Source organism: Panthera tigris, chromosome C2, assembly GCF_018350195.1.
Source record: "Panthera tigris isolate Pti1 chromosome C2, P.tigris_Pti1_mat1.1, whole genome shotgun sequence".
In the NCBI taxonomy this organism is placed as follows: domain Eukaryota; kingdom Metazoa; phylum Chordata; class Mammalia; order Carnivora; family Felidae; genus Panthera; species Panthera tigris.
Genome location: NC_056668.1, coordinates 154,859,041 through 154,998,488, shown reverse-complemented (window position 1 = coordinate 154,998,488; position 139,448 = coordinate 154,859,041). Strand labels below are relative to the sequence as shown.

The 139,448-nt window shown below is 43.0% G+C and overlaps 1 protein-coding gene and 1 pseudogene across 2 annotated transcripts; one reads left to right on the top strand and one right to left on the bottom strand.

Annotated features, from left to right (window-relative positions):
- Nucleotides 1-17,774: 17,774 nt before the first annotated feature.
- On the bottom strand, nt 17,775-24,112 carry LOC102948535 (annotated as a pseudogene).
- Nucleotides 24,113-38,262: 14,150 nt separating this feature from the next.
- LOC102961764 (programmed cell death 6 interacting protein) lies at nt 38,263-112,181 on the top strand. Of its 2 annotated transcripts, none has more exons than XM_042957031.1 (18): nt 38,263-38,615; nt 53,925-53,979; nt 55,676-55,745; nt 60,079-60,206; nt 62,815-62,968; nt 63,142-63,242; nt 65,639-65,770; nt 77,266-77,488; nt 78,491-78,614; nt 80,862-81,039; nt 85,331-85,442; nt 86,923-87,092; nt 95,463-95,711; nt 96,060-96,194; nt 97,363-97,457; nt 106,034-106,157; nt 107,294-107,514; nt 108,599-112,181. In XM_042957031.1, the coding sequence occupies exons 1-18, from the start codon at nt 38,407-38,409 to the stop codon at nt 108,771-108,773; spliced, it is 2,655 nt and encodes an 884-aa protein (XP_042812965.1). In that variant the 5' UTR covers nt 38,263-38,406; the 3' UTR covers nt 108,774-112,181. The 2 variants fall into 2 exon arrangements, with proteins under 2 accessions (XP_042812965.1, XP_042812966.1); XM_042957032.1 differs by having other exon boundaries at nt 38,264-38,615; nt 65,654-65,770.
- The last annotated feature ends 27,267 nt before the right edge of the window (nt 112,182-139,448 follow it).

Here is a 139,448-nt window from a genome sequence, read left to right as displayed (position 1 = left end):
TTTTATTTATTTTTGAGACAGAGAGACAGAGCATGAACGGGGGAGGAGCAGAGAGAGAGGGAGACACAGAATCGGAAGCAGGCTCCAGGCTCTGAGCCATCAGCCCAGAGCCCGACGCGGGGCTCGAACTCACGGACCGCGAGATCGTGACCTGAGCTGAAGTCGGCCGCTTAACCGACTGAGCCACCCAGGCGCCCCTTATTAAATTTTTTTTAATGTTTATTTATTTTTGAGAGAGAGACAGAGCACGAGCGGGGGAGGGGTAGAGACAGAGGGAGACACAGAATCCGAAGCAGGCTCCAGGCTCTGAGCCGTCAGCACAGAGCCCGACGTGGGGCTCAAACTCACGAGCTGTGAGATCGTGACCTCAGCCGAAGTCGGACGCCTAACCTACTGAGCCACCCAGGTGCCCCGGTTATGTTCCTGCACAATGATAGTTGAGAAGTTCCGTGAACCTTCCACAACAAAGCAGGCCGTTCTGCCCAACGCACACATGAGTTCTGGGGCCTCATTTTCTCACCCACTGCTTGTCAGGTGTATTGGTGAATGTCAATAGTTGGTTCCAAGTGAAGGAAAGCCAATCATCCCACTAGGCAAATCCAACAGTTTTTTTTTTTTTTTTAAACATATCCAGGGGGTCCAGAAGGATATGAGTTGAGTCGGGAAATAGCACATTGATCAGCAGCATTCTTTGGGATAGAGTGAGGTGCTAGCTTCAGAACCTAAAAAATCTGAGGATAGATGCGTGTGCTGGTGGGTTGCCAATGGAAAAGTGCCGGTAAGCCAAGGTCACATTAGGCCTTCCAGAAGCTCCACTGCCCCTCCTAGGCCCATGCCTCCTGTGTGTATATATCAGCCTGGATATGTGCAGGGCCAGGTGACCCTCATTAAACCTGGGGTTAAACAATATACACTAGGACTCTGGGGCACTCCTCAAGTACCCTCAGCACAAATAGTCTTCATTCACGACCCTCTCTGACTTCAGGTCAATACAGCTGGTCCAAAACATTCCTGAATTAAGAGCTGGGGGCCCAGAGTAAGGCTCAGTGCCTGTGGCCTCTGGATCATCCAACAGATTCTTAGGCCAGAAGAATGGCCTGGTTGCAGGGATGAGGGGTCAAACCTAGAATCATCACTCATGATCTCTATTCTCAACACATGCCTCCCACAACCTTTGTCCATTTCTACAGAAACTGCTAACACCCGCATGGTCCTCAGCTGTCTACATACTTCCCACATATGTGGCTCTCGTTGCAGATGCATTGGACGGTACCAGTGTAGACCTTTGACTTTGCCTACCCACCCCTAACTTGAAAACATAAATTTACCATCGACCACTAGGTGGCACCCTATCCCAAACTACCGTATACCACACCAAGGGTAGGCATTTTAAGACCCCATTCTTTGAGAATGCCTGATCTGACCTCCCTCTGGAGTGTCAAGTTTAAACAATGTGAATCCAGTCTCAATATGAATTTAAAGAGCCTTATAACAAGTAACCATCTAGTGAAACTGGTTGTGGTCTCTCACTCTGTTCCTCCCTTATTCGTTCTGTATTGTTTACTATATGACTTTTTTTTTCCTTATGACTTACTTCTATCTGGACTTATCCACACCAATCTCATGTGTGTCCTCCTTAGTTCAGCTGGTTTAGTGTCGGAACTTTGCCAACTGGGAGTGGCCTTCTACCTTTTGCCCTTTCGTTTGTCAGTAAAACAGAAGAAAGAACAACAGGACCACAAATCTTTTCCCTTAGGCAAGTATAGGGAGGCCAACGCCATACTATTTAGAGCAAGCAATGCCAACCGAAATGAATCAAGGTACTTTCTCTTGTAGGTAACTTTGTATATATATATATTTTTAATTTTTTTTAATGTTTATTTATTTTTGAGACAGAGAGAGACACAGCATGAACGGGGGAGGGGTAGAGAGAGAGGGAGACACAGAGTCGGAAGCAAGCTCCAGGCTCTGAGCCATCAGCCCAGAGCCGGACGCGGGGCTCGAACCGTGAGATCGTGACCTGAGCTGAAGTCGGACGCTTAACCGACTGAGCCACCCAGGCGCCCCCCCCTTTTTTTTTTTTTATATATATATATTTTTTTCTTGTAGGTAACTTTGAATGTTCTGGTTCCTTGTTACTTTTACCTTCCTTGGATGATTGTCACCATGTTTCCTAAGCCCTACACGCAGCTGGACCTTGCTCAGGTGCGCCGTAGGCTGGGAAATCTGACCCAATGGTCCTCCATCTTGTCCCATCGCACTTGCAGACTGAGAAGCCTTGCCGTCTGATTTCCTGTCTGTTTCATGTCCCTGTCATTCTTGACTCAAGGCATTTTCAGCCCACGGTATATATCAAGACCCCTGTTTGAACTGTACACTCTGGGAAGGCAGACTTCTTTTTTTAAATATTTTAAATGTTTTTATTTGTTTTTGAGAGAGAGAGAGAGCACGCGCATGAGCCAGGGAGGGATAGAGAGAGAGAGAGGGAGAACCAGAATGTGAAGCAGCTGTCAGCACAGAGCCCGACATGAGGCTCAAACCCAAGAACTGTGAGATGACGACCTGAGCCAAAGTCAGATGCTCAACTGACTGAACCACCCAGATGCCCCTTTAAAAATTTTTTTTAACGTTTGTTTATTGTTAGACAGAGAGTGTGTGCAAGTCAGGGAGGAGCAGAGAGAAAGGGAGACACAGAATCGGAAGCAGGTTCCAGGCTCTGAGCTGTTATGACAGCACAGAGCCTGACACGGGGCTCAAACCCACGAACTGTGAGGTCATGACCTGAGAAGTCGGAAGCTTAACCGACTGAGCCACCCAGGCGCCCCTCTCTTTAGCTCTTTTTTTTTTTTTTTTTTTTTTTTTTTTTTTTTTTAACGTTTATTTATTTTTTGAGATAGAGAGAGAGACAGAGCATGAACGGGGGAGGGGCAGAGAGAGAGGGAGACACAGAATCGGAAGCAGGCTCCAGGCTCGGAGCCATCAGCCCAGAGCCCGACGCGGGGCTCGAACTCACGGACCGCGAGATCGTGACCTGAGCTGAAGTCGGACGCTTAGCCGACTGCGCCACCCAGGCGCCCCTCTCTTTAGCTCTTTTGAGAGAAAACTGAAACTGAGAAACCAGCAAGCTAATGAAAAGATACTTAAGGTTCATCTACTTTTGGTTTGTGGGATTCAAAGCAATTCTTGTTTTCTGATCGCAAACCTCAGGTTTATCTGTAGGTAGTCATTGGTACCCACGATGCAGGAACAACATAAGGCTCTGCTTTATTCAAAGTTTGGCAAATACAATGACAGTGGCTGAGGTCAGGTATGTGAAGTCACTAGGCAAGCTAGCCCGTCACCTTGACCCAGGGCAAGAACAAGGTTGGCCCAGTGATGATATTAGGAAATGAAAAGCAACAGGTCAATTAAAGGAACCGTGGAAATAAAACAACAAAGGGAATGCAGGAAGATTGGGAAGTAACGGCCAGAAGGACACGTCCAGAGGCGCCTGGGTGGCTCAGTCGGTTAACCGTCCTACTTGGGCTCAGGTCACGATCTCACTGTTCGTGGGACTGAGCCCTGTGTTGGGCTCTGTGCTGACAGTGCGAAGCCTGCTTCAGATTCTCTCTCCCTGTCTTTGACCCTCCCCCATTCATGCTCACTCTCTCTCTCTCTCTCTCTCTGTCTCTCATAAATAAATAAACATTAAAAAAAACCCAAAAAAGTACAGGTTCAGCATAGTCCCGGAGAAGCAAATGTCCCAGATCCTCCGATGTGGTTGCCCTTCTTTGTGGCCGATACATTATTACGGCTGCTATTTTCACCTAGGCCTCCTTTTCTTTATCTGTGAAATAAGGGGGTCAAACCGGACAACGTAGGGAGAAATGTGAAAGACGGTTGAACCAGAGCAAAATGATTACTGGGCGCGTTCAATGGAAAAACGGGCAGGTGGGGTCTAAACCCCCTTCTGGGTTATCCAATTCTGTGAAGCGTCTGTGCTTTTCATTGTCCTTGAGCTCTTTTGTGTCTGTGAATTGTAGATGGCTGGGAACAGCGCCAATGGCTCTTGTCCACACACACGCAGGTACATTTTGATACGTGGAAATACCATAGAATTCCCTTTCGCTTTGAGTTTTTCCAACTTTGCACCATCTGTAAGTCCCTCTCAGCGTTATTTATATGTGTGTGGATCTTTGAATTTGAACCACCCGTAATGTCTTAGTCGTCCAACTTGTCAACGAGTTCGCTATCATCTCTGACCTATTCTGGTCTGTCTGCATGACAGCCATGAATTTATCCTGTTTAAAAAACGATCCATTGGGGCGCCTGGGCGGCTCGGTCAGCCAAGCGCCTGATTCCTGATTTCGGCTCAGATCACGGTCTCACGGCTACGGAGTGCGAGCCCCGCGTCACAGGCTCTGCACTGGTGATGCAGAGCCTGCTCGGGATTCTCTCTCTCCCTCTCCTCCCTGCCCCTTCCTCACGTGTGTGCTTTCTCTGTGTCTCACAATAAATACATAAACAAACTTCAAAAAAGAGATAGATGAAGAACTATCCGCGAACAATTGCCCAGAAGTCCAACGATCGCAAGTTATTTGGTCAAGAAACCACACATCCGCTTTGCGCACGGTTACAAATACAACTGTAAGTGTAATTATCGCCGGGAATATGGACACAAAAGATTAAGTGCTACAGAGCAGTGGGTTTGCCAGATACTTTAGGTGTCTGCCTGGGGTCGTGTACAAGCTCATGGTTCAAGGTGCTTTCCAAACCGAAGCTTTTTAGGCCCGGCTTGTACCTGAGGTCACTCAGGGTGAAGAGCCTCTTCCGTCACAGAAACTCTTTGCCTCAGCCGCGCTTCCGTAAGATGCCTCTGTCACGTGCCATACGTGTCCGCTCGGGGCTTTCTGCAGAGAGAAGTGACCGTGGCTTACTGCCCGGAGCGGTCTCAACCAAGACGTTGCAAGAAACCACGGTGGAGTGGGATTTGGGGTGGGCGGGCTTGACAGGACGTGTACACGTGGGAGAAGGAATTCTGACAGGAGTCTTCACAAATCTGGAATAAATCTTAACTCCTTAGCTGATTCTATAATCTGAAGCGAAAGAATTTTTATAGACGCTGGGTATCTCAGCCTGATTCCCCTGAAGTCAGGCTTCGTCATTAAAACTTACGTGTAAGTCACTTATTTGGGAATGTGATCCTAGGCGAGGGATGGAGGAAAAGCCAATACCTGTGCTCATTTGTGCACGTTAGGGCTTGGAACTGGACAGATGGGACCGTTCTGTGCAAGGCCCCCCCACTCCCAGCCCTAGCAAGACAGCTGAGATTTCTCCAGCTTTCTCTTCAGAGGGAATATGTGCATTTGTGTGGCTTATGGCTTGAATGAGGCAGGTGCTCAGTTGTGGGCCCAACAGCCCATTCTGCAACTAAGCCTCTCCCTGTAGCTGCCCTACTTCAGATGCTTGGCCCACCCTGCCACCATGCGTGCCCGGTCACGTGCATGCCCAGCTAGCCTTGGGCTCTCAGGGCCCTCCAGGCATCTGGGGCTCAGACAGTCCTCCAAAACCACCTAGCTTCTGGGGAGGTGGGTGCTCCCACCCAGAGAATATTTCTGAGGCAGCAGCTTTAAGTGGTGATCGTCAGTCCCCATTCGGACTCCCGCTCCCAAGCTTCCCCAGGCATCGAGGCTCCCCGATGTCTGTTACTAGAGGGTACTTGAGTATCTCTCCTGCCCAGCCTTAAAAGGCAGTCCAGACTCCTTCAGCTATGTCTGCAGGGGAATATACACATGTGGGTAGGTTAAGGCATGAAGCCAGGTACCCCTAACAGCCCCCTCCGTTAGCTGGCCTCAAGATACACGGTCCTGTTCCAGGACCCTGGCCGCCCTAACCTGTGCAGCCTGTACATGCACAGTATGCATTCCATTAGTCTGGCCAGGGAGCTAGGACCCTCCAGACCTGTGCACCTCGTGTCAGTCGAGAATCGCCTGCACACCTCCAGGGTGAAGAAAATGGGTATTAAGCTATTTTGTTTGGATGGTTCTATATATATCACGTGGGTCCATCTGGTCTCATGTGTCATTCAAGGCCAAGGTGTCCTCATTGATTTTCTGTCCGCACGATCTATCCACTGATGTGAGTGGGGTGTTAAAGCCCCTACTATTATTGTGTTAATGTCGATCTCTCCCTGTATGCCTGTTAATATTTGTTACAAATTTATGTAATTACACGCTCCTGTATTTGGTACATTGATCCTTAAATTGTTATATCCTCACGTTGGCTCGACCTCTTTGTCATTAGGTACTGCCCCTCTTCATCTCTTGTCTTTATCTCCAAGTCTATTCTGTCTGATAGAAGTACTGCTACCCTGGCTTTTTTTTTTTTTTTTTTTTACTTCCATTTCCAGGGACTGTCTTTTTCTGTCCCTTTACTTGCAGTCGGTATGTGTCTTTACGTCTGAAGTGAGTCTCTTATAAGCATCGTACGGATGGGTCTTGGTTTTTATTTTTTAATCCATTCGGTTACCCTCTGTTCTTCATTGGAACATTTAGACCATTCGCATTTAAAGTGACTATCGAGGGGCGCCTGGGTGGCTCAGTCGGTTAAGCGTCCGACTTCGGCTCAGGTCACAATCTCGTGGTCCGCGAGTTCGAGCCCCGCGTCGGGCTCTGGGCTGATGGCTCAGAGCCTGGAGCCTGCTTCCGATTCTGTGTTTCCCTCTCTCTCTGCCCCTCCCCCGTTCATGCTGTGTCTCTCTCTGTCTCAAAAATAAATAAACGTTAAAAAAAATAAATAAAGTGACTATCGATAGGTATGTACTTATTGCCATTTGGTAATTTTTTTCCTGGTTGGTTTTGTCGTTCTCCTCTGTTTCTTCCCTTGTGATTGACGACGTTCTCTAGTGTTATGCTCAGATTTCTTTCTCTTTTTTTGTGTGTGTATCCACTATGGGTTTTTGACTTGTGTTCCCTTGAAGTTTATATATAACATCCTCACTATATAGCAGGCTAAATTAAGTTGACGGTTGCTTACATTCAAACACATTCTGAAACCACTACATTTTTACTGCCCCCTTCCATGTTTTATGTTTATGATGTCATGTCTTATATTATTTTGTGAATCCCCTAATATTTTAGACATAACTGATTTTACTACTTTTGTCTTTTAATCCTTATATTAGTTTTGTATGTTTTTGATCTACTACTTAACTGTTTGCTTTTACTCATGAAGTTTTTTTCATTTCACAATTTTCTTCTAATTGCCTTTTCCTTTTAAAAAAAACTCTCTGACATTTCTTGTAAGGCTGGTTTAGTGGTGATGAACTCTAACATTTACTTGTCTGGGAAACTCTTTCCTTCAATTCTTTTTTTTTTTTTTTTTTAAGTTTATTTTTAAGTAACCTCTACTCCCAACGTGGGGCTCAAACTCATGACACTGAGATCAAGAGTCGCACACTCCCCACACTGAGCCACCCCGGCAGTCCTCCCTTTCAATTCTGAATGATTTTGAGGTGTGTGGGTGGCTCAGTTGCTTGAACTTCTGACTTCGGCTCAGGTCGTGATCTCATGGCTTGTGAGTTTGAGCCCCGCGTCGGGGGTCTGTGCCATCAGCGCAGAACCCGCTTTGGGTCTTCACTCTCCCTCTCTTTCTGTACCCCCCCCCCCCACTTGTTCTCGCTCTCTCAAAAAATAAACTTAAAAAAAAAAAAAACCTCTCAATTCTGAATAACCTTGCCAAGAAGATTATTCTTGGTTCTATTTTTGTTTTTGTTTTCCCATTCAGCACTTTGTCTTATCTTTTTTTTTTTTTTTCAAGTAGGCTCTACGCCCAACGTGGGGCTCAAACTCATGACCCCAAGATCAAGAGTTGCAGGCTCTACCAACTGAGCCAACCAGGCGCTCCCTCCCCCACCCCATTCCGCACATTGAATATATCATGCTACTCATTTCTGGCCTCCAAAGTTTCCGCTTAAAAATTAGCTAATAGCTTTATGGGGTTTTTCTTGTACATAAGTAGCTGCTTTTCTTTGGCTGCTTTAAAGATCCCCTGTCTCGAATCTTTGACATTTTAATTATTACGTGTTGTGGTGTGGTCCTCCTTGGATTCATCTTGTTTGGGGTTCTCTGTGCTTCCTGGACCTGGATGTCTGTTTCCTTCTGCAGGTTAGGGAAGTTTTCAGCTATTATTTCTTCAAGTAAGTTTTCTGTCCCTTTGTCTCTTTTTTCTCCTTCTGGGACCCCTATAATTACAAATGTTAACATACTTGATGTTGTCTCATTTAAAAATTATTATTTATTATTCTTTGCTGTGTACCTTGATACTTTCCATTACCCTGTCTTCCAGATTGTTGGTCCACTTTTCTGCATCCTTTCATCTGCTGCTGATTCCCTCTAATGTATTTTTCATTTTAGTGATTGTACTCTTCAACTCTGGTTGAGCCTGCTTGGGATTCTCTCTCTCCCTTTCTCTTTGCCTATCTCCTGCTCACACACTCTCTCTCTTTCAAAATAAATAAATAAACATTAAAAAAACCCTGTTATGCTAATATGACAATTGAGATCTTTCTACAAATAATATAACCAATTTAAAGGATCCATCATCTGGCCATTGACAAGTAGGACCTTATTAATCTCATTAGTGACTCAAAGTAATAAGCTTTTTTTTTTTTTTTTTTATGGGAATGCCCAGATGCAAATTTCCAGGCTTAGACCATTGCTACAAGAGGTGTCTCTGGAGAGGGCATAGGGGATGCAACCCTCATGATCCAAAAGTTTACTCCCCCAAAGAGCATAAAAAAATGAAGGCCTTTGGGGCACCTGGGTGGCCCAGTCCATTAAGCATCCAACTCTTGATTTTGACTGAGTCATGATCTCACAGTTTATGGGTTTGAGCCCCATGTCAGGCTCTGTGCCGACAGCACGGAGCCTGCTTGGGATTCTCTCTCTCTCCCTCTCTCTCTGCCCCTCCCCTGCTCATGCTTGAAAATCTCTCTCCCTCCCCTGCTCATCTCTTGCAAAAATAAATAAATAAACCTAAAAAAAAGATAACGAAGGTCTTCATTACAAAGGCAGTAAGGGTGATGCATTGAAAATGGTGTCTCTGGTCGCCCATGAAAATGTGAGACACCTCCAGTCACAGACCTGCTAATATGTGTCACTGAGCAGGTGCGACTGGAATGGGACTTTCCAGTACTAACAAGCAACAAATGCTGAAATGACAAAGGTCCCTTATGGGCTGGGACCTCTTATGACAGACTCCCCTGAGAGTTGGCACAGCCGGGCAAAGACAGTGCTGTGTTTAACTGCACATCTTGGAACCCTACTCTATTGACAGGCCACTAAGGTGCATCCCACTAAGTGCACCCCACTAAATACCCCCCACAGATGGTAGAGACAAGCGGGAATATTTTCACCGGTCACAAAGCCAAGCTTTTAGGACATGAAACAAGATGAAAGGAGATACCTCATCTGATTTTCACATAGAGGAGCCGCTGCAATGTTTACCTAAACAGATGCTGCTCTGATGAGAACTGTAAATGCACCTGTGTGTGAAGCCAGCTTGAACATCAGGTTTATAGGTCACACGCCTATGTTTTCCCCCTATGGTAGTTCCTTCTCATGACAAATATACACAAGACAAAAACAAAGAAAAATGGTGACCGTTGCCGGGAGGGAATGGGTTAAGTTAAACCAAGAGTATTCTCCCAAACTTAGCAGAGTCACTAAGCCCAAGGAACTAGTTATGCAATTATTTTTCCCTACTAATCTAAATTCAGAAATTGAGGGGGGAAAAGTCTCTCACCAATCTTGCCCCATTAGACCCTCAGGCTGACATCTGGGAGGTTGACACGATAAGGATTCTTACCTTCTGCTGGCTTTTGTCAGATGTCCTGAGTCTCTCAGCTACAGCAGTGTTAAATTCATCCTGCTGACTATGCCATCTGTTGGGGAAGAAAATTTGTCTCTACTCTTCTAGATCCTTCTAGCTGATCTATGAATCAAATTGACATAAGACAAATTAAGAGGAGAAAAAAAAACCACATTTAAATACCTGTGCACAGAAGCGCAATATTAAAATTGAGACCTAAAGAAATGACCAAGGCAGGCAAAATTCCTACTTTTAGACAAAGAACCAATAGAACTGTGAGTAATTAACAGGACAAAGAAAAGTTACGTTCAAGAGCTCAATTAGTAAGGGAATCAAGGGAGGTGCCTGGATGGCTTAGTCAGTTAAGCATTTGGCTTTGGGTCGGGTCATGGTCTCCCAGTTCATGAGACTGAGCCCCACATCAGGCTCTGTACCATCAGCACAGAGCCCCACATGTGCGGAGCCTGCTTTGGATCCTCTGTCTCCCTCTCTCTGCCCCTTCACCCCCCTCAAAGATAAGTAAGCATTAAAAAAAATAAGGGAGTCTAGGGGGGCCTGGTGGCTCGGTAGGTTAAGCCTCCAACTCTTGATTTTTGGCTCAGGCCACGATCACACAGTCGTGAGACCGAGCGCTGTGTCGGGCTCCACACTAGCCATGGATCCTGCCTAGGATCCTCTCTCACTCCCTCTGCCCCTCCCCGACTCATGCTCGCTTGCTCATGCGCGTGCATGCTCTCTCTTTCTCTCTCGCAAAAAAGAAAGGGAATCTAAACTGGGTTTGGGCTGGGGTAATAAATTAGTAAAAGTAATAAGGTTTGTTTATCTAGCCTTCTCAGCTCTGAGTGCTCTATCTCTGGAAATAAGGATGTGTCTTTACCTCTTGGTACAGGAAGGGTACGTTTCACAGGGGAGATTCATTTCCTGCTTTCTAGAGAAAAGGGGGGCGGAGCGTATTCTTGCATTGACTGTGTGAGTAACTTTAATTCAAAATAATATGCCATCGTGGCATATTCTAGGGTGCCCTGCCATCGGCCCCCACGTAGGCGTTTGTGGAGGTTAGGGCTTGGAGTTATCCAGATTCCTTGGACCCACAATACACCACTCCTGTGTCTGGTTCTCTCAGCACTGGCCCTGTTTCAGGTCCCTTGCTGAACCAATCCAAGTGGCCCATGCTTACACAATATACATCAGCCACCCTTGGCAGCGTGGACACTCCAGGCCTCTGGAGCTCAGGCTGGCTCCCACCAACTGCATAGCCTCCAACCGGGAGGGAGCCCAACTCCAGAAAAATCTTTTTAAGGCAGAAGCTTTATTTATTTATTTAATTAAAAAAATTTATTTATTTTTGAGAGACAGAGAGAGAGAGAGAGAAAGACAGAGTGTGAGTGGGGGAGGGGTGCAGAAAGAGGGAGACACAGAATCCGAAGCAGGTTGCAGGCTCCGAGCTGTCAGCACAGAGGCCGACTCGGGGCTCGAACTCACGAACCGCGAGATCATGACCTGAGCCGAAGTCGGATGCTCAACTGACTGAGTGAACCGGGCACCTCAAGGCAGAAGCTTTAAACTGGCAACAGTCCGTATTTGGAGTGGCTTCCTAATGAGGTCTGTGGCTTCTCCAGCAATCAAGGCTCCCAAGTGTCTCTTGGTGAAGGGTACCCGAGTTAGCCAGCCCAGCTTCACCTTAGCAAGGCAGCAGTTTCTTCCAGCTGTGCCTTCACGGGGAACAGGCACATGTGTGGGGGGTTGGGCTTGAAATTGGCAGGTTCTTTGTACTGTCAACAGCCTGCTCACATGACCTGGCTTCTACTGAGACTTTCACTGTAAGAGGTCGTGGCCACCCTGAACTATGTTTTTTTTCTTTTTAAAAAAAAAAATTTTTTTTAACATTTATTTATTTTTGAGACAGATAGAGAGAGAGAGCATGAACGGGGGAGGGTCAGAGAAAGAGGGAGACACAGAATCCGAAGCAGGCTCCAGGCTCTGAGCTGTCAGTACAGAGCCCGTCGCGGGGCTCGAACCCACGGACTGTGAGATCATGACCTGAGCCGAAGTCGGACACTGGACCGACTGAGCCACCCAGGCACCCCCTTTTTTTTAAAAAAAAATTTTAGGGGTGCCTGGGTGGCTCAATCAGTTGAACGTCTGATTCTTGATTTTGGCTCAGGTCATGATCCTGGAGTCATGGGATTGAGCCCTGCATCAGGCTCTGCACTGAGTATGGAGCCTGCTTGGGACTCATTCTCTCTCTCTCTCGCTCTCTCTCTCTCTCCCTCCCACCCCCCTCTCTAAAATAAAATGAAAAATTTAAAAACTATTAAAAAAATTTTTTAAAGCTCTCTGCCCAGCATGGGGTTTGAACTCGTGACCCTGAGATCAGGAGTTACATGCTGTATGGCCTGAGCCAGCCAGGTGCCCCTACCCTGAACTATTGATGCACACATGTGAAGAATGTACCCCATCAGCCAACCTTAGGTAACCAGGACACGACAGACCCGTGGAGTTCAGACTGGTCCTCATCTGCCTGCCTAGCCTCCAGGGGAGAGAGAGCACAACCCCCAAACCTTTCAGAGGCGTTAGCTTTAAACTAGCAACAGTAGAATCATTTTGCCGGGTACCTGATGAATTCCTGTGCTAACCAGTCATCAAGGTTCCCAGGTGTCTCTTAGTGAAGGATACCCCAGCAGCTAGAGAGGCCCCATCTGAGCAAGGCAGTTCAGACTCTTAAGCTTTACCTTCAGGTACAATGTACATATTTGTGTAGGTTAGGGTTTGGAATGGGCATATGTCTTGTATCCCCGATTACGACCAACTGTGACCTAGTCTCTTCCGACACTTGCCCTGTTTCTGGGCAACAGATGCAGGAAAAACATTTGATAAAATTCCACATCAATTATGATAAAAACTCAGCAATCTAGGAATAGAGGGGAACTTGCTCAATTTAAGAGCATCTGCAAGAAATGTACAAATGTTATTATACTTAAATGGTGAGAAACTCAGAGTTTTCTTACTATGATCAGGAATGAGGCAAAGATGTCCCCCATCATCATACTTTTCAACATCATCATGGGAGATGTCAACAACATTTTGGAAGATGGAAAGTGGATAAGCAATGATAACTGACTTAGAGAGGAAATCCAAGCTAATACACTTAGAGAAGAAACAAATCTCAGTTACATCCCAGCAAGTTATTATGTGGATATCAACAAAGTGATCCTTAAATTTACACGGAGGGCAAAAGATCCAGAATAGCCCACTCAATATTAAAGGGGAAGAATGACGTTAGAATACAGACACTACCCAACAACTTCAAGACTTAATGTAAGTCTACAGTGATGAAGACAGTACGGTATTGGTGAAAGAACAGATTAGTGGAACAGAATAGAGAGCCCAGAAAATGACCCACATAGTCAGTTGATCTTTGACAAAGGAGGAAAGACAATACAATAGAGGAAAGAGTGTCTCCTCCATAAATGGTGCTGGAACAGCAGGGTATCTATGTGCAGAAAAATATGTCCAGACACGGACCTTACACACTTCACAAAATTAATCAAAAAATGGAACATGGAACTAAATGTAACTATAGGCATACCTCATTGTATTCCTCGTTGCTTTATTGTGCTTGGCAGACATTGCATTTAAAAAAAATTTTTTTTTCATGCTTTTGTTTATTTTGGAGACAGAGAGAGACAGAGCATGAGCAGGGGAGGGGCAGAGAGAGAGGGAGACACAGAATCCAAAGCAGGCTCCAGGCTCTGAGCTGTCAGCACAGAGCCCAACGCGGGGCTCGAACTCACGGACTGTGAGATCACGACCTGAGCTCAGGAGTCGGACGCTCAACCCCCCAACATTACATTTTTTATAGATTGAAAATTTGTGGCAACGTTGCCTAACCAAGTCTATCAATACTTTTTCCCAAAAGCGTTTGCTCACTTTGTGTCTCTGTGTCACATTTTAGTAATTCTCACGATATTACAATCTTTTCCGTTGTTACTATATCTGTTACGGTGATCTGTGATCAATGATATTTGATGTTACTATTTTAATTGTTCTGGGGACCAGAATATAAGAAGGTGAACTTAATAAATGTTGTGTGTGTCGTGACCGCTCCATCAGCCAGCCACTCCTCATTTCCCTCTCTCTCTCTCTCTCTCTCTCTCTCTTGCCCCTCAGGTCTCCTATTCCTCCAGGCACAACAGTTTGGAAATGAGGCCAATTAATAACCCTACAGTGGCCTCTAAGTGTTCAAGTAAGAGGAAGAGTTGCTGTCTCTCACTTGAACTCAAAAGCTAGCAATGATTAAGCTTAGTGAGGAAGGCATCTCAAAAGCTGAGAACGAACAAAAGCCAGGCCTCTTGCACTGGCTAGCCAAGCCACGACTGCAAGGGAAAAGTTCTTGAGAGAAATTAAAAGTGCTACTCCGGTGAACACACACGCTAAGAAAGTGAGACAGCCGAATTGCTGATCGGAGAGAAATTGGTAGTGGTCTGGACAAAATATCAAAGCAGCCACAACCTTCCCTTAAGCCAAAGCCTCATCCGGAGCAAGGCTTCAACTCTCTTCGATTCTAGGAAGGCTGAGAGAGGTGAGGAAGCTGCAGAAGAGAAGTCTGCAGCCAGCAGAGGGAGGTCCATGAGGTTTAAGGAAGGGAGTGGAGTCCATAACCTCAGGGTGCAAGGAGGGAAGCAGCAGGTGCTGACGTGGAGCTGTAGCAAGGGACCCAGAGATCTAGCAGGCAGGGCTGCGCTTCACAGCCTCAGAGGACGCGCTGACTCTCCCGTCAGGGGCTAATGCAGCCGGTGACTGTAAGCGGAAGGCAGTGCCCGCTCACCATCCTGAAAATTCTACGGCCCTGGAGGATTATGCTCAACCACACTGCCTGTGCTGTAGAAATGGGGCAACAAAGCCTAGATGACAGTACATCTGTGTACAATCTGATTGGTTGAAGATTTGAAGCCTACTGTTGAGAACTGCTCTGCAGGAAGGATTTATTTCATCATGCTCCTTGACAGTGTACCTGGTCACCCAAGAGTCCTGATGGAGGCATAGCAAGAGATTTTAATTTTTTTCTTGCCTGCTAGCTAACACAACATCCCTTCTGCAGGCCATGGAAAAAGGAGTAATTCTGACTTTCAAGTTTTCTTATTTAAGTAATACATGTTGGGGCGCCTGGGTGGCTCAGTCGGTTGAGCGTCCGACTTCGGCTCAGGTCATGATCTCGCGGTTTGTGAGTTCGAGCCCCGTGTCGGGCTCTGTGCTGACGGCTCAGACCCTGGAACCTGCTTCGGATTCTGTGTCTCCTCCTCTCTCTGCCCCTCCCCTGCTCATGCTCTGTCTCTCTCCATCTGTCAATAATAAATAAACATTAAAGAAATTAAAAAAAAAAAAAAAAGTAATACATGTTGTAGCTTGCCAGAGTCGCCATAGTGATTCCTCTGATGGACCAGGGTAAAGTAAACTGGAAAGGATTCACCGTTTTTTTGTTGTTGTTTTGTTTTGTTTTAAAGTAAGCTCTAGGCCCAACATGGGGCTTGAACTCATGGTCCTCAGATCAGGAGTCACGTGCTCTACAGACTGAGCCAGCCAGGTGCCCCAGGATTCACCATTTTTTTTTTTTTAATGCCATTAAGAACATTCGTGATTCGTGGGAAGAGGTCAAAATATCAACATTAACAAAGAGCTTGGAAGAAGTTGATTCTAACCCTCAGGGGTGACTTTGAGGAATTCAAGACTTCAGCGGAGGACATGACTGCAGATGTGGTGGAAACAGCAAAAGAACTAGAATTAGAACTGGAGTCTGAGAGGAACGCTTTTGCACTGCTGGTGGGAATGCAAGCTGGTGGGAATGCAAGCCGGTGGGAATGCAAGCCGGTGGGAATGCAAGCCGGTGGGAATGCAAGCCGGTGGGAATGCAAGCCGGTGGGAATGCAAGCTGGTGCAGCCACTCTGGAAAACAGCATGGAAGTTCCTCAAACAGCTAAAAATAGAACTACCCTAGGACCCAGCAATTGTACTACTAGGCATTTATCCAAAGAATACAGGTGTGCTGTTTCGAAGGGACACATGCACCCCCACGTTGATAGCAGCACTATCGACAACAGCCAAAGTATGGCAAGAGCCCAAATGTCTATCGAGGGATGAACGGATAAAGAAGATGTGGTCTATATATACAGTGGAGTGTTACTCGGCAACCAAAAAGGATGAAATCTTGCCATTTGCAACAGCATGGATGGAACTAGAGTGTATTATGCTAAGCGAAATTAGCCAGTCTGAGAAAGACAAATATCATATGACTTCACTCATACGTGGAATTTAAGATACAAAACAGATGAACATTAAGGGAAAGGAAGCAAAAATCACATAAAAACAGGGAGGGGGACAAAACATAAAAGACTCTTAAATACAGAGAATAAACTGAGGGTTGCTGGAGGGGTTTTTGGTGGGGGTATGGGCTAAATGGGCAAGGGGCATTAAGGAAGACACTTGTTGGTAGGGCACATGGGTGGCTCAGTGGGTTAAGCATCCGACTTCGGCTCAGGTGATGATCTTGCGGTTTGTGAGTTCACGTCCCACGTCAGGCTCTGTGCTGACAGCTTGGAGCCTGGAGCCTGCTTCGGATTCTGTGTCTCCCTCTCTGCCTCTCCTCAACTCACACTCTGTCTCTCTCTCAAGAATAAATAAACTTAAAAAAAATTTTTTTTAATAAAAAAGAAAAGAGGAGGACACTTGTTGGGATGAGCACTGGGTGTTATAGGTAGGGGATGAATCATTGGATTCTACTCCTGAAATCATTATTGCACTATACGCTGACTAACATGGATGTAAATTACAAAAAAAAGAAAAAGAACGAGAAGAAAGAAATGGAGCCTGAAGACAGGACCGACTTCCTGCCTGCAATCTCATGATAAAACCTGAGCCGATGAGGCGTTGCTTCTGATGGATGAGCCAAGAAAGCGGTTTCCCGAGATGGGATCCTCTCGTGGTGAAGATGCCGTGAAGACTGTTGAAATGACAGCAAGGGATTGAGACTATCAGAGAGGCTGGGTTGATAAAGCAGTGACAGGGTTTGGGGGGACTGACTCCAGTTTTGAAAGGAGTTCAAAATGGTGGGTAAAATGCTACCAAGCAGCGTCCCGTGCTATGGAGAAGTCATTTGTGAAAGGTCGCGGCACACTTCCCTGTTGTCTTAGTTTAAGAAGTTGCCACAGCCTCCCCGGCCTTCGGCGAGCACCACCCCGATCGGTCAGCAGCCATCAGCACTGAGACGGGATCCTCCACCAGCAAAAAGATTGGGACTCACTGGGAACTCAGAGGCTCTGCAGCATTTTTCTTGTTTTTTGGCAATAAAGGTATGTAGACTGTTTCTTTGAATATCATGCTATTGCATAGGCCGCAATATAGCGTAAACAAATCTGTTACATGCACTGGGAAACCATAAATTCTTTTGACTACCTTTACTGTGCTATTTGCTTTATTGCAGTGGTATGGAACGGAACCCACGCTATCTCTAAGGTATGCCTGTAGATAAAACTGTATCTAGTCAGTCCCCAAAGTGAGAACTTACGCCAGCCCAGAAATGACAGAAAATTCGAACAGAATTCCAGCAAACTGATCTGGACACAGAAACCCCAAGCCTGTTAGATTTATGGACCAAAGGAGGAGAGAATTTGATCCTCCAGAAGCAGAAACTGTACATCTTGGGCCCCTTACCGCTGATGTTAAAACTTAACACCTTAGATCATCTGGAGAAAATAATACTAATTTCAAAGGGTTTCACTTGACCAATAGCAACAATGTGGACAGGAAGATGGCCTACACTTCACATATCATACCTTAAAATATCTCCATGGAAAACACCAGGAGGAGTAGTAATATAATAATGAAATTAGGACTATTAACTATTATGACAGGGACAGACACATTCACCGCTACCTGCAGAAGGGACGGAACAGTTTTTAAAAGGCAGTCTGAATGTACTGCAGTCTTATGTACTGTATTTACAGGCCATAGAAACATAGAAGTGACTGATAAGAACAGCTGAGGAAATAAGTCAAGATTCCATTTGTGTACATAAAGATAACAGGCCTCCACCGAATGTAAATAGACCGTGGCAATCACCTTAGACCACACAGACCTGAGGCTACAAGGTGCTACCGTCAGTCAAAACCATTTAGGACTCCACCTTGCGAAACAAATTATGAAAAGACAAACCCAGTAGAAACCCCAGAAACTACTTACGGTGGCAGAGAAATAGAAACAACCGATCTTTTAATGTAAATAGGCCTAAAGAAAAAAGAAACACCTGTCAACCCAGCAATCCATTTACTGTAAATAGTAACCCCTTTATAAAGCCAAATCCCACTAACAGATAAGTCACCAATAACCGAAGGAGAGAAAACCCCAGGGGACCCTCAGAGGGACTCAGCAGTCTCTGTCTCCCGGCTAAAGCCAGAAACATCCGTCCATGTTATAGTAACCGTATCAATAGAAAACCCTCTTGTAAATAAAAATACTACTTATACCACTATGCTGCTAGATACGGGGCCCAAGTAACAATGATACAGGATATCCTACTGATTTAGAACATTTTACCAATAAAAATGAAATACCTAAAGGACTGAGAGGTATTTAGTGACAGATTCGATTCCTAACAATTGATGACAGACCCCCCATGAAGGCTAAACGCCTTAGAGGTCCCAATTTAGGAAACATCCTTGGAAAGCATGTAATAGGACATATTTAAATTAAGGAAAAAATTAGTGTGCCTACAATTTCACCATAGAACAACCCGGCTGGCCTGTGAAAAAGCCAGATGGGTCCTATTGGTTTACAGTAGCTTATATGATTTTAAACAAATGCTCTCCCCAAATTGGAGGAGTACCCCCGGATACAGGTGCTATCATAACCAAGATCACCACTGGATCTGGAACTTACTACAGGCTGATATGATAGGAAAAGGTAGGATAAAAAGAGGGAAAGGATAGGACCTGAGGTCCCGGGTGGGGAAAAACACCTATTTTGGAACAATGCTGGGAGTAGGTCTGAACACAGTAAACCCCCTCAGGCTTAAGGTTCCTCTTCAGAATGTAACGGGCCCCACCTACTCCCCCTGAGGCTTCCCTCAGGAATTTGACAAAAGACCTAAGTGTGGTCTTAGGCCAACTCTCATAATGGAATTGAGCCAATCAGGGATGGACCAGCCAGCACCTCGAGCTACCAGGCCAATAAGGGTAGGACCTGAGAGGGAAGGGGGGAGGGGTGGTTAAGGGGTGAGGGGTGAGGGGTGGGCTACCCAAAACCTTATAAAACAAGGACCCTTGCTTAATGTCCTGGGCATTCAAAAGAGCTTTCCTACTATTCTTGCTTTTTATTTTTTTAAATTTTTTTTGTTAATGTTTATTCATTTTTGAGAGATGGAGGGAGACAGAGCATGACTGGGGGAGTGGCAGAGAGAGAGGCAGACACAGAATCCAAAGCAGGCTCTAGGCTCCGAGCTGTCAGCACAGAGCCCGATGCGGGGCTTGAACTCACGAACTGTGAGATCATGACCTGAGCTGAAGTCTGACACCCAACCGACTGAGCCACCCAGGCGCCCCTATTCTTACTTTCTAATCTTACACCCTAATAAACTTCTGCCTGCTGCTCATTTTATGTCCACCTTTTCATTCTTCGAAGGAGCGAGACAATGAATCCCAAGTATCATGGCAAAAATGATCCTGCAACAGTGATAGACTTCTCTGACATGCTGTTTGCTGTTGTAGTTGATGAGAAGAGCCAACCCATGACTAATCACATGGGAAGGCAGACAACGTGGGTTTACGAGGTTGCCTCAAGGACACCTTAACGGCCCAGTAATAAGCCACAATTTCTAACACGACATCCTACGGTTCTCCTAAAAATAGAACACACACACACACACACACACACCAATATTTCCTATTTGATGATATTCCTATTTATGGTGATAACTTGGAAGAACAGACTAGGGTCAAAACCGTTAATTGAATTTCTTACGGTAGCAAGATGGACCATCGAGCCAGGTAGGTACAAGGACCCCACACTAGAGTAAGATTTCTGGGTATAATTTAGTCCTCTGAAGGCAGAAAAATATCAGTCCCGTCATAGGCCCAAATGATAGGAACATTTGGATATTGGAAACAGCACACACTACATATGAGGGTAATATTAGAACACAGTTATGAAAAAACTAGGAAAGGTAGGGTATTTAGGGGAATATTCAAGAGCCGGACTTGCTTTTCAAATGATAGCATTTGAAAAATGCTATCACACCTTTAATACACCGGCCCCAGCTAACGAGGATTCTAAACATCCACTGGAGTGCCTATACTCTTACTTGGGGGCGGGGGGGGGGGGGGGGGAGGAGGAAGAGGAGGAGGAAGAGGAGAGAGAGAGAGAGAGAGAGAGAGAGAGAGAGAGAGAGATTCTCTCTGGGATTCTAGACATTCTTATCCACTGGATAATGCCTCAAGTAAGTAAACAAAACAGTATGTGTGGGAAAATCCCATTTTGTTTGTGTTTTTTTGTTAGTAGGATCTTTTTTATTCAGGAAAAACAAAACAAAACAGTTTTCCAACCACACGGAGGAGGGGTATGGGTAGAGGGAGGTGTCCGTCCATCCAGCCCCAGCCCCCAGCTCATGTGGGGTAATGGCCCCCCAAATAAAAACGGTGCGTGTGTATGGGAAGGAGAGGGGTGAAAAAGCAGTAGGGAGAGGTGGGGGAAGGAGACGGACGGACGAGGTCAGTACCGGGAATGCTGCCGGGCGGGAGGCCATTTCGTAACATTTCTTGTCGATCGCACCACCCTGGACACCCTTGCCCCTCAGCAGGATGGGCGTCTTGGAAGTCACGTGACAGTGATGTTGAAAGTGCAGTTGTGCAGGTGCTGCTGGTATGAAAACCCACGGGAAATCCCCTGTCCTGCAGCAGCGAGTCCAGATTGAAAGAACATTTCTGGCTCCCGGGTGTCAGCCTATTCACGAAGGAACCGGACTGGTCCTGGCCGACCGGGACACCAGTCTCAGCTGGCATGATGTTGACGGATGTTTGGTTTTCCCAGGACGGTGGCCCAGACCGAGGGCGACTCCTCATAGCCCACGATGGCCTTGTCCTGACTGGTGCCGCCTGCGGTGAGGTCGTGGATGTGGGTGTTCACCCACCTCGGTGCTGCTGCTGGGGCCCCCCGGGCGGGGCTCTCGCTGGGCTGGGGGGCTCCGGCTGGCAGCGGGGGGGAGGCTCAGAGTTAGGGACTGCCCTACCTCTACAGACCGGCTCTGCTCATTGAGCCACAGCCCTCGCACCGCCCCTGAAATCCCATTTTTGTATATAATAAGCCGCTCAGCAAGGTAGAATTTTGTTTTAATTAGTAGAGAAACTACCATTTAAAATTAATAGCCGTGGGGCACCCGGCGGGCTCAGTCGGTAGAGCCTGCAACTTGTGATCTCTGGGTTGTGGGTTCGAACCCTTCTACGTTTTGTGCAGGGACTACTAAAAACAATAAATACGTAAACTTGAAAAACAAACGGACAGCTGCATCTCTGTTAGTCGGGGTCTCCCACTACTCCTTTGTTCTGGAAGGGGGATTCCTTTCAATTAGGTGGAGTCAGGGAAGCAGGGGAAAGGTGGAGCTGGCACCCTGGGGGGTGGTCGAGGCTGCTCCTCTTGTCCTGTTCTTCGGTACAAGAGTTTGCTGGGAGAAGGTTTGCAAAGTTTCCCGAAGACTTCTGGAGGCTTCTGGGAGGTGTTCAATGTGACACTTTATACGTTGTGAAAGGATCCCCACCTTCCGTCGCTTTTGTGTCGGTGTGAGAACACCTAAGTTGTCTCAGCAGATTTCAACTACGTAATACGGAAGTTTAAACCATAGGCATCATGCCGTCGCTACATCCTCGGACCTTGTTCCTCTCGTAAGGGAAAGTTTGTGCCCTTTGCCAAGCTGCCCTTATCTCCCCCCTTCCCAGCCTCTGGCAGCCACTATTCTACTATGTTTCTACGAGTTTTGCCTTTTAATTCTTTTCCTGAGTCCACACATAAGTGATACAATGCAGTGTTTGTCCTCCTCTGTCTGGTTTATTTCACGTAGGGTAATGCCGTCCATGTTCACTCATGTTGTTGCATGTGGCAGGGTTACCTTCTTTTTATGGCTGAATATATATATATATATATATACATATATATATATTAAATAATAAATATAAATAATAAATAATTAAATATATTATAGATTATCTTATTTAAATATATAATATATATTTATTTTATAAATATAAAATATACGTAGAAAAAGGTATTTATAAACATTATAGGCATAAAATCTTAGACACTTAGGTTGTTTCCATACCATGCTGCGATGACTATTGGGGTACAGATACCTCTTTGAGCTGATGATTTTGTTACTTCGCATACATGCCCAAAAGTAGGATTGCTGGGTCACAGGGTAGTTCTATTTCTAACTTCTTGCTGAAACTTTGTTTGGTTTTCCAGAGTGGCTGTACCAATTTACACCCCCAACGAATGTGCAAGGGTTGCCTTTTCTCCACATCCTTGCTAGCATTCAGTATTTCTTGTCTTTTTGACAATAGCTGTTCTAACAGGTATGGGACGATATCTCACTGTAGTTTTGATTTGCATTTCCCTGATGATTAGTGAGCATCTTAACATGTACCCATTGGCCATTTGTATGTTTTCTTTGGGAAAATATCTATTCAGGTTTTCTGCCTGTTTTTTTATTTTTTTTTATTTTTTATTGAGTTATCTGTTTTGCTTGTTTGTTTTTGCCATTGAGTTGATGAGTTCCTTATATATTTTGGATATTAGCCCTTATTGGACATATGGTTTGTAAATATTTTCTCCCATTCCAAAGGTTGCCTTTTAGTTTTGTTGATGGTTTCTTATTCTGTGCTTTTAGTTTGATATAGTCTCACTTCTTTATTTTTGCTTCTGTTGCCTTTGCTCTTGGTGTCCTGTCCAAAAAATGATCACCAAGACCAATATCAAGGAGCTTATCTCCTATGTTTTCTTCTAACAGTTTTATGGTTTCCAGTCTTTTTTTTTTTTTTTTTAACGTTTATTTATTTTTGAAACAGACAGGGACAGAGCATAAACGGGGGAGGGTCAGAGAGAGAGGGAGACACAGAATCTGAAGCAGGCTCCAGGCTCTGAGCCGTCAGCACAGAGCCCGACGTAGGGCTCAAACCCACAAACCGCGAGATCATGACCTGAGCTGAAGTCAGATGCCCAACCGACTGAGCCACCCAGGCGCCCCCTATGGTTTCCGGTCTTAAATTCAAGTCTTTAATCTGTTTTGAGTTGATGTTTTTGTATAGTCTAAGATAGGGATCTAGTTTCATTCTTTTGCCGGTGGATATATGATTTTCCCAACACCATTTATTGATGGGACTATCCTTTCCTTATTGTATATTCTTGGCTCCTTTGTCAAAAATTAATTGACCAAATGCAAACAGATTTATTTCTGTGCTATTATGTTCCATTGATCTATGTATCTGGTATTTATGCCAATACCACACAGATTTGATTGCTATAGTTTTGTAATATAGCTTTAAATCAGAAACAGTGATGCCTCCAGGGGCGCCTGGGTGGCTCAGTTGGTTAAGCTACTAACTCTTGATTTCAGCTCAGGTCATGATCTCATGGTCTGGAGATCAAGACCCTGTAACTGGGCACGGAGGTGGAGCTTTCTAAGGATTCTCTCTCTCCCTCCCCCTATCTCTCTTAAAAGAAAAGAAAAGAGGGGCGCTTGGGTGGCTCAGTCGGTTGAGCGTCCAGCTTCGGCTCAGGTCATGATCTCACAGTTTGTGGGTTCGAGCCCCACATCGGGCTCTGTGCTGACAGCTTAGAGCCTGGAGCCTGCTTTGAATTCTGTGTCTCCCTCTCTCTCTGCTCCTCCCCCACTCATGCTCTGTCTCTCTGTCTCCTTCAAAAATAAATAAAAACATTTAAAAAAAGAAAAAGAAAAGAGAGAAAGAAAGAAAGAAAAGAAAGAAAGAAAGCCTCCAGCTTTGTTCCTTCTCCAGATTTTGGGGGTTATTTGGAGTCTTTTGTAATTTCATATGAATTTTAGGATTATTTTTTCTATTTCTGTAAAAAATGCCATTGGAATTTTGATAGATTGCATTAAATCTATAGATGGCTCTGGGCATTATGGATATTTTAATGATACAACGCTTCTAATCCGTGAACACAGGCTAGCTTTACATTCTTGCATGTCTTCTTTACTGTCTTTCATCGGTGTTTTATAGTTTTGAGTATGTAGCTTTTTCATCTCCTTGGTTAAATTTATTCCTAAGTATTTTATTATTTTTGATACTATTGTAAATGAGATTGCTTTCTTAATTTCTCTCCAATAGTTCCAATAGTGTATAGGAATGCAACTGATTTTTATACATTTTGTATCTTGCAACTTTATTAAATTGTCCATGTTTCATTCTTTTTTTATTATTTTTTTTAATGTTTATTCATTTTTTGATAGAGACAGAGCGTGAGTGGGGGGGGGGGGTGGGCAGAGACAGAGGGAGACACAGAATCCAAAGCAGGCTCCAGGCTCCGAGCTGTCAGCACAGAGCCCCACGGGGGGTTCCAACTCACAAACTGTGAGATCGTGACCTGAGCCGAAGTTGGACGCTTAACCGACTGAGCCACCCAGGCGCCCCTCCATGTTTCATTCTTAAAGCCAACTATAAGCAAGGCTAATCCTTTGGGTTCTCTTCCTGAGCCTACCATGGAAGGACAGAAACATACAGTACATATGATGTACTATGTATACCTGTTAAATACATATGTAGTAGAACCTATAGTGTATATATATATATACACACACACACACACACACACACACACTATATATATACACTATGAGCACTTACAAGTCAATAAGAAATGAGTAACCCAATAGAAAAATGGCAAAAGGCTAAAAACAAGCAGCTAACAGAAACAACAGAAATAACTAACACTTAAAAAGAGTTTTTATTTCATTCATAAACAATTTAATAAACATGACGATTAAAAACATAGATGCTACTTTTCATCTAACAGGTTAATAAACAGCAGGATAAAATTGTCAAGACTGCTAAAAATTCATGAACGTTTTCCAATTATTTTTTGTTTATATATTATTTAGTTTAAGGTGGATTCATTTGTGGGTAATACAAAACCCAACTCAAACAGGTTCAAACAACGGGGATTTGCTGGGTGGTGGACCGGATCCCAGAGACAGGACGGGCTTCAGCTCTGGTTTGATTCAGCAGCGCCGTGACGTCATCGGTTTCTTTAGAATTCTCCTCTCTGACTTCTGGCATGTCAGTTTCATCCAAAGGCTGATTCCCCATCAAGGTCCCAAGATGGTTACCAAAAACTCCCCAAGTACGGTCGACACGTGCATTCTTTATGCCATAGGGCAACTTTGAAAACCTTTCTACAGGGAGTTCTCCTTGATCGGCAAATCCTTAATTCACCAATACGGAGTCCAGAAATTCTGTTTCCCAGCCTCCCTCGCAGCTCTGCCGATGCCCTTCTGGACATTCACGTGCAACTTAGTGACACGAGGCTGCAAGAACCATGCAGAAATCCTCCAGGTAAGGGTGGCAGCACTAGCTGCACAGGCTACGGTTGCAGAGGCTCGGCGGGGGGGGGGACCCTAGGGCCCAGCACCCCTTGCCAGTGTGGTACTTGTGCTCAGTGGGCCAGCAGTTTCTCCAAAACTCTGGAACAGTTATGCAGTAGGATGTAGTCTGCTGTATCCCCCTGAAGCCTGATTCTCGGGCCTTCCCAGAGACTCTCTCAACTCCCTGAAATCCTTTAACAAATTCCTTTTCTGTTTAAACTACCCACAGTTCATTTCTACTGTGCAAGAGGAAGAACTCTGACATACAGAGAAATGTTCCCTCATCACGTCTGGGGAAAGGAAGGTCAGAAATTCTCTCGAAGGAGCAAGATGTGGGGCACCCGGCTGGCCGAGTTGGTTAAGTGTCCAATTCTGGCTTAGGTCACGATCTGGCGGTTCCTGTGTTAGGCTGCCAGGTGGGGCTCTGCCATGTGGGGCTGGCTGCACGGAGCCTGCTTCAGATTCTCTGTCTCCCTCTCTCCGCCCTCCCCTGCTTGCACTCTCTCTTTCAAAACTAAATAAACATTAAAAAAAAAAAAAAAAGAGCAAAATGTTTCCTTCTCTGATGCCTCTGGCAAACCTTTTTTCTCAAAAGCCAGAATTGTGTTTTGTTTTGTTTTTTTTCCCCTGGATTACTGGGGCTCGAGGATGGGATTGCACTTATGATGTAAGTCTCAAGCCACGTATCTATCCCTTAAGGCTTAAGACGAAGGACAAAGAGAGACGAGTGAGAACAGCCAGGTGACGATCAGAATATTAAAGAAGGATGGAAAAGTGAAGGCATATGGGAGGGAGGCGGGCCTTGAGGTCTACCAGAAAAAGCTGATCTTAAACCCCTTAGTTGTATCCGTACCTGGCTCTTCACACATATATTCCTCTTTGGCGCTCCCCTCTCTGCATGAACACTTGTCATGTTGCTGGTCACCGCTTGGCACTTCTGGAAACAGTCACCAGGACAGAATGCAGCTTCCTCTTTCTGTGGTCCGAAGAGGTGTGAGTGAGGGGCCAGTTCCTTGTTTCCTCAATCTCCCTTTGGTAAGAATTGGGGCAACGAAAAGAATGACAATGCCTTTCTCCTTAGTTTAATGGAAAAGTCCTTATGAAATTCAATGCTCATTGTTATACTCTATTTCCTAATTCTTCTCCCCTATTTTTAGGCACCCACCTCTCTCAACAATGCTTCTTTCTCTCCTCTCAAAGCCGGTCTTCGTTCATTCTTTGAAACAGCCCACCCCTTCCGACGGATTGGACTGTATTCCCGGCAGTGTCCTCACAATTCGGAGCCTGTTCTGAACAGTACCTTTCCCAAGAATGAATCTCACCCTTGGTACTACTGACATTTTAGGCTGGGTCGGTTTTGGCTGTGGGGCCCAGTACTGTGCATGTAGGTAGCATCACTGGCTTCTACTCTCCCCTCCGGATGCCGGCAGCATCCCTCCCCCGTCATCCTCCGCCCCCTCGAGTTGTTAAAACCCAAAACGTCCCAGACACTGCTGAATGTTCTCGGGGGGACAGAATTACTTCTCCCTGAGAACTATACACAAATGCCCTGGGGAGTAAGAGCAGTGAAGTCCTCTCATAGTCCGAGTGACCGTGGGGAACTGGGACTAGCCAGGCCCCACACAAACTACAAAGTGGGTGAAAGAACTCACTTCTGGGACTTGTGGATGAGTCACTTTGTTCTCTTAAAGGTGCTGGAGGTTACTGTTGAATCATCAACTCCCAAAGACGAATATTAATTTTCATAGAGTACAGCCTGACATCAAAGTGGAGTATACTTTTTCATCTGCCCTAGAATTTGCAATGCCACGTCGCTTTTTTTTTTTAAATTTTTTTTAACGTTTATTTATTTTTGAGACAGAGAGAGACAGAGCATGAACGGGGGGGGGGGAGGGTCAGAGAGAGAGGGAGACACAGAATCTGAAACAGGCTCCAGGCTCCGAGCTGTCAGCACAGAGCCGGACACGGGGCTTGAACTCACTGACCGCGAGATCACGACCTGAGCCAAAGTCGGCTGGTTAACCGACTGAGCCACCCAGGCGCCCCAAGGCCACATCTCTCTTAATGAGGCATTCCACATTATTACTTTTAATCGACCTACCTTGCTTCCAAATGTATCTTCTTTGGATCATTCCTGGGCAAAATTCCTTTTAATTCCCTTAGATTTGGCCCAAAGAGTCGAAATTACTTGGAAATTTAATCTTGTAGGTTTTTTTTTTTTTTGATGGTGGTTGTTATTTGGTGTATGGTACATATGTATTTGGCACATGAATTTTAGGTTGTCTTATACACAGTTATTAAAAACTTTTAATTGTAGCCTTTATTTATTTATTTTTTTTTCTGGAAAACGTCATCCTTTAGTATGATGAAGTGTCCTCCATTGTGTTTAAATCTTTTTGGCTTGCATCGTCTGACATCAAGATAACCACCTTTGCATTCTTATTGTTTCATTTGTCTTGTGTATCTTTGTCTGGTCTTATTTATCCTTTCTGAATCACTTCGTTTAAGTGTATCGCTTCTACGTGACTTTTGAGGCATCATAAACCATACCAGAACTTAGTGGCTTAAATCAAGAGCCATTCAGCTCATAATTCTGTTGTTTGGTTGGCGCGTGTCATCTGGGCTGCCTCGGCTAATCTCTGCTGGGCTTGCTCATGTGTTTGAGGTCAGCAAGGGGGCTGGCCGGTGGCTGGATTCTCTGAGATAGCTTTGCTCACACGTCTAACAGCTAGCTGGTTGTCGGCTAGGCCTGGGAGAGTGACTGGGCCATGTGTCTTTCATAATCCAGCAGGCTAAACTGCACACTCAGAAGTCACAGGGTTTCAAGTGTAGCACGACGGGACCAGCCCTGATGACCGAAGGGTCACTTGCATTCCAACTGCTGATGCCCACTGGCCAAAGCAATTCACAGCAACAACCCAGACTTAAGGGCTGGAGGAAAAGACTCCACGGCTTGATGGGAAAGATTTCGCACACGGCAAAGTCACAGATGAAGGGAGGGTAAGAATTTGTGGCCAATTTTATCATCTATCATATCTAGGTTTTCCTTTGCGAGTCAACATAAAAGTCTTCTCCTTTCAATGGTTGATTTAAACCCAATTGCATTTATGATTGTTATGTTCAATCTCAATTTTGTCACACTTTTCAGTGCTTTACTTGTTAAGTGTATCATGATTTTTACTGTTTTTCCCCATTTGGCCTATTTGCTCTTTTTAATTTTCTTCCTCCTTCCTTCCTTCCTTCCTTCCTTCCTTTTCTTTCTTTTTCTTTCTTTCTTTCTTTTCTTTTCTCTTTTCTTTCTTTCCTTTCTTCCTTCCTTTTCTTTCCTTTTTCTTTCTTTCCTTTTCTTTTCTTCCTTCCTTTTCTTTCCTTTTTCTTTCTTTCCTTTCTCCTTCCTTCCTTCCTTCCTTCCTCCCTCTCTCTCTCTCTCTCTCTTTCTTTGAGAGACAGAATCTTAAGCAGGCTCCACATCCAGCCTGGGACCTGCTGTGGGGCTTGATCTCATACCATGCATGCAATCATGACTTGAGCAGAAATCAACAGTTGGATGCCCAAATGGCTAAGCCACCCAAGTGCCCCTTCTTTTGGTGTTTATGCATATATTTTACCTTATTTATTTATTTTGTATTACTTGATTTTATTTTACACTAGGTAGTGGGCACAAAGCAATCCTCTTAATAAAGTTGACAATTAGCTTCACTCAGAACATTTTTCATAATGCACATTAAAAAAAAAGTATTCATCTAACAAATTGTTCTGCAATCCAAATATACAATAGCTTGGAAAACAACATTTAGAAAACAAAAGCCAATGTAAAAAGACAGATGAAAACAACTAGAGCAGTACAGGTTTTATATGGCTCTGATCTTACAGTTTCCTTGCTGCATCGTCAATGTCAGAAATCTGTTCCTTCAGCTGGCTCCATTGCTCAGGATTTAAAGAAATACCTTTTCTTCCTGGTTTCATTTCACCTTCCGGATCCACCCAATATTCTCTAACATCAATTAGGACTTTCCCTTTAAAGTCTGGAACACTGACATACCTCGTTTTCCCCATCTGAAACTAGTTATCATCTCTGCTGCTGCTCTGCTTAGAGGACGACAGGGCTCTTCACGTCTCACCAGTCTTTGGCTTTACAGGTTTTTCTGGAGTAACTTGCTTTTTCTGCTTTAACTTTCTGTCAACCTCACTGTCAGAATCAGTGCCAGAAAAGCTTGCAGAAACAAGTTCCTTTGGTTTACGTATCGCCCCGCTCTTGCGGCCGAACAGCCTTCTGCTCGCTTGCTTGTAAGTCTCTTTTAGGTAAGCTTTAGATCAGCATGGAGCCCAACGTGGGGGTTTGGGGGTTGAGCTCACGACCCTGAGATCAAGATCTGAGATCACGACCCTGAGATCAAGTGTGTATACACACTTGAAGGTTTACCTTTTTACTAATGCCTTTTTCTTAATTATTTGGTCTCCTTTTTCCTTACTTCCTTCTGCTATTTGGTTTGTCAGGTTTAAATGACATTTGATGGTATCATTTAAATATTTTTTGATTTCCATCACCCACTCACCAATCAGATTACGTATTCTACTTTTCCTTTCTGATATTTGCAACGTACTATGAAATAGGTCCAAAAACTAAGATAGATTAATGGACAGATGGACAGAGGGATGATTAGATAGATGTGTGATAAAGACAGATACATGTCATAATAAGATGTTAATGTTAGAATCTTGTGGTGGATATGTAGGTGTTCTCTTTAAAATTCTATACTGTTTGGGGCGCCTGGGTGGCTCAGTCGGTTGAGCGTCCGACTTCGGCTCAGGTCATGATCTCACAGTCCGTGAGTTCGAGCCCCGCGTTGGGCTCTGTGCTGACAGCTCAGAGCCTGGAGCCTGCACCGGATTCTGTGTCTCCCTCTCTCTCTGACCCTCCCCCATTCATGCTCTGTCTCTGTCTCAAAATAAATAAACATTAAAAAAAATAAATAGGGGCGCCTGGGTGGCTCAGTCGGTTAAGCGTCCGACTTCGGCTCAGGTCACAATCTCACTGTCCGTGGGTTCAAGCCCCGCGTCGGGCACTGTGCTGACTGCTCAGAGCCTGGAGCCTGTTTCAGATTCTGTGTCTCCCTCTCCCTCTGACCCTCCCCTGTTCATGCTCTGTCTCTCTCTGTCTCAAAAATAAATAAACGTTAAAAAAAAATTAAAAAAAAAAAATAAAATTCTATACTGTTTAAAAATTTAAAAATTAAGGCGTAGGGGTAAAAGAACCTAGGAGCCAGCCTGATGGTGTTTCCATTGGCCAAATCATTTTTTTTTTTCTGTACCAGTAATAATTTATTTTTTTATTTTTTATTTTTTTCAATATATGAAGTTTATTGTCAAATTGGTTTCCATACATCACTCAGTGCTCCTCCCAAAAGGTGCCCTCCTCAATACCCATCACCCACCCTCCCCTCCCTCCCACTCCCCCTCAACCCTCAGTTTGTTCTCAGTTTTTTTTTTTTTTTTTTTAACGTTTATTTATTTTTGAGACAGAGAGAGACAGAGCATGAACCGGGGAGGAGCAGAGAGAGAGGGAGACACAGAATCGGAAGCAGGCTCCAGGCTCTGGGCCATCAGCCCAGAGCCCGACACGGGGCTCGAACTCACCAGCTGTGAGATCGTGACCTGAGCTGAAGTCGGATGCTTAACCGACTGAGCCACCCAGGTGCCCCTGTTCTCAGTTTTTAAGAGTCTCTTATACTTTGGCTCTCTCCCACTCTAATCTCCTTTTTCCATTGGCCAAATCTTAAACAAAATACAGTATCAAAATACATAATGATAGGAATAGAATAGATTATAATCTATGAGTCCATGATGATATGAACAAATTTATAACTGAATGAATAAGTAAATAAATGGGAAAAAAAAGAAAACTCTCCTGTAAACTTACTTACAGAATAATGCCAACTAATAAATATGGGAGGAATGAGGGATAAGAAAATTTCCATTTTGCAATCATCATAGCAACAATAGGTTCAGGGAAGAATCATCAAAGCAAGAAAAAAAATCAGTGGAAAAATGTTTAAGGAGGAACAATATATTTATACAGTCTCAAAGTATAGTCCCACAAATTACTTGCTAATTACAAAGAGAAAATGACTTTTCCAGGAAGAAAAATGGTGGACATCACCTTCAAAAATTAGCATTTAGGGGTACCTGGCTGGCTCAGTCGGTAGAGCGTGCAAGTCTTGATCTTGGGGTTGTTAAGTTTGAGCCCCATGTTGGGTGTAGAGATTTCTTACGAATAAAATCTTAAACAAATTAGGGTTTATTACGACTGTAAAATTTGTTAATAGCATACAAAGCTATGCACTATGATGTATTTCCTTACTTGCTCAGTCTTTTTTCTTAGAGTATCACTGCCATTCTTTTCTTCTTCCTGATATACTTTTTTCTGAAAGCTCCATCATATCAGGTATTGTATCTAATCCCACCAATCTTTCTTTCTTTTTTTTTCTCTTTGGGACCTTCCTTCTGGAGGCCTTCATCCTCCTGCTTCAATCTGGCCTGGCTACTCTTTAGGTCTGTTGCACCACTGCCCTTTTAGGCCTTCCCTTAACTGTTCTCTTCTTATAAGCCATCCTCTGTGAGAGTAGAATCAAGACCTCTGTAAATATATACAATGCATTGATCGATTGGCTGCAGAATGCTCTTGATTTAAATTTTGCTTGGCATACAGTAGGAACTCAGAGATACTTGCTGAATGACTTAGTAGGATCATCCAAACGTTACAAATGCTTTGTATCATGAAGTTTACAGGTTTGTTTTTTAACACATGGTCATAAATATTAAATAAGCAAAGACAAGAGAAATTATGCATACTTTGCGTATATGCATAATTTTCTTACAAGGAACTCAAGTTTGTTTAGTATGAAGAGGTCCCAGTAACACTTACTGATTGCTCTCTGAATCTGAAACAGAGCTAATGAACGCTGCAGGGAACAGACGAGACACACATTCTTGTGTAGCTGTAAAAGCAAATTCACAGCAAAAGTCAGGGTGACGGGGTGATGGTGTTCCTTGCTCAAGTTGAAATGCTTAAACAAAGATTGGATTTTAGTGAAAATAGGAGTCTTGAAACATGCCCTCAGTGTTCAGATACTCATAATTTTCAGCTTTCCCAAAATACTTACTTCTATTCATTTTTTTCAAAATAATTCTGATACTTTATCCTTAGAAGTTATCTTACCCACGTAAAGCGACTCTCGTCTAGGAGAGACACTAGTGGCAAGGGGCAGTAGTTATTTAAATAGCTGTGAATGGTATCAGAGAACTGGCAACTGACGGAAACACGAACAGCAGTATTTGGGATGAGAGAGAGGGCTTACCTAGGGCGTAACTGGAGATAAAAGGTTTAATAGTTTCCCTATTTCTCTTTAAAAATTTTGCTGCTATGTGGACAAAATTTACATACCCATATGTGACACATGAGTAATTTTCTTTTTTTGCATACGTGTTGCATTTTTTGGAAAGTTAAATATGCAAACAGATTAAAGAGACAAATATTCTCTATTACATGTCGCAAAAAAACCAGTGCTCCTGCCCCACGCCATTTTCTGCTTTCCATTCCTTACACAGGAGACGTAAGGTGACATCCTTGCTGCTCTTGATTTCGTCTGTTTGTTTCTACTTCTCTCCTATCATTGAGGCCCCTGTCCCTTACCTACGCAACACTCTAGAGTGTGGAGTTAGGAAGTAATGACATCTCGTTTACCGTCTGCCCTTTACCCTCTCACTCTTCCTCTCAGCCCCCAAAGGGCTTCTCTTTCTTGCAGTGCACGAACTTTCCTTACACCAAACCCTTGTCCTATTTACTCTTTCATTCATTCATTGTAAACACTCTCTTTTGTGGCCTTATGGGCTTGGTTTATATCAGCCTCTTTCCTCCCAAACAAAGCTGGACTCCTCCCAAAATAACAAGTGCTTACTTTCAGGCTATTGTCTCAATATGGACTTCAAAAACTCCTTATTTTGAAATTCGAACCTGTTTTCATTGGGTTTGCTCCTTCCAAAGATGCAAGTATTTCCACTGGTTCAATCGGTGGGCCCACCAGAACTATAGATTATCAGGGAGAAAAATCTACTGATTTAACATCCCCCCAAAACATTACACTGAGGCTACTATACTCTAAGAATGTATTTTATGGAGTTTCATTACACAGATGGAATATCAATGTTGCCACTAGCAAGTTCGGAAGCAGTGAAACTCATCCTTGGAATGCATCACCGGTGCTCCTTAACATCCAGCCCTCCCTTCCTTCCTGGGCACCAAGAAGACTATCCTTCCCAGTCCCACTGCATTTTGATGGGGCCAGGTGAGAGGTTCTAGCCAGTGAAGTGTGAGTGGAAGTGACGGCTGAGGCAGTGAAAAACTGCTGTGTGATGCCGTAGATTTCCTCTTCCCCTCTGAAAGTGGTGTCTCATGTTGAGATAATTGAGTTACAAGATCAAAGTAGTCTGGATCACTAAGACGCTTCTTGGAGGACAGCGACCCTGGAGAGTTTACGATGTTAAGATACTGAGATTCTGGAATTGTTTTTCAGTGTTTACAAAGCAACTTTATTGATGTGTGAACATGCTTGACAGAATATGAAGAAAAGAAAAAAATAATGAGATACAAAATTGCACACACAGAGACATGAGAATTATCCAAAGAAAATATATGTGCCGAGAAGGAAGTGCAAAGAATTTTGCTTAAAGAAAACATCCAGCTTGTGGAATCGCAGCGTTTTATTTTACATGTGATTCTTCAAATGTGCCAAATTTTCTAGAGAAGGCATGTTATGCTCTGAAGACAGAAAAGAGAAATGTTTTGAAATGACACTAGAAGAGCAGGGGGGAGGAGGAGGAAAAGAAATGGATGAAAGCTGGAAAAGAGGAATGGAGGAGTATACTGGAAAGGGAGAAATTCAGGCCACTTCCCCGAACACTGCACTCACCGCAGGCTCTGTGCCAGGCACAGCACAAGCCCCGTGGCAAACAGAAAATAAGAGTATGAGGACCACCACCACCCCTGGAGCTTTGGTCTGGGGAGAGGCTGGGAAATAGCAGCCTTCCGAGTACCTATGCTGTGTGCCCGAGCCAAAGGGAAATCGGGGGCTGTGGGGAGGTGGGGTGTAGGGAGATGCAGGAAGGCTTCCTGTAGGAGGCAACTTGAGCTGTCTTGAATGAGCTCTAGAAGATCGCCTGGTACAGGGAGGATGATGAGAAGGAGTGAACGAGAGGAGACAGACATCCCCGAGGAGGCTAGTTGTTGAGTTTTGTCACAAGAGACAGTTATGAAATTCGTTATTATCAGAACACAAGCATATGCCATCCTTCTTTGGCCACTGGCCTACTGCTTAATTAATGATTCTTGCCTAACTAACTACACTGGCTTATTATCAAATTAATGAGGGTACCTCTTATTGAGAAAGGTTGTCATTTTAATAGTAGAAATTTAAATTTTTTTTACAAGCAGTGAAACTTATTTACTCATTCAAAAATATTTACTGAGTGCCTACCACGTGCCTAGTGCTGGATATAACAGTACTTAAAAAACAAAACAAAACATTTTTGCCCTTACAGAGCTTATATTCTAGTGGGGAAGTCAGACAAATATTAAATCAACAGCAACAAAAATACTTGCTAGTTAGGTAAGTGTTTTGAAGGAAATAAACAATGGCTGAGTTAGACAGTAACAAGGGGGGAGAAATGGGGAGGAGACATTTCAACCTACACATGAAGAAAGTGGGGAGGAAGTTGTAAGTCATATGAGGAAAGACAGATCTTAGTGATTTTGAGAACTGAAATAAGACCAATGTGACCGGGCAGTAATAAATGAGGAACAAGTGGCAACATATGAAGTTGAAGAGATACACAGAAATAGATCATGCTGTGGTAAGGAGTTTAGATTTTATTCTAAGTTCCATCAGACAGGATCGCCTTATCTTCCCTTGACCAATGCTGCGCAGTTAACTACATCTGTGTTCATTTCCCACCTGCCTCAACAAATGATTTATCCCACATCTTTCTGATGGTTAATCCCCCCCTTCCACCCTCCGTGTTATGGTTGCCCTTTCCTCTCCTCTTTTCATGCACTTTGCTTCTCGGGCTCTTCTGAATCCCCAGTGCATCAGTTCTGTGACCCAACCTATAGGATAATCTATCATCTTCAGTCTTAAAAATACACCTAATCTGATACTATCCTTCCTAATTGATAGCTTCTGACCTATTTCTATTTCTTCGTGTTCCTTTATAGTCCCAGGGTTTTAAAAATCAGCTGACTGCTGATTCCCAAACAAGACCTCTCCCACAAGCTCTAATCCCATATACCCAGTTGCCAATTTATTGACTCCACTTGAACGGCTGGGTACAAACACTCCCGATCCCCTCCCCCATCAGTGGATTATACATCAGTTCTCCTTGTATCAGTAAATGATTCTACTGACCACTCAGAAGTTTAGGCACCAAAACCAGGTGTCATCCTTGATCACTCCCTTCTTTCACCTTCCTATCCTGTTTATCAGTAAATTCTTCAATTTGTAACTCAAAAACACATCAACTTAGCTCATTCCTGCTAATGTTACCTTTCGTGATCTCGTTTGGATTTCTGAAACCATCTCATGATTTACTTCTCTGCTTTCACCTTGCCTTTCTTTAATGCATTGTCTACATAGCAAAGTGGTTGTTTTATTTTAACCTAGAATCTTTTACTAAAAAGATGAAAATTGTAGGGGCGCCTGGGTGACCTTTGGCTCAGGTCATGATCTCACGGTTTGTGGGTTCTAGCCCCTTATCGGGCTCTGTGCTGACAGCTCGGAGCCAGGAACCTGTTTCTGATTCTGCCTCTTTCTGCCCGTCCCCCATTTGTGCTCTGTCTCTTCCTGCCTCTCAAAAATAAATAAATGTTAAAAAACAATAAATGAAAACTGTGGTAAAATAAACTTTTATAACAAAAGTAGTATGTACGATGGGCAAAACCCATAAATATAGAGAGCTGATGGGGGGGATGGGGAAAATGGGTGAAGGGCCATGGGAGGAGAGGAGACATAGGCTTCCAGTTATGGAATGAATAAGTCACAGGGATAAAAGGTACAGCATAGGGGACAGAGTCAACGGTATGATCATCGCACTGTATGGTGACAAGCTAGCGACACTTGTGGTGAGCACAGCATAATTTGCAGACTTGTCAAAATCACTATATTGTACACCTGAAACGAATGTAACATTGTGTGTAAGCTATACTCCAATATAAAAATTAATTTAAAAAACTTCGCAAAACTCAACCATTATAAAAAAAGGTACACAATAAAGAAAATAAAAATATACATTTCTACTTCTAAAGGTTAAACTGCTAAAACCTTCCAGCATAATCCTAGATATTTTTTGTAGTACACAAATACACATATATGCATTTTGTAACCAAAGTGAGATACCGTAACATACATACTGTTCTGTGACTTGCTCTTTTCAGTTAATAATCTCCATCTTTCCATGGCAATACATTTGCATCTTATATTCAGTCCCTCGATATCGAAATTTCTTCAACTGTCCTGAAAATGCATTTTGTAGGGAGCCTCTTCGTACTAGGATTCAATCTGCTCTTATGTACCCTAAATTTTTTTGTTTTTTCATACAGCAGTGGCTTTTTTCATAACGATCCATCGTTGAAGAGATGGAGCCGGTTGTCCTGCAGAATATTCCACCTCTTGGATGTTTGGTTACTTCCTATGGATCATTTCGTTTGCTCCCGTATCCCCTGTATTTCTAATAAGCTGTTTGTTAGGTGCAAAGGCTTGATAGACTCAAGTTACACATTTTTGCCTGGAATGTATCATAGATGATATTGTATACTTCATGCTACATCCCATCAAGAGATACGACATCAGATTGATGCACAGGGTGGCCTTTTTAAAACGTAAACTGTATCATGTCGATATCGCCTAAATCCCACTTATGGCTTCCTTGGCATTTATTCTATAATACAAATTCTGTAACTTGGCCTACAAGGTTCTGAATGACTGATGCTTGCTTACTCTTCTAACTTTATTTTATCCCATTCCCTGTGTGGTTTTTAAGTTTTTGCCACCGTTTACTTCAACTTCCCGAACAAGGGAAGTGTTTGCTTCCTGGGGACTTGGCACTTGCAACCCCATCGGTCTGCGAGATTCTCCTTTGCCACTCTTCCCCTCTTCTAATGTCAAGCATCATCTCAAAGTGCAGGTCGTTTTCAGTTGACCCCAGAGAAGCCTACTCTGATCGTCTTGTTTAAATCAGGTTCTTCCAAGGGACCCTAACACCCTACGCTCTGAGCACCCTGTTTTTCCTACCATACTCTGGACACTTTGTACACCTTAGTTTCTGTGTCCTTACCTGCCTGTAAGTTGCATTGCACCGTGGCAGGGACCTTGCCTATAAGGCTCACTGTGCCCTCAGTCCTGGTGTATAGCGATGCGTGGCGTGAACTACCATAGGTCACAACAACCCCGAGGCTGCAACGTCTCGGACAGGTCGCCGCAAACTCTCGTAGGGGCCAGTAACAACACTTCACCGACAAGTTGCTCGAGTGGAGGCATCGTGGCTTTTCCGTGAAGGCGCCGCAAGCAACGCGCTGGAAGGAGAGGCTTCCGCTTGCGAAAGAAAAATCCAGCGCCCCGCGGAGACGCCCCCGTCCCGGGCCGGCGGCTCCGCGGCTCCGCGGCCCCGCCCGCCTCACGTGACTGCGGGCGGCGCGCCCCACTGCGCCTGCGCGGGAGCTCCCGGAAGTGGCCGGACCCACAGCTCGGGCGGAGAGCCCGTCCGTCGGTTCGTCGGTCCGCCGGTCCGCCAGCCGGGTCGTCCGCGCGTCTCGGCCCTCGTCGGCGTCCCGCGCGGCCTGTGCGGCCCGAACCGCGGCCGAGGTGCCCGCCATGGCGACGTTCATCTCGGTCCAGCTGAAGAAGACCTCGGAGGTGGACCTGGCCAAGCCGCTGGTGAAGTTCATCCAGCAGACGTACCCGAGCGGCGGCGAGGAGCAGGCCCAGTACTGCCGCGCGGCGGAGGAGCTCAGCAAGCTGCGCCGCGCCGCGCTCGGCCGCCCGCTGGACAAGCACGAGGGCGCTCTCGAGACGCTCCTGAGGTGGGCCCGGGGGCGAGCGGTGGGGGGGGTGGTCCGCGGCCCGCCGCCCCCGCGTCCCCCTCCGCCCGTGCGGGGCCCCTCCCCCGCCCGCACGGCCCCGGCCCGGCCGCCGCGCCCAGGCTGGGCCGGGCGCGTAGGTGTGGCCCGCATTCCTCCTCGGTGAGCTGGAAGCGGCCCCGCGGGCCGCCGCTCGCCCTGCCCTCCCGTCCGGCCCGCCCGCGCCGGCCCCCGCGCCGGCCCCGGCCCCGGCCCCGGCCCCGGCTCTGCTGGGACTCGGGCCATCGGTTGCTCGCGCGCCGCGCGCTCTCGCCGCATTTTCCCACGAGTAATTGCCCCCACTTTTTGGGGGGTCTCCGAGACACCGCCCTTCCCCCCATTTTTGCGTCGCCGCGCAACTTTCCGGGCCGGGTTAGGATTTCCTAACCGTAGTCGTTTGAGGGAAGTGGGAGAATTGGGACACTGGGACGGACGTCTAGGACTGACCGCGTTATTGTCACTCGGCCTGAGCCACCTTTTTGAGTTCGTTACAATCGCACGGCGGAGAATTCCCAGCGTTAGGAGCTGCGGTTATTTGAAATTAAACTCGAGAGGTTGTTGAAAATCAGTTTTTTTTTTTTTCTTCCCCGAGCAGGTAGGCGCCCAAGGGAGTGAATTTGTTATGCTAACAAATGCTTGTGCAGCTCATGCTGTATTTAATGAGGGTTCCGTTTGCGGTACTTTTTCGGATCGGATGACAACGTTTTCATGTAACTTAGCGGTTCAAAATGTTCTTTTGCCTACCTTTGAACAGCCTCGTTTCTTACGTGTTACATATTCTCCTTGTCTCACCGGACAGACACAGCTGTATTAGGATGCAAGGAGAAGCCCTGGTTAAACTAGTTTATTTATTTGTTCTGGTATCTGAAAAGTGTAGGGATAGTGCTTCTTTAGGTTTAAGAACCACTTAAGCCTAAAGAATCTTGCACCCATGATGATTCCCTTTTAGGTGAATTTTGTTTCTGTATTGGGAGACATGCCCCCCGCCCCCCCAGCTCTACTGTGATTACAATGGTCCGTAATACATAAATAAGAGAGTGCTTTTCTCCTTCTCTCTGGCGAAGTCCATGGCAGGCCTCTGATTGGGTTGGCTCTTGCCCACTTATGAGTGGAAATGTACTAATTTGCTTGCCCTTGTGTGAGTCACTCTCTGCTATAACTTTTCCATCCCACATGGATCAAAGAGGTAGTAATAGGGACTGGGGGAGGGCTGGTTCCTCCAAGGGAGGATACCGAATAGATTGCCCAGAGAGATTAGGACCCTTTGGTGTCCTTTTTTTTTTGTTTGTTTTTGTTTATTTTGAGCGAGCACAAGTCGGGGAGGAAGAGAGAGAGAGGCAGAGAGACAGAGAGAGAATCCCAAGCAGGCTCTGCACTGTCAGTGGCAGAGCCAGATGCGGGGCTCAAAGTTAGGAACGGTGAGATCATGACCCCAGCCGCAACGTAGAATTGGATGCTTATCTGACTGAGCCACCCAGTGGCTCAGTATCATTTTTAAAGATAGGACTGTCGGGTTGCCAAGATCATTAGTTTGAGACTTAGTATGAGCTTTTTGTTAAGGTAACCTAGGAATTCTTAGTCATTGTTTTTAGAACGAACTTAAAAAAAAATGCAAAGTGAGTTTTTAAAAAAGGCATTTGTTTTGAGAGGCGGAGGAGGGGCAGAGAGGGAGAGAGAGAATCCCAAGCAGGCTCTGTGCTGTCAGATCAGAGCCTGAATTCAGGGCTTGATCTCCTCCCACACTGTGAAATCATTACCTGGGTGGAAACCAAGAGTTAGGTGCTTAACTGACTGAGCCACTCAGGTTCCCCTCCAAAGTGATTTTTATGTAGACCAGAATAGTATTTAGTGAGGATTTTCCATTAGTAGTATTAAGAAAGCAAGGGATGTGGTGTAACAAACACTGTGATAACAGACTTGTTAAATAGATTGTTTGGTCCCAGCTCTTAAGGAGCTTAGAGCTTTCAGAGGCAATTGGTGCACAATTTCAAGACTAACAGACAAGAGGGGGGGCCTGGGTGGCTCAGTCAGTTAAGCATCCAACTGTTGATTTCAGTTCAGGTCATGGTCTCATGATTTCTGAGTTGAAGCCCTGCATCGGGCTCCTCACAGACAGAGCAGATGCTTGGGATTCTCTCTCTCTCCCTCTCTCTCTGCCCCTCCCCTGTTTCTACTCTCTTTTTCAAAAAAACTTAAAAAAGACTAACATACAAGAGGGAGTAGTGGATAGTGGTTGTGATAGAGTTCTGCTGTGAACTTTTAAAACGTCATTCATTTGTTCAATCCTTATTTTTTTAGGCATAAATGTGAGAACTATTCCTAGGTACTCAGGTCGTTGCAGAGATCGTGTCTTTGAAACTAACCGTGTTTCATCAATCATCTCTATATTATTCTCTCCTAGCCCTTTCATTCAACAACTATATTTTTTTCACTTGCCCTTCTAGTGCGCTAGGATAGGCTAATAGATATATACTACAGTCTATTAAATTTTATGATGCAGGTGTATATAAAAGTTCCTTGGGTATATGTGCTGTAAAAATCAAACAGTTGTGACATGTTCGTTCAATCAAGCAAGCAGAATATCTTTATTTTTAAAAAAAATGTTATTATTATTTTTAAGTAGGCTCCACACTCAACATGGGGCTTGAACTCATGACCCCGAGATCAAGACTCACATGCTCTACCAACTGAGCCGGCCAGGTGTCCCTGGAATATCTTACTTTGTTTGTTTTTAAAGTTCTTCTATTTTGGTAGAGACAGCGCAAGTGGGGGAGGGGGCAGAGGTCAAGGGAGAGAGAGCATCCCAAGCAGGCTCCGTGCTGCCTGTGCAGAGCCCAACGTGGAGCTCAAACTCAGGAACCTCGAGGGGGAGGAGGGAGACTTCAGATCTCAGTGTGTGTGTCTTTTTGTGGCAGTCAGTTTTTTTCTTTTAAAGAGAGAAAGCTTCCGGTCTCCTTCCATGAAAAAGCCTGGTTGTCAGCTTTCTGAAATTTGACCAAGGGGAAACGGAGGTTGGGGATTTCAGCAGTCATACATGCAGTCTTTTATGTCATCTGGTTTAGGGTGACACCTGTATTAGGGTTGGATTCAGCTGCATGTAGTAGATCCCAAGTTATCAGTTCAATTATGATTTTCTTCCTGTGAAGAGTTGGTAGATAGGTAGTTCTGGTCATCCGAGGCTGGTGTAGTGCTTCTGTGAAGTTCATCAGGCTCTGGCGGCGTCCGGCCGTCTGCTCTGTAAAGCCTAGAGTCTTCGTTCTCAAGGCCCAGATAGGAGTCATACCCAAGTTTCAGATCGTAGGAAAGACGGGAGAAAGGCAGAGGGCTCAGTTTCCAGAATATTTCCTGGAAGCTGCCCCCTAGCACCTTGCTCATGTTACTGGCTTTTAGCGTGTGTCCACATCACAGAAGGGTAGGATAGAAAAAGGAAGCTTTATTAAGGGCAGCCACATACCCAGCTGAAATGTGGGGTTCTATTAGTAAGGAAGAAGGAGACAGAGTGATGCAGGCATTTAGCACTCCCAGCCATGGCCTCTCAGTCCCCATCCTCCCCACTTACTTGTGCTTGATCCCCCAGCTTCGCTGTGTTTGACATCCTTCACATTTTCCTCAGTCGAGGAGTTGGGAGCCTGATGGTTTCTTTCAAAGATTTTCAACCATACCTTCTCTTCCCAGACTCATACTGGATTCCTTTTTTGAGTGGTGCCTCCTGTTTCTTAATTTAGATCCTTTCTGGCTTCTCCGGCATGATTTGGCTTCTACTTTGTTAGCTCCCTCTCCTCTAGGCAATTAGAGTTTCAGCTTTCTCTCTCTGCTTCATTCCTTCACTCCTCATATTTTAGAAAATTTCCTGAAACCTCTTGTATGCTATTGGGCCGTTTCCCGTTGTCTTTGTCCTTGTGCATTGACATCTTGAAGATTTTTTATTCTTTTTTTTAGTGGAATTTTGGGAGGGAACAGAGAAGGGTGTTGATTCAGATCTCCGGTTAACTGGGAGAGGGTTGTTTATATTTTCATCTCTCCACAGTGGTTTTATTAATTTACCTTCCCAGGGCGCCTAGGTGCCTCAGTTGGTTAAATGTCTGACTTCAGCTCAGATCATGATCTCACGGTTCGTGGGTTCAAGCCCCACATCAGGCTCTGTGCTGACAGCTTGGAGCCTGGAGCCTGTTTCAGATTCCGTTTCCCTCTCTCTCTGCCCCTGCCCCACTCATGCTTGCTCTCTCTCTCTCTGTCAAAAATAAATAAACATTTAAAAAAAAAACTTGACTGTTATTAATTTACATTCCCATCAACACCTATGTGTGAGTTTTTTATTCCTCTGCATTCTGGTTGATACTTGCAGGTTAATTATTTTTATTTTTTTATTTTTTGGGGAGAGAGAGCGAGAGAGAGCACGAGTGGGGGAGAGGGGCAGAGAGAGAGAGAGAGAGAGAGAGTATCTTAAGCAGGTTCCATGCTCAGCACAGAGCCTGATGTAGGGCTTAATCCCACAACCTTAGAATCATGACCTGAGCCAAAATCAAGAGTCAGATGCTCAACCGACTGAACCACTGGGTGCCCTGTTAGTAACTTAAATTATTGCTTTTTGCTAAACAATGGATGAGAGATAGTACCTTGTTTTCCACTGTATTGCCCTGATTTCTCTGAGGTAGAGCATCTTACATTTACTGGTATCACTTAATTTCTTTTTCTGTGAATGGCCTGTTCTTTTTCTTTGCCCATTTTCTGGGTTGCTTGTTTTTTTCCTTACTGATTTTTAGGAGTTTTTTTTTTACATTTTCTGGTTGTTTATCCTTTTTCCATTATGTGTCTGTGTCTTATTTCTTAATTGTGTTTACGATACCTTTTGTCATACGGAAGTTCTTGCAAAATGTTTTTTTCATAATTGATAGTTACAATTTTTTCTTACTCTTAATGTGCATATGTTATGTGTGATTCTCCCCTTGATCAGATTTGCTAAGGGTTTGAAGCTACCATTTTCTTTTTTTAAAACCAAGTCTGTTTTCTTAATTTCTTTTTTGTGTTTTGGTTTCTTCACTGCCTTTGTCATTCACTTTTGTTTTCTCTTTCTTTTTGTATTGAATGATTAGTTTCTCATCATTTTTGTTTTTCTCATACATTTATTTTGGGATGTATGCTTTTTCTCAGTCTACTTTGGCTGCATCAGTTGGTTTTGATATTAATATTTTCATTGACATTTATTTTTAAATAGTTTGTAATTTTAGTTTTGTTTTCCCTAACTTGAGTCATTTATGTACATTTCTGTAAAAATTCTAACTTTGTTATTCTCTTGTGGGTTAGTGTTTAGTTTGTTGCGTTATGGTAGTATTTTCATTTGTAGTAAATAAAGTTGATGGAACTAGTCTCATAGTTTCTGAATTTTTTTTTCAAGCGCTAATGTTTTTTATAGATCAGGAAAAGAAAATGTTGCTGTTCCACTTTACTTCACAACTGTTGCTAACATTCTGATTGTTGGTTTGGGAGTGAGGATATTAAGATAATTTTAGCACTAATGACACTCCTACAGATTTGTTATTCAAATAGTGTGGAGGAAGTAAAGATATGTAATAGTTGGCCCTTGGTCTCAAGGAATATCTGTACTTGGCAGACCTTGATTTGGCTCAGTAATTTTATTCTGCATAGATGAATAAACATAATTTAAAGGAAGATTTAAAATCCGATTTGTTTTTCTGTATTCTGACTTCTAATGTTTCCTAAATAAGAAAGCTTGTCAGGACAGTCTTCATCCTGTGTAACCTTAAGGAGAATCTTGTGCACACAGGAGGTTTAAGCCCACACAGTTGACTCTGTGGCAGAATTAAGCTAAGATCCAGACCTCTTGACTCCCTGACTAGTTTTTACTATACTCTGCTGCAAAATGCTTCATTAATGAGTCTCCATGTGATAAATTGGGTGAAGAAAGAAGTGTGAAATAAGGTTCTGGAAGGATCTATGAACTCTGACCAATACGCGGTCCAACTCTTTGCATTCTCTTGTTTCTCTTTCTGGTTGGCGGTTGGGGGTTGCACAGCCCTAAGTACTGACTGGAGCCGTACAGGTCATGAGAATTTGCACTGCACTGTCACTTTGGCTAGTGTGGACTGGTTCTCAATCTCCATGTGTTCCCCCTAAACTTTTTTCTTTTAGTTATTTTTTTAGTGTTTACTTTTTGAGAGAGAGACACACAGAGGTGAGTGGAGGAGGGACTGAGAGAGAGGGCGACACAGTCTGAAGCAGGCTTCAGGGTCTGAGCTGTCAGCACAGGGCCCGACGTGGGGCTTGAACGCACCAAGCGTGAGATCATGACCTGAGCAGAAGTCGGACGCTTAACTGACTGAGCCACCCAGGTGCCCTGTCCCACCCACCCCTGAACCTTAAAACTACAGTTTCCAATCGAGTCTGTCTTTGGTATGTTCAAAGAAATGAATTCATTTCCTAGGTTTTTTTTTTCCCCCATGAGATTTGAGAAATTGAGCTATTGGATATTTGCTGTAGGTGACTGGGTTTTATAAAATACTGAAGAACGTATAAAGGCAGTTCTGAATAGTTGCAAACTAATGATCTGCAGCTACCGTTTGTGTCACATGTACTATGTATCCACACTATCCTAAGAATCTAGTATGGTATCTTTTTCCTCATGCTTAAATGAGATATTACCTGACATCAGGAAGGGTTTGGAGAGGTTATTCGTAACTTGCACACAGTCACACAGGTGTGAGTTGGCGGACTTGGGTTTCATACTCAGGATTGTCGGGCTTGCAAGCTTGAGATACGCCCACTGTGACATTATACCTCTTAAATGTGTTTGAAATTTTATAGTTGATTAAAACATTACTTCTTTCTTTTTTTTTTAATGTTTATTTATTTTTGAGAGAGAGACAGAAAGTGAGTAGGGGAGGGGCAGAGAGGGAGGGAGACACAGAATCTGAAGCAGGCTCCAGGCTCTGAGCTGTCAGCCCAGAACCTGTCCCAGGGCTCGAACTCACAAACCGTGAGATCGTGACCTGAGCCGAAGTCGCATGCGTACCCCACTGAGCCACCCAGGCGCCCCAAAACATTACTTATTTCTTTTTTTTTTTTTTTAATTTTTTTTGTTAACGTTTATTCATTTTTGAGACAGAGAGAGACAGAGCATGAACAGGGGAGGAGCAGAGAGAGAGGGAGACACAGAATCGGAAGCAGGCTCCAAGCCATCACCCCAGAGCCCAACACGGGGCTCGAACTCACGGACCGTGAGATCATGACCTGAGCCGAAGTCGGACGCTTAACCGACCAAGCCACCCAGGCGCCCCTACTTATTTCTAAAATACTAAAACTACATACGGATTCTTTGCAGCATTATTTCCCATAATGCTCTTTCTTTCTGTCTGTCTGTCTGTCTGTCTGTCTGTCTGTCTTTCACCAACTTTGTAGCATACTGGCGTTCCTTCTTCCTACTTGTGGAAAACTCGCAGCAGAGGTCTACTTGTTAGAGGTATATCCTAAGCTAGAATCTGCTGATACAGTAAAGCATATTTAAGTGATAGAGAGGTGGGTAGATTTTCTTGTTTCTGCCCTTGTTCCCTCTGTAGAGAATTTTGAGACCTAAGATTTAGGCTGAATTACAAGGGATAGTGTGATGGAATTATGTAGAAGGAGTAGTTCGTTGTATTTCGTGTTGTAGGAATAAGTAGCATTTTGCCTGTGGTAACTACAGTTAGCGATGGCTGCTTTCTTTGAAAAGCATTAGTTGAGCGGCGCCTGGGTGGCTCAGTCGGTTAAGCGTTCGACTTTGTCTCAGGTCATGATCTCATGGTTCATGGGCTCAAGCCCCACGTCGGGATGTGTGCTGACAGCTCAGAGCCTGCTTTGGATTCTGCGTCTTGCCTTCTCTCTCTCTGACCCTCTCCTGCTTGCACTCTCTCTGTCTCTCAAAAATAAATAAATGTTAAAAACAATTAAGAAAAAAAAGCATTAGTTGGTTTCTGTTGGGGTTGACTCCATAGGAGTCAGATATTATTTCCAGTGACTGTCCTCCCATAGTACTTATTTTAAATTACATCACCTGTCCTGAGACAGCTATTTTACTTTGAGGATTCCATCGCATAGCTTCTAGTATTTCAATATATGATATAAATGTACTTTTTCCCTACACAGCTTAAGTTTTGAGAGTCAAGCCCAAAAGCTTTGAATAGAGATAGCTATAAACAATTCAGGACATTCTGTTTAGCCGCCCCCCCCCCCCCCCCCTGCTGATCCATTTGCAGAGGAAGTAGCTTTATCTCCTACTACTTCCTTTCTTGCTTACTGTAGAGGAGTCAGCAAACCAAGGCCTGGTCAGCTGCCTATTTTTGTATTGTTCATAGCCACCACTCTGAGTGGGTCGGGGCTGTGAGCCTTGGAGACCTAGCTGGCGTGCTCCCCTCTCTTCCATCGTCCCTTTTCTTGCCAGTGCCTGCCTCCCTGGCCATTCATTGGCTGCACCTCACTGCCGCCCAGGGTTAGCTCTGGGGCCACCTACACTTGGCAGTGAATGTACAGTCTCAGGCTGGGAGTTGGTGACTCAGCACATTGCTTGTCTCCAGCAGCTGAGCCAGCTGCTCAAGTTGAGATGGCCGGGCTTTCTGGGAGAAGAGGAGGGCGTGCTGGAACTTGGGTGTCACTGAGGCAGAGAGTGAAGGTGACTGTGTTGTGACTGCCCACCCCCTCCCCTGGGGCCCTCTCAACCAGACCGGATACTCTTCCTTGGAGAATGAATCTAGCTAATGACAGTTGGGCGGCTGTGTACCTAGAGTGCCCTCCATCTGAGCTGGCCCAGGTCAGGGAAGAAGCTTACAGGGCTGGCAGTTTTCCTTCTTGTTGTGTCAAGACCTGCGTATTATCTTGACTTTGCCTTTTGCTTGGCGAAGCCGACAATAGCCCTTCTCAGAAACAGTTGCTCTGTCAGCCTTGTTGCTGGGCCTTGCGTGCTGTTGCCTTCTTTTGTCTCCAGCCCTTGGGACCTGGCTGGTGTCTCCTTGTGGGCTGCGCTTTGGTAGTTCCTGTTGGTTCACAAAACAGAGAGTCTTGGGTTTTACTTTCCAGAGATAAAAAAGGTTACTTTTTAAAAATTGGCAGCTTAGTGACATATCTGGGGCTAGCAATTAAATAGCAGACGCATTCTCTGCTCTCATGGAGCTTAGAATGCTTTGAGAAAAAAGATACCATACATAATTCCGTAAGTAGGTATATTACAAACTGGTAAGTTCTATGGAGGACGAATTCAGAGGCCCAAGAGATTGTAAAGGGAGAGTTTAAACTCCTGGTTTAAAACAGGAGTTAGGTTGACCGTCCTCCTCAGTTCTGCCACCACTGTGGAACAAACAGCCGAGTTACGCTCCCCCCATCTCCTGCCTGGGTTACTGTAGTAGCCTCCTGACCCACCTCTCGCCTTTGCTCTTGCACAGCTGCAAGCCCGTTTTCCACGCGGCGGCGTGGATGGTGACTGTGAAAACAGATGAGCTCGTGGTACTCTTCTGTCCAGACTCTGATGGGTTCCCCTCTTCCTCCGTATGGTAGAAACCGAAAGTCTTACGGTTCTGCTCAGAACATCGTTACTTCTTTGATTGCACCTTCCACCATCTTCTGTGCTGGCCCTGTGACCATACTGGCCTCCTTGCCGTGGCTGGGTGTTTTCGGGCATGCTCTTGTCCCAGTTTTTGGCACTTGATGGTCCCACGACTGCTAATCTTTTATCTCACTTACCTGCTGGCCTCATCACATCACCTCCTTCATACCTTCTCTATTATCTGTGGTTTTTGAAATTGTTTTATTTCTTCTGTGTGTCAAGTTATCACATGTTGTGATTGAAGACCACAGTCTTCTCACCCTGTGCAACACCTTATCCTTTTTACTTTTTTCTCCATAGCACTAATTACGGTCTCCTGTACTGTATTTTGACTTATCTATTTTGTCTCCCCCTCTACAAGTAAAGCTCTACAAGGGCTCAAAATTTTAAATGTTTGTTTACTGCTGAATTTCTATGTCCTAGAACTGTGTTTGGTACATGGTAAACTCTTAGTGTATATTTTTTGAATGAATGGGTGAACGAACAAATGAGGGAAGGCTTTTTTGATGGTACATCAGCCTAGATAAGAAAAGCAGGAAATCGTGATAGGAAAAGTGTCCAGAGAGGGGGAAAAAAAAACAACTGGTGGAGGCCCTGAGCCAGGAGAGAGCATAGACTAATGAATAGAACGTGTAGTGAATATTCTCAGATGAGGCTGGAGAGGTGGATGATGGCTGGATAATGCCAGACCTTGTCAAAAATTGTGGATGAAATTTTAAGTATGATAGGAATGAGTTAAAGCGTTTCAACATTTAATAATTCAGAGTTCATTTTTTTTTTTTTCAGAGTACGAGAATGTTTTAGGTACAAGAATATTCTACATGACCACGGTACAGCTTTCAAAATTGGGAAGTTAGCATTGATTGAATATTACTGTGTAACCCATAAAATGCATTCAAATTTTGCTAATTGTCCCAATGATATTTTTACAGGCTCAGGATCTCATCCAGGATCCTTTGGCATTTAATTGGTTCTTTAGTCTGCTTACGTCTGAAACAGTTCCTCAGTTTCTCCTCGTTTTTCACAACCTTGACATCTTTAAAGAGTATAAGCTGCTTACTTTGTAGAATGTCCCTCGGTAAGGGTTCGTCTTATTTTTTCTTAGGATTTATGCATTTTTGGGCAGCAGTACCACCAAAGTGCCGCTGGGTTTTGTTTTTGGTTTTGTGCATCTCAGGAAGAACTTGATGTTGTTTGGTGCCATGTGTTTAACTTTCATGATTTGATCAAGATGATGTCTGCTGGGTTTCTTGACCTTACAGTTGATGAGTATGTTGAACAAATTAGTAAGTACTTTGTGGGGAGATACTTTGAATCTTTGTAATACCCTGTTTCCATCAGACTTTCTTGTGTTAGCATCCATTGATATATCTTAACTGAAACAGATACTCTGAAAGGTGCCGTGGTGATTTTTCCAACTCTGTTATAGCTTCTAGCGTTACGAGTTGCCATTGTACAGTAGGGCTTTCCCTATTCATCTCTTTATTTTATTTGGTTCAAATTGGTGTTCTTATTTTTCTCAAAGGGTTATGATTTGTTTATTTCATTTAATTTTTTCTGGACTTGGCTAGCAGGAGCCCCTTAAAGCTAGTTCTTACGTCTTTTTGACACGTCCTCGTTTTTTGAGTACTTCCTTGACTCTCTGACATAGCAAGATGTTTTAGGTTTGATTCTTGAATTTTCTCCGTCTCTGCCATGGAATCTGTCGTTTCTTGAAGGAGTGTTGGCTCCTAAAGCAGAGAATTTATTCATCTGGGCTCTAGATGTGCTTATGCCACCAAGGTGTTATTGCTTCTAGGCCCTCTGAGCATATATGTTTAGGAAATACACTCACACCCGCATTTATACCTGTTTTTGTATTTCTCCACTGTATATACATGTGTGTGTACGTGTGTGTATTTTTGTTGTTGTTTAGTTTATTTTTGAGAAAGAGAGAGACAGAGAGGGAAAGTGTGTGGGAGCCAGCAGGGTAGGGGTAGAGAGGCAGAGACAGAGGGAGACACAGGACCCGAAGCAGACTCTGCACTGACAGTAAGTCTCGAACCCATGAACCGTGAGATCATGACCTGAGCCGAAGTCAGACGTCCAGCCAACTGAGCCACTCAGGCACCCCTGGATTTCTCCACCATATTAGAAAATCACACTGATACCTCTCAATTCCAAACAAAAACTACAGAATTTATTCTAGCCATTTCTCTTTCTGTATTTGTAACTCTTTTCTCTGACAGTTAGAAATTAGTGTCCATTATCTTCATTGTGTTTACTTAATTGCTCAGATCTTGTTGTTTGTAACCAAACCTGTGGCCATGTCAGCCAAAAACTTGGTCTCACAGGTGTTGCCCCTCCCCCTGGAAGATTGGCCTCAGAAACAGTCATTGGAGTGATAGCCCTGAAGAAGGTGGGGAGGGGAGGGGAGGTAATAAGGGAAGGAGGAAGGGTTAGAGAGGCCAGTTAGAAGGCTTTGCCTTGGATATCCCCAATCTCTCATGTTAGCTCAAAGGTCAGCCTGATGAGGGAGAAGATTGCTTCTTGTTTGATGATTGTTCTGGCTGCTGTGTGGAGAGTAGACTGAGAAGAATGACAAATGACTCAAGGAGACTTTGTGATTAGTCTACTTTAAAGGGAGGGTAGAAGTTTTTTTTTTGTTTTTTTTTTTTAATCTAATTCCAGTTTAGTTAACATTCAGTGTTATATTAGTTTCAAGTGTACAATATAGCGATTCAGCATTTTTGTACATTACTCTCAAGCAACTGCTAGAACTGATCAACAAGTCCAATAAAGTTGCAGAATACAAAATCAGCATACAGAAATCTGTTGCACTCCTATACACCAGTGATGAAGCAGCAGAAAGAGAAATTAAGAAAGCAATCCCATTTACAATTGCACCAAAAATAATAAGATACCTAGGAATAAACCTAACCAAAGAGGTGTAAGACCTGTACTCTGAAAAGTATAAAACACTGATGAAAGAAACTAAAGATGACACAAATGGAGACATTCCATGTTCATGGATTAGAAGAGTAAATATTGTTAAAGTATCTATACTACCCAAAGCAATCTACACATTTAATGCAATTCTTATCAAAATACCAGCAGCATTTTTTATAGAACTGGAACAAATAATCCTAAAATTTGTATGGAACCAGAAAAGACCCTAAAAAGCCAAAGCAATCTTGAAAAAGAAAAGCAAAGCTAGAAGTATTACATTCAAGTTATATTACAAAACTGTAGTGATCAAAACAGTATGGTACTGGCATAAAAATAGACACATAGATGAATAGAACAGAATAGAAAACCCAGAAATGAACCTGCAGTACATATGACCAATTAATCTTTGGCAAAACAGGAAAGAATAACGGGAAAAAGTCTCTTCAACAAATGGTGTTGGGAAAACCGGACCACTTTCTTATACACAAAAATAAACTCAAAATGGATTAAGGACCTAAATGTGGACCTGAAACTATAAAAATCCTAGGAGAGAACACAAGCTGTAACTTCTCTGACATTGGCCGTGGCAGCTTTTGTCTAGATAGGTCTCCTGAGCCAAGGGAAACAAAAGCAAGGATAAACTATTGGGACTACCCTAAATAAAAAGGTTCCACACAGTGAAGGAGACAACAAAACTAAAAGGCAACTTACGGAATGGGAGAAGATACTTGGAAATGACATATCTGATGAAGGGTTAGTATCCAAATGTATAAAGAACTTCTGAATCTCAACACCCCAAAACAAATAACCCAGTTAAAAGATGGGCAGAAGACACGAACGTTCTTCCAAACAAGACATGATGATCAACAGATACATGAAAGATGATCAACATCACTCATCATCAAGGAAATGCAAATCAAAACCACAATGGGATATCACCTCACACCTGCCAGAATGGCTAAAGTAAAAAACAAGAAATGGCAGGTATTGGCAAGGATGTGGAGAAAAAGGAAACCTTTGTGCACTGTCGGTGGGAATGCGAACTGGTGCAGCCACTGTGGAAGACAATATGGAGGTTCCTCAAAAAGTTAAAGATAGACCTACCATACGATTCTGTAATTCCACTACTGGGTATTTACCCAAATAAAACACTAATTTGAAAAGGTCTGTGCATTTTCTGTTTGTTTAAACATAATTTACAATGGCCAAATTACAGAAGCAGTCCAAGTGTCCATCAATAGATGAATGGATAAAGACGTGGTGTGTGTGTGTATATTGCCCAGCCATACAGAAGAATGAAATCTTGCCATTTACAATGACATGGATGGAGCTAGAGTGTACAATGGTAAACGAAAGAAGTCCAAGAAAGACAAATACCATGTAATTTCACTCATGTGCGGAATTTAAGAAACAAAACAAATGAGCAAAGGAAAAAAGAGAAACCAAGAGACAGACTCTTAATTGTAGAGAATAAACTGATGGTTGTGGGGCGGGGGTGAGGGGGGATGTGGGGGGTGGGTGAAACAGGTGATGGGGATTAAGGAGTGCTCTTGTGACGAGCACTGGCTGATGTATAGAATTAGCGAATCACTATATTGTACGCCTCAAACTAATACAACACTGTATGTTAACTGGAATTAAAATAAGAATAAAAAAAATCAAATGTACTCTTTTTTAATCCCCTTCACCTACTTCACCCATTTTCTCACCCACTTCGCCTCTGGTAACCATCAGTTTGTTCTCTATAGTTAAGAGTGTGCCTTTTGATTTGTCTCTTTTTTTCTTTTTCATTTATTATTATTATTATTATTTCATGTTTATTTTTGACAGAGTGAGCAGGGGAGGAGCAGAGATAGAGGGGGACAGGGGATCTGAGGCAGGCTCTGCACTGACAGCAGAGAGCCCGTTGTGGGGCTCAAACTCACAAACTGTGAGATCATGACCTGAGCCAAAGTCGGACACTTAACTGAGCCACCCAGGCGTCCCTTGTTTATTTTGTTTCTTAAATTCTGTTATTCTGTTTTGTAAATTTCTTAAATTACTACCCGTGCTCTCTTCTAGGATTTTTATGGTTTCAGGTCTCACATTTATTTAGGTCCTTAATCCATTTTGAGTTTATTTTTGTGTGTGGTATAAGAAAGTGGTCCAGTTTCATTCTTTTGCATGTTGCTGTCCAGTTTTCCCAACACCATTTGTTGAAGAGATTGCCTTTTTCCCATTGCATATTCTTGCCTCCCTTGTTGAAATTAATTGACCATATAATCGTGAGTGTATTTCTGGGTAGGGTGGAAGCTTTGATGAAGGGTGTGACAGTGGAGATGGGCAGAAGTGGAGATGTCCAAGGCATATGTGAAAGTTAGTAAACATGTTTTTAAATAGCAGTTTATCAGAGATGTTAATTTGCTCAATGGATATAAACAGTTGCCTTAATAAGAAGTAGTATTTTAAGAAATACTTTGGTTCTGGGCAGATGTTAGTTTCCTTTTAGCCAATACACTTGGTACATATTTTTCTTTAGTGGTGAGTATGAGTTTTTTGTTCACAAATTTTTTTATTGCATGCATTTCACATTCTCATTTACACATTAAAAGATTGTGTTTATTAACTTTAAAATGGCTGATTGAATTTGATTTGTGGGCTGCTCAAAGTAAGCATGAATAATTTTTGTGTACTCATAAACTAATTGTGTATATGTAAATGTATATAATATTTAGCTTTGGTAATTATAAATTTTCCTTCTTTTCTTCTTTTTTTAGATATTATGATCAAATTTGTTCCATTGAACCCAAATTCCCATTCTCTGAAAATCAGGTAAGTTATTAATTTTAATTTGTTTTGAAGTTATATGATAATAATGGCAAACACCCATTTCTTCCGACACATGGTATCATTTAAAAAAAAAAAATTTTTTTTTAACATTTATTCATTTTTGAAAGACAGAGACAGAGCGCAAATGGGGGAGGGCTAGAGAGAGAGGGAGACAGAATCCGAAGCAGTCTCCAGGCTCCGAGTGGTCAGCACAGAGCCTGACGTGGGGCTCGAACTCATGGACCCCGAGATCATGACCTGAGCCGAAGCCGGCTGCTTAACTGACTAAGCCACCCAGGCGCCCCATGGTATCACTTTTTAAAATAAATGGTGCTTCTTCCCTATTTTATCTTTCTGTAAGACCTTTTGATACAAATTAGAAGCTTGTAAGCCCATCTGATGAGAATCTGTATCTTTTGGAAGAGTCTCTTGGAACTCTGTTCCTGTTCATGTCATTCCTTAGTAACTTTTGGGTTTATGTGGAGCATTGGACTGCATTTTTTCCCCCTGTATTTTATATCAATAGGATCTGTTGACTGATTAACATAGTCTGTGATGTCCTTCCCTTTGTGTTACACAGAATAAAAAAGGAAACTGAAGTATTAGTCTCAGTGTCTGTGTTTTAAAAATTGACACAAATTATATTTGCATATAAAGTTGCAAGTGCTGTTATGATTAGATGTTATACTACAAGAATATTTGCTTTCTTTTAAAGGCTAGATACTAAAAATGCTGATGATTTCTCACAGTTTTGTTTGAGAGACTTGTTAAAAGTTTTCAATTTGTGTGACATTTTAAGTTTCAAAATACGTAGTTTATGGAAAATGCTTTAAACATTCTTGTAGTAAAGTTTTTACAGGTGATGGAATATGTTGAAATTTGCTTTAAAATACTCAAGGAGGAAAAAGTATGTGTGTAGGGTTGGGAGGGGACATGGAAAGTGGGAGTAGGTGAGTCAAGACATTCAAAAGGCTAAAACTGTGATGGCTGTATGGTGTTCATTCTGTTATTCTCTCTAGTTTTGTGTATATTGAAAATTTCTCTAATCCAGAGTTAACAAAATTTTTGCTTGGGATTGCAATACATAATTAAAAAGAGGTAAGTTGTTTTTAACCTTTATATGTGGAATATATTAGAATCAGAGTGAAATCATTTTTTTTTATTAAGTAAACTTTTATGTATAGCATACGTACAAAAGTGAATATCACGTGTATAGCTTGAATCTTTATAAAGCGAATACACATGTAGAAGTACAACCCAAATCAAGAAATAACATATTATCTCATTCCCCCAAAGGTAACCCTTCTCCTTTTGTCATCAGGGAGTAATTTTTAATTTTATATTCAAGGAAACCTTTGCTTCTCTTGGCTTATTTGACAATCATTTATTAAGTGCCTGTTCCGTTCACGCCATTGTGTGTTGTAAAGATGAGTAAGGTAGTGTTTTCTGGAGAGGACAATATATGCACAATTACTGAGGCAGAATGACCACTGGAAATATCATAGTGCTAGTATTTTACTTTTAAAAAAGAAAACTCTGTGGTCCAGGAAAAGGGAAAGGAGTTAGTTGTCTACAGAAGATAATGTTTTGACAAGCTTTAGTCCTTTTCCTCATTGTGGATTTTTCTTCAAAATAGACCTAATATTTAATGAGAAGCAAGAAGGTGAGATAATTTTCTCTTTGCTCTTTTTCTATCAAGATCTGCTTGACATTTACCTGGAAGGATGCTTTTGATAAAGGTTCACTTTTTGGAGGATCTGTAAAATTGGGTATGTAATGACTTTTTAAAAAATGAGAAGACACTTGGGCTAAACACGTTGTATTATTTTAGGCTTTACAAATTGCTCTCCTGACAGCTTTTTGTAAATAATAAAAATGTTTACATTTTTTTTTTAAATTTCAACTTTTAATGTAATTTCCAAATACTTGTAGAGAGCCTATGCCTTGCCAGGCACTGTCCTAGTTACAACAACAAATGAGACAGTTGTATTCAGTCTGTTTAGGAAAACAACTGATCATTCCAAAATATAACGGATAGTCTATGAGGATATGCACAGGGTAGTGAGCCCGTAAATGAGGAAGACAGGAATTCTGCTTGTTGAAAGTAAGCTGTGTTCAGGTTAAGCTCTGAAGGATGAATTTGGTTTTCCCAGCTAAAAAGGAATGTTACGGGTAGACCATTATAACCAAAGGTCAGAAGAACGAAGGCGGGTTGGCAGGTTCACCACCGTGTGCATTAATTTTCTTGTTTTTGAAACGGGGAATACATAGTACTGTGAAATACTGTTTATCTCATTTGGGCTCTTGTGTGGATTAAATGGGTGGATACGTGCAGAGTCCTTAGGAGAGTGTGCAGTGAATATTAGCTGCAGTAAGTGATAGGAATGTATTTTATTGTAAGTAAGTACACGTAACACATTATTTGTGGTACGTATGCATTATAGAGAATGCATAATATAACACATAGTATATGGTACAAATTATGTATGATGCATACTAATAAAATTATCGTTAAGGCTTGAAACCGTAGGTTGAATTGAGGATTACGGAGGGTGAAGACATTGGAAAGCAGATTGTGAAGAGGTGCGAATATACTATGCATGTGTACTCTTCTCTCTTACGTGTTAATGGCTAGAATTCATTGAGTACTTACTCCACCTAGGCACTGTGGAAAGGGCTTCACATATATTATCTTCCTGAATTCCCCAGAAGCCCAATGAAGAAGGGCACTGTTATTACCAGTTGAACACACTTGTTTAGAAAGATGAAGAGACTTTCTAAGTCATAAGGGAAGGATTTGGTGAAGTGGGATGTGATTCCAGAAAGCCTGACTCCAGGTCCTAGAGACGAACAGACCAGTGAGGAGACTGGTGACAGATGAGATGAGAGAGGGTGGTAGGTGTGGGTCAGAGGAGAAGGAGGGGCTTTGAGTGACGTCTCGGAGTTGAAACTGACTGGATCTGCCGAGTGCCTCTCAGAAGGAAGAGGAGTAGTTGAGGGTTGGCTCCACGATTCACAACTCAGTTTGACTTGTTGGATATTCCTTCCAGACGGCAATTTGAGTTTGACTTTTGTATGCTGTGTGTGGGTAGAATTTTTTTCTTTTTTTTTTTTTGGCATTTGGAAACGAGATTTAAAACTCCAGAGTGGTAGAGATGTAGATTTGGGAACAGTTATCATTAAATGATAATAATAAATCTGTCTCCTCTGGTAGTCCGTAGATCGGGAAAAGTGTGAAGGCCAGAGCTAGGTGATAATAACGTTCAAAGGAAACAGGAACAGGTTCCTGGGAATGAGGATGAGAAAAAGCTTTCAGATCTCAGAGGAACCAGAGAAGAATAGAGGCACGGCATTGAGTGCCAGAAGGGTTGCCAAGGTCACATAGTCCGGTGGTTCCTGAACCTGGCCGCATGTTAGAATTACCTGAGGAAAATGTGAAAGGTACACATGTAAAGATACAGAATGCCAGATGTGATAGGAAGAATTTCCGGGGTGGACCACTGGAATTGGTACCCTTGAAAATACCTCCAGGTGATTTTAGTATCTATCCAGGTTGGAACCTCACTGACAGAATCGTTGTGGCAGAGGTCAAGTCACATAAAGTTGGAGAAGTCAGTGGATTTGGTAATGAAAGAAGTTTCACTAGGGGCATGCCCCTACATCAGGTTGAGGGGTGGACCAGAGGTGAGGAGATGGGAACCGCAAATGCGGATTGCTCATCTTAAAAGATTTTCAGTAAGGGTTTAAGGACAAGGCATTATGCTGAGAGGGAGACCAGGTCAAGAAAAGGATTTTTCTTTTTCTTTGGCATTTGCAATGCCACGTTGCTGGGCTGAGAGCAAGGAGCAGGTGCCAGAACTAGAAGATACTTAAGTGAGATAGGTTCTTCCTGGCAGACGTGGGAAGCAAAGGACTTAACATAAATAGAGCAGGACATAGTTCATCAAGGCACTCCGGTAGCAGATATTGGGAATTAAATGTCCTTCAGTTGGGAATGCAAGCTGGTGCAGCCACTCTGGAAAACGGTATGGAGGTTCCTCAAAAAACTAAACATAGAACTACCTACGACCCAGCAGTTGCACTACTAGGCATTTATCCACGGGATACAGCTGTGCTGTTTCAGAGGGGTACGTGCACCCCAATGTTGATAGCGCTATCAACAATAGCCAAAGTATGGAAAGAGCCCAAATGTCCATCGATGGATGAATGGATAAAGAAGATGTGGTCTGTATACAGTGGAGTATTTCTCGGCAATCAAAAAGAATGAAATCTTGCCATTTGCAGCTACGTGGATGGAACTGGAGGGTAGTATGCTCAGTGAAATTAGAGAAAGACAAAAATCGCATGACTTCACTCATATGAGGACTTTAAGAGGCAAAACAGATGAACATAAGGGAAGGGAAACAAAAATAACATAAAAACAGGGAGGGGGACAAAACAGAAGAGTCTCTTAAATATGAGAACAAACAGAGGGTTACTGGAGGGGTGCTGGGAGGGGGGATGGGCTCAATGGGTAAGGGGCACTAAGGAATCTACTCCTGAAATCATTGTCGCACTGTATGGTAACTAATTTGGATGTAAATTTTAAAAAATAAAAAATAAAATAAAAAAAATGTCCTTCAGTAATGTCTTGGCTAAATAAAGCATGGGCTACCCACTCATTAGAACATTGTGTAATTTTAGGATACTAAGAACGAGAGTGCAAGTATATTTTTGTTCAAGTGTAAAGCTTTGTCCTGTTTCTCGGTGCATATGAAAGTGATGTTTATGGTATATTGTAGTCTGTTCAGAGTGTGCAATAGCATTATGTGTGAGAAACAATGTATATAACTTAATTTAAAATTTTGTTGCTAAAAAATGCTGTCATCTGAGCTTTCAGGGACTTGTGATCAGTGATCACAGATCACCATAACATATGTAATAATGATGATGCAAAAGGTTTAAGTCCTGTGAGCGTTACCAGAATGTCGCACAGAGACGCAAAGTGAGCACATGCTGTTGGACAAAGTGGTGCTGGTCGATTTGCTTGGTGCGGTTGCCACTGCCTCTCATAAACGAATGCAGTTGTCTGCAAAGTTCAGTAGAGTGAAGCACAGTAAAATGAGGCGTGCCTCGATTTGCCTTTTGAGATCTGCGTATTTATTTCACTTAGCACAGTGCCCTTCGGGTTCGTCCGTGGCGTAGCATGTGACAGGAAGTCGTCCTTTTTGAGGCCGAGTGATATTCCGTTACGTGTTTCCCCATCAGCGGACACTTGGGTTTCTCCCACCTTTTGGCTACGAACGTGGGTGTGAAAATACCTTTTTGTGACTGCTCTCAGTTCTTTTTGGAATATACCCAGAAGTGGAATTGTTGGATCCAGTGGGAGTTTTATTTCCGAGTGTTTGAGGAACTGCCATACTGCTTTCCACAGGACTGCAGCGTTTCACCTTCCCAGCGACAGCTCACAGTGGTTCCGGTTTCTCCACATGCTTGCCAACAGTTGTTATTTTTTGTTGTTTCTGTTCCTGATGGTAGCTGTCCCAGTGGATGTGAGGTGTGTGGTTTCCTGATCAGAGCTGTATTTTAAGTACTTGCACAATCTAGCCTTCTGATGGATGTATCGGGATAAGGGTGTGAGACTTGGAGGTGCCTGCCTTGGGTTAGGTTTGTCATAGGGAAGAACTGACTTACTGGCTTGAATGTGGTGAGAAGATATATGTGTGTACACACACACACACACACACACACACACACACACACCAATCTTCTGTAAAATTTTGAGAGGTGATGGGAAAACAATTTATTTGACTTTCAGTGAGAATTGACATGAGAATGACTTTTCATTTGGAACCTAGTAGCATTGTGGACGGAAAGGAAAGGAAAGAATAACTCCTTGATCTTTTGAATTTTAGATGATGGGATTATCGTTGTGGAAATAAATAAATTGCTGCCTGGCCGGGCAGCATTGGAAATATGGGTACTATTATGGGTGAGAAAACAGGTCTGGAAACTTGTTTTTGTGAGAGCCGGTGGGAGAGATTTCATAGTATCTATCTTTGAAACATTTATTTCCTTTAGAGAAAATAATCTGATAAATTTTTCCTTCTTAATTTTTTACAGCTCTTGCAAGCTTAGGATATGAAAAGAGCTGTGTGTTATTCAATTGCGCAGCATTAGCTAGCCAGATTGCAGCAGAACAGAACCTGGATAATGATGAAGGATTGAAAGTCGCTGCTAAGCATTACCAGGTATGCAGAACAGTAACCACATAATCAACACTAACTTGGATTAAATTGCAAATAACTTGTACTTAGGCTTATAGAGGTCTCTTTATACACAGATACGTTCTTGAAAAGTAATGTACTTTTTAATGAATTGATTCACACTTTTGAAATCCCTAAACTATTTACCTATAGACCAGCTCTGTTTTTCCTCACTGTTGTATACCTAGCACCTAGGACAGTGCCTGGCACATAATAAAGGCTCAATAAATGTTGGGAGAATAAATGATTGAATGTTTGAGATGAAGTTCTTGGTTAAGTCCCTTTTAAATAATTGATCTCATTAAAAATTTTTGTACAGTTGACCCTTGAACAGTGTGGGGGTTAGGGGTGGTGACCCCTTGCATAGTCAAAAATACACTGTAACATTTGACTCCCCTGGAACGCAACTACTAATAGCCCACTGTTGACTGGATGCCTTACTGATAACATAAACAGTTTAATAACATGTATTGTCTGTGGACGCCTGGGTGGCTCAGTTGGTTAAGCATCTAACTCGTGATTTTGGCTCAGGTCATGATCTCAAGGTTCGTGAGATCAGGCCCCGTGTTGGGCTCTGTGCTGACAGCATGGAGCCTGCTTGGGATTCTCTCTCTCTCTCTCTCTCTCTCTCTCTCTCTCTCTCTCTCTGCCCCTCCCCTGCTCACACTTTCTCTCTCTCTCTCTCTCTCTCTCTCTCTCTCTCAGAATAAATACACTTAAAAAATTAAAAAAACCTGTATTGTGTACGTTTTATGTATTTTGTATTGTATTCTTACAGTAAATATGTAAGAGAAAATACTTTTACAGTACTGTGCTGTATTTATTGAAAAAAAAATCCATGTATAAGTGGATCTGCGCAGTTCAAACCTCTGTTGTTCAAGGGTCAGATGTACGTTATTTAAATATATTTTTTCTTAAGAGACACAGCTAATATTTTACCATTGTCACAAAAGTTAAGGCCTCTTAGTAAGAAACTTCTAACTCTGGCTTGTGGAGAGGGCATATTTACATGTGGTCAGATATGTCATGTTCTCAAGCTAGCTAAATTTAGATTTTGGGTACTGTCACTAATACGGCGTATTATTTGGTGGCAGTGTATTATTTACTCAGCTTTTCTTTTTCTTTTAACGTAAAGAATAAATGATTGCTGTCGAATGATCTAGTTCATGCTTTAGATTGTGTTACAATTTACAGATGTGCTCACATACAGTATTTGACTCTCAGATGAACCTCGTGATGCGTGTTGTATGTGTAATGCCGCCCCATTTGACACACAAGGGACTCAAAGGCCAGCGTGTTAATAAAGCGGTCCCTTGAGGTTTCAGGTTCTGTTTCCAAATTTTATGGAATTCCAGAGGTGCTTCCTGTCTTCCATGGCTGTGGAATTTGCTTGTCCCAGAGGTGGAGTCTGATTTTTCCTGTTGTTTCAGTTTACAAGCGAGATTAAGAATGCTCTTCTAAGAAAGTGAGAGGAAGATGCATTTTAAGCAAACAACGCTCCAAATTGTGGCTTGCCGCGCGGTTTTCAATGGGCATGGATGACAGACATACTTTTCTTTTTGAGCCTCTAAAGGGCCAATATTTTAAAGTGTGAAAATGAAGCCAACTTTTCTGTTAACTGTAACTCAGCTAATTGGCATGTGATGATTCACAGCAGGCCACCTAGTGTGGTGGAAAGGGGGTGGTGATGCCAGAAGACTTAGATAGGCCTGTCTAGGCTGTTTGCCACCAGGAAGCTGTGTACCCTTGGCCGTGTTCTTCAGTGACCTTTGCCGGCCTCTCGTTCCACGTTTGGGACAGAGGCTGGGTCCCTTGCCGTCCGGTCTGTGATTCTCCCGGTGCATTTAAGCAAGGTCGGCTCGTCGCTCCGTGCAGATACTCCAGTTTCGTGATGCCTCGTGACTGCAGGAAACACGGCGTTCACTCTAACACACGATCTTCAGTAATCTCGACGCAGCTCCTCCGTATAACCCACATCTTCTAATCCCAGACGGATTTCTTTCTTTTTCCCAGGATCATGTGTTCCATAAAAGCAGTTATTTTGGGTGAACCTCAGCAAAATATATTTCGGAGTAAAAAAATCTGATGGGGATCACTTCACCAGGGACCTTTGAAAGCCAAATAGAAATCGTTATCAATGGATAGTACATGCTGTTCCTCAGATCACCTGTGCTATTTGAGGTTTCCCCTAAGTACAGCGTGTTTAATTGTGGGACAGATGGAATTGTTTGGGACCAAAGCAAGATCATTTCGGTACTAACAGCTCCTTAATACTATTTCATCCCGACCTCTATTCTCATATTAGCCTTGGGGAAATATATCTAAAAATAAGTTTAATTTGTCCCATGAAGTGGCTGTATGTTTTGCTGCGGTTTACTCTTAATCTTAGTTAAATCTGTTCCTGTATAGTATTTTGGAAAAATACCTTTATTGTTTGTAGGTCATATGTTTTAGATCTGTGACAATATAAAAATTTAAATATAGTAAGTGTTCAACTGAATTAACATTTGAAATGATTTGTGTGTAACAGTAGAAAGTTAAGTCTTGCTGAGTTTACATAGATTTTAAAGAAGTTCTTTTTCTCCCCCTCTAGTTTGCTAGTGGTGCCTTTTTACATATTAAAGAGACAGTTTTATCTGCCTTAAGTCGAGAGCCTACGGTGGACCTGTCTCCAGATACTGTTGGGACCCTCAGTCTTATTATGCTGGCACAGGCCCAAGAAGTCTTTTTTTTAAAAGCCACAAGAGGTAATTCCGGTTTTTTCTCTGTTTTGTTGCATGTGAAGAGGAGCGATCAGCTTTTAAAATAGGAAGACAAGTGTACAAACTTGTGATCTCAGAGTTCATACTAAGTTATGATGTGTCGGATTATTTTATATATATTTTTTAATTGCAATGGCCAATGTCCTATTTTATTCCAGATAAAATGAAAGATGCCATCATAGCCAAATTGGCTAATCAGGCCGCAGATTACTTTGGTGATGCTTTTAAACAGTGTCAGTACAAAGATACTCTTCCCAAGGTCAGTTATTGTTTTTGCAAATACTTGGTTATTTTGCATGTGGAAATACTTAGAGGTTTTTGTATAGAAGAAAAACGTTGCAAATTATGTTTTATAAAAAAGAAACTTGAAGTTTTAGGAGAGGCATTTGAAGAATATGTTGGTAGAAATAATTTTTTATTTAAGAAGCATGAAAAATTCTTTTGTATTTAAGGGGTGCCTCTGCCTGTACTCTTTACTGAACTTGTTTTTCCGAACTTCTTTCTGGAAATTTTTGAGCCTCTGCCTCCAGTAACTTTGTCACATCAAGGCATTGTGTGATTCTGATTCATCTGCTACAAGCATGGATACGCGTGCATGTTGAGTATTTGCACTTTTAATTATTGTCCTGTTTTCTTAAAGATGAGTCTTAAAGCACAAAACAGACATAAAGACAAAAGGAAAAGAAAGCAGGTTCGTCCAGGACTTTGCTTAGAATTAAGTTTTGCCAACAGAGATAGAAAATTGGGCTGCTGCTGTACAGCTAAGGAAAACAACCGCCTACCTGCTGCCGCACATCAGAGAAAATATTAATTGTTTTACTGTAAGCTTTTCTGAAGTGGCATTTGAAAAGACTAGTCAGTGACGGTCAAACGCAAAGCATATGATTAGACTGATGCGTAAACTCAGAATGATTTAAAAGGAAACTTACAGATTGAGGGAAATGTAGTGCGTTTCAACTACTCTTTCAGAAACGTTCAGGTAATTCGTTTTGTCTGTATGATAATAGCATATGGTTTTTGTTACATGATCTTTTCTAGGAGAATTTATTGATTTATTTTATTGTTTTAAAGTTTATTTAAGTCATCTCTACACCCACCATGGGGCTGGAACTCACGACCCTGAGATGAAGAGTCGCGTGCTCTTCTGACTGAGCCAGCCGGGCGCCCTGAATTTATTGATCTATAAGTCATTCAGGAAGCCTTGTAAATTATGAAATTGCAGACAGTTTCGTGGTGAAGTAAAAAAGCATAAATACATCAACGGCACACTCTAGTTTAGTCAGAGAATTAGGGATTGATGTGAGGGAATTGCTGGAGATTTAAAATACACCAAGAGGTTACTAGAAAGTTGCCCAGGACTCTTGGATGTTAATACTGTTACTCCTGAAAAGAGCCTTGGGATCTTCTCTCACCTTGTTTTCATCCGAGAGACTTCACGTTCGGCTGCACAGTGTCCCGTAACATCCTGTTGGGCCATTAGTTCAGTCGTGTCACCGAGAGAAGAATGGCACCTTCAGAGACTTGGAAACTCCCTCTGCAGCATTCCTGGTATTCCTGGAGAATCTCCGGTTAAAACACCAAGCTGCTCCAGCCTTACCTTGAGAACTGGCCTGAGTACAGTCTGAGATTTAGATGTCTTTTTGCCGTTTGACTAATAAAGCTCATAAGGTGTCTTCATATTCTAGTCGTAAAACTGGAATATCTGCAAGTAGTGATCCAGGAAGCTAGGAAGTGACTCCCTGGGAGCCAGGAAAGCGTACCAGGCGGTAATCCAGTGTTTGATTCTTTCCTATTTTTGTCTGGACAGCGATTGCCTAGTTTAAGTCTTGGGTTTCCTGTGGCACGTACTCCTAAAGACAGTGAGGTTGCAGGCTGCGATTTGCCGTTTTGGAAGAGCATCTTCCGATATAAGTGCTTCTTGGTTCATATGTTTGGATCTTTTAAAATGAATTTTGACTGGAATCTTCTTCAAAACAAATTAGGGCAAAATAACACTTTATCGTATTAGATATTAACTTAGTGTGTTTGTTTGCTATGTGTTTCTGAGTATGTAATCTGAAATGTTAGTGTGTATACTAAATAGTCTCTCTATGGCTAGAAATCATCTTTATTAAAAAGTCTCTTAGATATGAATTTAAGTGGGAACTTAATTTACTGTCTTTTGTCTTTTAAAAACACGATGAAACAGTCAGCTATAGAGCATTTTCATTAGTATATGTGAGTAATGGTGGTTTAGTTAACTCTAAGGGCTGGGTAAGGACTCCTAAGAAAGCTTCTAAAGCCTCGTGCTTGGTATTCCTCTGTGAATGTCTGTTCTCCTTCTCTTCCTAATGCATGCTTTCCTTTCTTCTTTGTAAACAAAATGTTGACTTCATGGCTTGATTGAAGACCTTATAAAAACTTAAATTGGCTTCACTTAACAGTGCAAAAAAAACCCCAAAAACAAAACCCCTTAATTTTAATTGGAAGAAAAAAATTGAATTCGTTGACTTCAGTTCCTGCAAAATCATGTTGTCTTCTCTGTTTACACCTAATGACTAACCTGTCTCTAAACCATTAATGGGGTGATTTCTAATTTCTGTCTCCTTTTCCTTTTTCTTCCTGCATCCCGTGTTGTCTGTGGTGGTTTGTGTGGTTGGACTCTCCCCTGGTCAGTATTTTTATTTCCAGGAGGTGTTCCCTGTCTTGGCTGCAAAGCACTGTATCATGCAGGCCAATGCTGAGTACCACCAGTCTATCCTGGCAAAACAGCAGAAGAAATTTGGAGAAGAGATTGCAAGGTTACAGGTGAGTTTCTTGGAAATAAATACTTGAGTCACTTGGCTCTCTCTTTTTTTCCTTCGTGAGATTCCCAGGTTTGTTCATAAAAACCTTTTCTACTCATTGCCCCTATCAGCAGAGAAAAGTGATTGTTTTTATCCTTAAGTTTTATGTGCTGGGTGCTTTTTGAAGTCTTATGTTGTATCGAAAAAATTATGTAAGATTTTCATTCAGTTCTCTTATTTATCCATTTTTTAAATATTTATCTATTTTGAGAGAGAGCGTGTGAGCACACATGCGAGCGGGGGAGGGACAGAGAGAGAGGGAGGAAGAGATTCCCAAGCAGGATACGCACTGTCAGCACAGAGCCCGACGCGGGCCTCGATCCCACGAACTGTGACATTATGACCTGACCTGAAATCAAGAGTCAGACGCTTAACCTACTGAGCCACCCAGGTGCTCCTCCCTGTTTTAATATAAAATAGTCTAAATTAATTACCAAGCTGCTTAACTCGTGGCACACCCTTTGTCTGAATTGGGATATGCAGTTCCACCGCTAGGGGACGACAGTGTAATACAGCTGACCCTTGAACAGCCCCGGTTTAAACTGTGTGGATCCACTTATACACAGATTTTTTATAGAACTGTAAATCTGTCATCTCTTCTCCGTGATTTTAGCATTTTCTTTTCTCTAGCTGACTTTATTATAAGAATACAGCATAAAAAGCATGTAACGTACAAAATATATGTTATTTGTTTATTTTACAGGTAAGACTTCTGGTCAACAGTAGGCTGATAGTAATTAAGCTCTGGGGGAGCCCAGAGTTGTAGCAGATTTTCCACTGTGGGGGAGGGTGTCGGGGCCACTAACCCCTGCCTTGCACAGGGTCAACTGTATCTGTGAATAGATCCTGTAAACAGCAGAGTGCCGTCTGTGCGGTTGTCCGTCCTCTCAGCATTGAGGTTGGCAGAAGCCTGCTGTGAACCTGGGTCAATGTCATGAGAGGGGCAAGGGCTGTTTATAGGAGTCGTTTGTATTTTGAGTATTGGTAAGCAGAGGGTAGGGAGAGGACTGTTAGGGAATTTTAAATATGGCCTGGATGTTAGAAGATACTCTGCAAGTATTATTTAGGAAGTTCAGATTAATTTGTCTTTTTATGAGAGAAGAACCCCAAGTCTTATAAAAAAGAAAATGTGTGCTTACACTTCACAACGGACGAAATCAAAGAAAGGCATACTTTTTATTTATGTTTTGAAAAGCATATTTTTTTTTAATAAAACACAGATATTCCAACATATCTCATTTGTCCAGAGTTCACTTTGATTACGGTAGCTTAGATTCTTACATAAAAATGCTTCTGAAAAAGGGGTTTCCATGGGAAGGATTTTTTTCAGTCTAGCAAATTTAAAGTATTAGAAATTTAGTTTCTTTATTTTCTAGAATTCTAGGACTATTAGTTTCAAGTAAGCTCTTACTTAGTGTCTCTGTCTATTAAACCAGTCACGTAAGAGTTCTTTTTGAAATTTTGATATTTAAAGTCCCGTGTGGAAAAAGGAAACTGTTTCAACCTTGAGCAGTGAGAGATAAAGACTTTTTCCAGTTACAGACGCGTAAGCGTTTGTAGCTTCAGTTTTATAGCGTTAGTCATAGGTCAGAAGTTAGCACAAAAGGGCCGTGCCTCTTTCTAGGCCTGAGATTTTGTTGTCGTTGTTGCTTGATTTGAACTCAGAAATAGGCAAACAGAACAAATAGACAAAAAAAAAAAAGATGACCAAGAAACCCTAATCTCTGTAGTCTGTGGCTCAAAGTACCCCATGAACCTGATAAAGATCATTACATGGTCCTACCGAGAAACCAGCTTTTCAGTCGTTGCTGTGAGCAGTGGGGAAAAAAAAAAAAACATTGGAAATGTCAGGGAAATACAACACAGCAGATAAAATAACAGCAAAGTTAAGACTGTTGCTTGGAATTTACATCTGGGGCCAAGACAAATTGTGGCTGGGCGTGTAGGGCTCATGAGATGCCCTACCAGGATAGTGCCCTTTATTTGGCTACAGAAGCCTGTATACCTGATCATCTTGGTGGAATCCCTAACACTGACAAAGTATGGCTGTGAAAAAGGCGTACAGATATATGGATACAAAAATGTGTCTCAATAGAATGGATGTGTGTCCGATTTATTTAATTCATTAATGAGGGACCAAGTGAGATGGTGAAACTGGTTTTGCGAAAGTATTGTTTTTTCTTAGTTGTGACAGCAGTTTGTAGGTTTTAAGGAGACTCTTCTTACCAGGAGATATGTGCTGAAGTACTTGGGGATGAAGGCTCATGGTGTCCGAACTTCAGTTCCAAATGATTCTGCAAAAAAGCCCCCTCCCATGTGAAAATGGTAAAGCAAATATGGCAAATTGGTAACAATTGTTGAACCTAAGCATGAGTCTTCTGTTATTCATGGTTGTTTTTTATTTCTCTTCTGTTTATATATTATCATTTTAAATTTTATTGTCAAGTTAGCTAACATACAGACTAGTCATGTCTTCAGAAGTAGATTCCTTGATTCATCAGTTACATAGACACCCAGTGCTCATCCCAACAAGTGCCCTCCTCAATGCCCATCACCCATTTTCCTCACCCCCATCAACCCTCAGTTTGTTTTGTGTATTTAAGAGTTTCTTCTGGTTTGCCTCGCTGTCTGTAACTTACCTTTCCTTCCCTTCCCCTATGGTCTTTTGTTAAGTTTCTCAAATTCCACCTATGAGTGAAATCATAGATCTTTCTTTGACTGACTTACTTCATTTAGCATAATACCCTCCAGTTTTATCCACATTGTTGCAAATGGCAAGATTTCACTCTTTTTCATCGCTGAGTGGTATTCCATTTGTGTGTGTGTGTGTGTGTGTGTGTGTATGACTTCCAACAGTTATGATGGACATATGGACTCTTTCCATATTTGGCTCTTGTTGAAAGCGCTGCTATAAACATTGGGGTATATATGCCCCTACAAATCAGCACTCCTGTATCCTTTGGATAAATTCCCAGTAGTGCTATTGCTGGTTCATAGGGTAATTCTATTTTTAATTTTTTGAGGAATCTCAACACTTTTTCAGAGTGGCTGCACCAGTTTGCATTCCCACCAACAGAGCTTAGAGGGTTCCCCTTTCTCCACATCCTCGCCAACATCTGTTGTTTCCTGAGTTGTTAATTTTAGCCACTCTGGCTGGTGTGAGGTGGTATCTCTGTGTGATTTTAATTTATATTTCCCTGATGATAGCGATGTTAAGCATGTTTTCATGTGTCTGTCTGTCATCTGGATGTCTTCTTTGGAAAAGTATCTATTCATGTCTTTTGCCCATTTCTTCGTTGGATTATTTGTTTTTCAGGTGTTGAGTTTGGTAAGTTTTTTATAGATTTTTTGATACCATTTATTACATATGTCATTTGCAAATATCTTCTCCCATTCCATTGGTTGCATTTTAGTTTCATCGATTGTTTCCTTTGCTGTGCATAAGCTTTTTATCTTGAGGAGGTCCCAGTAGTTCAATTTTGCTTTTATTTCTCAGCTTCCAGAAACATGTCAAATAAGAAATTGCTGTGGCTGAGGTCAAAGAAGTTGCTGCCTGTTTTCTCCTGTAGGATTTTGATGGTTTTCTATCTCACATTTAGGTCTTTTATCCATTTTGAGTTTATTTTTGTGTATAGTGTAAGTGGTCCAGTTTCATTCTTCTGCATGTTGCTTTCCAGTTCTGCCAGCACCATGTGCTAAAGAGACTATTTTTTTTTTCCATTGGATGCTCTTTCCTGCTTTGTCAAAGATTAGTTGGCCATATGTTTGTGGGTCCGTTTCTGGGTTCTCTATTCTATTCCATTGGTCTGTGTGTCTGTTTTTGTGCCAGACTGTCTTGATGATTGCAGCTTTGTAATACAGGCTAAAGTCTAGGATTGTAACGCCTTCAGCTTTGGTTTTCTTTTTCAACATTACTTGGGCTCTTTGGGGTCTTGTGTGATTCCATACAAATTTTGGGATTTGTGAATATGGAACCACGTTGATTGATTTGCGAATATTGAACCAGCCCTGGCAGCCTGGGAATGAATTCCACTTGATCATGGTGAATAACTCTTTTAATGTACTGTTGAATTTAATTTGCTAGTATCTTGTTGAGAATATTTGCATCCATGTTCATCAGGGTCTGTAATTTTCCTTTTTAGTGGGGTCTTTGTCTGGCTTTGGAATCAAGGTAATGCTGGCTTCATAGAATGAGTCTGGAAGCTTTCCTTCCATTTCTATTTTTTGGAACAGCTTGAGAAGAGTAGGTATTAACTCTGCTTTAAATGTCTGGTAGAATTTCCCTGGGAAGCCATCTGGCCCAGGACTTTTATTTGTTGAGAGATTTTTGATAACTGATTGAATTTCTTCACTGGTTATGGGTCTGTTCAAATTTTCTATGTCTTTCCTTTTGAGTTTTGGTAGTGTGTGGGTATCTAGGAATTTGTCCATTTCTTCCAGATTGTCCAGTTTGTTGGCATATAATTTGCATAGTATTCTCTAAAATACAAAATTCTGGGGGCACCTGGGTGGCTCAGTCGGTTAAGCGTCCGACTTCGGCTCAGGTCACGATCTCGCGGCCCCGTGAGTTCGAGCCCCGCGTCGGGCTCTGTGCTGACTGCTCAGAGCCTGGAGCCTGTTTCAGATTCTGTGTCTCCCTCTCTCTCTGCCCCTCCCCCGTTCATGCTCTGTCTCTCTCTGTCTCAAAAATAAATAAACGTTAAAAAAAATTTAAAAAAGGAAAAAAAATGAAATACAAAATTCTGTTTGTATTTCTGTGGTGTTGGTTGTGATCTTTTTCATTCATGATTTTATCTATTTGGGTCCTCTCTTTCTTTTTGAGAAGTCTGGCTAGGAGTTTACGAATTTTGTTTATTCTTTCAAGAAACCAGCTCTTAGGTTCACTAATCTGTTCTGCTGTTTTTTTTAAATTCTATATGGTTAATCTCTGCTCTAATCTTTATTATTTCTCTTCTTCTGCTGGCTTTGGGCTTTCTTTGCTGCTGTATTTCTAGCTCCTTTAGGTGTAAGGTTAGGTTGTGCAGTTGGAACCTTTCTTGCTTCTTGAGATAGGCCTGGATTACAGTGTATTTTCCTCTTAGGACTGCCTTTGCTGGATCCCAAAGGGTTTGGACTGTCATGTTTTCATTTTCATTTGCTTCCATGTATTTTTAAATTTCTTCTTTAATTTCTGGTTGACTCATTCATTCTTTAGTAGGATGCTCTTTAACCTCCATGTATTTGGGGCCTTTCCCAATTTTTTCTTGTGGTTGATTTCAACTTTCGTAGTGTTGTGATCTCAAAGTATGCATGGTACGATCTCAGTCCTTTTATTTTTGCTGAGGGCTGTTTGTGACCTAGTGTGTGATCACTTTTGGGGAATGTTCTCTGTACGCTCAAGAGGAATGTGTATTCTGCTGCTTTGCGATGAAAAGTTCTGAATATATCTGTTGAGTCTGTCTGGTCCAGTGTGTCATTCAGAGCCATTGTCTCCTTATTTATTTTCTGCTTAGATGATCTGTCCATTGTTTTAAGGGGAGTATTGAAGTCACCTACAACTACGGTATTATCATCAATATGTTTACGTTTGCGATTACTTGATATATTTGGGTGCCTTCACATTGGGGGCATAAATATTTACAATTATTGGCTCTTCTTGATGGATTAACCCCTTAATTATGACATAATGCCCTTCTTCATCTCTTGCTACAGTCTTTGTTTTAAAATCTAGTTTGATCAGGGGCGCCTGAGTGGCTCAGTCAGTTAAGCCTCTGACTTTCAGCTCAGGTCATGATCTCACTGTTCGTGAGTTCAAGCCCCATGTCGGGCTCTGTGCTGACAGCTCAGAGCCTGGAGCTGGCTTCAAATTCTGTGTCTCCCCCTCTCTCTGCCCCTCCCCTGCTTGTGTGCTCTCTCTCTCTCTCTCTCTCTCTCAAAAATGAATAAATAACATTAAAAAATTAAAAAAAAAATCCAGTTTGTCTGACATAGGTGTGGCTGCTCCAGCTTTCTTTTGACATCCATCTCCTCACTTTCAGTCTGCAGGTGTCGTCCGGTCTAAAATGAATCTTTTGTAGGCAGCATATAGATGGATCTTGGTTTTTTTATCCATTCTGATACCCTGTGTCTTTTGTTTGGGGCATTTAGTCTGTTCACATTCAGTGTTGTTATTGAAAGATACGGATTTAGTGCCATTGTGTTACCTGTAGGTTTCATGCTTGTGGTGATGTCTCTGGTCCTTTGTAGTCTTTGCTGCTTTCCACTCACAGAGTCCCCCTTAGGATCTCCTGCAGGGCTGGTTTAGTGGTCATGAATTCCTTTGGTTTTTGTTTGTCTTGGAAAGCCTTTACCTTTCTTATTCTCAGTGACAGCCTTGCCGAATAAAGGATTCTGGGCTGCATATTTTTCCTGTTCAGCACATTGACTATTTCCTGCCACTCCCTTCTGGCCTGCTAGGTTTCAGTGGACAAGTCTGCTACTATGCTTATGTGTCTCCCCTTGTAGGTTAAGGCCCGTTTGTCCCGAGCTGCTTTCAGAATTCTCTCTTTATCTTTGTATTTGGCCAGTTTCATTATAATATGTCACGGTGTAGGTCTGATTTTGATTTTGAGGGGAGTTCTCTGTGCCTCTTGGAGTTGGATGTCTGTTTCCTTCCCCACATTAGGGAAGTTCTCAGCTATAATTGGTTCAAATAAACCTTCTGCCCTTTTCTCTCTCTTCTTCTTCTTCTGGAACTCTTAGGATACAGATATTATTTCGTTTCCTTGAGTCACTTAGGTCTCTAATTCTCCTCTTGTGATCTAGTAATTTCTTTTCCCTCTTTTTTCCCAGCTTCATCATTTTTCATAATTTTATTTTCTATTTTACACATTCTCTCCTCCGCTTCTTCCATGCTTGCTGTCACTGCATCTAGTTTATTTTGCACCTGATTTATAGCATTTCTTCATTTATTGTGACAATACCTTAGATCTTTGCTCTCTGCAGCAATAGATTCTCTGCTGTCTTCCATGCTTTTTTCAAGCCCAGCTATTAGTCTTAAGACTATTAATCTAAATTCTTGTTCAGATATGTTGTTTTGAGCGGTTCTCTGGCCGTCATTTCTTCCTGGATTTTCTTTTGAGGAGAATTTTTCCGTTTCATCTATTTGGCTAGGTTTCTGTCTTTTACGGGTTCTAATCGCTTGTTAAGTGTCCTGCACCTGTGAGTACTACCGTATTTTAAAAGGGGTCATACGCTGTGCAGGGCCTGGCGCTTCAGAAGGTGTCTTTTGACTGTGTTGCCTGCGCTCTGTTGCTGCATCTTTGGCTGTTCTGTCCCGCTGCTTTAGTGGTGGATTGTTCGGACCTTCCACCAGGTGTGCGTGGCTTTGTCCGTTGAAGCAACCCTGGACAAAAGGAAAATAAAGTGAAGGCGGGGGAACCTTAGCCTGTACAAAGAAATGAAAGGGGTGGAAAAAAAACACCAGGCAGAGAATCAAAGAAACTATAAGGCTTAATCCAGAGAGAGAAGAAAATAGGAAGGAGATATAAAATGTAAAATAAAAAGGGGCGCCTGGGTGTCTCAGTCGGTTGCGCGTCCCGCTTTGGTTCAGGTCACGATCTCACGGGATCGGGCTCTGTGCTGACAGCTTAGAGCCTGGAGCCTGCTTTGAACTCTGTGTCTCCTTCTCTCTCTGCTCCTCCCCCACTCATGCTCTGTCTCCCTCTCCTTCAAAAATAAATAAAAACATTAAAAAAATTTAAAAAAGAAAAGGTATATAAAGAATAGATTTAAATGCCTGATCAAACAAGCAGAATAAGAATTGACCAAAAATCAAATCAGAAACTACGAGCTAGATTCCAAAGGGAAGAAAAAACAAGAGGAGGGTAGAAAGAAAAAGAAGGGAAAAGAGTGAAGAGAAGGAAACAAAAGAGAAAAAAAATCAAAATTAAAAATTAAAAAAAACAAAACCAAGTCATATCTCTCTGATAGATAAGACTTAAAAAAAAGCCCTAAAACTATAATGTCTGCCCACCTGGCAAAGTTAATACTGATTAATAATTAATACTAGTAATGTAATATTACTGAAACCTAGTTTAGTTTTCCAAGACGTTTTCTGTAGTGTTCTTTCACAGCTGGTCTGTGCAGAACAAGGTCCTCACGTGGCATCTGGCAGCTGTGTCTTACCAATCTTTAGTTGGTAACCACCTCCCTCTCCTTGCCTGCCATATTGAGTTGTGTGTTTCTTACATGATGTCTGTTACCCCTTTTTTGTTACTTGTGTAAATATTCAATCTTTTTATATTTTTTATTAAACATTTTCTTAATGTTTATTTTTGAAGGAGAGTGTGTGAGTGGGGGAGGGGCAGAGAGAGAGAGAGAGAGAGATAGACAGACAGACAGACAGACAGACAGAATCTGAAGCAGGCTCCAGGCTCTGAGCTGTCAGCGCAGAGCCCGACATGGGGCTCGAATTCACAAACTGTGAGATCATGACCTGAGAGGAAGTCAGACGCTCAACGGACTGAGCCACCCAGGCGCCCCCATATTTCAATCTTTTTAAAAATGATTTTGAGTTTTTCTTCACTTTCTTGCCTGAGTTCTGTCAGTTCCTGTTCCACATTTCTCTTACTGTCTGCTATCACCTGCTGTTGTCTAGGCCATCTGGTCCTCTGTTCGCGTTTTGTGTTCTTTTGATACTGTGATTATATGCTTAAGTTTTTAGTTTATTTTAGGTTTTTCAGCATGCTGTTTTCATCTGCTTTGTGACAATATTTCCTTGGTGAATTTTCATTACCTATTGGAAAGTTACATGCTCATTTTCATCCTTTTCCTTCTGGTTTCTTTGTGTTGAAGCAGATGGGATGCCTTTTCCGTTACTTGTGTTTGGATGAGATTGATTTTAGGTAGAGGAGTCGCAAGAGGCTCCTGAGTGGGGGCATGCCCCCCTCCGGTCGTGTGGTAGCGTTCTGAGCCTCTTTGTGTCGGGGCTCCCTCCTCGGCTTCACTTCTTTGGCTCTCAAAGCCTAGCCTGCTTGAGGAAGGACTCTTCCTCCGTACCTGTGTTTCCCTGAATCCCTCACGGCCTTTCCTTTGCGAGGTGCTGTGTCCGCTCTGAGAGTCTGTTATTTTGCGGACCTGTTGGAGTGCTTGCCCCCTTTCTTCTTTTTCCCTGGTTTCACTCCTCCTATCTGCTTCCCCCGGCCTCCCTGCCCTCGATTAACCTGCCTCTTGCTCTCAGCAGTTCCCTGTCGGGATGAGGCCTCTCAGCACTCCATTTTTCCTGCGACCTCTTGGTGGCTGATGAGGACCAGTTGGCTTTGCCTTTATCATCTGTTGGCACTTGTTTCCTTATTCCGTTTCATTGTTTTCAAATTTGCTTCAAGTCCTTTTCACTCACGGGGGTGGGCCCTTAGCAATCCCTTTTTTTCCCCAGTGTACTTGGTGTATCTTATCATTCTAGTACCAACTTTGCTATTTGAGGGGAGTGTTTGACCACATATTTACGAATCACATTTGAAAAGCGATTTAAATTTGTGCCCTTTCTCATCTCCTAGTATAACTAAAGATGTAGCTTTTGTTTTGCTCTGTTGATTTTGCATGTGAGCTACCTCTTATTTAGAATAGTTCAGTTGACTTTTTTAGGTTTTCCTGGTGTATAAAACATCATCTGTAGATGATCATTTTTTCCTTTTCTTTATACCTTGTTTATACCTCTTAATTTCATTTTTTTATCTAGATGTTTTGACACATTCTAAGGTTGTTGATGATACTGTTTCATTTTGGCTACAGGAATATTTTCTGCTAAGTATGTTAGCAGGTTTGGGGGTTGAGATTTTATCATGTTAATGAATTGGATATCTATTTTGATTTTACTAAGATTTTCAAAAAGATCAGTGATGAATATTGAATATTATCAAATGCTTTTCAGTATCTGTGGAAATAATTTGATTTTTAAAAATTTAAATCTATTATTTGGATAATACATAAATAGGTTTTCTTAAACCATTCTTGTATTTCTATAACTTTGCTGTTTCATATTTGCTTTCTCTCCTGTGGTTACTCTCTATAGATGTTCTTTATATGCCTGAGAATACTTTATATTCTCTAGTTGTGGTGTCCAGGGTTCTGAATGTCTGGTAGGTCAGACTCATTAATTATGTTATTCACATCTTCTATAATCTTACATTTTTTTTTGTTTACTTGGTCTGTCATGCTGAGACAGGAGTGTTAAAATCTTCCCCTCTGATGAGGGGTAAGTTTATCAATTTCTCATTGTAACTTTATATACATAGAGTCTTGTTAAATGCAAAATTTAAGAAGTTTTAGGTCTTTCTGGCAGATTGGCAGATCTCAAGCATTAAGCACTGAATTTATCCCTGATGATGCCTTTGGCTTCATTGCCTCTGTTATCTGCTGTTATTATATTTGAAACCACCTAAGTAATGTAATTTAAGCTCTAAATTTATGTGAGGCATATGCTCATCTTATGAATTATGAAGGTAGACCTTTTATTTTTGTTTTTAAATGTTTATTTAGAGAAAGAGCGTGAGCGGGGGAGGGGCAGAGAGAGAGGGAGAGAGAAAATCTCAAGCAGGCTCTGCACTGTGAGTGCAGAGCCCGACACGGGGCTCAGTGTCATGAACCGTGAGATCATTACCTTAGCTGAGATCAAGAAGTCAGATGCTTTAACCACCTGAGCCACCAGGTGCCTGAGAGTAGACCTTTTTAAAAAAATCTATTCCTTTTTTTTTTTTTTTAAGTTTATTTATTTTGAGAGAGACTGCACAAATGGGGGAGGGGCAGAGAGAGGAGGACAGAGGATCTGAAGTGGGCTCTGTGCTGACAGCAAACAGCCCGACGCAGGGCTTGAACTCACAAACTGTGAGATCACGACCTGAGCTGAAGTTGGGTACTTAACCGACTGAGCCATCCAGGCGCCCCTAAAAAAATACGTTCCCGTCAATGCTGAGGTAACATGCTTCTTTGTTGACTTCTTGTGTTGGCTGGGTACTTTTTTTCTGACCCAGCCTTTCACTGTTGGAGTAGACATTTGAGGTTCCTGCCTCCATGTGGGGCAGTGAGACGAATGTTTCCGTAGATGGAGATGTGTTTGTTTTAAGACCCCTGTTTCAGGTCTTCATGAGAGCTTGTAAGACGTTTTAATTGCTAGTCCTTTGGGTTATAGAAATACTCGACAGCCAGCCTTCCTCAATGTTGGTTTATACTTACTGGCCTCACTTACTATACTTACTGGATTTTTTTTTTTTTTTTTTTTTTTACTTGGTAATTCACACATGTGTTGGGACGGATGCCTACTATGTTTATTCTTCATTTTTGATATTTTGGAATTTTGGGATGGGATAATTTTTAGGTTATTCTGTTGACCACATTGCTGGAAATGCATGTCCTCAAAGAAATTTTTTAAAAACCATTGCTTAGATCATTGGTTGAGAAAAACAAAACTTTTTTTTAACATTTTTTTTTTTTTTTTTTTAGCACGCAGCAGAATTGATTAAAACAGTGGCATCTCGCTATGATGAATATGTCAATGTGAAAGACTTTTCTGACAAAATCAGCCGTGCCCTTTCTGCAGCAAAGAAGGATAATGACTTCATCTATCATGATCGAGTTCCAGACCTTAAAGATCTGGACCCAATTGGCAAAGCCACACTTGTGAAATCTACCCCAGTCAGTGTCCCCATCAGCCAGAAATTCACTGGTATGTCAAGTACTCAGATACGCTTTAATCTTACTCATCTTTTCCCCAGTTTAATCTGTTGTTTTTGGTAGTGAAATCACATAACTGCTATTGTATGTTTTGAATATGATTTGCATTCATGTTCAAGATGAATATGAGAATAAAAATGAAGTGTTGTATCTATAGTGAAAATTCAAGATGGAAAGTAAATGGTAATAAACCATGCAGTCAGAAAATTTGAAAGTACATTTGAGTAATGATTGAGACTTTAAGCATTTGTCATTTTAACATTTGTTATATTATTTAGGAGTCTGCTATTAAAAATAAACATTCATAAATATGACTTTAAATGTATAAACTTACAGAGTCATGGTTGTATGGGATAAATGTTATAATATCCTTGGATTTTGTAGATGTATTCAGTGTATAGTAGTTTCTAGCTGAGATCCCAAGGATAGTATTGTACGTTATTGGGAAAGGCTGATTATTTTATTTATTTCTGTTTAGCAAACAAGATGTGTTTACCATGTGCCAGGGACTCTTAAGTACAGATAACTAGCTCATAATTAATATTCTCACGGTAGTCTCATGAGATGGGTACTATTGTTATCCATAACCCTTTGAGTGATGAGGATATTGATGCACAGAGTGCTTGAATAATTTGCCCGATGTTGCAGAGCTAGAAAGTGGTGGAAGGAGCTGGAAATTAAACCCAGGCAATGTGGACTGCTTAACCAGTATAATCAACTAATAAAGAGTGTAGATCTTCTTCACCAAAGAAGTCAATGACAAACACATCTTGAAACGTTAAGAAAATTAAGTTCAAAGAAAAAGCTCTCATTGTTCGTGAATATAGTGCTCTAAAAATTCTCTCCATCGTTGTACTTTCAGTAGTGATTTAGTTTTGATTTTTAAATATTTGTAGACTTTTTATGTGACTATAGGAAAGGGAATATGAGCATTCACTTTACAGATGGACTTTGTGTCTTGAAATTTTGTTGAAATTCACATTGCTCATTTTAGATTTGTTTGAAAGTATGGTTCCTGTGTCAGTGCAGCAGTCGTTGGCCGCCTATAATCAGAGGAAAGCTGACTTAGTTAACAGATCAATTGCTCAAATGAGAGAAGCCACCACTTTGGCAAATGGGTAGGTATAGCTTTAACTTCCATAAATATATCTGTGAAGTTGTAATGTTTTCTGTTTGATTGTTACCCTAACTAAATAGTTTATGAGCGTTTGGTTTTCTGAGCTTGGAAGTAGCAAATACACATTCCTGTGTACTCTGGGTGGATGCTCTATCTGCGAAGTCCTAGGAAATAGACTTGCAAGAAACTCGGTTACTGAAACTAGTGAGAGTGTTTGACCACTAATTTACATGGTAGGAGATACTTATTTGAGGGAAGTGAGAAGTAGAAACGAACTTGTAAGTTAAGATAGATAGCATGGTACATGGTTCAGCATTCTGAACTAATTTTTGTTAATGGTGGATTGAAGAGTAACAAAATAATTCATTGGCTTTTAAAGTGTCTTCAGTATAATTTTCAATGAAGTACAACAGATAGACCCACTTGAAGTGTATAGTTCAGTTCTTTCTGATCAGCTTACACCATGTAACCACCACCACCGCGATCAAGGTAGAGAACATTTACATCACCCTGAACAGTTGCTTTGTGCCACTTCAGTCCTTCTTCCCCTGGCCCTTAGCCACTGCTCATCTGCTCCCTGTCACCCTAGGTCGGTGTCACTTTTTACACAGGTTAATAGAAACATTATAGCGTGTGCATCACATTACATGTACATTACGGTATACAGCACGTTAGGGTGTTGCCGCAGTATGTACGGATGGAACCCTTGCGGTATGTTCAGCGCACGTAGCGTGTACTCAGAATGTGTTCGGCTTCTTTCACTTTGCGCAATGTTTTTGAGATTCATTGTGTGGTATGTATCAGTTTGGTCCTTTTTATTAGTGAGCAGCATTTCATTTTATGGTTAAATAGCAGTCTATTCTACATTTGCCTGTTGGTGGACATTCCACGTGCTGTGAGCACCGATGTGCAAAGCTTTGTGTGCACAGGTTTTATTTCCTTCGGGTAAATACCTAGGATGACAGTTGCTGAATCGTCCGGTTGCTGTAAGCCTGACTTCATGCAGAACAGCCGGATTGTTTTCCAGCCTGGTGGCTCCAGTTCATATTCCCGCCTGCACTTTTTGGGAACCCTGCATCCGTGGCAGCACTTTGTATCGTCAGTCTTTTTAATAGTTTTAGCCATTTCAGTATGTGTGTAGCAGAATCTAATTGTGGTTCAGTTTACATTCCTGTGATTACTAATGATGTTGAGTAACTCTTCGTGTGCTTACTAGCCATTCGTCTGTCTTTTGTAACGTAGCTGTTGATATTTTATGCTCGTTTGTTAAAATCGAGTTTTTCTTGTTCTTAGTATATTTTAGAGCAAGTCCTTTGTCAGGTATATGTAACTGAGAATTTTTTTTTCCTAGTTAGTTTAATTTTTCAGGTTTTTAATTTTGATGGATGCATGGATTTTCACCTGACTTTTCTTTTTCTAGCAAGAAAACATAAGTTTACCTTAATGACTCCTCCGTTATGTAAATGAAATAATATTTGATACTGTGCTACAAAACTGAGAACAGATGAAGATTCTGTGATTAATATCTAGATCAGTTTTGTAGTCTTGACGTTCTGCTTAGATGACATGAAATTACAACTATTTTGTGTATTATTTCTGACTCGCCAGTGACAGGATAACAACCAGAAGTATGGTAAAAGTTTGTGTTTTTTAAGATAGAATTTTTGATTTTTAATTTCTTAGACTAAAAGAAGTTAAGTTTGAGCTTGAGCTCAAGGTAGCTCATGTTTTTTAATGTATATTTCTTACTTTTTGGCTTTTAATTCTGAACTGTGATCTTAATTCTTTAACAATTTTGTTTTAATTTTATCAATCACTGATTTCATTTTTTTAGTCCTCTATCTTTGCTTTATTTTTCCATTGATGAGGGTTGTCAATTATTTTGGGGTGTGAACTCCATTGCTATTGATTAGGATATTCAGGAGATTAATGTTAAAAAAAATTTTTTTTAATGTTTATTTTTGAGAGAGAGAGAGAGAGAGAGAGAGCGAGCGAGCATGAGTGGGGGAGGGCCAGAGAGAGAGGGAGACACAGAATCGGAAGCAGGCTCCAGGCTCTGAGTTGTCAGCACAGACCCCGATGTGGGGCTCGAACTCACAGACTGCGAGATCATGACCTAAGCCGAAGTCGGACGCTCAACCGACTGAGCCACCCAGGTGCCCCTTTTTAAATTTTTTTTTTTAACGAGGAGATTAATGCTTTAAAGATGGTTTAGACCTCAAGATGACACAGTATCTCATTTTTTCAGGGTGTTAGCTTCCCTTAATCTTCCAGCAGCAATTGAAGATGTGTCTGGAGATACTGTACCTCAGTCTATATTGACTAAATCCACATCTGTGATTGAACAGGGAGGCATCCAGACTGTTGATCAATTGATCAAAGAGCTACCTGAACTACTACAAAGAAATAGAGAAATCCTAGATGAGGTATGTTTTAAGAGATTTGTTTTTCAAGTAAAAACTGCTCTACGCCTTGGTGTCCAGTGGGGATAAGGACTGGTTGCTTCCTTTTGTTGGGTTTCGTAGGGTAATACTCACCATCTTGATGAATGTACTGTGGCCGAGGGCCTGCCTTTCAACTTCAAGAGGAGTTCTGATGGAGGGAGAATGAATTCATACATGCCTTAAGGGTGTATAAATGCACACTAATGAAACTCATGTGACCATGATATAGTATTGATATACTGTGAGAAATTACCGTCACACAAACTGTTCAGACTCTTCATAATTAATGATTTCTTTTCTATGAAAGATTAGATTTCTTGGTAAATGTAGAATCAGACTGAGGAGGTTAGGCCATCAAATGTTTTATAAGCCCACTGTATCCATCTTCCAGTAAGAGAGGGCATTTTATCAATGGGTATGGAACACTAAAGTTTTTTGGCCAAAGTCAGCTGTTTGACAGTGTTAATTCTCCGTTTACAATGCCTTCACCTCTTTCTCCTCATTGATTCACTTCTTTCTTTAGTGATAAATATATTCAAAATGGTTATATAGGCTTTTGCCACTTGAGGAGTCACGTCTTTCAGGTGACTTCTGTTAATCAGTGCTTTAGTCCATGGTGTTTAGTTTTCAGCTGACTTGCAGAGAATTTTGTATTTACATCATTTCCAAGTACTTTGGGACAGGGATAGAGGACTTAAGTAGCGTTGACCCTTGCACAGCATGGGGTGCTGACCCTCCCTCCCCCATGCAGTCAGAGATCTGAGTGTAACTTTGGACTCAGACATAACTACTCATAACCTACTGTTGACTGGAAGCCTTACTGGTGACATTAATAGTTAATTAACCCATATTTTGCATGTTATATATATTATATTCTGCATTCTTAAACTAAGAAATGTTACTAAAATCGTAAAGAAAATCATAAAATCCTAAGAATCCTACATTCATAATATTGTACTGTAAAAAATCCGCATGTAAGTGGACCTACAAAATTCAAAGCTATGTCATTCAAGGAGCATCTGTACAGTGTGAACCATGGGGAGGAGAGTATTTACCTCCTGGGTTTTGTTTGTTTGTTTGTTTGTTTTCTTTTTAAGGGTTTTCTAAAGTAAAAGAGTGAAACCTGTAACCTATGGAACATAGTACGTGCTTAATAAATGATAGCTGTTATTACTATTACCACCATATTACTATGATGATGAGAGTATAGTCACTATACTAACTGATGCAGAAGTGGTTGTGGTGGCATATTAGCTACTGAAAAAGGTTAGAAAACTTACATGAAAACTTACTGCAGTATTGGCCTGGGGAATCTGATTCATGAGCGGTTCTACATTAATTATACCATCAATGTTACCAACCTCATCTATGTAGAGGTAGTCAGTGATCAGATAATTGAAAGCAAACAGAATTGATGGTACAGAGTTCAGTGCCAAAACCTTGCTGTACCGAGCTTGTTAGAAGTGCAGCATCTCAGACCCCATCTCAGACCTTCTGAATCAGGATTTGCATTTAACAAGATCGCAGGGTCATTTGTGTGTACGTGAATATTTAACAGACACTGCTCTTGAGGTCATAGACTTGGTTGATTTTTATGTCAAGCAAGCTTTTATCTGGTGTTGCAATTGAAAGGACGTTACAATAGTAGAGAGCCATGGGGAGAACAAGGGGGAGAGTGCTATTTAAGGTCACACGAAAGTGGAAGCAGCAGGAAGTAATTGACAGGGAGGGAGAAGACAGATGCTGGAAAATGCAGGTATCGCAAGGCAAATATCCATTTAGTCAGTGGAAGTTACAGTCGTAAACCATTCTTCAATGTTGGAGTTGGAGTTGGATTTGATTCCCGGGTTTTGTTCTTAGCTGTGACCCTGGGCAGATTACTTAACAATCCTGTCTCATTTGACTTACCCCCCAAAATGGGAGAATAGTGTGTATCACGTAAGATAGCTACCAAGTGGGATCTTGCGTGTACCTGCTAGTTGGTAGTTATTAAATATCACTGTATTTCCTTGATTGTAAGATGTCATTGACTAGAAGATGCATATTTGATCTTGAAACGAGTTCTATGGAAAAAGAACACTGCCTATTGAAATGCTGTATTTCAGTGTAGTTGTGAGGAGCATTTTGGTAGAAATACTAGTGTGTGAAAAGCTTCCCTTCTAATTACAGTCAAACTGGCATTCTGAGTGTGTATGGTACATGTCTGTTGCCTGCCTGTCTTAACATGAGGGACTTTTACTTGCCTCATTTGATGTTTCTAACAGCCTTCCGGAGTAGTCATTCTTACCTGGTCAGCTGTACTTGGAGAGTCTCCTTTGAAGTAAGTTGTGAGTTGTGGAGTCAGGTTGGGAAGCTGGTGTTCTTTGGTGGCTTTTAGAAATTTAGTCTTGATTTTCAGAATTTTGAAGTGTCCAATTAGTTTAATTTTTAGATAATCAATTTATCATTGCCAGGGATCTGTTGGGTCTTTTAATCTTCACTCCCTGTCCGTGGATTCTGTTTCTTCAGTTATTTCTTTTCCGTTATCTCCTAACGAATTTCTTCTAGTGAATGATGGTTCTTTTGATGATGATCAGTTTTCATATCTCTTAACATTTCTTTGACTTTTTCTCTTTGCGCCTCTGGCCCGCCTTCGGCTCATTAATTGGTTATTAGCCGTGCTTTTTGTGCTTTTCAGCCATTCTGTTGAGTTTTTGGTTTTCATTTTATTGATACCTTTTGTTTTCATCATATCTGATTCTTAAAAAACAATCTCCTGTGTTTATTTCACAACTGCATGTCTGTTTGTTTTTGAGGTAAAATTTGCATAACATAAAAGTCCTCATTTTAACCTTAAAGTGTACAAGATGGTGGCATTTAGTGCATTCGTCTTGTTGTGCAAGCGTGCACTGTCCAATTTCAGAGTGCTTCTATCACCCCCGGAAGAAACCCCCATCCTCATTAGCAGTCACTCCTCATGACCCCTTGCCCCGTCTCTAGGCGGCTGCTAATCTGATTTCTCCCTCTGGATTTGCTTCTTCTGGACATTTCATGTGAATGGAATCGTAGACGGCATGTGCACCTTCTGCCTCTGTCACTGAGCACGATGTTTTCAGGTTCATCCGTGTTACAGTGTCAGCACTTAATTTCTTTTTATGGATGAATAATACTTCGATCGTATGGAGGCATCACCTACTGTTTATCCATTTATCAGTAATAGATATCTGGGATGTTTCGCTTTTTTGGTTATTAATAATGTTACTTGGGAACGTGTTTTAAGCACCTGTTTGAAATTCTCTCAGGTATATACAGAGGAGTGGAGTTGCTGGGTCATATAGGAATTCTATGTGCAACTTTTTTAGGAACCGTCGAACTATTTTCCAGAGCAGCTGCACCAGTTTACATTCTTACCAGCAGTGTGTGAAGGTTCCAGTTTCTCTGCATCCTTGCCAACCCTTACAATTGTTCTGTTTTTCAATTCTAGCCAGCCTTGTGGGTATGGAGTGGCATCTCATTGTGGTTTTGACTTAACCTTTATACAGAAAATCCTAAAGTTAGTGGTTTAATAGGGATTGCACTGAACGTTTTGAGCAATTTGGGGAGTATTGCCAATCTTTACAATATTAAATCTTCTGTGAATACGGAAGGGATGTCTTTCCATTTATTTAGGTCTTCTTTAGGTTCTTTCAACAGTGTTTAGTAACTTTTAGGGTATAAGTCTTGCACCTCCTTGGTTAAATTTATTCCTAAGTGTTTTATTCTTTTGATGCTATTTAAATGCAGTCGTTGTCTTAATTTCCTTTTTGGATTGTTCATTGCTACACTATAGAAATGCAACTGATTTTGTATGTTTCTCTTGTATTCTGTAACTTTACTGAATTTGTTTATTATTTCTCATGGTTATTTTGTGGATTCCTAAGGATTTTCTTTATGTAAGGTCATGTAATCTGCAAGTAGAGGTAGTTTTACTTCTTCCTTTTTGGAATCTTTGTTTAAAGTAGTTTTGGTGTATGGGTATACATGTTCTCTTAGTTACTCTTCCCTTTTAATTTACTGAATAAGGTAATGGCTAAATACAGCCCTGCATCTTATAAGACTTTGTGTTAAATATGTCGTAAGTTGGATTTGTGCAACAGAACTGTCGTACCAGTTGGTACCCCAGCCAGTAACGTAGGGTTACTCAGTCCCATCTCACTAATTCTCACCTGTCTTGAGTCTGATCATTTAAAAAGTGTTTTAAATTTTTTATTATCAGAAATGATATTTCATTGTTGCTTTGCCCCCTTTTTAAAAGTCATTAAGATTGTTGGATGAAGAAGAAGCAACTGACAATGATTTAAGAGCAAAATTCAAGGAACGCTGGCAAAGGACACCATCTAATGATCTCTATAAGCCTTTAAGAGCAGGTAAAAATGTGCATAAATGGCTTTCGCTTGCATAAGTTCCCCATTTTTTTAAAGGTGTTATTTTTAAGTAATCTCTATATCCAGCGCGGGGCTCAAAGTCACAACACTGAGATCAAGAGTCATGTGCTCTTCTGACTAAGCCAGCCAGGTGCGCAATAAATTCCCGATTTGGACCCACATTTTTGATTGATTAAATTAGGGTCATTTGTAAACCAGTAGTTACTAAAACTACTATTATGAAAACACAGGTGTTTTTCTCAGTTCATTGTAAGATAAAAACTAAGTAACAGAGGTAGTCCATGTTCATTTCATTGTAAGAAGTTCGGATTCTTAAAAATGGTATAAAGTAAAAATTAAAATGATTCTGGGGGCGCCTGAGTGGCTCAGTCGGTTAAACCTCTGACTTCGGCTCAGGTCATGATCTCACGGCTGATGGGTTCGAGCGCTGCATCAGGCTCTGTGCTGACAGCTCAGAGCCTGGAGCCTGCTTCGGATTCTGTGTTCCCCTCCTTCTCTCTGCCCGTTCCCCACTCACACTCTGTCTCTCTGTCTCTTAAAAAAATAAATAAACATTAAAAAAATTAAAAAAAAAAAAGATTCTGTAACTCTCTTTTCCTATTCCAGGGCCTGTGCATCTTTTTTGTTTTTTTTTTAAAATAGCTTCCCCATGGGAAGCATATTTGTAAAAAATAAATGAGATCATATTATATACATATGGTTTTGTAATTTAATTTCATTTAGTAGTGGGTGGAAAATAGGAATTTTATCAGTTAATTAAAAAAATATTTTTTTAAACGTTTATCTTTCGAGAGAGAGAGAGAGAGAGAGAGAGAGAGAGAGAGAGAGAGTATGGTGGGGGAGGGGCAGAGAGCTAGGGAGACACAGAATCCACAGCAGGCTCCAGGCTCGGGGCTGGAACTCATGAACCGTGAGATCATGACTTGAGCCGAAGTTGAACACTTAACCAGCTGAGCCACCCAGGTGCCCCACCAGTTAATTTGAAGTCAAATTATTATTTTTTAAGACTTTAATTATTAAGATTTGTGTTTGTTAGATAAATGTCGTTACGGTTGCTAGAGACTTGTTTTACTTCTCTGTAAAAGGAATTAATACAGTTGATTTTTTCTGAAAATATATTTGCTGTTCTTTAAAGTCAAGTTGAAACTGATCTTTTGAGAATAAGTTGTAACAATTTTTGGAGTGTTTCTATCTTAATGAGTTGGAGGAATACATTAAACTGATGTCAGCTTTTTTTTGGTGGGCAATAACCATAAATGTATTTTAAGGTTTAACTGCAATTTTCCAGAAATAAAAAATGCCAAGAGTGACAGGAGCTCAGTTTCTGTTATGTAGTGAAATGGAACCCATAGAAGAAGGGGAAAAGGTAAATTTGGAGCGCAGAACTAAAAGTATAACCAACCCATAGATGTTACTGTTCAAATCAGTGCTGTGCTCAAGTGACATTTTTTTTCCCCGACAGAGGGAACCAACTTCAGAACAGTTTTGGATAAAGCTGTGCAAGCAGATGGGCAGGTGAAAGAACGTTACCAGTCTCACCGAGACACCATTGCCCTTCTGTGTAAGCCGGAGCCTGAGCTGAACGCTGCCATCCCTTCTGCTAACCCAGCGAGGACCATGCAGGGCAGCGAGGTAAGAAGATGCATTGTCATGTGGGTGGTCATCTGCTTATGAAAACGACGTTCAAGCCATTATGAGCACAATGAATTGCCAGTTTCATAGTGTCATCTTTTAAAAAATGCAGACACAAATTGAGGTTCGTATGTATAAAGTAGAACATATACATTGTGTAGTATGTAACTACATTGGTGATATTACTATCCTATAATAATAATTTCCATTTATTGAGTGTTTCCTACGAGCTTAGTACTGTATTCTGGATACTCAGTATGTAGTTCAGGTTTTATAAAAGGAAGAGGCTTGGAGGCGTAGAAACTTCCCTGAAGTAGAAGGACTGGGTTTGGCCAGATGTTTTTCTGACCACACCTTTTTTTGTTTTTAGTTCCATCATTCCCTGCTTCCTTCCACTGTATTCCACTGGGACTGTCTCTAAGGGAAAAATCAACCAGCTGTGCGTGTTAACCCATGGGTAACGTCATCGTGGCATTTCTACCTGTGACAGGAAGGGGAAGACCAATAGTAGGGCATGTGAGTCAGAAAGTCCTAAGAGGAGAAGGTGCAAATATGCCTTAGTGGCTGATTACTGTGCCGTGATGTAGTAGAATAAGATAGAGGCCCTGAAGTGCATAGGAAAATAAGCCAAAGGGCAAGAAATGTTTGCTGAAAACTTCTTGAAATAGGTGAATTTCCTGGGGTAGTAGGTCTCAAAAGTTATCAGTGTTGTGCGTTGTCTTTCCACAGAAACATTTCATGTATTTATTCAACCAAGACTTCTTGGATACGTAAGGCACTATGCTAGGTACTTGGAAAAATCAGCAATGAATCATACACAACCTTTACCCTCAATTTTCAGTCCAGTGTGGAAGATTAGCCATATACAAGGAGAACTGTAATACAGGGTAGAAATGCAGAAGTGTTGTGACTATAGAAAGTGTGCTGGGGCACCTGGGTGGCTCAGTTGGTTGAGCATCCGACTTCGGTCCAGGTCATGATCTCGAGGCTGACAGGTTCGAGCCCCGCGTCAGGCTCTGTGCTTATGGCTCGGAGCCTGGAGCCTGCTTTGGGTTCTGTGTCTTCCTCTCTCTCTCTGCCCCTCCCCCGCTCATGCTGTGTCTCTGTGTGTCTCAAAAATAAATATAAACATTAAAAAAAAAAAAGAAAGTATGCTGTGAGGATTTAGATGACTAAGCACTTAAATGCTAGCATTTCTGAAGAAGCTTCTTAAGAAATTGGCACATGGTGAGAACAGAGTTGACAGGCAGACGGAGTGAACACATAAACTCCGAGGAAGACTGAGTGGGTATGTCCAGAGACGCTGTCAGAGAGATTCAGTGGAAATGAGCCCCCACGGTGAAGATTGCATGGTTGAATGTGCACAGAACCCAAATCTCTCAAGGTGGGGGGAACCTGACGGAACAAAGAATATCCATTAGATGCTTTAAGGAAGTGGGAGGAAGGAAGAAGGAAGGTGGTTAGATTGCTTTGTGAGGAACAGAGACTGCCGACCCACAGAAGAGCAACAAAATCTGGCCCTGTTTTTATTTTTGGGAAAGAGAAAAATCCCTGCTTAGTATCCTCTTGTCTCCCTTCCTTCCTTCCTTCCTTCCTTCCTTCCTTCCTTCCTTCCTTCCTTCCTTCCTTCCTTCCTTCCTTCCTTCCTTCCATTTTATTTTTAACTAATCTCTACCCCCAACACGGGGCTCGAACTTACAACCTCAGGATCAAGAGTCGCATGCTCTATTAACTGAGCTGGTCAGGTCTCCCCTCTGCTTTTCCTTTTCGGCATCTTGTCTGTGACTTAGAACTTAGCACGGCTTCTGTCCTTTGATTCTCCTGCTTGCGGTAGAAAAGCAAAAATGGTCTATGCGGAGGACAGTTGGAATTAGCACGCAGTAATGTGTTATTATATGCAGTTGTTGATTCGTAGTGGTGTTACATAGGGGAAGAAGATGTGTATGGTCAATACGAAGTTACTCTACTGAAGCTAGATTCTCTGGATGGAAGCAACAGAAAACCTCAGTGCTCTGTATATTCGTTCATCATGTGCCTTTATCAAAGCTATTTCAGGTAGGTGTCGTGGTTGATGATGCATTTTAGCCGGAGTTTTTTTATGATAAAAACATAGTCATTTGAATTCTGGTATTAAAGTGATAGAAAGTACACACTTTATTAAGGCAGCTCCGATCTTAATGGTAGGCTCTTTCTTCTTTTATTGTGAAGGGGTCTTGGTCACAAGACCATCTTGGTCTCTTTGGCCATTTGTTTTTACGTATTGAGTTGCTCTGAAAAATTTTGCCAGCTGTGGGTAATTTGTGTTGAAAAATCCTTTTTTAAATACCTAGGACTGCTGCTGTGATAGTGCACCTCCGATCAGCTAGGGTGCAGAATCTAGTCCATATCTGGGCAGCCAAGCCTTGACCCTCCAGTAGGGCTGAGTCTGCCCAGAGGAAGGGGTGTGTTTTGTTTTGTTTTTTGGTTTTTTTGTACAAAAGTGATATCCACTAATACTCACGAAGTGCTGTATCTGCCTCAGGTGATGGAGGGGTGCTTTGGGGGAAAAAAGCTCCCATCTCCTCAGAGATAGTTCATAAAGTAGCACTGTCCAGAGCCGTGTGTCCCTCTAGGGCTTTTTTCTGGCTCCCACAAAGTCATCTTCTAGACTACTGGGTGATCTGCAAATACAGCTTTTATTTACTCTTAGTTTTTCATAACAAAATATATAGACAGGTGTCCAGATTGACTGGCATCTCTTCATTCATTTGCTCACCAAACATTTGTTGAAGACTTACTATATGCCAGAAACTATGGCATGGTGGTTCCTGAGAGAGAGAGATGGAAAACCCTAGATTAGCTTTAGTGTAGGGTAAGTGTGGTCAGCTTCCTGCTGTTCTGTTACCGAGGTAGTCTCATGTCTCCCTTTTCTGAAACTAAATTGGCAGGGTCTGAAAAGTAAAGCTGATACCTCACTGAGAGTATTTGGTGTGTGTGTGCCTGCCTGTGTTTGGTGATGTTAGATGCCACAGAGAGTTTGGTCATCCACATGGGGCCGGTACGCAGTGGGCTACGGGCTAAATCCAGACTGCCTCCTGTTTTTGTATGGCCTGTGAGCCAAGAATGCTTCTTACATTTTTAAATGGTTGAAAAGAAGTCAATGATGTTTTAGGATATGAACATTATATGAAATTCAAATTTTAGTATCCATAAATAAATTTTTGTTGGAGCGTAGTTATACTCATTCCTTTGCATTTCGTCTGTGGCTGCTTTCACACTAGAAAGGCAGAATTGAATAGTTGTAATAGTTGTAACAGAGACTATGGCTCACAAAGCCAAAAAATTTTTTTTTTCTTTTTTCCCTTCTGTCTGGTTCTTTACAGGAAAACTTTGCAACAGCCATGGGTCTTAAAGGTGAAATGGCTTAGGTGATCTCATTTCTGCCTTCCTGCTTTTACTGTGTTTCAGCCATACTGGCCTTTTTTTTTTTTTTTGGTCCTTTGATCATGTGAAGCTTGTTCCTGCTTCAGGACTTTAACATTTGCCTTCCTTCTGTTGGGGTCTTTCTTCCATTTTGCTTGGTCGCTGCTTCCTTTTCATTAAAGCTCCACATGTCACCCCTTCCCTCTCTTGGTCATTGTCTATCATACCGCTCTATTTTGTGTAGTTGTTTAATCCTCCGCTCCCTTCTTCTGTCCCCCACATGAAGGAAAGACTCTGCTTTTGCTAGTAGTTGTATTTTAGAACCTAGAACAGTGCCCAACATGTAAGGATTCAAAAAGTGTTGATGGAATGATAGCTACTGGTAACCTAACGCTATAAAGGCACGTAGTTAATTGCAGTTGAAAGCTAATTGGAGCTGTTTATAAAACACAGAAATAAATACAACAGGGTTGTAATTATTACTAAAATTTTTTTTTGTCGAGGTGTAATTGACATACAGCATTATATTTCAGGTACATACCATAAAGATTCGGTATTTGTTTATATTGTGAAATGATCATTATAAATCTGGTTAGCATCAGTCCAAGAAGTAGTTACAGGATTGTTTTTCTTGTGTTGAGAACTTTTAAGACCTACTCTCAGCAACTTTCAAATATGTAATATGGTATAACTAACTGTAGTTACCATGCTTTCCATTATATCCACATGACTGACTTATTTAATTAATGGAAGTTTGTACCTTTGGACTCCCTTCATCTAGTTTGTCCATCCCCATGTCCCACTTCAGGCAGCTATCAGTCTGTTCTCTGTATCTGTGAGCTTGGTTTTCTTTTAGATTCCACATATAAATGACATCATGGGGTGTTTGTCTTTCTCTGGCTGACTTAATTTCATGTAGCATAATGCCCTCAAGGCATATTCAAGTCACAAGTGGCAAGATTTCATTTTTATCTAAGTGAATATTTATTTTAAGAGAGAGAGGGACAGCGTGAGTGGGGAAGGGGCAGAGAGTGGGAGAGAGAGAGTCCCAAGCAGGCTCCGTGCTGTCAGCACAGAGCCCGACACAGGCCTCCATCTCACGAACTGTGAGATCATGACCTGAGCCGAAATCAAGAGTCCAACACTTAACCAACTGACCCACCTTAGCAGTCCTTCATTTTTTTATAGCTGATGTTCCTCTGTGTGTGTGTGTGTGTGTGTGTGTGTATGTATGTATACACCACATCTTTATTCACTTATCCATTGATGGACATTTAGGTTTCCATATGTCAGCTGTTGTAAATAACACTGCATTGAACATGGAGGTGTGTAGGTATTCTAATTACTTATATGCTTTAACTTGATAACACGTTAGGCCCTGAGTGTATAAGAAATGTAGACCGTGGTTTACTTTTCTTAACTATTCTGGTCATTTGTGGAAGCAGTTAAATTTCATTTTCTCCTGTATTCATTCTGTTAAAATGAGGCCAATATCGTACAGGCTAAAATAGGGTTAAACTAGTATGTATGATAGTTTGAAAAAAAAAAAAAAAAAGAATGTCATACAAGGACTCTCCTTCTGTCTTTGTGTGGTGGTCTAAAAGTTCATTTATAAATTGGTTGTTCCAAATAGCATTTTTTTCCAGAGAGTTAGAATCCTAGCATTTTGGAATAGAATAGGACTTACTAAATAGATCTTTGGCCCTTTTTTATCACGGATTAGAAAACTGACCACGTAAAAGTTAGGATTAGCTTTTCTTCATAGTGGAGCTGGGATTAGAACTTGGGGCTCCACATTCTGCTGGGGTCCTCTTCCCACATGACTCTGTTGCCTGTGAATGCTTAGCTCTTCACTGAACACGAGGCTATATCCACGTGGACCGTGTCTGTCTCCTCATATGACTTGTTGGCTAACTTGGGCTACCACCACTGCAGTGGTGACCCATTATTTGATGAGAGGATCTTAGTTGCCTACTATGAAAGAGACATCCAGTCTCTTTCTAGATAATGTGTTATGGTATCCCTGACTTTCAGCTTTGTTTAGTAGACTTTTTTTTTTTGAACGGGTTTTGCATATTCCTGTTTCTCCCCTAGCTTTATTTTACTTGACTGTTTTATTATTTTCTTTCTGGCTTTTTTTGGACATAACTGAGAGAAAGATAAGTGGCATTTTTCTAATAGTTAAACAACCTTCACATAGAGCCACAGTCATGGTTGAGGTTCCATTATCTGTTTAAAATAAGATAATAGATAATACTGCCCCAGCCTTTTAAAATTATATCCTATTGCACCCCCCCCCAAAATGTGTCCCATAGTTACAGCAGAATAAATACTTTAATTCTTTTTAAAAAGAATTTTTTTAAAGTCTTTATTTATGTTCAGAGAGAGACAGAGTGTGAGCAGGGGCGTAGCTGAGGGGAGGGAGACACAGAATCCCAAGCAGGCTCCAGGCTCCGAGCTGTCAGCACAGAGCCCGACAGGGGGCTCGAACCCACAAACCGTGAGATCATGACCTGAGCCGAAGTCGGATGCTTAACCGACTGAGCCACCCAGGCGCCCCTAAATATTTTAATTCTTAATCTATTCCTCATTGTTCCTCTCTTCTTATTGCGTAGATGCCTAAGCCTCTTTATTCTACAGTGTACCCAAAGTATAGCGTTAAACTGTAACACCTAACTACCAGTTAATGATAATGGCTGCTACTGATTGAGTGCTTACCCTGTGTTACAAATTTCGTTGAGCACTTGATATGATTTCAGTCTTCACAACAGTTCTGGGATAAGTACTCTTATTCTTGCTTTGCAGATAACGAGATTGAGTTTTCCAGGAGGTACAGTATCCTTGGTTACACAGGACCTAAGTCATAATATGTCCATTAAGGGAATGTAGTCAGGGTTGAAATAGTTTTTTCTATGTAATTACGTTTCACTTTGATGGATAACTAGGTACTTGTATTCCTATATTCAAGTTGTGATTTAATTTTGTGTTTTGAATGTGTAAAAAATGTTCATAATTCCAAAGGTGCATGCAGAGAAATCTCATCTCTGTTCTTTCCACCTTGTTCCCATCCTTTCTCTGTAAACAACCTTTTTTGTTACTTTCTGGTTTGTCCTGTTTTTCTTTTTTTTTTAAATTACATGTGCACACACATATACATACTGTATTATGTGTGTATATGTCTGGTTTTTTTTTAAAGCTTATTTAGAGAGAATGAGTGCATATGAGTGGGGGAGGGGCAGAGAAAAAGGGGGAGAGAGAGAATCCCAAGCAGGCTCCGTGCTGTCAGCACAGAGCCCAACGCGGGGCTTGATCTCAGGAACCTTGAGATCATGGCCTGAGCCAAAACCAAGAATCAGATGCTTAACTGACTGAGCCACCCAGGAGCCCCTATTTCTGATTTCCCTCCTCTTTACTCAGGGTGTAATATGCTGTATGTATGCTCTGGTGCCTTTGATTTTCATGTGACAATATATCCCGGAAGTCATCTGGAAACAAGATTTCTTATGCACATGGTCTAACATCAGATTCCACCAGATCCCCAAAACAAGATTCTTATGCACATCGTCTAACATCAGATTCCACCAGATCCCTGAAACAGACTTGCCATCTCCATGTAGGTGTGATTATTTGTCCTCTTCCTTCCATCGAGAGTATCTGTGGTTTGAGGCTTCTTGGACCTCCCGGAGTCACAGTTCTCTCCACTACTCTGAGTGTTTAAAAGACTCTGCATTTAAGATAGGACACGTAAGAGGTGTAGGTGGTGAACAGAGGCCAAAATTTAGAAGAAATTATAGATTTTTCCTCAGATTTTTAGTCTTCACAAAGGAAGGTTATTTTGGACACTTGCCAAGGAGCTAATGAGGGCTGTGTCATGAAGAGTAGGACAGAAATGCTTAGACACCGGCAGTAGGTGGGAGAGCCATTGGGGTTGGAAATGCCATGGTAAGAAGACAGACAGGGATATAGATGGGGTTCCTGGGTGTCCCCTTCTTCCTTTGTCTTTGCCCCAGCTTACTTTCTCTGAGCAGCATGGGGGCAAGCGCAATGGGGGCTTTACGGTTGGTTTTCTCCCTGGTGGTCTTCGCAAGAGTGCGGAGAGATGTGAGTGAAAAGGGACAGTTTGTAAGTGGCATCAGCGGGGCACTTGGGCACTGTAACACGGACTCCAAAGGGCTGTTTATGAATCATGTGGGTGTTCGAGATGCCTGGGCCGAATCAGAGATAGAACTCTTAGTGGAATGAAGAGATGTACAAGAGGCCTCTCTCCTTTCTCTCTACCAGTATATAACATAAACGTGTAGTTTATAGCTTTGTATCTACCTCTTTGGCTCTCTTGTTTCTCTATCTAAGATGCTCTCTCCGTATAGATCTGTATCTCTGTTTCTATCTCCATGTCTCTCTCTGTATATCTCTGTCTCTCCATGTCAGCAGAATAGAGTATCTGCTTACTTGGCAAGAACATCTCTCCCTCTACCTCGGAACCACGACAGGGAGATAGTGTAGTGTAGAGTGGTTACGAGATTGATTGTGGAGTTAGGCAGACTGAGGTCTCAAATTTTACCTGTGTTCCTTTAGTAGCTGTGTAACTTTAGGCAAGTTACTTAATTTTTCTGAGGCTTAATTTCTCTATTTGTGGAAGAGAAGTAATAAATATATACCTTATGGGATATTGTAAGGATAATACTAGATTTGTGAAGTGTTTAGGACAGTCCCTGGCACATAATAAATGTTCATGTAAATCATCATGCTTGCTGGTGTTATCATTATTGCCGCTGCTCTTATAATCTGAGTCCACTAAGGGTACAGTGTAAATAAACCTGATGTGCAATTTATGCTTGGCTGTCTGAGAAATCGTCTCAAAGGAGTGAACCTTTGTGTATATAATTCCCTTCTTGAAATTGGCTTCTGGTTTTTTTGGCAGTTTAAACTAAGGGGTTTTGTTTGTTTCGTTTTGTTTTAATTGTTTAGGTTGTAAATGTCTTAAAATCCTTATTGACCAATCTTGATGAAGTAAAGAAGGAAAGAGAAGGGCTAGAGAATGACTTGAAATCAGTGAATTTTGACATGACAAGCAAATTTTTGACTGCTTTGGCTCAAGATGGTGTAATAAATGAAGAAGCTCTTTCTGTCACTGAGCTGGATCGAATCTATGGAGGTCTTACGACGAAAGTCCAAGAATCTCTAAGGAAACAGGAAGAACTTCTTAAAAATATTCAGGTAAAGCTTATATGCTTTAGTAAGATTTATGTTGAAGAAAATCACAGAAAGGATAAACCTGGACTAAATCTAGGTCAGGATTGTGTTTTGCAAGTACTACATACTGATAGAAATCTGTAATCGTTATTGGTTGTATTTTGATAACCACTGAATTTGTGATATTTTTACTTTAAGAACTAAAGTACTGTGTTATTCCAAAATAAATATTCTATTAGGTAAATTTCTAGTGATTCCTGCATGTAATCACATATGATCTTCATATATAGTTGGGAAAGTATCAGTAAAAGTGTTACAGGCTATATTAATTTGATAAGTAAATGTAAATACATCAATCTTTCTTTTAACAAGGTCTCACACCAGGAGTTTTCAAAAATGAAGCAATCTAATAATGAAGCTAACTTAAGAGAAGAAGTTTTGAAGAATTTAGCTACTGCATATGACAACTTTGTTGAGCTTGTGGCTAATTTGAAGGAGGGCACAAAGGTATGAAGTCCAAAAGAAACAGTAGTTCACCAGTACAGAGTGAAAATATAGTTTGAGAAGTTAATAGTTTTTCCAGTTGGACCTTATTATTATGCTTTGTCTCGAACTTCCTAGCTTTAATGATTTTTTTCCTCTGAGAGGCTTCATAAGGGAAGGAAAGCCTTAACAAAGGTGGCAATATTTCATGAGAATGTTGAAGAATGAATTGTGTATTTCACCAGACAGAAAGAGGGTGTAGGAATTTCAGGTAAAAGAAATTAGCACAGAGATGTCAAAAGCCAGTGACGCTTTTTTGGGGGACAGGAAGTTGACCAATTTGAGTGAATTATGCGGGAACAGGAGTAGTCGAAGCTGAACTGTGGTGGGGAAGGGACGGGAGGATATGGCTTTTATATTCTGTGCTGATGGTTTGGATAACGATGGACTTGTTATCTGCCCGAGTCTCAGGATGCTTACTAAATATGTTAAGTATTTTCTTGCCTTTCCTTTAAATAGCTTAGGGAAATGATTATATTTGTTTTTAACATTTACTTCGCTTCTGAGGGAACAGGTGATCGTTAGTTTTTCAGATACACAATACCTTGTGGTGTTTTAACTCCATGGCGATTATTGAATAAAGTTATTTTGATACAAATACCTTGGATGTAAGGTAAAAACCTCTGAAGAGGTAGAAATACGACGAAGCCTTGGAAATAGGATAGGAAGATCCCGTTTTAATTTGGTTTAAAATGCTTTGTTGAAATATAGATAAGCTGAGAAAATTCTTCAGAGAGCCTTTGGAAATGCCTCTAAGAGTTTCTGAAGTGATGTCTATATTTCTGAAGTGAGTGTGCAATCTAATCCTTCCACTGAAATAGGTTTCCTATCTTTATTAAGTACTTGCCTTTTCTCCAGGAATTGGGAACATACTCATGATCATGAAACTTATAGTTTGTTCCATTTAATTTTTGGTGACAGGTGTTCTCCAAGAATGAGTTTATTTAATTTTCTTTAGGAATATTATTAGGTCATATTCAATATTAAGTGTTGAACCTTAGTGGTATGACTGTGCCGTCGGAGGAGTTTGGTTGTTTAGGTTTAACCGCGATTGACAAACGAGCTTTAGACTGTGTTCCTCTTCAGATTAAAATATCATTCTGGCTTATGACTTGTATTTCTTTACTTACAGTTTTACAATGAGCTGACCGAAATCCTGGTCAGGTTCCAGAACAAGTGCAGTGACATCGTGTTTGCACGGAAGACAGAAAGAGATGAACTCTTAAAGTAAGTTTATTTTGTGTATCAAATTTTAGAGGATTTTTCTTTTGAAAAGTTACATGTGGAAGCTTTGGGGTGAACTGGGCAGTATGAGATGGCAGTTTCCTTTCTTTCCTCCTGGACATTTACAGGCAGCTAGCAAGCTGCATGACCTGAGAATAAAGGAGAAGAGCAGAAACTCTCGGTGTCAGAAGCACACTGTGCCACAGAAGTGACAATGCAACAAGTCAGGGTGACGGGTCTCAGGAATGCCAATAAACATACACAATTTACCTGGAAATGGCCAGCAGGTTCCTTACACATAAAACTAGAGGTACAGAATATGGGGAGGACAGGATGAATGGCTTAGAAAAGATCAGCAGATTTCCCTTCTGAAGGAACCTGCTGAGAAGGTCAAACCAGTACCATAGGACTCGTTCTGTGCCGAGTGACCAGTAGAGTTGACACAGCATTGGTGCAAAGATACAGTATTTTTTTTTTAATGGTGAGAAAAATGAACCGAATTTAATTTTTTTTTTTTACATTTATTTATTTTTGAGAGAGAGAAACAGAGCACGAGTGGGGGAGGGGCAGAGAGCGAGGGAGACACAGAGTCTGAAGCAGGCTCCGAGCTGTCAGCACAGAGCCCGACGTGGGCCTCGAACCCACAGACCAGGAGATCATGACCTCAGCTGAAGTCGGACGCTTAGCTGACTGAGCCACCCAGGCGCCCCCAAAATGAACTGAATTTAGTAAAACCTAATACATGGAGAATATTCACCAGAATAGTATTGTCCTAGAACAGATGAAAATTCTGGATGAACATTTCATCATGAATTTAGAAAAAGGAAAAAAAGGAGAAAAGGATTAGGAAGCAGTGACTCTGAGGAACCCCACGTGAGGAAGTACCAGAATCAAGGAAGGTGATGAGAAGAAAGGAGGTGATAAAACGTGAGGGGCTGGATTCAGGAAGCAAGTGGAGGAGAGAAGAACAATATGAGCACGGATGTAAGATGAAGTGGGACTAGACCGTGAAGAAGACGTCGGCCCCCAGAGCAAACCGAAGTCAAAGAAGATGAAGCCAAAGTAAAACCAGAAGAAGGGTTAGAAGACAGGCGAAGAAGATCGGACGTGCAGAAGTGAATTTCCACAAAGAAGACAAAGCAAAACAATGTTCGTTGCTCAACGTTCTGTTCAGAACAAATATTTAACGGTATTACCTAAGAATACGTTCCTTTAGGAAAATAAAGGAAGGCGTGTCGAAAAGGTGTATCTCACGGTTAAGAAAAATGAACAAGAACCGTCAACACCAAGGGATATAAATCATTAGCTCATTAAAAGATGATGGCAGAATCCTTTAGGCAGTTGGGCAAAAGGATCAAGACAGTTTATAAAAAGGTGAAAAACCGTTTAGGCTCACAGCACTGCCTGCTAGAAGGGGGTGGGGGTGGGGGTGGGGGGCAGTGATGGCCACTGGAACTCCAGGAAGGCAGGTATGAGCCAGGGGTCTGATACCCGGTGAAACTGCCTTGCAGGGGCTTACCCGGAACCATACATTCATTGGAGATACACCAAGAGAACTCACAGACTGTTCTGCTCCTGAGTCTGTCTTGAGCCCTGCAGCCAGCCTGACCATCATTCACCCCCGTCCATATTGAAACTGTTTTTCATAGACGCTGTTGGAGAACTTGCTAAGAGCTACCTCCCTGCACCACCCACCCCCGCCCCCCAAGAAAGAGCAGTGTTGTTTTTACAGTTTTTCTACTAAACCTTTAAAAAGCAATTAATTAAAATGCCTTTTATTTTTATTAAAAAAATTTGTTTTAATGTTTGTTTTTGGGAGAGAGGGACAGAGCGCAAGCAGGGGAGGGGCAGAGAGAGAGGGAGACCCAGAATCGGAAGCAGGCTCCAGGCTCTGAGCTGTCAGCACAGAGCCCGACGCGGGGCTCGAACTCACAGACTGTGAGATCGTGACCTGAGCCGAAGTTGGACGCTTAACTGACTGAGCCACCCAGGCGCCCTTAGAATGCTTTGTAATGGTTTCAGAAGTTTAAAAAAAAACAAAAACAAAAGAGTTTATGTAATATAATAACACCAAATTAGTGTTATTGATAAGAAAATCTGACAAAGATTAAGACAAAAACAATCTTCAGACCAGCTTTACTTGTGGTTATGGATGCAGAAGTCCTAAATAAAATACTTACCATTGATACTCACCAGTATCTTAGAAAAAGAGCCATGATCAAGCGGGATGGAGGTGGTTATTCCAGTAATGTAGTGATTGGTTCAGTATTTTTATATTAAGGAGAAAAAGATTCTCTTCATGGGTGAGGAAAAGCAATTGAGAAAATAACCGTTCTGGTATTCAGTAAAATAGGAGTGTGTGTGTGTGTGTGTGTGTGTATGGAGAGAGACACACACACACTCTTGTTTATATCTGCACAGAACTCAGCATCATGGTTAATGGAGAAACAATGTAAACATTCCTTCTAAAAACAAGGACAAAATGAGCACCGTCCACCCTATTATTTAATACTATTTTGGCAGTACGAACCAGCACAATTAGACAATAGAATAAAATTAGAAAGATAAACACTGAAAAGGAGGAGGTAAAATTTTCACTACTTTAGACTTTATGATCATACAACTTGAAAACCCAAGAGAATCAGCCCCCAAACTCAGCAAACAATAGAAGAATCTTTACTGAAGACAATTGATTGTAAAGATTTGTAGAAATCAGTAGCTTTCATATAAATAATCATATAGGAAATATAATGGAGGAAAGACCCTACTTACAATAGCAGCAGCAAAGATAAACTACATCAGAATAAGTTTGTTGTGTATGAGACCAGTATGTAGAAAACACTGTTGAAGGGTACAAAAGGGGACTGGAATTTGAAAGATGTGTCATGTTTTTGGGTAGGATGACGCACAAAGAAATCAGTTCTCAAGCATTCAACATAATTTGATTTAAAGTAAATACATAGATTTTCATTTACAACTAGATGAGTTGATCCTAACGCTCATCTAAAAAAACTGTCCAGTTATTAGCCAGGAAAAAATAAAAATAGTAATGGAAAGCAATTCTACCAGACACTGAAATATGTATTGTTGTGTCTAATTAAAACACAGTGGTCCTGGTACATGATTAGACAGACCAAAGGCAAAATAGAAATAAATTCAAATACATTGTGAATTTAATGTAAAAAAGATCCTAGGCCAATCAGAAGAAGTTAGCCGCCTAGCCATTTAGAAAACAAGTTATTTTTATACCAGAATAAATTTCAAGTGGATCAGACTTGAAATGTGTAAAATGAAATGTAAAGTTTACAAGAGAATATGAGAGAATTCCTTTATAGAGCTGAAAAGGGAAGAGTATTTCTTATTCTGACTTAAATCTAGAAGCCATTTTAAAAAAGGATAAGTGCATCATAACATAAAGCAGAGTTGTTATGTAATAAGCTGGGGGGAAAATATTTGAAACCTCACAAAGGCAAAAAGCAAATTTATTAATTTATCAAGAGGGGCGCCTGGGTGGCTCGGTTGGTTAAGCATCCAACTTAGGCTCAGGTTATGATCTCAGGGTTCATGAGTTCAAGCCCCGCATCAGGCTGTGCGCTGACAGCTCAGAGCCTGGAGCCTGCTTTGGATTCTGTGTCTCTCTCTCTCTCTCTCTCTCTCTCTCTCTCTCTGCCCCTCCCCTTGCCCCCCCACCCCGCTCTTTCTCTCTCAAAAAGAAATAAACATTAAAAAAAATAATTTATGAAGAACTCCTAGATATTACTGAGGAGGAGAAAAACCCACTAGGAAAAGTTGGCAAAGGCTGTAAACAGAGATTTTGCGTATGAGGAAATGTAAGTGGTTGGTTCTTAAGCGTATGAAAAAATACCTTTCTGGGGTGCCTTGCCGGCTCGGTGGGTGAAGCACGCAGCTCTTGATCTTGGGGTCGTGAGTTTGAGCCCCTCGTTGTGCCTATAGCTTACTTAAAACAAAAAACAACAAAAATCTGCCCTCATTCAGTATAATGTAAATATAAATTACAACTACTCCAGAATGACATTTCTCAGAAGGGCAAAAATCTGGAAGTTTGAGAACATGCCTTGTTGGCATATGTAGGGGAACAGGTCTCATCCACGGCTATGAATGTGTGTGGGTGCATCCTTGTGTGGGGGCAGTTCTGCTCTAAAGGTCTGGATGACGAATCCGTACATCCTTAATCCAGCTAGTCTGGTTTTGGGAATTTATTCTGAGTATGTGTTAGCATATGCTAGAAACGACACGTTTATAAACTGACTCATTTCTGAGTTGCTGGTAGCAGTAAAAGAATAGAAACAAATCAGACGTCTGGGACTGGTGAAATAAATAAAGTTACATCTGTGCAGGTTTTTTTTTTTTTTTTTCTTTAGATAAAAGATCAGCTATTTGAAAAAAAAAGAGGTTTTCCATTTTTTGATATGGAGAGATCTTGAAGATAAATACACTAAAGAAAAAAGATACAGAACAGTGTGAAGTACGCTTTTTTGTATAAAAAGGGAGAAAATAAGATCTACATGCGAGTTGGTTTGTTTATGTGTCAGGAAGCTCTGGAAGGTTCATGACCCAGAGTAGTGTGCCTCTGGGGGGTGAGTGGTAGGGAGGGAGCCTGCAGACGGGGGCCTTCGACTCCCTTTTTATTGTGAGTCAAGTGAACAACACATTACCTGTTCAGAAAATTATATGAAAGTAATCTTAATAATTAATGGGACTTCATATGTTTTTATAGCCACATTCAAGTAGTCTGATTTTTATTTTTCAGACTGTACAGCTAAATTATCAGATTCATTCCTTACTGCCTCCTGTTTTTTGTTTTTTTTTTTTTTTAAACTGCAGAACCCTTTGCTCAAGCTTAGTGTTACAGAGAAGCCCAGTTTGTAAAACAGATAACAATGGATCCGGCTCAGATGTAAGCAGGGTGGGGGGCTTGGAACAGGACCTTTTTGCCCCTCTTTTCTTCCCTTCATGCAAGCAGCAGCCATTGAGGTGACTGTATAGAACCCTGAAAATCTGTAGCTCAGGACCAAGAAAGAGCCAAACAACGGTTTCTGGGTTTAAGTTGGCAAACTGCAACACCCAGGTTGAGCCTGCTGCTTATTTTTCCAAGTTGTGTATTGTCTGTGTCTGACTTGGCACTAACAACACAGTATTACTAATTATTTGTGACAGAGACCCTGTATCCTGCAAAGCCTAGAATATTTCCTATTTGGCTCTTCACACAAAAAGTTTTGCCCACCCCTGCTTGAAATAATTTTTTGTCCATGATAATTTGCTTTCTAGTTGTACTCTCAGTTTCTCCACTTCAACCTTCAGTGTAAAATGGGCTAACGTCACTATTTTTAGAATTGTGTAGTGTAATAGAAGTTCACGGCTTAGGAAGAAATTTGGGGATATTCTCATTTTCAGATATTTCCTATTTCAAATCTCTAGGTTGAGAATTAGGTTTGTGGGGTGCCTGGGTGGCTCAGTCAGTTAAGTGTCTAACTCTTGATCTTGGCTCAGGTCATGATATCATGGTTTGTGGAATTGCACCCCACGTCGGGCTCTGTGCTGACGACGTGGAGCCTACTGGGGGTTCTCTCTCTCTCTCTCTCTCTCTCTCTCTCTCTCTCTCTCTGCCCCTCTCCCGTTGTCTCTCTGTCTCTCTCTTTCAAAATAAATACATAAACTTAAAAGAGAAGATTAGGTTTGTTACTATTTGCATGTATATTTCTATATTTGTACTATAAACAGAATAGGCATCAACTTGTCACGTGGTTTTATCTCAGTGATTAAAAGGTAAATGAAGAATGGAAAAGTAGACCAAATAGATACAACATTAGCTTTTAAAAATCCGAGGGTTTATTTTGTTAAAATCACTCTTAATACTGAGGGCCTAAATTCCTTGAAACATGTTTACTGACTATAAAATAAAAACATAAGAAAAGTCCACGTAATTCTTACTGAATTTTACAAACTGAACATTCCACGTATCGAGCACTTAGGTCAGTTCACAGAACATTCTCAGCACCCCAGAAGCATCGTCCCTGTGTCTCCCCAGTCATTACCCACCTCGCCAGGGCGACCACCGTCCTTTCTGTGAGAGGGTTGAGGGGCTTCTCCTGTTTCGTGCTGGACTCAGTGGGATCGCATGTGCTGTCCTGTGACTGGTTACAGTCGGCACCGTCAGACTCATCCATACGGTTTGTGTGGTTATAGGTCTTTGATTTTCATATTTGTGCAGCTTTCAGTGTGTGACTGTGCTGGAAGCTGTGTGTATAGTCCGCTGTTGTCCAGTATTTGAGTAGCGTGTGGTTTTGGCCGCTGTGTTACGAACAGTGAGCGTGAGCGTTCGAAAACCTGACTCTCCGGTTTTGCTGGAAGCAAAGAATGGAAACAACGAGATGTGCAGGGCTGGTGACATAAAGCGAGCTTCGTCTCTATGGCAAAAGTACTGTCAGCCACACACAAGTTACAGTTTCTTTTGTTTTTTTTTTAACGTTATTTATTTTTGAGACAGAGACAGAGACAGAGCATGAACGGGGGAGGGTCAGAGAGAGAGGAAGACACAGAATCGGAAGCAGGCTCCAGGCTCTGAGCGGTCAGCACAGAGCCCGACGCGGGGCCCGAACTCACACGAGATCCACGCGAGATCATGACCTGAGCCGGAGTCGGCCGCTCAACCGACCGAGCCACCCAGGTGCCCCTACAACTTACAGTTTCTAGCAGCCACGTTTTAAAAAGTAAACATGAAGTTAATTTCAAAAATATATTTTACTTCGGCTAGTGTATCCAAAGTGTTACAGTTTAAACATATAATCATGCAAATCATGTATGGGATGTTTTACTTTTTGTCCACACTGAGTCTTAGCGATTTGGTGTGTAATTTCCACTCGCAGCCCTTCTCAGTTCATACTAGGCACATTTCGGGTGTTCTGTGGCCACCTGGGCAGCTCTAGATCATGCTTTTGGTGAGGAGATGTGTGCGGTGCTGTTGGGGGTGTATCTGAGAGTGGCATTGCTGGGTCGGAAGGTGTGTGTGTACTGAGCTTTAGTTGACGTTGATAGTTTTCCAAAGTGGTTGTACTTGTATTCCACTAGCAATGTCTGAGAGTTTGCCACCAGCTCCTCTGGTGGGTATCTAGTTATTTCATTGTGGTTTTAATGTTCATTTTCCTGATGATAGTGTGTCCTCTCATAAGTGTGCAGAAAGAATAAATATTTTACTGTGATCTCTGCCTTCTTTACACTAGTGATTTGAAACTAATGTTAGTAATGGTAGTTGTTGGCATTGAAACACTGGTGGGATTTTAGTTCATGTATTCTTGCTTTGTTATGTTATGAGTCTCATGATTTAATAGCTTTGAATTATATAATTAGTGAGTAGCTAGGACATTCTTATTTGTTTTGTGTGTTATTTATTGTGACCATCTCTGGAGTTTATCAAAGGAAAATAAAAGTATTATGTTAAGGCTTTATAATTACATACGTTAGATGTTATATTTGTGGTATACTCCAATATCTAACTGTAACTACATAAATAAGAAAACAAAATACTAAATATTAAGTATGTTTAGTACATATATGAGCTACATAACAAAATGTTTCAAAAATTTCAAAATTTTAATATTGATTAAAATCGTCTAGTTTGTGTTGTAAGCATTTATTAAGCTTACAAACATTAAGAAGTATTTTTGGTTCCTTGATGAATGTATTAACTTTCTTAATACGGGGAGTGACTAATTTCCAACTGGGACCCTTTGTGAGAGTGAAAGTATGGTCTGGGGGACTGCGGGGTTGCAGTTAATTGTTATATCAGGACAGTAGGTGCTGTTGTTCACGCTTTGGGACATACTGTATTTCCTTCATGGGTATAGGAATCAGTGCTGGGGGGAAGTTGATCAATATCATGTTGTTTCACAGAGTACATTTTGCCTTAGGGTTTTGGTTAGTGAGATTTGGGGATGGATTCCAATTTTGCTAACTTTTAATTCCGTTTTAATGGTCCTTTCAACAATCTATCCTGCATTTACCTTAATTACAGATTATGAGGTATCTTTTAACATAAAACAGCTCAGTGCTGCATTTCTTTGAATAATTTCAGAAAGTTTTTATTAAGAAATTTGCATCATGGTTTGGGTTGGCTTTCTTCGTTTTCTGGAAACGCTGGTATGACGCAGTGATGAAGCGCCTGTGTGACACAGCTGGCAGACTGTGAGCAGTTGGTCTTCTGAAAACTTCTAGAGACGCTGCTGTGTTAGGAGTGGCCCAGCCAGGGGACGGCTTCTTACCAGAGAGTGGGCGCTCTTTTAGGGCCGTCCGTCCGCCCAGGTTGACTTGTTCCTTACTCCAGCTGTAACTGTGACCTCAGAAAAAGTTTACCTTTCCTCCTAGGAGGGAAAATCGTAGGAAAAAAGATTCAAGTTCATTGTAGTCAAGAGCAGAAGTGTAGTGTATTTTAAAATACTGTCATTGTTTTGAGTCTGTTTTCCATGTTTCATATACGCAGAGAAGAAAGCTTTTAAAGACCTGGCATTTCAGACGTGCGGTTTTTTTGAATTGTGTTAATTCCTAACACCTTTGTCTTAAAGGGATCTGCAGCAAAGCATTGCCAGGGAACCCAGTGCTCCTTCAATCCCTACGCCTGCGTATCAGTCTTCTCCCGCAGGGGGCCATGCTCCCGCTGTGCCAACGCCCGCGCCGAGAACCATGCTGGTCAGTAAGCAACCTCGTTTTTTAAATGGGCCTTTTGCATTAGTGACTGCTTGCCTGCTTGCCGTAAAGGAGAAAACACCCTTGACATTGTAGAGATCTGGTGGGCACCAGTTTTCATGAGGTGACCAACCTTCTCATGTTCTGCGGTATAAAGAATACAGCATCACTCGCGAATTCTTGCCAGAAAACATTTAACTTGAATCTAATCAAGTCTTTAGAACCGCCTTTCGGTTTATCGCAAGTACAGTGATAAAACAAGAAGTTAAATTGTGCCATTAGGAAACAGTTGGACAAATCTAGAACTGGGACATTCTAGGAGACCCTTAGCTTTGTCTTTTCTAAAAGTGAATGTCATAGAGAGAAAAAACACATAGATGTGAGGCATTCTGTTTTAAATGAGAGGAAAAGATTCATAATAATCCTGCAGTACGTGAACCTCGGTTGGATCTTGGTTCATAGAACCTCTTCTCTGAGAGTTTTTTTTTGTGATAGAGAAACTTGAATGTGGCATGGATACTCGATGGTATTAGGAAATAATTACTCACTTCCTTAGGACGAAATGGTATGTGATTATTAGAACTTATGTGCTGCAGTCTTTAGGGCCGGTGTCCTGAAGTTTGCAACTTACTTTCAAATGGTTCCGCAAATATGTCGATACATAAATGTATGGGTACAGCTACAGCTACAGTGAATATGGTCTCGAGTCAGTAATTATTGAATTTAACTGATAAATACGCGATTGTTTATTGTACTAGTCTTTTAAGTTGTCTGGTGTTTGAAAATATGCACATAAAGAATCTCGTGGCCAGGGGGAGATTCCAGTGATGACCTGTCTGTGCCCGACTCGCTCCTTCCTCCCGTCTCAAATGTCTAACCACGGATGGGAGCAGTAATGGGCAGTAAGTGGCTAAATATTAGGCCTCAGCAACAGGGCAGTGGCTGTGGAGTGTTAACAGGTTGGAGAATCATTCCTCCGCTGTGATACGTTTCTAGAGTATTCAGTCAACATTTAAGAATGGGAATTAGAAATACACTTGGGTGGATTCTAGAGCTTCTCTTACGCCCTCCGTTATTTTAACGACGGTCATTTGACGGAAACGTGAGCCATGTTGCAGTCAGTGCCGACTCTCTTACAGCCCGCCAAGCCCCAGCCCCCGGCCCGGCCTCCACCGCCTGTGCTTCCAGCAAATCGAGCTCCTCCCGCTCCGGCTCCCGCTCCCGCTCCCGCTCCGGCTCCCGCGGGGACGGGCACTGCTCCACCGGCACCGGCACCGGCACCGGCACCCACTCCTGGTTCAGCAGCGCCCCCTCCACAGGCCCAGGGACCCCCCTACCCCACCTATCCAGGATATCCCGGGTAAGGCTGAAACTGGATGAATGGGCTGAGGTTTCTAGCTCTGGTTAACCTTTGAGAAACAGTCCCCCCTTCTCCGAATGGAGGCGTCATGAACGAGCGAGCTCCATTGTCAGCTTACGCAGAAATGGAACTAATGCCAGAGTCCCTTATTTGGGTAATTGAACGGCCGTTTCCCGGGCTTGTTGACGTTTTTAGTTTTTACGCGCTGGCCTCACGGGAAATCCGCCTCTTCTGTACGGAACGCAGACTGTGTTTCCTTGGTTGTCCTTATTTTGGCGATGAACGGAGAGGCGCCTTTCCGGAGCTGAGCGTGGCAAGACCGATAGGCCTTGTTCACGCACCCGTACTTTGAAGAATTGCCATTCTGACACACTGTTTAACACGACTCTGATTTTGGCGTGTGCTTTCTTAAAGAACGACTTTCTGTGTGATAAGTTTTTAATCTTAAAAGTCCAGACCCTTGACTACCTCCTGAGATGTGCTCCAAACTTTACTTGTTAGTAAGTACGTTCTGTCTTCTAAATATTGAAACTTTGTAAACAGGGGCGCCCGGGTGGCTCAGTAGGTTAAGCGTCCGACTTCGGCCGAGGTCACGATCTCACGGTTTGTGAGTTTGAGCCCCGCGTCGGGCTTGCTGCTGTCAGACCCTCTGTCCCCCCCTCTCTCTGCTCCTCCCCCACGCCTCACAAATTAATAAACATTAAAAAAACTTCTGTAAACAGTAAATTTATGTACATCACAGTGAATATTGAATCTTGTGAGTTAGGAATGTACTTAGGCTGTCATGTTAAAATGAAGGGTCTCCATTTTTATTCTTTGTTAACAGTTGAATATTTCGGCTTATTTCTGTCAACGGTATTATTTTCTGGATGGTATTAAGCACCTGATATTCTTTCATCTCAATTATTAACGGGATATTAACCTTGAAACTGCTGCTTTTTCTTTCCACTGTCTTCTACTAGACTGAGAAATAGAGAAAAATGACTTCCTTGAAAAACCTTGGTTTCAGAGTAATTATTACACGTCTCATTTTCTAGTGTGTGATTTACCAACCCATTTTTTTTGTCTGTTTTCTTTCCATCAGGTATTGCCACATGCCCATGCCCATGGGCTATAATCCTTACGCATACGGTCAGTATAGTATGCCGTACCCGCCAGTGTATCACCAGAGCCCCGGACAGGCTCCATACCCAGGGCCCCCGCAGCCTTCATACCCCTTCCCTCAGCCCCCGCAGCAGTCTTACTACCCACAGCAGTAACATGCCAGCCCAGAAGTTCGACCGGTTCAGTTCAAAGGGAAGGAAACACCAGCCCTGCAATAAGCGTACTAAACTCTGTGCTCTGGTTACTGTAACATCCTCTGTTGTACGAACGCGGTGTGCAATTTCTGTCCGCGGCTGCGAGCTGAGACTGTGCCCCGGTTCCACACTCGATCGCACACCGAGAGATGCTGCTGTTGCAGTGTAAACACTATAATAGGTATAATAGAATTTGAAATAAATTACATTTCAGTTCATCAAAGTTGAAAAATGAGAAGTTAAACCCACAAGTCAAACGTTTGAAACTGTTATACTTCTGTCTACATAAGACATGATTGGGACGTCAGATACTTACAATGATGGTTTAAGTACTGATATTCAAGAAAGCTACGTTTTCTTTCTCTTTTGGTTTATCAGTTTGGTTTAATTTCCATTACACTATTTTGCATAATCAAAGCATTGTAAATCTTATAATTTAAAAATAAATTACTTGAGAACAGTTGTCATTGTTATGTTTTGTCATTGATTCTCATTACTGTCTAATTTCTTTCTGGTGTTAGTCTCTCATTTTATATGTACGTAAGTTAAACAGATAACTGTGTTTAAGTGCATGATTAGTTCAAGTTAATAGTCAGGTTTATAGGAAAACCAAAAAAACAGTACCATAATTCATCTTTCATATGCTGATTAGTATGTTAATTTTGGCATTTATTTTGAAAAGTCCTATAATGTGGAAGAAACACAGTTGCTACCAAAGATTCTTCAAATAAATATGTGTATTTAAAGTTTTATTAGCTTCTCCAAGAAATTGATACAAATTCTGGTAATAGTTCTTTCCCTTTTTTTCCCATAACCTGGTTAAAATAAATACATATCATTGACAGGACTGTCTAATGTAATGGGATTGTTTAAAGAAAGCTTACTGTACCCCTTCCGTTCCTTTTTTCCACCTTACTGTCTTAACTTAATAACATTTAATGCACAATGTATACGAATAGATCTAAGCCCTTTGGTTTTTATGCTCCTAAAAGATTAGACTATTTGATAATTCAGGGAGCATAGTAAACAATTGCTGGGAACATATGCCAATTCTGAATAGGCATGAATATTTAATACTAGTCTCTGCTGTTAGGATAACTAATCACTGTATAAACCTCAGTAAAAGTAGTGAGACATGCATCATGGAGTGAGTAAATGAGAAAGGAAGGAGTTGTTGAATAGTGGGGACTGTTCTGTGTGAGGTTCATTTCTGAACACATCAGGCGTGTGAGCAGATTTCCAGTGAGTCTGTTGATGTTTATTTTCTAAGTCTTAATGCTCACCTTTTCTGGCGTTATTGTTTTCATTGAAATGATACTGTCATTTGGGCCACTGTTATATTTTCATCGACAGTTTGGGTTTATGTTTTAAATGTCGGACTGAAGGTACGATTGTAAAAGGGAGTGAATCGGTTTAAAAATATATGTACATTTAAAAAATATCACTTTGTTGTACGTAGAAAACATGAAGGCGTGTTGCTTTAATATAAATGACCTTTCCGTGGAATATTGAAATTGGTTTAAGTGCAGTAGTTAAAACCTTGGCAAAAGTAGTTTTTTTTACATACCATAGCTAAGTTTTATTAATGTGGAACCATCAAAATATGACCTAGGCTTGTTTGACTCTTATGTAAAAGGCATTCAAGTTCTGCGTTCGTACTATTATTCAAGGTGTCATATACTGAGGTGAGACACTCAGTGGGAATTAAGCGTTTTCCAAACTGCTAGTTTACTATTCTTACTAATGCAGAAAGAAACAAAAACGAATTGGCCTGAATATTCTCTTGGGGAAAGAAGTCACTAAGAAAAGAGGAAGTGCATCAGAGGGCCGGAAGAGGTTATAAGGCCCCTTAGCCGGTTCCATGTGCTAAGTAGGCCAGCTCCCAGAGAGCCACGGGAAGATCGTTCAGAAACTTCTGGAAAGGAGGCTCCACAGCCCCAAGTGGCAGCCTCTTGCAGCCTGCCCGAGTTGCTCAAAGCCTCTTTTTATGCAGTAACCCGGCCCCATTCCCCCCCCACCCCCCACCCCCGTCAGATCACTCGTTTTTCAGGTAATTGAGGACGGTTTCTTTTGGTCACCTGTGGATGGGTACAGATGACCAAATTTCTGCAGCCTTTCGTTGCTGGGTTAGTCTCCATAGCCCTTCTGATTTCAGTAGGGTGGCTCATGGAAAGAAGTTTCTCCTCCCATCTGTTTCGCCTTCTAGCAAACAAGGAAGCCCTCGCTGGCATGAGCTTTGTTACCAAACGTTTTTGTCCTTTGCTCACTCAGCTTCTTATCTGTAGTCCACAAAAATACCCTAAAAAGTCGTTACGGACGGTGCTGTTCGATCGTAGTTGCAAGTGTGCCTCTGGTTCAGAGATCTTGTTACCTCTGTTTTTAATTAGGCTTTCTGATGATTTTCCTAAACTAAAGAAACCATTCCCAGACCATTTACGTTCGGGTTTGGAATACCGTTTTTAAATGGACTGACTGCATGGCAGAGCTGGTCGGCAGTGGGGGGAAAAGCCTCACTTCTCCCATTTCTTGTTCCCAGTTGGAGACACACGGCTTGACTTCTCAGTCTGCTGTGAAATACTGGTCTTTATTTTCCGTTGAGACAAAACACAGGTCACTGCAAATCAGTCCGTCTTTGGGAGATATTCCTGTCCCCGTGCCCCCAACTTGTTTGCAACTTAACAGTCTCTCCCTCCCTAAATGGAAGTAGTTAAAAAAAGATTTCACAGAACCTTCACGTCGTTTTATCCCCAGTCAGCAGCCTTTCTGGTCAAACCATGTAAAAAATGTTTCTCCTTAGAGCTTTACAGAGTTTGCAAAAGCGCTTCATACCCATCTTCTGATTTTACAGACACGATGAGATGCAATTTATTAAGTAGGTTTCAGTTTGCCAATGGGTTTTTTTTTTTCCTTTTAATGATCAATACATCTTGAAGAATCTTGCTACAGCCTAGTGGCATCTCTCTCTCTTTTAAACACTTCTGCAGCTATTAGTTGATTCACAGCACAGAACAGGATACAAAGTAGGAAAAAAAAATGCTGTAGTGTTACAATGACTAGTTTAAAAATAGACTTTAGAATTAAATGGTTGATTATAAGGTTTACATGGAAGAGCTAAGAAGGAAAAATTATATTTTTAAAGAAAAAGAGAATATTCAGGCTTTATTTCTGGTATGAAGTTTATATTTTTAAAAAAAAAATCCTATATTATCACACCAGAGATTTTAGATTCTTTTCTGGTTACAGACATTGCTGGTAGTTGGATTATATTTTTATTGTATTCATTTCTCTTAGGGGGAAAATTGTAAAGCAACAAAAAGGTTCCCGATGAATGTATCCTAGAAATAAAAGTTGAAAGATTCTTACTTCCTTGGAGTATGAATTCTTATTTGAAGTGTTTATCCTTTAGCTTTATACTTTCTGCAGTTTATTTGACAAATGGTGGTCGGGGAAATAAGAAAATATCCACTTGGACTAAATGCATGAGACCGTGTTTAAATGTTTTCTTACAGCTGCCAGCCACGTACTTGACCGTGGCTGGACCGTGTTTTTCATTACTTACGACTTTCCCCGGTTCTTTAAGATGAGAAATCTCTTCAAGTGTTACTTTTTGGGGGTTGATTTTTGGAAATGTTTGGCATGTTATCATATTCAGTTGGTTAAGGAAAGGAGATGGTGAGTTGTGTTCATCTTTTATTTTTAAATCTTTTGAAATGCTTTCATCTTTTAAAAAGTCTATTTTCTTCCTACTTCTCCCATGTTTTAAAGTCAGATGCAACTGTTTTATTATGTAGCTCACAATACACAGTTTTATCAGAAAATGTGTTGATCTTGTAGGTCTTCCAAATTTGTTGAAGTTGAACAAGCTAGCTCCAGGGGTGCGTCGATAGTCTGGATCCTTGTTACGTGAATATTCAATATATCACGAATGGGCGCAGTTAAATCTTGTTTTTGTTGTCACTCACGTGGCATCTGGGTCGGAGAATACAGAGTTCACCGTAGGGGCTTGGACACCTAGATGTGTGTGGGGAGGGATCGACGGGGCTGTCCGGGCCCCTGCCTGGAGCGTGGTTCTGCCGCAGCCTGAAGGGACGTGACCAGCCCCCTGTGCTTGCGTGACTTTAGCATTCACTGCTGCAGCCGGGGCTGGCTTGGGAGCTGCGGGGGAGCAGACTTGAACTTGTCCGGAGCCTGCGCGCTGGAGAGCCTCAGGCCACTGCCGACCAACGTCCTGTCGGCGGACGGGCCTGGCCTTTGTAGGTGATCAGTCCGGGCACCTGCAACGTGTCCGCCCACGAGGGGCCCTGGCTTCTGTCAGTTCTGGGGCTCCTGATAGGCCTTCCTTCCTGTTACAAGTTGCTAAAGTCCCTTTCAACTAACGAACCCCCAAGTGGGACAGGTGAATGAATAGGTTCAAGTCTATTACGGTTTAGGTCTTTTTAAGTTTTCCTGCATTTGTAACTCTCTTAATCTGTACACATCTGGGAGCCGTGTGATTCATATTCATGTCAACTGTGTCTGTTGTGAACATGAAATGACTTCTGTTCCTTTTTCACCCTGGAATGTATTTTGTTACTAACGTTGCCACCGTTGTTTTCTTTCCGGATGCGTTGGCAAAATTTCTAACTTGTGTGTGCTTGTTTTAATTTTAGGTGTTTAGATTTAGTTATTTGACCCAGTCAGATGATGATGATGATGATGATGATGATGATGATGATGATGATTCTTCTTCTTCTTCTTCTTCTTCTTCTTCTTCTTCTTCTTCTTCTTCCTCCTTCCTCCTTCTTCTTTTTTTGGTAATCTAATAGGAAACTTTAGTTTGCAACTTTGTTACATTATATGATCTTTTGACATTTGTTTGGTGTAAGTGTTTTGTCCTTTCTATTTCCTTTTCCTGCCTTGCATCGCTTGAATTCTGTTTTCTCTCTCACAGTTATTTGGAACACTGATATTTTTATTTTCTCACTCTCCCCACCCACCCCTCCCCCCCATCCTCAGCCAAATCTTACCTTTTTTTAAAAAAATTATCTTTATAGGCAGGGTTTAGACTTACATTGCTGTTAATGCACCAGTATTCTTACATTACTCTTGATAATAGTTGGCCTTTGCTTTCAGTTTGTTTTTGGTTTTCATTCAGTTTTACTCAATTTACAAAATAGGTAACCATGATACAGCTGGTCTCCTCCCTTTTCCCTTCTTGGGATGACCTGTGAGCCCTCCGGGCGTTTGTTCTCGCTGTGTCTCTTACATCGAGTGTGCTAGTGCCTCCAGCCTTGGGGCTCCTCTGTGGCCAGTCAGCACCGTTTCCAGACAAGGGACCCCTAAAGGGCGATGCCTTCCTTTTCTACCAGAACCTGAAAGAAGGGGGTGAAGAACCTTCACCCCTTCAACCTTCACCACCCGCCACAGCAGACTGGGCTGCATAGTATCTTCTTTTAGAAATTATTACGCTTTTTGGGGCTCCTGGGTGGCTCAGTCAGTTGAGCGACCGACTTCGGCTCAGGTCATGATCTCGCGGTCTGTGAGTTCGAGCCCCGCATCGGCCTCAGTGCTGACAACTCGGAGCCTGGAGCCTGCTTCAGATTCTGTGTCTCCCTCTCTCTGTGCCCCTCCCCCGTTCATGCTCTGTCTCTGTCTCAGAAATTAGTATACTTTTTGAATAAGAATATATATACACGGTATACCTTTCAAAAGGCAAAAAGGAAGTTTCAAAAGTGTTTTTTCTCGTGTGGTGAGTCTCTCTTACCCGGTTCCCTTCCTCGGAGACTGTCTCTGCTACCAGTGCGTGCAGAGTTCGGACTCAGGTCTCCAGGTTTGTTCACTCCCAGAAGCAGGTGCTGTGTCACCTTCCGTGGAGGGGACGCAGTGGGTTGTGACAGTTGGATCTGAAACCAGAATCCGCCCTGGCTTTGCCTTCTTTCACAGAGACAGAAGACTGCATTTTTAGCTGGAAACTTGGAGACGGAAGTCGAAGGTCAGCCACACCTGGCATTGTTAACGCCAATGACAGGCGTTGAACGATCACTAATCTCGAATCCCACTCTTCCGGATGAGTTTTCATAATTACCCAGAGTGTGTCCATCCATAATTTCCTTTTAAATGTTTATTTTTCAAGGAGAGAGAGACAGGGTGTGAGCGGGGGAGAGGCAGAGAGAGAGGGAGACCCAGAATCAGAAATAGGCTCCAGGCTCTGAGCCGTCAGCACAGAGCCCGACGAGGGGCTCGAACTCACGGACCGCGAGACCGTGACCCGAGCCGAAGTCGGACGCTTAACCGACGGAGCCACCCAGGCGCCCCTGTCCATCCATAATTTTTGACAATACTTACATTTCAGACTGATAATTTTTCGGCAAGAAAACTTTTAACATGGGGTCATGGAAAACAGCCACAGCTAAGAGAGAGAACAGAGCATAAGCACACTGAATTTTCTTTTTGCTTCACGGGAGGCAGAGCAACGGCCTCCCAGACTCCTCTGTGTCTTGCTCCCTGGGACCTGCAAGCACGTTGGGCTGCCCAGCAAGGGAGGATTACGGTTGTAGGTCGAGTTGAGGTTGCCACTTTGCTGACCTTAAAACAGGAAGTTTATCCTAAATTTTTCCGGTGGGCCCTTCAAAGTGGAAGAGGGAGACAGGACGGGGAGAAACCGATGGCTGCCTGAGAAGGAATCCGCTCCTTCGGCACTGCTGGCTTGGAAGACGGAGCCACCGGGCCCTGAGCCAAGGAGAGCTGCAGCCTCTAGACGTGGGAAAAGTGTCGTGAGTTTTGCTGCCGGGAGCCCCACTGGCCCCACTGGTGGGGCTCCCGGCGGCAATACTCACGACAGAGTGGGGTCCCTCTGAAACTGGGCCCCCAGAAGGCTTTGCCGCCCACGCTGGCCTGGAAACACCCTGTGTTTCCAGCGGTTTGTCCGTTGCGGTTTGTTTTCCTCCCAGATCGCGGCTCCAGTGGCTTCTACTCCTGGAGAGCTGCGGTTTTCCTGCCTTTTCCTGTTTCTCCAGTTTGGGGCACATCTGTTTCCCCTCTGACCTCAGTTTTCCGACGGCTCTAAAAAGAATTGTGGATTTTCAGTCTGTGCAGCCTTTTTCTTGTGCTTGGAGTGATGACTTCTGGGCTTTTCACATGTAGGGCAGAAACCAGGAGACCAAAAAACTCACGCCTTTCTTAAACTTAAGAGAATTGATTATTTTTCTCCCATGTGCTTTTTAAATTGTATTTTAATTTTTGTTTTTAGACAGAGAGAGTGTGTGAGTGGGGGAGAGGGGCAGACGGAGAGAGAGAGAATCTTAGGCAGGCTCTGCACTCAGTGCAGAGCCGTCATGACTCAGGGTCCGACCCCACGACCCTGGGATCATGACCTGAGCCGAATCAAGAGTCAGACGTTCGACCGACTGAGCCCCCCAGGTGCCCCTTTCCATGTGCTTTTTAAAATCGTTCTCTGGAATTCTATTGTTACAACGCTCAATCCCCCCATATATTTTCTGTGTACCTAGCGTATAAATATTCAATAACATTAGCCGTTCTTTTTTCTTTTTATCAATTATTTTAATCTTCAAACTTTTCCTCAATTCTGGGAGAGTTTCTTGAAATGTTTTTTATATTAGTTGTAAGGAACTGACTGGCTTATTTATGGAGGCTGGACAGTTCCACGATCTGTAGTCTAAAGTCCTGAGAACCAGGAAAGCCAGTGATACGAATTCCAGGTCAGGAGAAGACACGCCTGGCTCTGACACCATCAGGCAGAGAGCGGATTCTCTCTCGCTCAGCCTTTTGTTCTATTCAGGCTTCCGGTGGGTTCCTCGAAGCCCGCCCACGTTTGGAGGGCAGTTGGCTTTACCCAGTCTACTGATTCAAGCGTTAATCTCACCCAGACAGTTAATCGCACCCTCAGCCACACCTAGAATGACGTCTGACCGGATTTCTGGGCACCCCTTGGCCCAGTCAGGTCAACGCGTAACGTCAACCATCACAGAATTCGTTTCTCCTACCGCGTTTCGTCTTCCACGCACCATCTCCGAAGCATCTCTACGTTTGGCCGTCACAGATACATTTTGTGGCCATCTTTACCGACCTCCCGTTTCCCTCCACAGTCCACTGCTGCCGTGTTTCATCCCTGTCGTGGTGGTTACCCTGTTTCGTGGCGACTTGGTCGACATCAACGGCACACTTCAAGTTCTAGGCACTGCGTCTTCAAATGATTCATTTACGCTCTTTAAGAACCCCATGAAAGTGACATTAGTTTTATTCGCACTGCAAACAGAGGAGTCAACTGGTTGCAGATGAGTTGAGCTGCTTGTCCGCGGTCACGTGGCTGCCTAGTAGCTGAGCTGGGGCCGGGGTCTCTCTCACCTGCTGCCTCTGATCTCAACGACTCTACAAATAGCTCACATTTGTCGAGTGTCCGTCGTCTGGGCATTCGAAACCCATTAACCTATCTGAGCAGCCGCTTCTGAGGTGGCCACTGGTTTCACCCCCGTTTACAGGAGAGGGGGAAACAGGGCGCAGAGAGGTTGAGCACCGGGAGCTGGCATGTGAGGGACTGGGGTGTCCTCCGGAGGAGAAGTCAAAGAGTTTCTAAAATCCCTCCTGTTTCGTGGAGTGTTTGTTTTATGAGCGGGCAGTGGCTCCCATTCCTTACATCCATCCATCTATCCCTTTACCCGTCCATTCTCTTCTTTCTAGTAGTTCAAGGGTGTATGTCGAGAGACTGCTTACCGTTCTAGGCCCTGGGATGCGATGCGGTGCCCTTCAGGAATTTATATTCTAGGAAAGAGTAAAGTTGACCCGGGAACAAGGGTGGGTTTGAAAGGGGCCATTACAGTAAGGTGCGAGTCCGCGTGAGGATGCTCTCTGTGTTTTTCTCCCTGTTGTGTGTGCCAGCCGGCGAGCTAGCTAAACCCTCTGCATGTTCCTGCCCCAGGGGTTGTTTGCTGCCTGGGACACGGAGGCTGGAGTCTCCGGGACCGGGAGTTGAAGGAAGTGGCAAAATCTCAGAGGGGACCGCGTTTTGGTGTAGAGGGATCACGGCTCTCCCAGAGGGTGTCTCCCTCCAGACGGAGTGGAGCGTCCGCCTCTGAAGGGACCATGAGGCTGGGCAGCGTGGCATGGTGACCCCAGACCTGGCTCCACCTTGGGCATTTGTATGGGGAGCCCGGAGTGGCTGAGACTGAATTTCTCATCACCCCGTGGGATGGGCTTCAGCGGCAGAAACGGACCTCACTGAATAAAGGAGTGGATGTTTCCTGTGCACCCGGCTTGGTCAGCTGCCACTCACAGCCACCTACTGACTACTGCATTTGGTCCGTGTCTGGGGGCAAAGAGTGTTTACGCTGCGAGCACCCACACCCACGGCCCGATGAGAGCCCCGCGTGCGTTTTCATGGATCGGCCGAGGTATCTCCCGCTGGAGATTGGCGGGCAGAAATAAGGGCACAGAGCCTCTGTCGGGTGCAGGATGAGACTTGAGTTCAAAAGAGGAAATGCTGGGGCGCCTGGGGGGCTCAGTGGGTTAAGCGTCTGACTTCGGCTCAGGTCACAATCTCATGGTTCGTGGGTTCGAGCCCCGCATCGGACTCTGTGCTGACAGCTCAGAGCCTGGAGCCTGCTTCAGATTCTGTCTCCCTCTTTCTCTGCCCCTCCCCTGCTCTCTCTCTCTCTCTCTCTCTCTCAAAAATAAATAAACATTAAAAAAATTTTTTTAAAAAGGAAAGTGGTCCTGAGGACGCACTGTATGCTCAAGGGGGGGACACATGGGGGTGTTTCACAGGGTTCTCAGCCGTAGAGAGAGATTGCAGTGGTGATAATGGCTGGGGAGACCGCGGAGTGGGACCCAGAGCAGACAAGAGTGTAGCCAGTGCAGTACCACTGATGTTCCTTCCGATTATGTGTAGATGAGCAAGAGAGACTTCCCTTCGTGTGTGTGTGTGTGTGTGTGTGCGTGTGGCCGGGGAGGGGGTGGTGGTGCTGGTTGGGCAGACAAAGGCAATATGTGGAAAGTTCTAGAGGTGAGAAAGGGCAGCGTGTGAGAGACCTCAGCTGGCAGTCAAAGGTCCCGAGAGGGTTGTAGGCAGAGGAGTGATGTGGTCAGAGGAAGTTCAGACAGCCCAGGGGGGAGAAGGGACACGTTCGGACTTGCTGTGGGGTTGCCTGGTCGATTAGAGAGGCTCGTGGAAAGTGGGCCAGGCACTGTAGCCAGGGGGTCCTCGGTTGCCATGTTGTGTGGGTCATTCTCCCGGGCTGTGGGGCCCTCAGTGGACCTGTTATGTCCTGCTCACGTGTTGCCTTTCCCAGAAGCGCTGATGGGACCGAAGTTTGCCCCGTGTGCTGGCTTCCCCTTCAACTCATCCTTCTCAGGGGGAGCCACCACTGGGATCTTTTGGGGTAGGGGTCCCTTCCACTGAGGCGGCTGTTCAGGCAGCAAATCGACTGTACCGGCCCCTCCGTCCGAGTGAGGACTCTACATGCCCCTTGGGGTGTGTGCACCCTGCAGCTCAACCGACCCAGGCTCTCCCCTGCCGCCATGTAAACCAGGCCACCGTTAAGGGGTTAAGGCCGCTGAGTACCATCGTTGATTAGATAGACAGTGACCGGGGGGAGGGGTTCACATTTCAAAAGTCGTGAAGGGCAAAGGAACACGACATCGAATGGAGGTCCCACCTTCCCTGTAACCCACAAGCAGCAGGGTTGGCAGAAGGGGAAAAAGTGGACTATGAAAGCGGCACGTTGAATTATGAACAGGTAAAGCCACCTTGGCCGGAAGGACGAAAGTGTAGCCCCAGGCTCTGATGCATTTGGAGGGTCAGCCAGGAGAGCCTGTCACCTCGTAGGCCACACTGGAGAGCCCCGCTGAGGCACCCAACACCGAGAAGGTATGGAAGCTGAGGGAGGCCGCCATTGCCCAGCTCTCGCCGGGGATCGACGGGCTGTGCTGCTGAGAAGCCCGGCTGCCTGCGCTCCTCGGAAGCAGGTAAACGCGGACTTTGCCGGGGGACGTCCTGCCGGGACGGCTGAATCACTCTGCGCCCTTGGGAGAGACGGAACAGCTGGGTCTCCCCGGGGATCCCAGTGTCTTGCTGTAACCGGACCGGTGAAACACGCTGTACCCGGAATGCACGCCCACATCGACGGGGGGAGGCGGTGCTCGTCTGGCACGGCCTGACCCCGGTGCGTCCTCCTCGCGCCTGTCGGTGTCGTCTCCTCTGGCCGCGTGGATGGTCTGCACAACCTGGTCGGGTTTCTAAAGCTGCCTGCCTCCCCCTCCCCGAGGCCAGGGGGGCGTTCTGTTTTCCCCCGCTAACAACCATTTGGCCGCTGTCTTTGTTCCCTCCGTCGCCCTGGAAGGACTTCGCAGCGCAAATAGAAGCCCTTGCTCGCAGGCACCCGATAAGCCTTCGATGAGAGCCCACCCAACCTGTCCTTACTGAACACTGAAATGTCTCCAACGAGAAAAGCCGTCCTCCAAAATATGGTGGCCCCGGACGTTATTGCTACCTGGTGAGGAGGCACCTGGGCCGTTATCTAAACAGAACGTTGTGTTCCGACCTGATGAATCTGCTAACGTATCTTCTTTATTAAGTCACGTGAGGACGCCAGTGAATGGCCCGAGGGATCCGACCCCCTCTTACCCTTAGGAGACTTAATAAATCGGTGGTTTGGATCCTGGAGCTCTTGATGGAATAATCTTACTTATTTTGGGGGTCATTCTCTTACTCTGTGTTTTCTCTTACACGTGCCTATATTGTTGCTGTGGTATCTGCCTCCAGTGCCGCCAGAGAGCCAGCAAACAAGCCATTTCCATGCTAATAAAACTCCTTGCAACGGGCCAGGGCCCGTTGTAGAGGAGGGGGATTGTAGGATTGTGAGAACCAGGCACGCGGGGTCAAGTGTTGGAGGAGGTCATCGAGCGGATGTGACCGAGGATTGACCCAGGAGCCGGGCAGGGCAATCAGAAGGTCCTCATCTCCTCTTCTGTCCTCGAAGTGTACGTTCCTCTCACTTTCCTCACCGTGGGAGCCATCTCTCAAGGATGCAGCCTTGAGAGAGCACTGTGTTTTTGAGACCCTCTGGATGCTATACAAGGCTGACCCCTGTTAAGGTCTCTCTACCGGCCTCAAGATCCTGGATGAGTATGGAGATCTACTCATCCTGCAGCCGCCCGAGACAAGGCTCCTAAGTTCCCTTGCTGGTTAACCTGCCACCTGTCAATCCGGAGCGGCCTCCCTCTTTCTTCCGTCTCTCCTTGTCCTATGACTATAGGGGGCCAGTTTCAGATTTCACTCGGGGAAGCTCCTGACTTTAGAAACCAACAGGGGTTGAAGAGTTTGTAGTTAGAAGCAGACTGACCTGGGCTCCAGTCCTGGACTTACCACTCCCCAGCCGTGTGATGCTGAGGGAGACACTTTTTTTTTTTTAATGTTTATTTTTGAGAGAGAGAGAGAGAGACAGAGACAGAGCATGAGGGGGGAGGGGCAGAGAGAGAGGGAGACACAGAATCCAAAGCGGGCTCCAGGCTCCGAGCTGTCAGCACGAAGCCTGACGTGGGGCTCGAACCCACGGACCGCGAGATCATGACCTGAGCCGAAGTCAGACGTTTACCCCACGGAGCTGCCAGGCGCCCCATGAGCGAGACCCTTCTCGCCGTCAGCCTCCATTCCCTCGTTGGTGAAACCGAGGTAATAACCCCTTCCGCATAATGGCAGAATGCCTAGAAGACTGGCCCCGGGTCCACGTGCTCAAACGCTTGGCTGTTTCAGTTATTACTTGCACAGGGAAACTTTCCCCTTCCTTGTGGAGAATTAGGTGGGCTTTTGGCCTTTCCATGACTTCAGGCTTATCTGTACTTTATCCGGCTTCCGTTTCCTGTGTGTTCAGCCAGGACGGGTCAGAAGCTAGGGCTCCTGCCTTTTAGATCACTGTCGTTTCTGTTACATTAAACGTGTCGGAATGGCCCTTTTATTATTTATTTATTTATTTAAAAATTTTTTTTTAAATCTTTATTTATTTTTGATACAGAGAGAGACAAAGCATAAGCAGGGGAGGAGCAGAGAGAGAGAGGGAGACACAGAATCTGAAGCAGGCTCCAGGCTCTGAGTTGTCAGCACACAGCCCGATGCGGGGCTCGAACCCACAGACCATGAGATCACGACCCGAGCGGAAGTCGGAAGCTCAACCGACTGAGCCACGCAGGCGCCCCTGGAATGGGCCCTTTTATTCTGATCTTCTAGTTCACACACACCCTGGAGATAACAATAGCGTTTTTGTCCCTGGAATAGTACAGATTGGCAACCTGGCCTCAAATGGAGAAACTGTTCATTGAATAGACTAAGTTGGGTTAGAAAAGCTGGGCTCCACCCACCCCAAGGGGTCTATGGATGGATTCAGGAGACCGTGTACTGGGATGGGGAAAGACTGGAGCTTGACCTCCAACTGAAATAAGAATTTCCTTTATAAATGGCAATAAAAGGTCAAATACTGACCTTTTTAGTATTATTGGAACCTGTGAGTTTGTCACTTCTGGAAATCCTAGCTATTTCCATATTGCATTAGAGTTGCCCCTGATTTCTCATAATGTCTTTTATTCTCATCACTACTTTTTATTTATAGTAATAAGCCTCGCCACTAGGCCTTGTTTGTTGTGTTAAACACATATATTCTCATGTATGTATGTACGTATTTATTTATTTTTAATGAATATAATTTATTGCCAAATTGGCTTACATACAACACCCAGTGCTCATCCCAAGTGCCCTCCTCAATGCCCATCACCCACTTCCCCCCTCCCCCACCCCCATCAACCCTTAGTTTGTTCTCAGTATTTAAGAGTCTCTTATGCTTTGCCTCCCTGTCTCTCTCTGTTTGAAACTATTTTTTCCCCTTCCCCTCCCCCATGGTCTTCTGTTAAGTTTCTCAGGATCCACATAAGAGTGAAACCATATGGTCTCTGTCTTTCTCTGCCTGACTTATTTCACTTAGCATCACACTCTCCAGTTCCATCCACGTTGCTACAAAAGGCCAGATTTCATTCTTTCTCATTGCCACATAGTACTCCATTGTGTATATAAACCACAATTTCTTTATCCATTCATCAGTGGATGGACATTTAGGCTCTTTCCATAATTTGGCTATTGCTGAAAGTGCTGCCATAAACATTGGGGTACAAGTGCCCCTGTGCATCAGCACTCCTGTATCCTTTGGGTCAAATCCTAGCAGTGCTATTGCTGGGTCATAGGGTAGGTCTATTTTTAATTTTTTGAGGAACCTCCACACCGTTTTCCAGAGCGGCTACACCAATTTGCATTCCCTCCGACAGTGCAAGAGGGTTCCCGTGTCTCCACATCCTCTCCAGCCTCTAGAGTCTCCTGATTTGTCCATTTTGGCCACTCTGACCGGCGTGAGGTGATATCTGAGTGTGGTTTTGATTTGTATTTCCCTGATGAGTGATGTTGAGCATCTTTTCATGAAGAAACACATATATTCATATAGCCCCCCACTTATTTAATAATGGAGAATATAAATCTATCTATCTATCTAATTTATAATTCTATGCACTTTGCCTAATGAATTTGGGTCCCTTGACTTTACCTGATTGCCGGTAGGGTGTGTGGCCCCAAAGCTTTTGCTAGTTTCAAGCCGTGGAAAACTTTCTGGGTAAGAGCAGCAATTTCCAGTTAGACCACAAGAGGGAGATATTTCCCCACTGATGTTTTAAAAGAGCCCAGCAGGGAATTTTCCGCATTCCCTTTTAACTCTAGTTCTAAAATTGCTTCGAGTTTTCTTCTTTACTGTTAGCAATGGAACAGGGGCCCTGTCATGAGGCTCTGCGGCGGATGGCCCGCCAAGAGCTGAAGCATTCTTGTACTGTGGACCCAGGAAGACGTGGTATGGAAAACCGAGTCTCCCAGGCCCTGGAGAAGACCTGAAGTTTAGTGGCCACATCCAGTGTGTTGTGTTTCCAGCCTCTCCACCCTCGGCATCCCCCAGAATACCCCCACCTTGTAAAGCGGACGGTATCCTTGGCCTGTTATTCCAGTAGGTACAGAGGCTCTATCGGAAATGTAGCATAAGGTTTCCCATGAAATCAACGGCTGTTGAGAGAAGGTGCCTGTTAGTGTGTGGGAGGGAGGAGCCCACGGAACTCCACAGGCAGAGAAAGGCCACGATCCCGTAACACAAATCTGAGGACCTGGCCAGACCTGCCACCTGCTTATGCAGTGGCTGCCCCCGGGGCTGATTTTAACGGGAACCGTTTCACACGCTCCTTGTCCTCTGGCCACATCAGCGCACAGGTCACTGTATATATTTAAAGGCTCAGAATGGAGGTCCAGGGCGTCTAATCGCAAAGGGCAGCAGCCACTTTTACAAGTCAGCATCGAACCGGGGAGAGGCTCTGCAAACCCTCACGAGCACTGAACTGGGCTGGAGGAAATGTCCACGTGGGTGGAGTCACTACCGCTCTGTGGCTGAAGCCTCCGACCTCGGCAGCAACCCTGAAATTAACATTTGTTACATTCCCCGCTTCTCTGACCTTTAAGGCTTGTTGGCCGTTATTTTCGCGGTTTTAATTACGAGCAACACTGTTTCGTTCACTCCCCCCCGCGTGCATCCACGCAAGCGTCTACTGAAGACTTCGTGTATCGAAAGCTGTCCTTTCAGGCTCCGTCGTCCTCGGTGCTCGGGCACAGGAGAGGCCCCCCGGACGCTGTGGATCTACGGGGTGCCCGGCACGTGCTGGGTACATGTGACCTTTCCGAATGGGGTCCTCTCCGATCCGTGTGCTGCGTGACCCTCAGGCAAGTCGTGGATCCGCTCTGAGCCTCGGTTTCCTCATCTGCAAAACGAGAGCGATACGATCTGCCCCTTGAGAGTCAGGAAAGCAGAGAACACCGTGAGCGCCGTGCCTGGCTGTTGCTCCCGAGGGTGCCTGAGCCTGGGGCGCGCGCGGGGCGGGTGTCAGCAGCCAGGACCGTGAGCCGTGGCGGCCTGACGCCTTGCCCGTGCCGTGGTACCTGCACGAAGCCGGTGCGCTTAAGGAACGCGCTTCCTCATTTGGTGAGGTGACAGTGTGACAAAGTGGCCAAGCGCGGTGGCCGGGGCTGAGGTCCCAGGGCTGCAAGTAGCCCAGCCCCTCGGTGCGTCAGTCTCCCCGTATTGAGAACAGGACCAGCGAGAACGCTTTCGGCGTCAGCTTCTTATGGATGCGTGTGTGAAGGGCACGCACGATGGTCCCCGGCAGGTAGCAAGGCTCACAATTAGGAGCCATTGGCACTGTTATTGCTCAAGGCAACTTGTTCCGTGTTTCCCGATGGCAGGTGTAAAGGGTCGTGAGAATCTACCGCGCAGCCTGGACCGGGTCTCTTTCCCTGGCCCCGGTTGCCTCAATATTCCACGGTGAGTGGCAGCAGGGGATGAGTGATGGTCGCGTGGTGTTGCAGGAGGTCACGGAGAGGACGTGAGCGCAGCTTGGCCCGCGAGCTGCGCGTGGGCAGTCGGAGACGCCTCGCCTCCTCCCCGTCCCCGGAACATACAGTCCGGCCCCCTTGCCCACGGCGGGGCTGGGTGTTCGAGGACGCAGTCTTGAGGGAGCAACGTATTTCTGAGACCTTCTGGATGGCACACGTGGCCGAACCCCGCCAAGGCCTCCGGACGAACCTTAAGATTCAGGCGGCAGGTGTGGGGGTCCGCTCGCCTCGCGGCCGCCCGAGACACCCTCGTAAGTTTCCTCACTTGTCACCAGGGTCACCTGCCAATCTGGCGGGGCCAGCTTCTTTCCTCAGTCTCTCCCTGCTTGGCCCGCGGGGCTGGTTTGCAAGCCGTCGTGTGGGGTCGAGGGCCGGGCGTGACGGCGGATGGGTGTTGGAAGGGTGGTGGGGGGCAGTTGCTGGTCGTGGAGGTGGGGGTGACGGAGCAGTGGGGGTGCCAGGAAGAGTAGGGGCCGAGGCGGGAGGACGGACCCTTCTGTGGCTCCTCAGAGGCCGTCCATGCTGTGACTGACGTCGGGAACGAGCTGTGTCCCTGGCAGCGCTCCCAGAGGGAACCCAGGGTGCCCTCGGCCAGGACCCGTCTCGGGGGTGCCGAAGCCCAAATGGCAAGACCGGTTCTGGCATGTGATCTAAGAACTTGTCTTCGTTCATTTTCCGATGCTTCATTTCATAGCGTCACTTTATCCACCATTCCCCCCCCCCTGAAAACCACAAACGCTTTAAAGATATTGCAGAAATGTCTTTTGTTAACTTTGTTTATTTTGGGAGAGACAGAGAGTGAGCAGGGGAGGGGCAGAGAGAGGAGAGAAAGGATCCCAAGTGGGCTTCACGCTGTCAGCACAGAGCCCGGCGAGGGGCTCAAACTCGCGAACTGTGACATCATGACCTGAGCCGCAACCAAGAGTTGGATGCTTAACTGACTGAGCCCCCCCAGGCGCCCCTATAAATGTTCCTTTTAATAGCCCTTCGATGTTGGGGTCAGATGAAAGAACTCCTCTGGCGGGGTGACCGAATCGCGGTGATTGTCCGGGTCCCGTGTTTCTTAAACGCTGAGAACTGGCATCTGGTCGACAGGCTTGCCTGCAGGATTACTTTTCGTTGCAAAAACGGGATCATTTTGTTTGCTTTCAGCCTCCCCTCAGCTATGGAAAAAGAGAGAAGGAAAGCTCTTTCTTTTCCTTCTCAGAGCCCTGCTGGGCACCTTGTCTCACGCGCGCACGCGCGTGTGTGTGCGTGTGTGTGTGTGTGTGTGTGTGTGTGTGAACCCAGGTCCTGCCCCACGGGAGCGAGGTCCTGGGCCGAGGACCGAGGCTGCCGCATGAGCGGGACACACACGGGTGGACGTGAAACTGTCAGCTGAAACTCGGGTGAGCGAGGGGGGTACGTGCGCCCCCCTTGCCGCCCAGGGACAGTCTTGGAGAGGAAAGAGAGCGACGCCAAGCAAACCTGTTCTGCTGGGGCGCCTCAACGATGTGTTCCACGTTCAGGAAAGCGGAGAAGAATCGCATCTTCCTCGATGCGAGGAAGCTGCTGCCGCTGCTTCCAGAACGCCTTTGAGGACGGGCTGCGGCCTGGGTGTGGGGAGAGGGGTGCGCGGGGCGCGTGAGCCGGGGCCACGCGGCCTGCCCTCGGGCCGCCGGGTTCCGGCTGACACACGACGGAAGGGCACCTTGCAGGACGCACCTGCCTCCGAGAGGCTGCTTCCCCAAAGGCCGGTCGTGCGTGTCGAACGGGAACGGGCACCCGGTGGCCCCCCGATCCTCTTTGCCCGTGGTTTACGGAGGTGATTCCGACCTTCGGGCTCTCCCTTCCCTCCCTCTGGTGAGGGATCTGGGCGTGATCAGCTCATGAACTCGTGCTCCCGTGATTCGCCTGCCGATGCAGTCCTTGCTTCCCATCAAGGGGCGCGGCGCTGTTGGGGGATGCGAGAGTCCCAGGGGTGGCCTCCGTGCGATGGCCACTTGGCCAACTTAAGAACACGAGGCAGACGTTCTCGAGAAACGGCGTCTGAAGTGCCAGGAAGAGCAACTTTGGAACATTCCCGTCCTGGGGTTCCGCACGAGGTGGGGACCGAGGGGAGGAACAGCTCAGAGCAGGTGGGTGCTCAGTGCTGAGACTCCCGGGGGCCTATCCGTGCCGCTTTGGGGTGTCGGGGTCTCGGGATTTTTTTTAACGTTTATTTATTTTTGAGAGAGAGAGAGAGAGAGAGAGAGAGAGAGCATGAATGGGGAAGGGGCAGAGAGAGAGGGAGACACAGAATCCGAAGTGTCTGAGTAGTCAGCACAGAGCCCGACGTGGGGCCTGAACCCATGGACTGTGAGATCATGACCTGAGCCAAAGTCGGATGCTTAACTGACTGAGCCACCCAGGTGCCCCTCTGTTGAGGATTTTTGCGTCTATGTTCATCAGGCATATTGGCTTGTAATTTTTGTTTCTTGTGGCATCCTTGTTTGGTTTTGGTATCAGGGTAACGCTGGCCTTGTAAAATGAGTTTGAAAGAGTTCCCTCGTCTTCCAGCTTTTGGAGGGAGGGAAGAGTTCGTAAAGGATTAGTATTAATTCTTATTTGAATATTTGGTAGAAGTCACCAGTGAAGCCATCTGGTCCCGGACTTTTGTTTGTTTGGGAGTTTTTTGATTACTGATTCAATCTTCTTATGGTGATTGATTTGTTCAGATTATTTAATCATTATTCAATTTTGGTAGGTTGTATGTTTCTAGGAATTTATTCATTTCATCTATGTCAGATTTGTTAGAGTATAATTGTTCTTATGATCCTTTGTATTTCTGTGGTATTTGTTGTAACATTTCTTTTCCTTTTAAAAAAATATTTATGTTTGAGAGGGAGAGAGAGAGAGACAGAGAGTGAGCAGGGTAGGGACAGAGAGCGAGGGAGAGAGAGAATCCCAAGCAGGTTCCACACTGTCAGCATAGGGTCTGATGCGGGGGCTGGATCCCACGCACTGTGAGATCATGACCTGAGCTGAAATCAAGACTCATGCTCAACAGACTGAGCCACCCAGGTGCCCTGTAACATCTCTTTTCTGATTTTATTTATTTGAGTCTTCTCTCTGTTTTCTTGGTGAGTCTAGCTAAAGGTTTGTCAATTCTGTTTATCATAGAGCCAGCTCTTAGTTTCATTAATATTTTCTATTGTCTTTTTAGTCTTGATTTCATTTATTTCTGCTCTAATTTTTATTATTGCCTTCCTTCTATTAATTTCGGGCTTTGTTCTTTTTCTAGAACTTTGAGATGTAAAGTTACATTGTGTATTTGAGAATTTTCTTGCTTCTTGGGGTAGGCATTTATTACTATGAACTTACCTCTCAGAACTACTTTTGATGCATCCATAAATTTTGGTATGATACATTTTCATTTTGATTTGCCTCAAAGTATTTTTTGATTTCTCTATTTATTTCTTCTTTTTCAGAAGCATGTTATTTAATTTTCATATATTGGTGAATTTTCAAGTTTTACTTATGTAATTAATTTCTAGTTTCAAACCATCGTGATTGGAAAACATAGTTGATATGATTTCAGTTCTCTTAAATTTGTTAAGACTTGTTTTGGGACCTCACACCAGTATACAAATCATCTTGGAAAATTTTTTAGGTGCACTTGAGAAGAATATGTATTTTGTTGCTTTTGGGTGGAACGTTCTGTAAATGTCCGTTAAGTCCGTCTAGTCTAAGGTGCTACGTATGGCCAATGATTCCTTATTGATCTTCTATCTCAATGATCTGTCCACTGTTATTAAGTGGAGTGTTAAAGTCCACTATTATTTCTCCCTTTAGGTTTGTTAATATTTGCTTTATATATTTAGGTGCTTCTATATTGGGTGCATAGCTCTTTACAAATGTTGTATCATCTTGTTGGATTGACCCCTTTGTCATTGTGTAACATCCTTCTTTGTCTTTTATGAAGTCTTTGTTTTAGTCTGTTTTATCTGATGTAAGTGTAGCCTCTCCAGCTTTCTTTTGGTTTCCATTTGCATGAATTATATTTTTCCATCCCTTCATTTTCAGTCTTCGTGTGTCTTTAAATTTTTTCTTAGTGTTGATTTATTTTTATTTATTTTTAATTTTTTTTTAGCGTTTATTTATTTTTGAGACAGAGAGAGACAGAGCATGAACGGGGGAGGGGCAGAGAGAGAGGGAGACACAGAATCGGAAGCAGGCTCCAGGCTCTGAGCCATCAGCCCAGAGCCCGACGCGGGGCTCGAACTCATGGACCGCGAGATCGTGACCTGAGCTGAAGTCAGACACTTAACCGACTGAGCCACCCAGGCGCCCCAGTGTTGATTTATTTTTGAGAGAGAAACAGTGAGCGGGAGAGGGGCAGAGAGAGAGGGAGACACAGAATCCAGAGCAGGCTCCAGGCTCTGAGCTGTCAGCACAGAGCCTGATGTGGGGCTCGAACTCACAAACTGTGATCAAGATCATGACCCCGGCCGAAGTCGGACATAACAGACTGAGCCACCCAGGTGCTCCCTTTGTGTGTCTTTAGATTTAAAGTGAATCCCTTGTAGGCAGCATAGATGGTTCTGTTTTATTTTTTTACCCATTCAGCCACTATGTTTTTTGATTACATTTGAAGTAATTATTATTAAGTATGTGCTATTACCATTTTGTTCATTGTTTTCTGTTTTTGTAGTTGTTTCCTGTCCTTTTCACCTCTTGATGTCTTCCTTTGTAGTTTAATGTCTTTCTTTAGTGGTATGCTTATATTCCTTTCTCTTTATCATTGTGTATTTGCTATAGGTTTTTGTTTTGTGGTTCTCATGAGGCTTATGTATATGATATCAAATATATCTATTAGAGTCTTTTTTAAGTTGATAACAACTTAAGTTTAATACTACTGTAAAGCTAAACATTATTACTACCCCCCCCCCCCAGTTTTATGTTTTTGAGGTCACATTTTACATCTTTTTACCTTGTGTATCCCTTAACTAATTATTGTAATCATGGTTCCTTTTACCGCTTGTCTTTTAACCTTCATAATAGCTTGATAAGTGGTTAATTTACTACCTTTACTATGTATTTACCTTTTCAGTGAGATTTATTTTTTTTATATGTGTTCTTGTTATTAATTAGTGCCCTTCCTTTTCAGCTGAAAGAAGTCCCTTTAACATTATTGTGAAAGCAGTTTAGTGGTGCTGAACTCATTTAGCTTTTGCTTATCTGGAATACTGTCTCTCCTTCGATTCTGAATGAGCGTTTTTGCTGGGGTGACAGTTTTCTTTTTGTTTCTTTCGGCACTTTGAATGTATTGTGCCTCTCCTTTCCAGCCTGTAACATTTCAGCTGAAAAATCTGTTGGTAGTCTCATGGGGGTTCTCTTGTAGGTAACAAGGTATTTGTCTCTTTCTGCTCCGAACGTTCTCTCCTTGCCTTTAGCTTTAGACATTTTAATTATAATGTGTCTTGGCGTGGATCTTTTTGGGTTCATCTAATTTAGAATGTTCTGGGCTTCCTGGATCTGGATGTCTGTTTCTTTGCCAAGGTTAGGGGAGTTTTCAGCCACTGTTTCTTCAAGTAAGGTTTCTGCCCCCTTTTCTCTCTCTCCTACTCCTAGGAGTCTTTTGATGCAAATGCTATTCCATTTGATGTTGTCTTATAAGTCTTTTGAGCTATCTTCACTTTTTTCATCGGTTTTTAGATTTTTGCTGCTCTGGTTGGGTGACTTTTACTGTCTTGTCTTCGAGTTGACGGAGCCTTCCTTCTGCTTTATCTAGAATGCTGTTGAGCCCACTAGTGTATTTTTCAATTCAGTTACTGTGTTCCTCAGCCCTGTTCTTTTTGGTGGTTCCTTATATTTTCCATCTCTTTGTTGAAGTTCTCCCTGTGTTCATCCATTCTTCTCTCCAGTGTGGTAGACACCTTTATGCCATTACTTTGAACCTATTATCAGGTGAATTACTTATCTCTGTTCCATTAAGGCTTTTTCCCTGAGGTCTTATTTTTTTCTGAGGTCTTATCTCGTTCTTTCGTTTGGAACATATTCTTCTCTTTCTTCATTTTGCTTGACTCTCTGTGTCGGTTTCTGTACAGCAGATGAAACAAACACCTCTCCTAGTCTTGATGGAATGGCTTTGTGTAGATGAATCTTGTTCAACGTTGCCTCAGTTCTTTGTCGCGTCTCAAACCTTTTGCTTGTCCACGCGGCTACTTTTAATAGTTCCCAGTACTGTATTAGTTGAGGGTGTGCTATGACCTGTTCGGTGTTTCAAAACGGAGGATCTCTGCACCTAGATTCATGCTGACGGGACGCCAGACCCTCAGGCAACATCTTTTAAGAGTGCGACTATATACAATCCTGTGGGACTGAAGGTATAAGCTCCCCTGGCCACGTGACCTGGAGGTGGCCCCTGCCGGAAGTTACAGAAATCGGGGCTCCAGATGAGTTTGTAAGCTCTTTTCTGGGTGATATCAGTGAGCCGGGATGAGGCAGAGAGAGTGTTGCAATGACAGCCATAGCCTAAGTTTCTGGAGAGCCGCTCCATGGACCCCTGACGTGTGCCAACCTCGAAGCGTGTCCCTCAGGCCAGTGTTCCTGGACAGCGTTCCTCACAGAAGGACTGGGGAGTGTGCCTTCTTCTGCTGTCTGCGCAGGGCCCTGGCATTCGAGCCCGCCGAGAACCATTTCTTTAGTTGCCACAGTCCTCAGGGACCTAGGAATGCAAGCGCCCCTTGGCCAGAGCCGAGCAATCCAGGGGTGCCCATGGGTGGTAGTCACAAGACGGGGTGCCAGACATGAAAACCGGGGCGGCAGGTATGTGTAAAGCTCTCCTCCAGGAGACGCTAGTGCTCTGGGGTGAGGCGGGTGGTCAGTGTAAAGACAGCACCCACCATTTGAGGTTTCTGGAAAGGATTACAGTCAGCCCCTGGATATGTATGTAGTTAGAAGTCTATCCCTCAAACCACATTCGTAATGATTAGCTAATGGATCTTCTTCACAGAAAGTCGGAACCCCTGAGTCCGTGGCTTCCTCTGTGCCCTGCCGGTGGGAGCTATTTAAGAACTCTTTCTTCAGGGCGCCTGGGTGGCTCGGTTGTTAAACATCCGACTCTTGATTTAGGCTCAGGTCATGATGTCACGGTTTGTGAGCTTGAGCCCTGCATTGGGCTCTGTGTTGACAAGCTGGAGTCTGCCTGGGATTCTCTCTCTCCCTTTCTCTCTGTCCTTCTCCCGCTCCCGCTCGCTCTCTGTCTCTCAAAATAAATAAACATTAAAGAAAGAAGAACTCTTTCTTCACTGGTGACGGTCCTGGGGGACCCACAAGCGTAAGCCCCATTGGCCACCAGAGCCACGTGATGTAGAGGTGTCTCCAGATGACAGCTGCAAAAATCAGGGTGCCAGACGGGTATGAGTGCTTTTCTGGGTAAAACCGATCGTTACAGTTTCATGGTACCAGGAATCCAGACTCCCTTGGCCTTCAGAGCTAGGCAATCAAGTGATGTCCCCTAGGTGGCAGCTGTGAAAATCAGGGCACCAGCTGCATAGAAAAGCTCCCTTCTGGGAGATACTGGTGCCCCGGAACATCCTGGAACATGTCAAAGGAGCATGAAGATAGCACCTCCATCTTGAACTGCAATAAAAATATTACAAGGAATAGTCCAATGTCAGGACAGCCATATTTTCAGGAGTAAAAGCGAACCTCAGAACCAGACTCTGATAGGGCACACATGTTTGAACTACCACACAGGGAATTAATAACAATGCTTGCTCTGTTAAAGCCTTTAATGTAAAATGCAGACACCATGCAGTATCAGAGAGGTAATTTTGACAGAGATATAAGAATGATAAGGAAGACACTCCAAAATCAAAAGTATAGAAATATAAAACAGAATGCCTTCAATAGGGTCATCCCTAGGCTGGACACAGTTGAAGAAAGAAATAGAGCTTGAACTGGCTAATGCAAATCAAAGTGAAATGCAAAGAGAAATATGTGAAGAAAAATAGAGAACATGATTTCCAGGAGTGGGGTCATAGCCAACACCGTAACACTCACATAATTGGAATCCCAGAAGAAGTAAGAGGGAAAGAGGCAGAAGAAATAATGGGTGAGAATTTTTCAAAATAGTGGTAGATGTTAAGCAAATGATCAGTGAATCTCATAAAATGCTTAGCAAAATAAATACACACACACACACACACACACAGACATTTCACATACAAACTGCAGAAACCCAAGGCAAAGTTATGAATGAAACCAGAGGGAGGTTAAAAAAAAGACCATGTTAACTAGAGAAGAAAAAATATGAGAATTACAGAAATCGTTTCTCCAAAACCATGCAAGCAAAAAGGAAATGGAATAAAATGGTGTGACACATTTAAATTGTTGAAAGGAAAAAAACTTAAGCCAGAATTCTATTTCTAGCAAAAATAACAGTCGTACTAGTCAGAGTTCTCTAGAGAAGCAGAACCAACAGGTATGTGTGTGTGTGTGTGTGTGTGTGTGTGTGTGTATGCACAGGTGCACATGCATATATAGCACAGGATAGTCTCTTAAATAAATTGTGCTGGGAAAACTGGACGGGCACATGCAAAGGAATGAAATTGGAGCACTGTTTTACACCATAAAAAAATCAACTCGAAATGGATTGAAGACTTGAATATAAGACCTGAAGCCATAAGACTCCATAAGCAGGAAGATTCTTGATATCAGTCTTGGTGATGAGTTTTTGGATTCGACACCAGAAGCAAAAATTAGTAGGACCATATCAGACTAAAAAGCTGAACACAACAAAGGAAACCATCCACAAAATGAAAAGGTAGCCTACAGAATGGGTGAAAACGTTTTCAAATTATACATTTGATAAAGGGTTAATACCCAAAATATATAAAGAGCTCATACAATTCGATAGCAAAAGCAAACAAACAAATGAACAAACAGCCCGATTAAAAGGTAGGCAGAGGAACTGAAAAGAAAATTTTCCAAAGAAGACATCCGCGTGGCCAATAAGTTGCTGAAAATATGCTCACTAATCACTAGGGAAATGTAAATCAAAACCACAGTGAGATATGACCTCACACCTGTTAGAAGGGCTATCATCAAAAAGATAGGAGGTAACAGTGTTAACGAAGATGTGGAGAAAAGGACCCCCCTGTGCACCGTTGGTGGGAATGTAAACTGGTCCAACTATGGGGAACAGTGTGGAGATTCCTTAAAAAAATTTTTTTTTAAATAGAGCTCCAATATGATCCTGGAATCCCGCCTCTGGATATATATCAAGAGGAAATGAAAGCAGGATCTGGAAGAGATACCTGCATTTTCGTGTTCATTGCAGCATTATTCACAATAGTCCAGATATGGAAACAACCTACATTGCCATCAATGAATGGATGGAGAAAGAACACGTGGTATGTGTCTACAACGGAATATTGTTCCACCACAAGAAAGAAGACATCCTACTCTTTGCAACAAATGGATGGACCTTGAGGGCATAAGCCAGATGGTGCAAGGCAAATATTGCATGGTATTGCTTACGTGTGAAATAAAAAACAAAGTCAAATTCATAGAGACAGGGAGTCGAGAAATAGTTGCCAGGGACGGGGGGAGATGAGGGAAATAAGGAGAGATTGGTAAACGGGTGCAGATTTTCAGCTATAAGATGATTAAGATCTGAGGGTACAATGTAAAACATGATGGTTATAGTTGATATCCCTGTATGGTAAACTTGAAATTTGCTAGAAGAGTAGAACTTAAATGTTCACACACACACAAAATGTGAGGTGATGGATGTGTTCATTAAGTAGGTGGAGGAATCCTTACACACACACACACACACACACACGTACACACACATACACACACACATACACACACGCCAGCTTGATACCAGATCTGGGCTGGGTAACTCTTCTCACAGCACTGGCTGTGTAAGTGTTGAGGCTTGAGGAAGAGAACAGAGCTCTGACACATGTGCCTCGACCTATGACAGGTCTTCGGTTTCATGGGTCAACCCATGAATACAAGATATACAAGGTATTACTCTGTCAATCTGAGGACACAGGGACATCCCAGCTGTCTGAAAGTTCTTTTTTTTTTTTTTTTTAAATTTTTTTTCAACGTTTTTTATTTATTTTTGGGACAGAGAGAGACAGAGCATGAACGGGGGAGGGACAGAGAGAGAGGGAGACACAGAATCGGAAACGGGCTCCAGGCTCCGAGCCATCAGCCCAGAGCCTGACGCGGGGCTCGAACTCACGGACCGCGAGATCGTGACCTGGCTGAAGTCGGACGCTTAACCGACTGCGCCACCCAGGCGCCCCTTAGCTGTCTGAAAGTTCTAATAGGAGCTCTAGGAGCAGAGCTGCTGGATGCTGACCCCTCTCCAAACGCTATTTATCCATACGAGGTCACAATTTCTATTCCTCTTACAATCCATCCACTTGAATTGTGAAGAAGACATAGAATTCTATAAACATCAGACCAAGATAAAAATGAGCCCGAAATCGTTGAAGAAAACCCAAATGGTGGTCCATGAGATGGCTCAAGTTGAGGGGGAACAAAATTATGATGGGAAATGCCTCCTACACCCTAAAAATAAAAGTTTTCAGCCTTTAAAAACTTATTTCTCTCTTTAAGAGAATCTTCTTAAAAAAAAAAAAAAGACACGCAAGGCCTCCTTCTGGCACACTGAACTGCCCAAATCAAGTCCCCAGGTCGGACTCAAGGACGAGGAGACAGACCCCACCTCCGGATGGAACGTGCTGCAAAATCACAATGAAAAGAGGTAACTCTACAGGGAAGAGAATAACGTGGGCCCTTTTTGCAGGAAAGCACCATGTTGTTGAATACCAGAATGACTGGCTCTGTGAAGCCTTCATGATTCGCATGTTTGGGGACATTATATGCCATCGCTATGACCATCACATTCCTCTTGATGATTTTACCATTCTTGGCGTTAGAAAAATACTTAAAAATTGAGCAGGCTTGGGAGATCTTCGCTCACTGGGGAACCCTTTCTATGCGGCATCCCTCTGCCCTGGTTGGAGGGATGCAGCAGACACATTTGTTGGCAGTCCAGGAGAGGAGACCCACGACGGTGAACACGACTGGAATTTTCGGCTTCGGTAGTGGTGTGTGTGAAGGATCTGGGGCTCGGACTTGCGCCCCGGAGGGATGTGGGTGGGGGATGTGTGCTGTGTAAGGCAAGGCAGCCGAAAGGTGATGGCTGGGTTTAGATTTGAAAAGTGAGTCAGAAGCACAACAGTTGTGAAGAGTGGATTCCCGTAAGCACAAGGCGTTTCATCCCAGATAATGGGGGTGCTGTGGGGCAGGGAGCGAGCCAAAGCAAGACCAGGGTGAAAAGCAGGGTGGGGTCCTGAGTGCCTTTGACCTTTGTTGTGGAGGCCACGCAGGACCACTGGTGACAGACAGCTCGTGTGAATCAGGGACAACTAACAGTTTCTAAAGGTTTGTAAGGCAGTAAGATGGTGTTACTGTATTGTAATCATTTTTATCTGAATGTTTTTGAGTTGTGGAATGAATCATCCGAGTTTCTGTTATTTCTTATGGGGAAATTCACTTTGATATACGAGTGCTTTGGATTACAAGCATGTTTGCAGAGCGAATTATGCTTGCAAACCAAAGTTTTGCTGTGTTTGTAACATGGCAGGCTGCTGTCTGGTTATTCAGTTTTCCCAACATTATTTTGTCGAAGAAACCTTTTCTCTTACTGATTCAAAACATCTTTATCCTATGTGAAGTGTTCACGTACACTCACGTTTCTTCATGGATCTCTATTTGGATTTGAAATTCTGTTCCTTTGATCTGTCCTTTCAGACACCAGTACCTTGTTATTTTAATTCCTATAGTATTGGAATATATCTTCATTTTTGGCTGTCTTCTTACAGTGCTTTCTTTTATTTATTTATTTTTTTAGTTTATTTATTTTGGGAGACACAGAGAAAACTTGAGCAGGGCGGGGGGGCAGAGGGAGAGAGGGAGAGAGTAAGAATCCCAAGCAGGCTTGGAGCCCAATGCAGGGCTTGAACTCACGAATGCGTGATCATGACCTGAGCTGGAGTCAGATGCTTAGCTGACTGAGCCACCCAGGTGCTCCTTACAGTGCTTTTGAAAACAAGACTTTTCTGGAAGAATTTTGCTTCTTCTTCTTCTTTTTTTTTTTGTATGTATGTGTGTGTGTGTAAGGCATTTTCTATTTAAGGATATAGTATACCTTTCCATATTAAGGTATTTGTTTGTGTCCCTCAGGGGTGATTTAAATTTTCTTCACGTAGACTTTTCACATATTGGGTTATTTCTATGTGTTTTATCCTTTTTGGTTATTGCACATGAGATTTTTCTTTGTGGATCCCTTCTCACTGGCTATTATTAAATTCTCTGTATTATTTTGTACCTAGTCAACCTACTGGACTTCTTATTTGTAATAGATTTATACGGCATAAATCCATTCTCATTTCATAGATGTTTGCAATAGATTTTCATTTAATTCTCTTGGACTTTTATTAGTTGCTAATCACACCAAGTCCAAATATTGATAACTTTGCCTCCATTAAAAATTTTTTTTTGTAAATATTTAAAACTATTTCTGTTTATTGTTGATTTGCATTGCTTAGTATTTCCAGAACTATGTTAATAATAAGGGTGATGGTGGACGTTTTTGTTTTGTCCTGGGCTTTAATAGGAGGTTTCTTGTTTTTTTCCATTAAACATGGGTCTGGTTTTAAAAAACTTGAGATAGATTTATTACATTAGGGACACATCCATCATTAGTGGCTTCTGTGATAGCCAAGTATTTGCATGCCTTTTCCTTATGTAGAACCTACTTACCCATCCCCTGAAGAGAACAGAGTCCCATTTGAATCCTGCATCTGGGTCAAAGGCCAGGATCTCAGGATAATGCACAGTTCTGTCCATCAGATCACAACAGGCTTTCCTCGATCTGGTGGTCTTTAAACTAAAAAGAAAATGATCTAGTCACAACATGGCCAATATATATGACTCAGTGGACACAGGAGAATCACACAACCCAAACTCCATCTAGAAAAGGGAAAGTGGGAAATTCTGTAGACATTGGTCGATGACAGAGATAACACTGGGCTGTAATGGCAAATGTCCTCTTTTCTGGCCGTAGAACACATTTTATGGTTGGTTCATTCGGATCACCTGCTTCTGTTCCCTGGGGAAAATGTCTCTGGTCATTGTCTCTTGAAGTCCCCAGGTCTGCCTGGACTTTCTTCCTTGTCTTTTATTCTTCAAGGTCATAAAAGTGCTCCTGGTGTCATCTGGGTGGCTCAGTTGGTTGAGCCTCTGACTCTTGATTTTGGCTAAGGTCATGAGCCCAAGGTCGTGAGATTGAGCCCTGAGTTGGGCTCCGTGCTGAGCATGGAGACTGCTTGAGATTCTCTCTTTCTCTCCCTCTTCCCATCTCCCCTGCTCATGCCCTTTCTCCATCTCTAAAGTAAAAAAAAATATTTTTAGAGGTACTAGACTCCCAATCAGATAGATTGCTGGCCACAGAGAGTCCCTTTCTTAGCAGAATTATGTCCCTTCCCATCTCTGTGATTATCTCTAGACTGAGTTCACCTCTCTGGTAACGTTGGGTGAAAGAAAAAGAAAGGCAGTTGATGCCCACCAAAATTTGGAAATTTCCCCAATGCGTCATCTCCACTGGCAGGCTGTTTGTCTTCCCCCGGTGACGGCCTACCCAAGAGCTTTGCGTGGAATGTCCAGAATCGTCAGATGACCAGCCCGTGGTACCATGTTGTACGTAAGATGTGAGTGATCGCTCTGCACATCTTATTCAACACGGTCACAACGTAGAAAATGGCCCATGGCAATTGGAATATGTTCTCAGCTGTGAGATGCAAATCAATTTCAGAGATGTAAAAATGGGGAAAAATGTGCCTTTCAGATGCGCTGCAGTATCACGTCTGCATCCTTCCCATCCGCTGTTGTCCCACTTGGACAGTGCTTCGTTTTACGTTTTGCTTGAGGCGCCCCACCTGCGGGTACAACGTTCTGTTTAACTTAGGATTAATTGCGGTTTCATAATCTTCAGGGTCCTTTTCCCACTTGTGGCCCAAGGCGGCTGCCCCCGCACCAGGAGCGCTGCCCGCTCTTCCACGAGCCGGAAGGAGGGAAGGGAATAAAATGGACACGGTCTTTGCCAAATGTCCCGGAAGTTGCTCAGACCA

What these genes read in the sequence shown, in the direction of transcription:
- LOC102961764 (XM_042957031.1), top strand. Translation starts at nt 38,407, where the DNA reads ATGGCGACGTTCATCTCGGTCCAGCTGAAGAAGACCTCGGAGGTGGAC. An exon ending in GCTCTCGAGACGCTCCTGAG is followed by an intron (nt 38,616 to 53,924) that starts GTGGGCCCGGGG and finishes TTCTTTTTTTAG; the next exon opens with ATATTATGATCAAATTTGTT. An exon ending in ATAGAGAAATCCTAGATGAG is followed by an intron (nt 81,040 to 85,330) that starts GTATGTTTTAAG and finishes CCTTTTTAAAAG; the next exon opens with TCATTAAGATTGTTGGATGA.